Source organism: Hemiscyllium ocellatum, chromosome 24 (assembly GCF_020745735.1).
Source record: "Hemiscyllium ocellatum isolate sHemOce1 chromosome 24, sHemOce1.pat.X.cur, whole genome shotgun sequence".
NCBI classification, from domain to species: Eukaryota; Metazoa; Chordata; class Chondrichthyes; order Orectolobiformes; family Hemiscylliidae; genus Hemiscyllium; species Hemiscyllium ocellatum.
In genome coordinates this window covers 16031967-16176145 of record NC_083424.1, presented here as the reverse complement: position 1 = coordinate 16176145, position 144179 = coordinate 16031967, and the positions used below count along the sequence as shown (strand labels likewise).

Sequence of the window (144179 nt, the reverse complement as noted above, 5' to 3'; positions counted from 1 at the left end):
ATCTGCATGTCTCCTGTTTACAACATTACTCTGCAATGTATTTTACCAGCTGCTGCATGTAGTCTGTGTCATTTGACAGGAATATCCCTCTTCCCCTGATGAGCAATCCATTTTCATAAAACAAAGTCTTCAGCAAATCTTCAGCAGAATGCCAGAATCGTGTACAGGAGAGAGTGTGCGGTGCTAGTACAGGAGAGAGTATGAAACTTCACACTCTCTCTATTACCATCCCTGCACGCTCTCCCCTATACCAGCTTCACATCCTCTCCTGTACCATCTTCACACTCTCTCCCTATACCAGCTTCACACTCTCTCTTGCACCAGCTTCACACTCTCTCCTGTACGAGCTCCACACTCCCTCCTGTACCACCTTTACACACTCTCCCTGTACCAGCTTCCACTCTCTCCTGTATTAGCATCGCATACTCTGTCCTGTATTAGCATCGCACATTCTCTCCTGTACCTGCACCACATACTCTGTCCTGTACCAGCTTCACACTCTCTCCTGTACCAACACCATGCACTCTCTCCTGTACCAGCTTCACACTCTCTCCTGTACCAACACCATGCACTCTCTCCTGTACCAGCTTCACACTCTCTCCTGTACCAGCACCACACACTCTCTTCTGTACCAACTTCACACTCTCTCCTGTACCAGCTTCACACTCTCTCCTGTACCAACACCATGCACACTCTCCTGTACCAGCTTCACACCCTCTCTGTACCAGCACCGCGCACACTCTCCTGTACCAGCTTCACGCTCTCTCCTATACCAGCTTCACACTCTCTCCTGTACCAGCTTCACAATCTCTCCTGTACCAGCTTCACAATCTCTCCCTGTACCAGCTTCACACTCTCTCCTGTACCAGCTTCACGCTCTCTCCTGTACCAGCTTCATACTCTCTCCTGTACCAGCTTCACACTCTCTCCTATACCAGCTTCACGCTCTCTCCTGTACCAGCTTCACGCTCTCTCCTGTACCAGCTTCATACTCTCTCGTGTACCAGCTTCACAATCTCTCCTGTACCAGCTTCAAACTCTTTCCTGTACCAGCTTCACACTCTCTCCTGTACCAGCTTCATACTCTCTCCTGTACCAGCTTCACAATCTCTCCTGTACCAGCTTCACAATCTCTCCCTGTACCAGCTTCAAACTCTTTCCTGTACCAGCTTCACGCTCTCTCCTGTACCAGCTTCACGCTCTCTCCTGTACCAGCTTCATACTCTCTCCTGTACCAGCTTCACAATCTCTCCTGTACCAGCTTCACACTCTCTCCTGTACCAGCTTCACAATCTCTCCCTGTACCAGCTTCACAATCTCTCCCTGTACCAGCTTCAAACTCTTTCCTGTACCAGCTTCACGCTCTCTCCTGTACCAGCTTCATACTCTCTCCTGTACCAGCTTCACAATCTCTCCTGTACCAGCTTCACGCTCTCTCCTGTACCAGCTTCATGCTCTCTCCTGTACCAGCTTCACACTCTCTCCTGTACCAGCTTCACAATCTCTCCCTGTACCAGCTTCACAATCTCTCCTTGTACCAGCTTCAAACTCTTTCCTGTACCAGCACCGCGCACACTCTCCTGTACCAGCTTCACACTCTCCCCTGTACCAGCTTCACACTCTCTCCTGTACCAGCTTCACACGCTCTCCTGTACCAGCACCGTGCACACTCTCCTATACCAGCTTCACACTCTCTCTTGTATCAGCTTCACACTCTCTCCTGTACCAACACCGTGCACTCTCTCCTGTACCAGCTTCACACTCTCTCCTGTACCAGCTTCACAATCTCTCCCTGTACCAGCTTCACAATCTCTCCTTGTACCAGCTTCAAACTCTTTCCTGTACCAGCACCGCGCACACTCTCCTGTACCAGCTTCACACTCTCCCCTGTACCAGCTTCACACTCTCTCCTGTACCAGCTTCACACGCTCTCCTGTACCAGCACCGTGCACACTCTCCTATACCAGCTTCACACTCTCTCTTGTATCAGCTTCACACTCTCTCCTGTACCAACACCGTGCACTCTCTCCTGTACCAGCTTCACACTCTCCACTGTACCAGGACCGCACACTCTCCTGTACCAACACCGTGCACTCTCTCCTGGACCAGCATCACACACTCTCCCCTGTACCAGCTTCACACTCTCTCCTGTACCAGCACCGCGCACACTCTCACCTGTACCAGCTTCACACTCTCTCCTATACCAGGACCAAACACTCTCCTGTACCAACACAGTGCACTCTCTACTGTACCAGCTTCACACTCTCTTCTGTACCAGCTTCACACTCTCCACTGTACCAGCTTCACACTCTCTCCTGTGCCAGCACCGCACGCTCTTCCCTGTACCAGCACTGCACACTCTCTCCTGTACCAGCACCGCACACGATCTCCTGTTGCAGCACCACGCACTCTCCCCTGTACCAGCACCGCACACTCAGGAGAGAGAGAGTTGTGTTGGTATACGAGAGAGTGCGAAGTGTTGGGATAGGAGACAGTGTGCGGTGTTGGTACAGGAGAGACTGTGTGGTATTGTTACAGGAGAGAGAGTGCACTGTTGATAAAGGAGAGAGTGCGTGGTGTTGGTACAGGAGACAGTGTGCAGTGTTGGTACAGGAGAGAGTGTGCAGTGTTGGTACAGGAGAGAGTGTGCTGTGTTGGTACAGGAGAGAGTGTGCGGTGTTGGTACAGGAGAGAGTGTGCGGTGTTGGTACAGGAGAGAGCGTGCTGTGTTGGTACAGGAGAGAGTGTGCAGTGTTGGTACAGGAGAGAGTGTGCTGTGTTGGTACAGGAGAGAGTGTGCGGTGTTGGTACAGGAGAGAGTGTGCGGTGTTGGTACAGGAAAGGGTGTGCGGTGTTGGTACAGGAGAGAGCGTGCTGTGTTGGTACAGGAGAGAGTGCACTGTGTTGGTACAGGAGAGTGTGTGTGGTGTTGTAACAGGAGAGAGTGTGCACTGTTGGTAAAGGAGAGAGAGTGCACAGTTGATAAAGGAGAGAGTGAGTGGTGATGGTACAGGAGAGAGTGAGTGATGTTGTCACAGGAGAGAGTGTGCAGTGTTGGTACAGGAGAGAGTGAGTGGTGTTGTTCCAGCAGACAATGTGCGAAGTTGGTACAGGAGAGAGTGTGTGGTGTTGTTATAGGAGAGAGTGTGCGGTGTTGGTACAGGAGAGATTGTGCGGTGTTGTTCCAGGAGACAGTGTGCGAAGTTGATACAGGAGACAGTGTGCAGTGTTGGTATAAGAGAGAGTGTGACGTGTTGGTACAGGAGACAGTGTGCAGTGTTGGGAGAAGAGAGAGTGTGCATTGTTGGTACTGGAGAGTGTGCAGTGTTGGTACAGGAGAGAGTTTTCGGTGTTGGTACAGGAGACAGTGTGCAGTGTTGGTATCGGAGACAGTGTATGGTGTTCTTACAGGAGAGAGTGAGCGGTGTTGTTACAGGAGAGTGTGCGGTATCTGTATAGGAGATAATGTACGATCTTGGTACAGGTGGTGTTGGTCCAGGTGACAGTGTGTGGTGTTGGTACAGGAGAGAGTGAGTGGTGTTGTTACAGGAGAGTGATGTTGGTGTAGGAGATAATGTGCGATGTTGGTACAGGTGAGAGCGCACGGCGTTGGTACAGGGGACAATGTGTGGTGTTGTTACAGGAGAGAGTGTGCGGTGATGGGACAGGAGAGAGTGTGTGGTGTTGGTACAAGAGAGAGTGTGCTGTGTTGGTACAGGAGAGTGTGTGTGGTGTTGTTACAGGTGAGAGTGAGCGGTGTTGGTACAGGAGAGTGTATGCGGTGTTGGTACAGGAGAGAGTGTGTGGTGTTGGTACAGGAGAGAGTGAACGGTGTTGGTACAGGAGAGTGTGCACGGAGTTGGTACAGGAGAGAGTGTGCGGTGTTGTTCCAGGAGAGAGTGAGCACTGTTGGTAAAGGAGTGAGTGTGTGGTGTTGTTACAGGAGAGAGTGTGTGGTGTTGTTACAGGAGAGAGTGTGCAGTGTTGGAAAAGGAGTGAGTGTGTGGTGTTGGTACAGGAGAGAGTGTGTGGTGTTGTTACAGGACACAGTGTGATGTGTTGGTACAGGAGAGAGTGTGTGCTGTTATTACAGGAGGGAGTGAGCGGTGTTGCTACAGGAGAGAGTGTGCAGTGTTGGTACAGGAGAGAGTGAACAGTGTTGGTACAGGAGAGTGTGAGCGGTGTTGGTACAGGAGAGAGTGTGCTGTGTTGGTACAGGAGACAGTGTGCAGTGTTGGTATAGGAGACAGTCTACGGTGTTGTTACAGGAGAGAGTGTGCAGTGGTGGTACAGGAGAGAGTTTTCGGTGTTGGTAAAGGAGAGAGTTTGCGGTGTTGGTCCAGGAGACAGTGTGTGGTGTTGATACTGGAGAGAGTGTGCGGTGTTGGTATAGGAGAGAGTGAGCGGTGTTGGTACAGAAGAGTGTGCGCGGTGTTGCTACAGGAGAGAGTGTGCGGTGTTGTTACAGGAGAGAGTGTGCGGTGTTGGTTCAGGACACAGTTTGCTGTGTTGATACAGGAGAGAGTGTGCACTGTTGGTAAAGAAGAGAGTGTGTGGTGTTGTTACAGGTGAGTGTGAGCGGTGTTGGTACAGGAGAGTGTGTGTGGTGTTGTTACAGGAGAGAGTGAACGGTGTTGGTACAGGAGAGTGTGTGCGGAGTTGGTACAGAAGAGAGTGTGCGGTGTTGTTTCAGGAGAGAGTGTGCACTGTTGGTAAAGGAGAGAGTGTGTGGTGTTGTTTCAGGAGAGAGTGAGCTGTGTTGCTACAGGAGAGAGTGAACAGTGTTGGTACAGGAGAGAGTGTGCTGTATTGGTACAGGAGAGTGTGTGCGGAGTTGGTACAGGAGAGAGTGTGCGGTGTTGTTACAGGAGAGAGTGTGCAGTGTTGTTCCAGGAGATAGTGTGCACTGTTGGTAAAGAAGAGAGTGTGTGGTTTTGATACAGGAGAGAAAGTGCAGTGTTGGTATAGGAGACAGTGTGTGGTGTTGGTATAGGAGAGAGTGTGCTGTGATGGTACAGGAGAGTGTATGCGGTGTTGGTACAGGAGAGTGTGTGTGGTGTTGTTACAGGACACAGTGTGATGTGTTGGTACAGGAGAGAGCGTGCGGTGTTGTTTCAAGAGTGAGTGTGCACTGTTGGTAAAGGAGAGAGCGTGTGGTGTTGTTACAGGAGTGAGTGTGCAGTGTTGGTACAGGAGAGAGTGTGCGGTGTTGGTACAGGAGAGTGTGTGCGGTGTTGGTATAGGAGAGAGTGTGCGGTGTTGGTACAGGAGAGAGTGTGCTGTGATGGTACAGGAGAGTGTATGCGGTGTTGGTACAGGAGAGTGTGTGTGGTGTTGTTACAGGACACAGTGTGATGTGTTGGTACAGGAGAGAGCGTGCGGTGTTGTTTCAAGAGTGAGTGTGCACTGTTGGTAAAGGAGAGAGAGCGTGTGGTGTTGTTACAGGAGTGAGTGTGCAGTGTTGGTACAGGAGAGAGTGAACAGTGTTGGTACAGGAGAGAGTGTGCTTTGTTGGTACAGGAGAGAGTGTTCTGTATTGGTACAGGAGAGAGTGTGCAGTGTTGGTATAGGTGACAGTCTATGGTGTTGTTACAGGAGAGAGTGTGCATGGTGGTATAGGAGAGAGTTTTCGGTGTTGGTAAAGGAGAGAGTTTGCGGTGTTGGTCCAGGAGACAGTGTGTGGTGTTGATATAGGACAGAGTGTGCAGTGTTGGTATAGGAGAGAGTGTGCGGTGTTGGTATAGGAGAGTGTGTGTGGTGTTGTTACAGGAGAGAGTGAACGGTGTTGGAACAGGAGAGTGTATGCAGTGTTGGTACAGGAGAGAGTGCGCGGTGTTGGTATAGGAGAGAGTGTGCTGTGTTGGTATAGGAGACAGTGTATGGTGTTGATCCAGGAGTAAGTGAGTGGTGTTGTTACAGGAGAGAGTGTGCAGTGTTGGTATAGGAGAGAGTTTTCGGTGTTGGTACAGGAGAGAGTGTGTGGTGTTGGTCCACGAGACAGTGTGTGGAGTTGGTACAGGAGAGAGTGTACAGTGTTGTTACAGGAGACAGTGAGTGATGTTGGTATAGGAGAGAGTGAGCGATGTTGGTACAGGAGAGTGTGCGGTATTTGTATAGGAGATAATGTGCGATGTTGGTACAGGTGAGAGCGCACGGCGTTGGTACAGGAGACAGTGTATGGTGTTGTTACAGGAGAGAGTGTGCGGTATTGGTATAGGAGACAGTGTGTGATGTTGGTACAAGAGAGAGTGTGCTGTGTTGGTACAGGAGAGAGTGTGTGGTGTTGGTACAGGAGAGTGTGTGCGGAGTTGGTACAGGAGAGAGTGTGCGGTGTTGTTCCAGGAGAGAGTGAGCACTCTTGGTAAAGGAGAGAGTGTGCGGTGTTGTTACAGGAGAGTGTGTGCACTGTTGGAAAAGGAGTGAGTGTGTGGTGTTGTTACAGGACACAGTGTGATGTGTTGGTACAGGAGAGAGAGTGCAGTGTTGGTCCAGGAGACAGTGTGTGGTGTTGTTACAGGACACAGTGTGATGTGTTGGTATAGGAGAGAGTGAGCGGTGTTGGTACAGAAGAGTGTGTGCGGTGTTGCTACGGGAGAGAGTGTGCGGTGTTGGTTCAGGACACAGTTTGCTGTGTTGGTACAAGAGAGAGTGCGCGGTGTTGTTACAGGAGAGGGTGTGCACTGTTGGTAAAAGGAGACAGTGTGCGGTGTTGTTACAGGAGAGAGAGTGCACTGTTGGAAAAGGAGTGAGTGCGTGGTGTTGGTACAGGAGACAGTGTGTGGTGTTGTTACAGGAGAGAGTGTGCGGTGTTGGTACAGGAGAGTGTGTGCGGTTTTGGTACAGGAGAGAGTGTGCAGTGTTGTTACACGAGAGAGTGTGCAGCGGTGGTATAGGAGAGTGTTTTCGGTGTTGGTACAGGAGAGAGAGTGCGGTGTTGGTACAGGAGACAGTTTGTGGTGTTATTACAGGAGAGAGTGAGTGGGTTTTAACAGGAGAGAGTGTGCCATGTTGGTATAGGAGAGAGTGTGCAGTGTTGTTACAAGAGAGAGTGAGCAATGTTGTTACATGAGTGAGTGCGCAGTGTTGGTACAGGAGAGAGAGTGCGGTGCTGATATAGGAGACAGTGTGCGATGGTGGTAGAGGCGGGAGTGTTCGGTGTTGGTACCGGAGTGAGTGTGCAGTGTTGGTATAGGAGAGAGTGTGCGGTCTTAGTACAGGAGACAGTGTGTGGTATTGTTACAGGAGTGAGTGTGCGGTGTTGGTACAGGAGACTGTGTGCGGTGTTGTTACAGGAGAGAGTGTACGGTGTTGGTACAGGAGAGAGTGCGTGGTGTTTTTACAGGAGACATTGTGTGCTGTTGTTACAGGAGAGAGTGAGCGGTGTTGGTACAGGAAAGAGCGCGCGATGTTGTTACAGGAGAGAGTTGCACTGTTGGTCAAGGAGGGAGTGCGCGGTGTTGGTACAGGAGACAATGTACAGTGTTGGTACAGGAGAGAGTGAGCGGTGTTGGTACAGGAGACAGTATGCAGTGCTGTTACAGGAGACAGTGTGCGCGATGTTGTTACAGGAGAGAGTGTACGGTGTTGGTACAGGAGAGAGTGCGCGGTGTTTGTACAGGAGACATTGTGTGCTGTTGTTACAGGAGAGAGTGAGCGGTGTTGGTACAGGAAAGAGCGCGCGGGGTTGTTACAGGAGAGAGTGTGCAGTGTTGGTACAGGAGACAGTGTGCAGTGGTGGTATAAGAGAGAGTTTTCGGTGTTGGTACAGGAGAGAGTATGCAGTGTTGGTATAGAAGAGAGTGTGCGGTGTTGGTATAGGAGACAGTTTGTGGTGTTATTACAGGAGAGAGTGAGAGGTGTTGTTACAGGAGAGAATGTGCCATGTTATTACAGGAGAGAGTGCGCGGTGTTGGTACAGGAGAGAGAGTGCGGTGTTGGTACAGGAGACAGTTTGTGGTGTTATTATAGGAGAGAGTGAGCGGGTTTTAACAGGAGAGAGTGTGCAATGTTGGTATAGGAGAGAGTGTGCAGTGTTGTTACAGGGGAGAGTGAGCGATGTTGTTACAGGAGAGAGTGCGCGGTGTTGGTACAGGAGAGAATGTCTGCAAATGTGTTGCTGGTCAAAGCACAGCAGGTTAGGCAGCATCTCAGGAATAGAGAATTCGACGTTTCGAGCATAAGCCCTTCATCAGGAATAAGAGAGAGAGAGCCAAGCAGGCTGAGATAAAAGGTAGGGAGGAGGGACTAGGGGGAGGGGCGATGGAGGTGGGATGGGTGGAAGGAGGTCAAGGTGAGGGTGATAGGCCGGAGTGGGGTGGGGGCGGAGAGGTCAGGAAGAGGATTGCAGGTTAGGAGGGCGGTGCTGAGTTGAGGGAACCGACTGAGACAAGGTGGGGGGAGGGGAAATGAGGAAGCTGGAGAAATCTGAATTCATACCTTGTGGTTGGAGTGTTCCCAGGCGGAAGATGAGGTGCTCCTCCTCCAGCCGTCGTGTAGTTGTGTTCTGCCGGTGGAGGAGTCCAAGGACCTGCATGTCCTCGGTGGAGTGGGAGGGAGAGTTAAAGTGTTGAGCCACGGGGTGATTGGGTTGGTTGGTTCGGGCGGCCCAGAGGTGTTCTCTGAAGCGTTCCGCAAGTAAGCGGCCTGTCTCACCAATATAGAGGAGGCCACATCGGGTGCAGCGGATGCAATAGATGATGTGTGTGGAGGTACAGGTGAACTTGTGGCGGATATGGAAGGATCCCTTGGGGCCTTGGAGGGAAGTGAGTGTGGAGGTGTGGGCGCAAGTTTTACATTTCCTGCGGTTGCAGGGGAAGGTGTCGGGGGTGGAGGTTGGGTTGGTGGGGGGTGTGGATCTGACAAGGGAGTCACGAAGGGAGTGGTCCTTGCGGAACGCTGATAGGGGAGGGGAGGGAAATATATCCTTGGTGGTGGGGTCCGTTTGGAGGTGGCGGAAATGGCGGCGGATAATACGTTGTATGCGCAGGTTGGTGGGGTGGTAGGTGAGAACCAGTGGAGTTCTGTCTTGGTGGCGGTTGGAGGAGCGGGGCTCAAGGGCGGAGGAGCGGGAAGTGGAGGAGATGCGGTGGAGGGCATCGTCGATCACGTCTGGGGGGAATCTGCGGTCCTTGAAGAAGGAGGCCATCTGGGTTGTGCAGTGTTGGAATTGGTCCTCCTGGGAGCAGATGCGGCGGAGACGAAGGAATTGGGAATATGGGATGGCGTTTTTACAGGGGGCAGGGTGGGTGCGGTGTTGGAATTGGTCCTCCTGGGAGCAGATGCGGCGGAGACGAAGGAGCGGTGTTGGAATTGGTCCTCCTGGGAGCAGATGCGGAGACGAAGTTACAGGAGAGAGTGAGCGATGTTGTTACAGGAGAGAGTGCGCGGTGTTGGTACAGGAGAGAGAGTGCGGTGTTGTTACAGAAGAGAATGTGCGGTGTTGGTATATGAGCCAGTGTGCGATGTTGGTAGAGGAGGGAGTGTTCGGTGTTGGTACAGGAGTGAGTGTGTAGTGTTGGTATAGGAGACAGTGTGCGGTGTTGGTACAGGAGACAGTGTGCGGTGTTGGTACAGGAGAGAGTGAGCGGTGTTGTTACAGGAGTGAGTGTGTGGTGTTGGTACAGGAGAGAGTGCGCGGTGTTTGTACAGGAGACAGTGTGTGGTGTTGTCACAGGAGAGAGTGAGTGGTGTTGGTACAGGAGACAGTGTGTGGTGTTGTTACAGGAGAGAGTGTGCGGTGTTGGTACAGGAGAGTGTGTGCGGTTTTGGTACAGGAGAGAGTGTGCAGTGTTGTTACACGAGAGAGTGTGCAGTGGTGGTATAGGAGAGTGTTTTCGGTGTTGGTACAGGAGAGAGAGTGCGGTGTTGGTACAGGAGACAGTTTGTGGTGTTATTACAGGAGAGAGTGAGTGGGTTTTAACAGGAGAGAGTGTGCCATGTTGGTATAGGAGAGAGTGTGCAGTGTTGTTACAAGAGAGAGTGAGCAATGTTGTTACATGAGTGAGTGCGCAGTGTTGGTACAGGAGAGAGAGTGCGGTGCTGATATAGGAGACAGTGTGCGATGGTGGTAGAGGCGGGAGTGTTCGGTGTTGGTACCGGAGTGAGTGTGCAGTGTTGGTATAGGAGAGAGTGTGCGGTCTTAGTACAGGAGACAGTGTGTGGTATTGTTACAGGAGTGAGTGTGCGGTGTTGGTACAGGAGACTGTGTGCGGTGTTGTTACAGGAGAGAGTGTACGGTGTTGGTACAGGAGAGAGTGCGTGGTGTTTTTACAGGAGACATTGTGTGCTGTTGTTACAGGAGAGAGTGAGCGGTGTTGGTACAGGAAAGAGCGCGCGATGTTGTTACAGGAGAGAGTTGCACTGTTGGTCAAGGAGGGAGTGCGCGGTGTTGGTACAGGAGACAATGTACAGTGTTGGTACAGGAGAGAGTGAGCGGTGTTGGTACAGGAGACAGTATGCAGTGCTGTTACAGGAGACAGTGTGCGCGATGTTGTTACAGGAGAGAGTGTACGGTGTTGGTACAGGAGAGAGTGCGCGGTGTTTGTACAGGAGACATTGTGTGCTGTTGTTACAGGAGAGAGTGAGCGGTGTTGGTACAGGAAAGAGTGCGCGGGGTTGTTACAGGAGAGAGTGTGCAGTGTTGGTACAGGAGACAGTGTGCAGTGGTGGTATAAGAGAGAGTTTTCGGTGTTGGTACAGGAGAGAGTATGCAGTGTTGGTATAGAAGAGAGTGTGCGGTGTTGGTATAGGAGACAGTTTGTGGTGTTATTACAGGAGAGAGTGAGAGGTGTTGTTACAGGAGAGAATGTGCCATGTTATTACAGGAGAGAGTGCGCGGTGTTGGTACAGGAGAGAGAGTGCGGTGTTGGTACAGGAGACAGTTTGTGGTGTTATTATAGGAGAGAGTGAGCGGGATTTAACAGGAGAGAGTGTGCAATGTTGGTATAGGAGAGAGTGTGCAGTGTTGTTACAGGGGAGAGTGAGCGATGTTGTTACAGGAGAGAGTGCGCGGTGTTGGTACAGGAGAGAATGTGCCATGTTATTACAGGAGAGAGTGAGCGATGTTGTTACAGGAGAGAGTGCGCGGTGTTGGTACAGGAGAGAGAGTGCGGTGTTGTTACAGAAGAGAATGTGCGGTGTTGGTATATGAGCCAGTGTGCGATGTTGGTAGAGGAGGGAGTGTTCGGTGTTGGTACAGGAGTGAGTGTGTAGTGTTGGTATAGGAGACAGTGTGCGGTGTTGGTACAGGAGACAGTGTGCGGTGTTGGTACAGGAGAGAGTGAGCGGTGTTGTTACGGGAGTGAGTGTGTGGTGTTGGTACAGGAGAGAGTGCGCGGTGTTTGTACAGGAGACAGTGTGTGGTGTTGTCACAGGAGAGAGTGAGTGGTGTTGGTACAGGAGACAGTATGCAGTGCTGTTACAGGAAACAGTGTGTGGTGTTGGTACTGGAGAGTGTATGCGGTATTGTTTCAGGAGAGAATGTGCACTGTTGATTAAGGAGAGAGTGTGTGGTGTTGGTACAGGAGAGAGTGAGCGTTGTCGGTTCAGGAGATAGTGTGCGGTTTTGTTACTGGTAACAGTGTGTAGTGTTGGTACAGGAGAGAACGTGTGATGTTGGTATAGGAGACAGTGAGCGGTGTTGGTATAGGAGACAGTGTGCGATGTTGGTACAGGACAGAGTGTGTGGTGTTGATACAGGAGAGAGTGTGCGGTGTTGGTACAGGAGTGAGTGTGTAGTGTTGGTATAGGAGACAGTGTGCGATGTTGGTACAGGAGAGAGTGAGCGGTGTTGGTACAGGACAGAGTGTGTGGTGTTGATACAGGAGAGAGTGAGCGGTGTTGGTACAGGAGAGAGTGTGTGGTATTGTTACAGGAGAGAGTGCACGGTGTTGTTACAGGGGATAGTGTGCAGTGCTGGTACAGGAGAGAGTGAGCAGTGATTGTCGAGGTGAGGGAGGGAAGCTGGTATCGGAGAACGTCGTGACACTGCCTTTTCTCATCCCATGACTGCAGTTTCTGACCTAGCTGACCCACTTCCCTGCTGTCATGTCATGTTTATGACACATGTACAGTGTACCTGTCTCAGTAAAATCATGATATGTTGGAGCAGCACTCACAAATATGAATTAAGCACAGCTTCAGGATACTTAGAGAATTCCGTGTGTCACATGCTGCATTGTCAAATAAAAGTGAAACGAAGTGTTGCAGTATGTGCAAAATGTCTTTCGCTTTCAATTTGCTCACACTTTATGATGGCCTGATTTTGTACAATAGCTGACAATAGAAAACATTGGGAGTTAGCTCTAGAAATACCGCGTAAGTTTATTCAGTTTAGTGTGTTGGTGCTGCTTTCAAACGCTCAGTGAAGTGGTGCAGATGTGATGGGCTAAATGGCTTTCCTTAACACTGTATTCCATTGTGTTCAGTTAAGTGTGGCCCAGTGCACCAGGTCATCATTGTGTTTCTGTGACCCAGGCAGTCCCCACAGCAATTGCTGCTGTGTGCTCAGGAACCAGGCTGGTGAGCAGGCCAGCATTCAGCAGGCCTCATCCAGGTGAGGAAGGTCCTCTGTCTATGAGCACCCCTTCTGTCAGCTCCAGCGTACAGGATCAGCCATCCTACATGGTTTCCTCTGTTGGAATATCCATTATACATTTCATCTTTAAACGTTAAAGAGTGATCTGGTAAAAGGTGGTGAAGTGGTTCAGTTTCAGCAGCAATAAAAAAAGTTCCTTGGTTCACTTTTGTTCAGGACATGGGTGAGGCCATTTTACAGCTAAACGTCAATCATTAGCTTGTTCTGCACTCTCACCACTTCCCCGCCAGGAAAAAATACTGGGTCTTCTCTTGAATTGTTTCATTGCTGCTGATGAACTCCTTGCGGCCCAGTCTCTTTGTCTGCCTTTCTCTTTGACTCCAACTGACAGCCATTTAAACATGTTTATGGGTTTGGTCAGACATGCAAAACCTTGAATGTCCTTTCACATTGAGGCCTCAATGGCGAGGGATGGCTTTGCGTGATTTCACTCTCCAGCATGGGTCTAACATGCTCTAGCATGGAATTCCTACTCCACCATCGGGAATAGCTTCCCATTTTCCCGTAACTGCAGCTTCAGCTTCTCAGAATTTGACGGACCGTGATTTTCACTGTGTTTAGTCCACTGATTCCTCAGCAAATTTCTCCACTTGGTTGAGTCTTCACCCGAACAGGAATTTCCTTGTGTGGCTAGGTCTAAATCATTGGTAAGAATATTCGGTTAACAGTCCCTTCGAGCAGACTGATTGCCTACTGTGAAATGAGAGGAAAGCATTGAAATGCACCCTGCAACTGGAGTCAACTGCAACAAATGACTGAAAAGCACTCTCAGTGAGGTGCTGGAAAAGAATCTGGTGTTTTTGATACAACTTTAATCCTTTAAGCATCTTTCCTATTTATCTGGGATGCCTTCTTTCTCAGTGGTGTCACTGATTATTTTGCCCTTTGTAATCTTTATAATTCCATGGCACAGTGATTAATTGGCAGAGTTCCAAATTGCAGTGTAGCTGCTTTCTGTCCTTCATTCACATCCCTTAGGGGAGGAAAACAGTGGCCCTTACCTGGTCTGGCCTACATGTGACTCCAGGACCATAGCAATGGCCTCTGAAATGGCTGAGCAAACTACTCAGTTGCAGCAAAACTGCTGAGGAAGAGCACAGTAAGAATAAAACCAGACAGATCTCCCGACTCGGAACTTCAGCATCAGGTTTGGACAGACAAAAGCACATCCAGCACAGTCAACCTCATCAACTCCTCTTCACTAATATGAACAGTTTTGTTTCAAAATTGATGAAGTTTTCTCACAGAAGACTCAAGTTCTCTCCTGATGTCGTCATACTCAAAGGATAATTCTTTTCAATCAACATTACAGACTGCTCTTTCAACATTCATGGCCATTCATGGACTGCAGCAAGCCAGGCCCACCAGTGCGAGTGGACTGGGGAATCCTTAATATTGATTTCAGACATAATAGATTCTCATCAGGTTAAACCCGGGCACAATTACCTTCTGATTATCACCTGACACTCTCCTTCGGTCGATCAATCAGTGCTTACCCACATGAAACACCACTTGGAAGAATGGAGGAATTTCATCTCTCACCAAAAATGACTCAGTCGAATCACTCCTGACTAAGTTCGTCAAGTCCTGAAGGACATAGCTGCCAGTCTTGGTCTATGGTAGCTCAGGAGACGATCAAAATGAGGGGAAAATGTATACACCACAATACATGTCAGAAAAACATCTGCCAATGACAGTAATGGTGGAAAGGACTACCAGACACCTCTAGGCCTGTGTATAACTGAGGACAGCCTCCAATACGTTAGGTGACACGAGAGTAAAGGTAAAGCTGCCATAGTCCTCGTCAACCAAGGGCTGCTCTCCCATTGGAGAGAGATAAATGGTGGCGGTTTAACCTGAGGGTCACCACTCCTCAGGCAAGGGAAGAGGTTGAGAAGAAGACTCTCGCATGTTAACCCCAGCTGGTGGGGAATTGAACCCATACCATTGGCATTACTGCATCATAAACTGGCTGTCCAGCCAACTAAGCTAACCAGTTTTCCTCATGACTGACACACACACACACACACACACACACACACACACACACACACACACACACACACACACACACACAGTCAGAGGCTGGGTATATAGGATTGAGTAACTCATCTCCTGGTTCCCTCAAGCCTCTTTACCATTTCCTAGGCACACGTCAGGGCCCTAATAGCAATGTGGGAGCTCCTGGACCAAAATGAAGACAATGGATCACCACCATCTTCTCAAGGGCAGTTATGGAGGGGCAACTAATGCAGCGATGCCCATACCCTGTGAAGGAATATGTCAAATATTCATTCAGATTTCTCCTATTGCTTATTGTGAATGATTTCACCAGATACAGGGGCACTATAATGGCCCAACAATTTAATTATGAGGCGCATTGTCAGTATTTGGAAATATGATTTGATTCAATTTGCTTTATTATTGTCACGTGTACTGAGGTACAGTGAGAAATGTATCTTATGTGCTTTACAGGCAGATCGTACGATACAAGTGCATCCGGCTAATAGAAAAGAACAGGATACAATGGAACAGCTGCCAAGAGGGTGCAGAGAGAGGTCACATTAACAGTAAAAACGTTCATTCAAAAGTCTGACAACCGCAGGGAAGATGCTGTCCTTGAATCTTTTGATACATGTATACAAACTTTTTTTTATCTTCTGCCCAAAGGAAGAGAGTGGAAGAGAGTATATAACCAGGGTGGGACATTTCCCAAGGCAGCAGGAAGGATAGATGACGTTAATGGGTGGAAGGCTGGTTTGTGAGATGGATTGGGCTGGGTGTTCACACTCTTTGTAGTTCTTTGCCATCTTGGGAACAGCAGTTACCAAACCATGCAGTGATGCATCCAAATAGGATGCTTTCTATGGTGCATTTATAGAAATTTGTAAGAGGCTTTATGGATATGCTGAATTTTGTTTGCCTCTTGAGGAAGTAGAGGGGTTGCAGTGCTTTCTTGACCATAGTGTTAACATGGGTGGACCAGGACAGATTGTGATGTTCGTCACTCCCAGGGACCTGACTCTTTACTATCTCCACCTGAGCATCACTGATGCAGCCAGGGGTGTGCCCTCCACTCCGCTTCCTGAAGTCAATGACCAGCTCTTTTGTTTTGTTGACGTGATTGGAGAGATTGTTGTCTCTACATCATGCTACGTTACAGCAATCACTGAGTGTAGATTGGCTCCCCTCAGACTCATTTTGTCTGACACACCCTTACACCTTCCTGTGTCAGAATCAATATTTGGCTTCCTTTACCTAGCACCTCAGGTTTGGGGGAGCTCCTGACCTCTATCAATCTTCACTTGCTCTTACAACTAAAAGTCTGTAGTTATCTCATCATTTCTTCAATCACTTTTCTCTTTGTAATACAGTGGAGGGAGGGGAGTGGTTTTGATTACTGCTGTAAGTTTTTTCTTGTTATAGTTTTTCTATGGTGCTTTCATGGAACTGATCGGTATTGTTAGACCAGGTCAGAGGGCGTCTAAGAGTTGCCAGCATTACTACAGGTCTGCATCAGATACAGTCCACCCTGAGTGAAAGCACATTAGGGAAGCAGATGAGCTCTCTCACATATCCATTAGTTTCATGATCACCATTTCTGATAACCAGCTTCTTCCAAATGGATCTAATTAACTGCATTTAGATTCACTGGTTCCGGTGTAATTTGAACTAATGCCTTCAGACCGTTAGTCCAGGCCTCTCAATGGTGACACAATGAGAATATTGTGGATGCTGGAAATTTGAAAAAAGAAATGGAAGATGCTGAGAAACACTCAGCAGGTCAGGCAACATCCCATTCAATGAGAAACATAATTAATGCTCCATAACTTCCATCAGAAGTGTCTCTGAATTATTAGCCCAGTAACATCATTACTTTGCTCCGAAACACCTTGTTTGGCTGGAAATCGGCCCTACAGTACTTGGCCTTTCATTTAGGCTTTTTGATCTAGAATCTAAAGAGCAAAGGCCGAGGACTCGCCACACCAGGCTACAGTCTAACAGGCTTATTTAAAGTCACAAGCTTTCAGAGTGCTGCTCCTTCATCAGGTGAGGTCACTTGACTTGACAAAGGAGCAGCACTCTTAAAGTTTGTGATTTTTAAGCCTGTTGGAATATAACCTGTTGTCATGTGACTCTGACTTTATCTACCCTAGTCCAACACCAGCACTTCCACATTATGACTAAATAGCAGATACAGGACAATAAGTCATCTAGATTAGCTTGCTTGCTTGCTCTCCATGGATGCTGCCTGACCTGCTGTGATCAAACATAAAACATTACAGTGCAGAACAGGCCCTTCGGCCCTCGATGTTGCGCCAATCTGTGGAACCAATCTGAAGCCCATCTAAACTACACTGTTCCATTCTCATCTATATGCCTATCCAATGATCATTTAAATGCCCTTAAAGTTGGTGAGTCTACTACTGTTGCAGGCGGTGCATTCCACTCTGAATAAAGACACTACCTCTGACATCTGTCCTACATCTATCACCCCTCAATTTAAAGCTATGTCCCCTTGTGTTAGCCATCGCTATCCGAGGAAAAAGGATAGCGATGGCTAACACACTGCCCACCCTATCTAATCCTCTGATTATCTTATACGTTTCAATTAAGTCACCTCTCAACCTTCTTCTTTCTAATGAAAACAGTCTCAAGTCCCTCAGCCTTTCCTCGTAAGAGCTTCCCTCCATACCAGACAACATCCTAGTAAATCTTCTCTGTACCTTTTCCAAAGCTTCCACATCCTTCCTATAATGTGGTGACCAGAACTGTATGTAATACTCCAACTGTGGCCACACCAGAGTTTTGTACAGCTGCAGCATGATCTCATGGTTCCGAAACTCAGTCCCTCTACTAATAAAAGCTAACACACTGTATGCCTTCTTAACAACCCTATCAACCTGGGTGGCAACTTTCAAGGATCAATGTACCTGGACACCGAGGTCTTTCTGCTCATCTACACTACCAAGAATCTTACCATTTGCCTAGTACTCTGTATACACGTTACTCCTTCCAAAGTGAATTACCTCACACTTGTCCGCATTAAACTCCATTTGTCACCTCTCAGCCCAGCTCTGCAGCTTATCTATGTCCCTCTGTAACCTATAACATCCTTTGGTACTATTCGCAATTCTACTGACCTTAGTATCATCCGCAAATTTACTAATCCATCCTTCCACGCCCTCATCCAGGTCATTTATATAAACTACAAACAACAGTGAATCCAAAACAGATCCTTGCGATATTCCACTAGTAACTGAACTCTCGGATGAATATTTCCCATCAACCACCACCCTCTATCTTCTTTCAGTGAGTCAATTTCTGATCCAAACCACTAAATCATCCTCAATCCCATGCTTCCATATTTTGTGCAATAGCCTACCGTGGAGAACCTTATCAAATGTTTTACTGAAATCCATATAGAGTCATAGAGATGTGCAGCACGGAAACAGACCCTTTGGTCCAACTCGTCCATGCTGACCAGATATCCCAACCCAATCTAGTCCCACCTGCCAGCGCCCGACCCATATCCCTCCAAACCCTTCCTATTCACATATCCATCCAGATGCCTCATAAATGTTGTAATTGTATTAGGCTCCACCACTCCCTCTGGCAGCTCAATCCATACACATACCACCCTCTGTGTGAATGAGTTGCCTCTTAGGTCTCTTTTATATCTTTCCCCTCTCACCCTAAAACAATGCTTTCTAGATCTGGACTCCCCCACTCCAGGGAAAGGACCTTGTCTATTTACCCTATCCATGCCCCTCATGATTTTATAAACCTCTATAAGGTCACCCCTCAGCCTCTGACGCTGCAGGGAAAACAGCCCCAGCCTATTCAACCCCTCCCTCTAGCTCAAATCCTCCAATCCTGGCAACATCCTTGTAAATCTTTCCTGAACCCTTTCAAGTTTCACAACATCCTTCTGATAGGAAGGACCCTAGAATTGCACACAATATTCCAACAGTGGCATAACCAATGTCTCGTACAGCCACAACATGACCTCCCAACTCTTGTACTCAATACTTTGACCATTAAAGGAAAGCTTACCAAATGCCTTCTTCACTGTCCTATCTACCTGCGACTCCACTTTCAAGGAGCTATGAACCTGCACTCCAAGGTCTCTTTGTTCAGCAACACTCCCTAGGACCTTACGATTAAGTGTATAAGTCCTGCTAGGGTTTGCTTTCCCAAAATGCAGCACCTCACATTTATCTGAATTAAACTCCACCTGCCACTTCTCAACCCATTGGCCCATCTGGTCCAGATCCTGTTGTAATCTGAGATAACTCTCTTCGCTGTCCACTACACCTCCAATTTTGGTGTCATCTGAAAACTTACTAACTGTACCTCTTATGCTCACATCCAAATCATTTATGTAAATGACAAAAGGTAGAGGACCCAGCACCGATCCTTGTGGCACTCCACTGGTCACAGGCCTCCAGTCTGAAAAACAACCCTCCACCACCACCCTCTGTCTTTTACCTTTGAGCCAGTTCTGTATCCAACTGGCTAGTTCTCCCTGTATTCCATGAGATCTAACTTTGCTAATCAGTCTCCCATAAGGAACCTTGTCGAATGCCTTACTGAAGTCCATATAGATCACATCTACTGCTCTACCATCATCTTTGTTACTTCCTCAAAAAACTCAATCAAGTTTGTGAGACATGATTTCCCACGCACAAAGCCATGTTGACTATCCTTAATCAGTCCTTGCCTTATCAAATACATGTACATCCTGTCCCTCAGGATTCCCTCCAACAACTTGCCTACCACCGATTTCAGGCTCACTGGTCTATAGTTCCCTGGCTTGTCCTTACCACCCTTCTTAAACAGTGGCACCACGTTTGCCAACCTCCAGTCTTCCGGCACCTCACCTGTGACTATCGATGATACAAATATCTCAGCAAAGGGCCCAGCAATCACTTCTCTAGCTTCCCACAGAGTTCTCAGGTACACCTGATTAGGTCCTGGGGATTTATCCACTTTTACGTGTTTCAAGACATCCAGCACTTCCTCCTCTGTAAAATGGACATTTTTCAAGATGTCACCATCTATTTCCCTACAGTCTATATCTTCCACATCCTTTTCCACAGTAAATACTGATGCAAAATACTCGTTTAATATCTCCGCCATTTCCTGCGGCTCCACACAAATGCCGCCTTGCTGCTCTTTGAGGGGCCCTATTCTCGAGGCAAATGTGAGGACTGCAGATGCTGGAGACTAGAGTGAAGAGTGTGGTGCTGGAAAAGCACAGCAGATCCACCAGCATCCAAGGAGCACGGAAATCGATGTTTCGTGCAAAAGCCCTTCATCAGGAATGAGGCTGGGAGCCTCAGGGCTGGAGAAATAAATGGGAGGAGGGTGAGGCGAGGGGGGGGAGGGGAGTTGGTGGTAGCTGAGAGTGCAATAGGTGGATGGAGGTGGAGGTAAAGGTGATAGGTCAGAGGGGAGGGTGGAGCAGATAGGTGGGAAGGGAGATTGGCAGGTAAGACAGGTCATGAGGATGGTGCTGAGCTGGAAGGTTGGAACTGGGGTAAGGTGGGGGCAGGGAAAATGAGGAAACTGGTGAAATCCACATTGATGCCCTGGGGTTGGAGAGTCCCGAGGCGGAAGATGAGGTGTTCTTCCTACAGGCGTGGGGTGGTGAGGAAGTGGTGAAGGAGAAGGCCCATGTCCTTGGCAGAGTGGGAGGGAGAGTTGAAGTATTCAGCAATGGGGTGGTGGGGTTGGTTGGTGCGGGTGTCCCGGAGATGTTCTCTGACGAGCTCTGCGAGTAGGTGGCCTGTCTCCCCAATATAGAGGAGACGGCATCAGGAGCAATGGATACTGTAAATGACGTGTGGAAGTGCAGGTGAAACTTTGATGGATGTTGAAGGCTCCTTTGGGGCCTTGGATGGAGGTGAGGGGGATGTGTTGGCGCAGGTTTTGTAAATCCTGCGGTGGCAGGAGAAGTTGCTGGGACGGGAGAGTGGGTTGTTGGGGGGCATGGGCCTGAAAACAGAACCCCCCAAGTCCTCACCTTGCACCCCACCAACCTCCGTATACATCGCATCATTCTTCGCCATTTCCGCCACCTCCAAACAGACCTCACCACCAGAGATATTTTTCCCTCCCATTTGTAAAAACCCTTTGGATTCTCCTTAAGTCTATTTGCCAACGCTATCTCATGTCTCCTTTTTGCCCTCCTGATTTCCCTCTTAAGTATACTCCTACTGCCTTTAAACTCTTCTAAGAATTCACTCGATCTATCCTGTCTATACCTGACATATGCTTCCTTCTTTTTCTTAACCAAACCCTCAATTTCTTTAGTCATCCAGCATTTCCTATACCTACCAGCCTTTCCTTTCACCCTAACATACTTTCTCTGGACTATTGTTATCTCATTTCTGAAGGCTTCCCATTTTCCAGCCGTCCCAGTGTATGTTTGGAAAGTTAAAATCCCCTACCATAACCACCCTAGTATTCTTATAGATAACTGAGATCTCCTTACAAATTTGTTTCTCAATTTCCCTCCGACTATTAGGGGGTCTATAATACAATCCCAACAAGGGGATTATCCTTTCCTATTTCTCAGTTCCATCCAAGTAACTTCGCTGGATGTATTTCCAGGAATATCCTCCCTCAGTACAGCTGTAATGCTATCCCTTATAAGAAAACGTCACTCCCCCTCCTCTCTTGCCTCCCTTTCTATCCTTCCTGCAGCATTTGTATCCTGGAACATGAAGCTGCCAGTCCTGTCCATCCCTGAGCCATGTTTCTGTAATTGCTATGATATCCCAGTCCCATGTTCCTAACCATGCCCTGAGTTCATCTGCCTACCCTGTTAGGCCCCTTGTATTGAAATAAATGGGGTTTAATTTATCAGTCCTACCCCGTTCTCTGCTTTGTCCCTGCCTGCCCTAATTGTTTAACTCGCCTTTGTTCTTAACTGTACCAGTCTCAGGTTGATCTGTTTCCTCACTGTCTCCCGGGGTCACCCCCACTGCCCCCACCCCCACCCCATCTTACTAGTTTAAATCCTCCCGAGCAGCTCCAGCAAATCTCCCTGCCAGTATATTAGTCCCCTTGCAATTCAGATGTAATTCGTCCTTCTTGTACAGGTCACTTCTACCCCAGAAGAAAATTCAATGATCCAAAAATGTAAATCCTTCTCCCATACACCAGTCCTCAGCCATGTATTCATCTGCTCTATCCTCCTATTCTTGCCCTCACTAGCTCGTAGCACCGGGAGTAATCCAGATATTACTACTCTCAAGGATCTCCTTTTTAAATTCCTGCCTAACTCTCAGTATTCCCCCTTCAGAATCTCAACCTTTTTCCTTCCTATGTCATTGGTTCCAATGTGGACAATGACCTCCTGCTGGGCCCTCTTCCCCTTGAGAACATTCTGCATCCTCTCTGAGACATCCTTGATCCTGGCATCAGGGAGGCAACATACACCACATCAACGGCTTTACCCTCATCCACCTGTTTGGTTACCTTCTTAAAAACTCAATAAAGTTTGTAAGGCACGACCTAATCTTCACAAAACCGAGTTGACTATCTCTAATCAACTTATTCATCTCTAGATGATTATAAATCCTATCTCTTAGAACCCTTTCCAACACTTTACCCACAACCTAAGTAAGGCTCACTGGTCTAGAATTACCATGGTTGTCTCTACTCCCCTTCTTGAATAAGGGAACAACATTTGCTATCCCTCAGTCTTCTGGCACTATTCCTGGAGACAATGATGACATAAAGATCAAAGCCAAAGACTTGGCAATTTCATTCCTGGTTTCCCAGAGAATCCTAGGATAAATCCTATCCAGCCAAGGAGACTTATCTATTTTTACACTTTCCAGAATTGTTAACACCTCCTCCGTGTGGACCTCAATCCCATCTAGCCTGTATCTCAGTATTCTCATCGACCACATTGTCTTTTACTTGTATGAATACTGATGAAAAGTATTCATTTGGCGCTTCTCCTATCTCCTCTGACTCCACGCACAACTTCCCACCATTATGCTTGATTGGCCCTAATCTTAATCTAGTCACTCTTTTATTCCTGATATACCTATAGGGTTTTCCCTGATCCTATCTGCCAATGACTTCTCATGTCCCCTCCTCGATCATCTTAGCTCTCTCGTTAGATCATTCTGGGCTACCTTGTAACTCTCAAGTGCCCTAACTGAGCCTTCACATCTCATCGTAACATAAGCTTTCTTCCTCCACTTGACAAGAGATTCAACTTCCTTCGTAAACCACGACTCCGGCACTCAACCAGTAGTTGGTCCTTGAATAGGCTCCACATTTCAATTGTGCTCATCCCCTGCAGTTTCCTTCCCCATCCTATGCATCCTAAATCTTGCCTAATTGCATTGTAATTGCCTTTCCCTCAGCTACAACTCTTACCCTGCGTATATACCTATCCCTTTCCATCTCTGAAGTAAACATAACTGAATTGTGGTCACTATCACCAAAGTGCTCACCTACCTCCAAATCTAAAACCTGGTTGGGTTCATTACCTAAAACCAAATCCAATATGGCCTGTCCCTTGTTGGCCTGTCTACACACTGTGTCAGAAAACCGTCCTGCACACAATGGACAAAAACTGACCCATTTAAAGTACTTGAACTATAGCATTCCCAGTCAATATTTGGAAAGTTAAAGTCCCACATAACAACTACCCTGTCAATCTCACTCCTACTGAGTATCATCTTTGCTATCCTTTCCTCTACATCTCTGGAACTAGAAGCCTATCAAAAATTCCCAACAGGGTGACCTCTCCTTTCCTGTTTCTAATCTCAACCCATACTACCTCAGTAGAGGAGTCCGCAAAGGTCCTTTCTGCAACTTGTTGGGATCCATTATTAAGGTTAGGCAGTGTAAGAAACTTTATTGTTAGGTAGTGCTCACGTAAGGTAGTATTAGCAAGTCTGGAACTTGTTAGCTTCACTAGACAACAGTAAGCCATTATGTTACACTAAGAACAGACTGAAAAGCTGATGGCATAGCCTGAAGAGGCCCCAGGGAGGGTGAGAGATAACAGGACATTAGAACCGTGTTAGATTGCACGTAGCTCATACTGAGGTAACAGAATGTTATCAGCTTTGGGACCAATCCCATAAGAGTATACCGTATCCTACCAAATAAGGATGTAGCACTGGGATGCGAGGGGGCTAAAAAGCTAGACAAAGAGAACAATAGATCAGAAGGCGCTTTCTCCAGTGAGCAGAAAACACCTCACTGTATTTTGTACGGCTCTCTCTCATTAAACCAGCTTACATTTTGAATCAGATCCAGTGTCTCTCTCCTTCAAACGAACACGGGGACGGTAGCCCGTCCTAACAAACTGTAACACTGTCCTTGACTAACAGTGGCACACAACCCCTCTTTACCATTTTCTCTGCTCTTACTGAAACATCTAAATCCTGGAACCTGCAATAACTGTTCCTGCTCTACCCAGGTCTCTGAAATGGCCACAACATCAAAATCCCAGGTACTAACCCATGCTGCAAGTTCACCCACCTCATTCCGGATGCTTCTGGCATTGAAGAAGACACACTTCAAACCAATTCCTTGCCTGTCGGTGCCTTCTTGTGATCTTAAAATCTTAGTTCTGACTTCACTATTCTCAATCTCTTCTATACTTGAACTACAATTTCAGTTCCCATCCCCTGCTGAATTAGTTTAAACCCACCCCCCAAAATTAGCAAATCTCCCCCCCCCCCCCAGGATATTGGTATCCCTCTGGTTCAGGTGAAGACCATCCTGTTGGTAGAGGTCCCACCTACCCCAGAACGAGCCCCAATTATCCAGGAATCCAACACCCTCCCTCCTGCACCACCCCTGCCACGTGTTCAACTCCTCTCTCTCTCTATTCCTCACCTCGCTAGCACGTGGCACAGGCGACAAACCAGAGATAACAACTCCGTTTGTTCTGGCTCTAAGCTTCCATCCTAGCTCCCTGAATTTCTGCTTTAAATCCCCATCTCTCTTCCTAACTATGTCGTTGGTACCTATGTGAACCACAACTTGGGCCCCCCCCCCGCACGGATCCCAAAAACACGATCATAGACATCACGAACCCTGGCACCTCGGAGGCAACACACACACCATGAGTCTCTTTCATTCCCACAGAACCTCCTATCTGTCTGCCTAACTATGGAATCCTCAATGACTCCTGCTCTGCTCCTCTTCCCTTCTGACCAACAGGGACAGGCTACGTGCCAGAGACCTGTGCCCCAGAAACCCCTCTTGTAATAAATCCAATCTGTTGATTCCTTGTGACCTCCAGCAATTCTTGTTTCCATCACAAAAGACAATTTGTACTTTGAAAATGTATCACTGTCTCTTTCCTCCATGCATGGTTTAATGTATAATTGACAGGGTTTTCCATAGCTTTAAATTTAAACACATTTATTAAAGAGAAAAGTTTCAGGAACACAATAGAACATAGAACATAGAAGGATACAGCGCAGTACAGGCCCTTCGGCCCTCGATGTTGCGCCGACCGAATCCTACCTAACCTATACTAGCCCAATAACTTCCAAATGCCTATCCAATGCCCGCTTAAATGACCATAAAGAAGGAGAGTTCACCACTGATACGGGCAGGGCATTCCATGAACTCACAACCCGCTGTGTGAAGAATCTACCCCTAACATCTGTCCTATACCTACCATCCCTTAATTTAAAGCTATGTCCCCTAGTAACACCTGACTCCATTAGCGGTAAAAGGTTCTTAGTATCTAATGTGTCACTTCAAAGCTATTGTCAGAAAACAAAAGGTGCAAGTTAATCTTTTTCATCAGCTTAAGATTTGTTGGCCTTTACATCAAAAAGTGCCCACTCCAAACAGATGGCATCAATATCCCAGGTAAAGAAGCTATTTGTCTCTACAATGAGCTTAGATTTATACTACTGGTGGCTGACAGGACCAAATTTATTGAGGAAAAATGCCAGTTTTTTGAAAATTTGTATCATTGTCTAATTTGCAATATTCTGTCTGCAATTGGGGAGGAAAACTGTTAATTTATTACCATAAATCATTCAAAAACTACTGAGTCTCTGAGCTGATGTATTCCTAACTGTGATGGAGAGGTACATCTTTCACCTATTCTCAAAGGTAGTGTAATTAGTCCACAGAGAGACATAAGCATCTCTCTCTGGTAGAGAGGCATAGCTCAAGAGGTACCATTCTGTATTAGCAAGGGGTGGGCCTCTATGGACAACTATAGTTACATGCATTGAACCTGTGCTGTCAATACTGCTCTGAACTACGTACTTGCCATCTAGACAATCGAACTCCCAGAATCCCCTCATGTAATAAAGCCAATCTGTTGATTCCCTGTGGGACAGGCTAAAGTACTTTTAAGATCCTGCTTTTCAACTCCAAGCCTAGGCCTACATCCATGAGGGTTAATCTCACTCTACATTGTGGAGCCAGCTCATATCCATATCTTGGTGGGGTTGCTAGCACAGACCAGGAGAAAGATCTGAATCGAAAAGTGTGGCACTGGAAAAGCACAACAGGTCAAACATCATCTGAGGTTCAGGAAAGTCGATATTTCGGGTATAAACCCTTCATCAGGAATGCTATCACAGACCACGTGACCCAGCAGGAATGTCTCATGGGCCATCATACTTACTCTGGGGTTGTCTGAGCTTTATGTTCAGTCATTGGAGCTCTAGGCACAGTGGCACAATGGCCTGGTGGTATTATCGCTAGACTATTAATCTAGAAATTCAGTCAATGTTCTGGGGACCTGGGTTTAAATCCCACTGTAGCAGGTGAATTTGAATTAAATTAAAAATATGGAATTAAGAGTCTAATGATAACCATGAAAACATTGCTGATAGTCAGGAAAAATTCATCTGGTTCACTAATATCCTTTAGGGAAGGCAATCTGTCAAACTTACCTGGTCTGCTCTACATGTGACTCCAGAGTGACAGAAATATGGTTGACTGTTAACTGTCCCCTGGACAATAAATGCTGGCCCAACCAGAGATGCTCACACTTCATAAGTGAATAAAAAAAGAGCAACTGTGAGGCACAGAAACCATGTTTACGTTGTTGCCAATCTCCCCATTAACAAGTTTGAATTATGGGAGCCTTACACAGTGTTTATGGCTTTAATAAACATTACGTGCAAGCTATTAATTATCTTCCAGCACACATGCATACACGGTACACCTCAAGAAATACTAGGCCTCAGACTTGGATGGTTAGGTGTCCTGGGTCATGTCAGTCACAGCTTTTTACTAAATATCCCGATGACCAGACGATTTCCTAAAATTAGTTCCAATTTACACTTTTTTTACGTTTTGTCAAGATTGTAATTATCGTGTGTGGAGTCACATGCAGTGACTGCCAGTTGGCATAAGGGTTGTTGCCTATCGTAAAGATGGCACTGCCATGTAGGCACACTACATGGATACAAGGATCATGGAAAGGTAGCCTGTATTGCAGGAAACAATTCAAAATACACAAAATCTATTATAAATTTAAAGAATTAATTCACAGGATGTGGGCCGGCATTTATCGCCCATCCCGAATTGCCAAAAGGGCAGTTCAGAGTCAACTACATTGCTGTCACGTGTAGATCAGACTTCTTTCTCTGAAAGGCCTTAATGGAGCACTCAGTAATGGTCACATGGTCAACATTAGGCTACCTGTTTTTAAAAGAATTCATATTCCACAAATGCCATGCTGAGATTTGAACACATGTCCCCAGAACATTAGTCTGAGATTCGGAATAATTAGCCAGTTACATTAGAACTACACTGTCACCACCCCTCTCCCCCCGCCCCCCCCACCTTTCCCCAATTTATTTTAAGCAAATTGAAAAATAATGATATCTTGCAATATTTACAACGTGGATTGGGTGCTGGAAGCTGGGAGTAGAATTTGGGTTCATTTTTAATTCCCTTGGTTAAGGCAGACACGATGGGCTGATTGGCCTCAGTCTCTTTTCCAAAGTTCTTCATGTCTGCAGTTTGATGAGATTACATATACGACATTTGGCACAGTTTCTGCTGAGAGGTCAGTGGGAAAACGCTGCTCTCCAAACATTCATGGATTCATGCTGTTTCAATCAGATGTTTTATTTCATCATCAGTTCGTAGTTATTGATGACAGAGTTCATATTTCTGCAATTGTTTATGTGGAACTGACAGCCTGTCTGTGTCTCTGTGCTGTGCTGAACATACAGCCCATCGCCAGCATGTCCACAGTAACATGGGCAGGCTGGAGTCACTTGGGGGTGCACAGTTGGGAGCTGACAATGCAGTCCTGTCATGGCTAAATGAGGATATGGGGCTAATCCACCAGAGCAACATCTTGTGGTCAACCTTAGTGTTGGAAACATGTGCTCCATTTTGTTAATTATAATTTGGACCCGGGGTAAAAATTTGAATAAAAACCCTCCTCCTCTAAATAGCTACCCCATCACATTGTGTTGTGGTGCATGCAGTGTACTGGTATCCCTCCCCTCACCGCCTCCCTGTCTTCTCCCAGGAAGTAGGTAAAAAGAATGACTGCAGATGCTGGAAACCAGACTCTGGATTAGAGTGGTGCTGGAAAAGCACAGCAGTTCATGCAGCATCCGAGCTCCCCTGGATGTCTGAACTGCTGTGCTTTTCCAGCACCACTAATCCAGATTCTTCCAGAAAGTTACCATTCTGACAGCAACGTTTGAGTTTCTGGTGGTACCTTTTAAATTCTCTGTGGAAGTAGGTTCCCAAATCTGGCTGGTCATATTCGGGGAGATGTCAGCACATGACCTCCTACCATCAACTGCTCCTCCTCCAGATTCCTGCCATTGGAAATCCAATCCTGCTTTCCCATGGCTTTTCACTGTGTCCTTGATTTGATGTTTGAAAATCTGGTCACCCTGTTTCAGACTTCTGCTTAGTTTATTCATCTGCCAGATATTGATGTCCTCAGCATCTCCCAGTGTGTTCATGTCACCTTAATCATTAGTAAGTCATTAATTGCAACATGACTGCAATTCCAGGGAATTAATGGGCACCGTGTTATTTCTCAAAGGCTTTGTCGAGGACCGGAGTTCTTCTCTCAGAGGAATCTGTACCTCACCAAAAAGGTGTCACACTCACAGGTTTCACCTTGTCCTGGCCCAGGATGCTCAATCCACTCTCTATCTCTCCCCAGATCACTGGCTTAAGTTCTCATCAGCCTGTTCAGACAGATTACATCACATTTCCAAAGCAAGTGGGACCTGAACCCAACCTTCCAATCCAGAGATAGGTACATTACCACCGTGCTGCAATAACTCTTGTCACTTCTTAATCAGTTTAAAATAAACCCTGCTTGGATATGTTGTGACACACCTAAAGGATAGATGGAACTTGAGTTCAGAGCTAATAATCCACAGAGTCAGGAACACTGCACCAACACAGTCTTTACTTATATGCCAGCCACTTCTATGAGTAAAAAATGAGGTCTGCAGATGCTGGAGATCACAGCTGAAAATGTGTTGCTGGTCAAAGCACAGCAGGCCAGGCAGCATCTCAGGAATAGAGAATTCTTCTTTGACGTTTCGAGCATAAGCCCTTCATCAGGAATGAGAGAGAGTAGCCAAGCAGGCTAAGATAAAAGGTAGGGAGGAGGGACTTGGGGGAGGGGCGATGGAGGTTCTATGAGACAAACTTCATCTGATTTTTATAACTAAATGCAACAGGGTCTTCTTGCTGAATTAGATTACCCGGACAGGTGCACTGTGTGACCATATTTGTCAGATTAGAACATCTGGAGTCATGTTTTATTTGGTTACCAGCTCCTTATGTTTATCAGAAGAGGAAGGTTGAATGCGACTCTCTTACAGCACTCCCTCAGCCTCTGGTTAATAAAACTAACTAGAGACTGCTTTGTGACCAGCAACTTGAAGGAAGAAGTTACCTGGGAGTAAACTTATTACAGCATAACATTGAGAATCTGCAAATACTTTTCATGTTGGACTGTATGATATGAAACCCACAGGAAGCCCAGTTTGCTTATCATTCCTGGCTTCCATCATAAGGGTCTTAGATGACAGAATGAGGGCGAATCTGGACAAGCATTAACACTAGATAAGCTGAGAAAGGCCCTTGATTCTTATGTGAAGAGTCAAAATCCTGAAGATGATGGCTTACCAGTTGCAATGTGCTCAACACAGTGAGCCTTCATCAATAGGACCCTTTGGATTTATATGAGAGTGCTATGGCAAATCCATGAGGAAAGGCTTCATCACCCTCATTGACCGTGGGAGTGTTGGAGTGGCTCATCACTAAGTTGACAAGATGGCCACTTGGGGGCTTTTCTCGCAAATACAAGATGGCCTAAAGGATCTGATGCTTGCCTACAGTAGATGTTCACAGCTGCACTTGTAGTCTCCATATAGATATACTGGATAAGATGACATTCTTCGTAGCAAGAAACATGAGGGAAATTAATCAGGTTTCAGTCAACAGGCAGTTCTAAATATGCAAGCATTCTAATAAGACGCATTTGTGTAAGGCCTAGTTTAGCCACAGTCCCAAATTTGTTATTTAGTAAAAGGTAGAAGGAGAAGTCTGATCCTACAGTATTCTGAACTATTTAGGTAGCTGTACAATTACAAAGTTAAAAATCACACAACACCAGGTTATAGTCCAACAGGTTTATTTGGAAGTCCAAGCTTTCAGAGCACTGCTCGTTCGTCAGGTAGTTAGTGAAGCAGGATCATAGGACACAGAATTTATAGCAAAAGCTCATAGTGTCATAGAATTGATGCAATGTTTTGATTCATTAATACGTAAATCTCAAGAATTTCTTTCCAATGACATTCCTGAGATAACTTAAGGTTTTATAAAAAAAGGTGACATCTTAGCTCAGACAATGCACTGAAGGTGTGAGGTTGGATTCTGTCAGCATTCCAATTTTGAGTCAGACTGGTTCTATTTCCAAAGTATGAATGTATAAAATGTCACACACGGACTGACTGCCTTGAATGAAATAGAATGTATCTGCAAATACAATTCTGCAAATGAAAATTCACCCCATAGACTTATATGTGTGGGTGCATGTGAGGGAGAGACTGTGTGTGTGTGTGTGTGTGCGCATGAGTGTGAAAGAGTTTATACCTGTGAGAGCATGTGCGCGTGGGTATGAGTTTGAGGGGTGGGGTTTGTGTGTGTCTGAGAGAGTGTGTGTATGACAGAGGGTCTGCGAGTGTGTGATATGTAAGAGTGTGTGTGTGTGTGTGTGTGTGTGTGTCCTAGTGTGTGATAGTGTATATTGTGTGTAGTAGGTCACCTGTAGTGTGACATGAACCCAAAGTCCTAGTTGAGGCCACTGAACTTGGCTATCAGCCTCTGCTCAGCAACTCTGTGTTGTCGCGTATCCCGAAGTCTGCCTTGGAGGATGGTCACCTAAAGATCCATTCTCACCCATTCTAAAAGATGAAAGACTTAACAGCAATCTAGATTTGTTCAATATACCACATTAGTTGTAGGACACTATGATTGTTTGCTATAAATTCTGTGTCCTATGATCCTGCTCCACTAGCTCCCTGACAAAGGAGCAGCACTCCGAAAGCTTGGACTTCCAAATAAACCTGTTGGACTATAACCTGGTGTTGTGTGATTTTTAACTTTGCCCATCCCAGTCCAACACCGGCATCTCCAAATTATAGAATTACAAAGACAAACAACAAATTAGTGTGAAAAAGGTTAGTTGCATTTCTTATGCAAATGTTTGTTGGCAATAAAGAGTTCCAATGCATTGTTAGGGAAAATAAAGCAGCAACCGTGTAAGCATGACCGTCAAAAAACATTGGCACAGGAGAATGATTGTAAAATGATCGGTCACAACGGGGGAAAGATAAACAATTCAAATTTAAGTGCTGCTGTAGATAATTCGAACAAATTCAAACATCCAAAGATCAAGGGAAGTGTGACGGATTACAAAATACAGAGTGAAGATATGGTTTTGTCATTCAGTTGTTTGTAGAATCTAAACACGTTCCATTAATTAAAAACCGAAATAACTGCGGATGCTGTAAATCAGAAACAAAAGAGGAATTGGGAATACGGGATGGCATTTTTGCAAGAGGTAGGGTGGGAAGAGGTGTAATCCAGGTAGCTGTGGGAGTCGGTGGGTTTGTAAAAAATGTCACTGTCAAGTCGGTCGTCATTAATGGAGATGGAGAGGTCCAGGAAGGCGAGGGAGGTGTCAGTTCTTATAGAGAGAGGAGGAAAACTTCTTCAAGGCAGGCATCCTTGCAAGAGGATGCCCAACTACCTGGATTACACCTCTTCACACCTCTTCCTGATGAAGGGCTTATGCTCGAAACGTCGAATTCTCTATTCCTGAGATGCTGCCTGGCCTGCTGTGCTTTGACCAGCAACACATTTTCAGCTCTGATTTCCAGCATCTGCAGACCTCATTTTTTACACCTCTTCACACCCTACCTCTTGCAAAAATGCCATCCTATATTCCCAATTCCTCTGCCTTCGCCGTATCTGCTCTGAGGAGGACCAGTTCCACCACAGAACACACCAGATGGCCTCCTTCTTTAGAGACCGCAATTTCTTTTCCCACATGGTTAAAGATGCCCTCCAACACATCTCGCCCGCATCCCGCACCTCCGCCCTCAGACCCCACCTCTCCAACCGTAACAAGGACAGAACGCCCCCGGTACTCACCTTCCACCCTACAAACCTTCGCATAAACCAAATCATCCGCCAACATTTCCGCCACCTCCAAAAAGACCCCACCTCCAGGGATATATTTCCCTCCCCACCCTTTTCCGCCTTCCGCAAGACCGTTCCTTCCGTGACTACCTGGTCAGGTCCACGCGTCCCCTACAACTCACCCTCCAATCCTGGCACTTTCCCCTGCCACCACAGGAACTGTAAAACCTGCGCCCACACCTCCTCCCTCACGTCTATCCAAGGCCCTAAAGGAGCTTTCCACATCCATCAACGTTTTACCTGCACATCCACCAATATCATTTATTGTATCCATTGCTCCCGATGCGGTCTCCTCTACATTGGGGAGACTGGGCACCTCCTAGCAGAGCGCTTTAGGGAACATCTCCGGGACACCCGCAGCAATCAACCACATCGCTCGGTGGCCCAATATTTCAACTCCCCCTCCCACTCTGCCGAGGACATGGAGGTCCTGGGCCTCCTTCACCGCCGCTCCCTCACCACCAGACGCCTGGAGGAAGAATGCCTCATCTTCCGCCTGGGAACGCTTCAACCCCAGGGCATCAATGTGGACTTCAAAAGTTTCCTCATTTCCCCTTCCCCCACCTCACCCTAGTTCCAAACTTCCAGCTCAGCACTGTCCCCATGACTCGGAATTGTCCTACCTGCCTATTTCCTTTTCCACTTATCCACTCCACCCTTCCTCCCTGACCTATCACCTTCATCCCCTCCCCCACTCACCCATTGTACTCTATGCTACTTTCTCCCCATTCCCACCCTCCCCTAGCTTATCTCCCCACGCTTCAGGCTCACTGCCTTTATTCCTGATGATGGACTTTTGCCCGAAATTCGCTGCACTTTGGATGTTGTCTGAACTGCTGTGCTCTTCCAGAACCACTGATCCAGAATCTGGTTTCCAGCATCTGCATTGTTTTTACCTTTCCAAATACATGTACATCCTGTTCCTCAGGATTCCCTCCAACAACTTGCTCACCACCGAAGTCAGGCTCACAGGTCTATAGTTCCCTGGCTTGTCCTTACCACCCTTCTTAAACAGTGGCACCACGTTTGCCAACCTCCAGTCTTCCGGCACCTCACCTGTGACTATTGATGATACAAATATCTCAGCAAGAGGCCCAGCAATCACTTCTCTAGCTTCCCACAGAGTTCTCGGGTATACCTGATCAGGTCCTGGGGATTTATCTACCTTTACCCGTTCCAAGATATCCAGCACTTCCTCCTCTGTAATCTGGACACTTTTCAAGATGTCACCATCTATTTCCCTACAGTCTACATCTTCCATATCCTTTTGCACAGTAAATACTGATGCAAATACTCATTTAGTATCTCCCCCATTTTCTGCGGCTCCACACAAAGTCCGCCTTGCTGATCTTTGAGGGGCCCTATTCTCACCCTAGTTACCCTTTTGTCCTTAATGTATTTGTAAAAACTCTTTGGATCCTCCTTAATTTTATTTGCCAAAGCTATCTTTTTGCCTTCCTGATTTCCCTCTGAAGTATACTTCTACTTCCCTTATACTCTTCTAAGGATTCACTCGATCTATCCTGTCTATACCTTACATATGCTTCCTTCTTTTTCTTAACCAAACCCTCAATTTCTTTAGTCATCCAGCATTCCCTGTACCTACCAGCCTTCCCTTTCACCCTGACAGGAATATACTTTCTCTGGATTCTTGCTATCTCATTTCTGAAGGCTTCCCATTTTCCAGCCATCCCTTTACCTGCGAACATCTGCCTCCAATCAGCTTTCGAAAGTTCTTGCCTAATACTGTCAAAATTGGCTTTTCTCCAATTTAGAACTTCAACTTTTAGATCTGGTCTATCCTTTTCCATCATTATTTTAAATCTAATGGAATTATGGTCGCTGACCCCAAAGTGCTCCCCCACTGACACCTCAGTCACCTGCCCTGCCTTATTTCCCAAGAGTAGGTCAAGTTTTGCACCTTCTCTAACAGATACATTCACATACTGAATCAGAAAATTGTCTTGTACACACTTAACAAATTCCTCTCCATCTAAACTCTTATAGAGGAGGAAGTACTGGATGTCTTGAAACATAAAGGTGGATAAATCCCCAGGACCTGATCAGGTGTACCCAAGAACTCTGTGGGAAGCTGGAGAAGTGATTGCTGGGCCTCTTGCTGAGATATTTGTATCGATAGTCACAGGTGAGGTGCTGGAAGACTGGAGATTGGCAAACGTGGTGCCATTGTTTAAGAAGGGTGGTAAGTACAAGTCAGGGAACTATAGACCGGTGAGCCTGACCTCGGTGGTGGGCAAGTTGTTGGAGGGAATCCTGAGGGACAGGATATACATGTATGTGGAAAGGCAAGGACTGATTAGGGATAGTCAACATGGCTTTGCGCGGGGGAAATCATATCTCACAAACTTGATTGAGTTTTTTGAAGAAGTAACAAAGAGGATTGATGAGGGCAGAGCAGTAGATGTGATCTATATGGACTTCAGTAAGGCGTTCGACAAGGTTCCTCATGGGAGACTGGTTAGCAAGGTTAGATCTCATGGAATATAGGCAGAACTAGCCATTTGGATACAGAACTGGTTCAAAGGTAGAAGACAGAGGGTGGTGGTGGAGGGTTGTTTTTCAGACTGGAGGCCTGTGACCAGTGGAGTGTCACAAGGATCGGTGCTGGGTCCACTACTTTTTGTCATTTACATAAATGATTTGTATGTGAGCAGAAGAGGTACAGTTAGTAAGTTTGCAGATGACACCAAAATTGGAGGTATAGTGGACAGTGAAGAGGGTTACCTCAGATTACAACAAGATCTGGACCAGATGGGCCAATGGGTTGAGAAGTGGCAGATGGAGTTTAATTCAAAAAAATGCGAGGTGTTGCATTTTGGGAAAGCAAATCTTAGCAGGACTTATACACTTAATGGTAAGGTCCTAGGGAGTGTTGCTGAACAAAGAGACCTTGGAGTGCAGGTTCATAGCTCCTTGAAAGTGGAGTCGCAGGTAGATAGTGAAGAAGGCGTTTGGTATGCTTTATTTTATTTGTCAGAGTATTGAGTACAGGAGTTAGGAGGTCATGTTTTAGGATATTGGTTAGGCCATTTTTGGAATATTGCGTGCAATTCTGGTCTCCTTCCTATCGGAAAGATATTGTGAAACTTGAAAGGGTTCAGAAAAGATTTACAAGGATGTTGCCAGAGTTGGAGGGTTTGAGCTACAGGGAGAGACCGAATAGGCTGGGGTTGTTTTCCCTGGAGTGTCGGAGGATGAGGGGTGATCTTATAGAGGTTTATAAAATCATGAGGGACATGGATACAGTAACTAGACAAGGTCTTTTTCCTGGGGTGGGGGAGTCCAGAACTAGAGGCCATAGATTTAGGGTGAGAGGGGCAAGATATAAAAGAGACCTAAGGGGCAATTTTTTCACACAGAGGACAGTACGTGTGTGGAATGGGATGCCAGAGGAAGCGGTGGAAGCTGGTACAATTGCAACATTTAAAAGACATCTGGATGGCATGCCGTATATCTCCCTGACTCTATGACTCTAAAGAAGTTCTGGTGCAATTAATTTTTTTTTGTTATTTTGTATTAGTTTTGCAGGACTTAGCCAGTACAGATGAACAAGAGGTTAGATTGGAAGCTCTGGTCTACATTCAGTTGGTTGATTTTAATTGGAGTGACAGCTCATTATTTTTGGCCCCTTGTGGCCCTGATTTGAGGTGGTGGAAGAAAATAGTGAGACTTGTGTCACGGTTCACGAAGTCCAGCAAGAAATGCAGATGGGGAAAGATGAATGATACCTCCCCAGTCCCCAGTCAATCTGCCAGCACTTGCTCCAATATCACAGGTCTCTGGGGGAGTGAGGGAGCACACTTGCAGGTCAGGTAGAGAGGATAAGCAGCTAAACAATCTCCTAGAATGCACAGGGGCCAACGAGAGGCTTCAAATTCCAACGTGACAGCCATCAGCAGAAACTATAGACTTCAGATAATTTCTGGGTGGAAAGGAATCAATAGATTGAATTAGAACTCAAAATACAAGACATAGCATCAAATAATTTCACAGGCAGAAGTATCAAATAGATAGGGTGTTCTGGAATTTCTGAAAAAAACTATGAAGCTCTCCTCTGAATAATTCCCACAGCTTTGAAAGTCAAAACACTCCCTAGTAATTGTACTGTTAATTGCCCTGAGTATGCATTTGATACTGTGTCAGGTAAAATGTTTCTCTGTACACTCTATTGATCTGTGGTCTAAGCTGTGACGAACATTTCAGTGACTTTGTCAATTGCGTGAAATTCATACCCTTGGTGTTGTCGAATAAATTAACTCCAAGCCACAAAAATCAAGATCTTTTGAAGAAATGTGGATGCTGCTCTCTCGCTCTCTCTCTCTCTCTCCACCAGTGCAGTGACAGACTGCAGCAGTGCTGGGAAGGAGCAAGCTGCTCAGGGTCAGCTGTAACCAATGATCACCAGCACTGGCTGCTCCTGGGTCCACGAGGACTGCTTCAGTAGCTAGCAGCACGTCCCAGCCACAGTAATACTCCCGTTAACTCTTCACTAGTCACCGAGAACTCATCAAGCTTGACACAAATATGAGATTCAGTTACAAAAGGAGCTGTGCAGGATGAGGTACATGGAACATGGAACCAGAGATCGGAGCAGAGACAGAGATTGTGGGTCCCAAGGCTGCTCCTGGTTTGAGCCCTGGTCCCCATTCTTAATCTTGGCACAGTGGGCTCCTTTGAACACCAGGATTTAAATACTTAGATTAGATTCCCTACAGTGTGGAAACAGGCCCTTCGGCCCAACAAGTCCACACCGACCCTCCGAAGAGCAACCCACCCAGATCCGTTCCCCCTAACTAATGCATTTAACTCTACGTGCAACTTAGCATGGCCAATTCACCTGACCTGCACATCTTTGGACGGTTGGAGGAAACTGGAGCACCTGGAGGAAACCCACACAGACACGGGGAGAATGTGCAAACTCCACACAGACAGTTGCCTGAGGCAGGAATCGATCCCAGGTCTCTGGCGCTGTGAGGCAGCAGTGCTAACCACTGTGCCACCATGCCGTAACCGTGATGTACACCCCCACCACACCCCCCTCCTTGCTGGGTCCTGCCAGAGGTATTGTCAAGCCAAGGGACCAGCCTGATTCAATGAGGATTGTAGGAGTACACACCAGGAGCTCGAACAACTAACAGCTCAACACCATCCAGGACAAAGACAACCCCCTGACACTCAATCTGCCACTGTAAAACACGCAATCCCTCTGCCAGCAGCGCAGTGTGGCTGCTGTACTTCTCCAAGATGCACTTTGGCAATTTTCCTAATTATACCTTGCAATCGTTTCCCATCTTTTTCACAGTACAGCAAGTACAGGGCACAACCAACACCTGCAATTTCCCCTCCAAACCACACACGTTGCTGACTTGGAATTATACATGGGAATTATATACATTGGAATTATACTTGGAATTAAATATTTTTAAAATAAAATTCACGGTAAGGGTCGCATTTGCTGCCAATCCCTAATTGGCCTTTAACTGAATTTTGGTCAGAGGGATAGAAACACAACTTGTTATCTACATGGAGAGAAACTTCCGAGTGCTTCAGTGAAGAGAGATCTTGGTGTCCTTTTACATGAATTGCAGAAACCTAGTCTGAAGGTACAGCAGGTATTGAGGGCAAATAGAATTTTGGCATTTATTGTTAAAGAAATAGAGTATAAAAGTAGGTAAGTGTTTCTGCAACTGCACAGGCATTAGTGAGGCCCCACCTGGAGTACTGCTTATAATTTTGATCTCCATACCTGAGAAGGGATGCAGTTGTTTTGGACGCATTTCAGAAGTGATTCACTAGATTGATTCCACAGCTAAGGGGTCTGTCTTAAAAAAGAAAAGTTGAGCAGTTTAGGCCTAATTCCACAGATGCACTGTTGAATTCACTGTCTCAGAGTGTGGTGTTTGCTGGAATGTTGGAGTAAAACTGAAGGTTGAGATAGACAATTTTTAAATTAGTAACAGGTTGAAGAGTTATGGAAAACAGTCAAAAAAGTGGAGCTGAGGCCAAGATGCGATCAGCCATGATTGTATCGAAGGGCAGTACAGTTGCCTACTCCTGCACCATGGCTTCGGTTCCCTGTCAGATCATTTCAGACAGCAGTCAAGAGTCAACCAAATTGCTGTGGGTCTGGAGTCCATTCACTGCTGCTTGATGAAAAACCTGGAACTTCCTAACAGCAATCTGGGAGACTGCAGGGTTTGAAGAAAGTGGCTCATCATCACCTTCAAAGACAATTAGCAATGGACAAGACGATATTCTTGACACCCACATCCTAAATACTAAATACGATGTAACTGACTGTTACGGCGTGCAGAGGCACACAGTAGATTAGATTACTTACAGTGTGGAAACAGGCCCTTCAGCCCAACAAGTCCACACCGACCCGCCGAAGCACAACCCACCCATTCCCCTACATTTATCCCTTACCTTACGGGCAATTTAGCATGGCCAATTCACCTGACTGTGGGAGGAAACCGGAGCACCTGGAGGAAACCCACGCAGACACGGGGAGAGTGTGCAAACTCCACACAGTCGCCTGAGTCAGGAATTGAACCCGGGTCTCTGGCGCTGTGAGGCAGCAGTGCTAACCACTGTGCCACCGTGCCGCCCACTAAAAGCAAGGAACAGGGCTCTGGAACAGCACAGTACCTGGCATCCGTGTGGCTGAGTACCTCTAACCAAACCTTTCTCATGCCCCTACTACTCAGGTCATATCCATCTTCAGCATCCTACATGACATCAGCCTTGCTCAACACAAACTGCAAAACACTCAAAAATAATAATTTCAATAATAGAAAATATTTAAAATGCACACAAAAATATGCCAACTATGTTAGGCGATATCATGGCACAGTCACTGGACCAGTAACCTAGAGCCGCAGGTTACTACTCTGAGAAGATGGGTTCAAATCCCAGATTTAAAGAAGTGACGTGTGGGGCTCTCAATGTTTCCCTCTCCACAAATACTGCCAAAGCTATTTCAAATCCCAGCTGATGGAATCTAAATTGCATTAATAAAATCTGGAATTGAAAGCTACTGTCAGTAAAGATGTCCATGAAATAATCATCGATTGCTATAAAAAAAACCTCTGGTTGCAGTTTACCATCCTTATGTGGTCTGGCCAACATGTGACTCCACTCTCTGAAATGGGGCTCCGATGCAACTTCAGCTCAAAGCCAGTTACAAATCGGCAACAAGTCCTGGCCTTGCTAGCAATGACCACATCCCAGATCCAAAACAAGGAAGAAAGGCTTACCAGAATGTGAATGAGTACAATCAGCTTCACGTATATTTCCTTTATCCTGGGTGTGCTTCAATGCATGAACAATGAATGTAATTATTTCCCACAATTCTGACTGGGGTTTCCCAATAGACACCACCTTTCCCACCATTTTAGAGCAAAGGCACCAGTACATTTCCACCCCTGTGTCTGCCTTTCAAACATTTGTCTTATTTGACATATATTTCATGCAGTATAACTCATTCCAACATTTTTACATTTTAAATGCAAAGACTGCATCATTGGGAAAATAATTAGTAGATCTGAACTTGAGGCCCTGTGGTCTATCATCCTCTGATTTTGTTTGACCTTATATTTACTCGATCCTGTTAATCTTTTAAAGGACCACATGCAGCTGCACTTAAGATCTTAACCTGTTCTTTTTAATTACAGTTCCTTTTTCGAAAGTACTTCATCCATAAAACTAAATACATAACTAAAGTTGATGCTACATAAGGTGTAACCCAAATTAATTCCTTCAGAAAATGCACGTCACCACATTTACAATTCCAAATATTTTCAAATTCATTATGTCAAGTATACAATCTGTTATAGACTGCAGCACTTTCTCCCATTGCTTAAGGTTTTCAGACATCCAGGTGATTCTTTTATCATCTCAATTCGGCTCTATCCAAGTGTAACGTGGCACTGTCATGGGATCGAAGCAAAGAGCTCTGAAATCTGTCAAAAGGTGGCATAGTGGACACTTGCTTTTATCAACTGTGGCACTGAGTATGACAGCAAGAAGGAAATGTTAGAGTTGTAGAGAACGTTGGTCAGTCCACAGCTGGTGTACTGTGTGCAGTTCTAGTCACCTCACCACAGGAAGCACCAGAAGAGGTGCAGAGGATGTTGCCTGGGATGGGGAAACTGAACTATAAGGAGAGACTTAGATAAGCTTGGATTGTTTTCTATAGAACAGAGAAGACTGAGGGGGGACATGATTGAGGTGTATAAGATTATGGAGGGTGTGGCAGAGTGAATAGAGAGCATCTATTTCCTTTGGTTAAGGGGTCAATCAGAAAACAGCATATTTTTAGGGTAAAGGGCAGGGGATTCAGAGGGGATTTGGTTAAAAAAAACCTTTTCATTCAGTTGGTGGTGGGAATCTGGAATGCACTCCCTGTGAAGGTAGTGGAGGCTGGAACCCTTACAACCTTTAAAAAGATATTTGGATGAGCACTTCAAATATCAAAACGTATGAGACAAGTGCAGGGAATTGGGATTAGTACACTTTTAGTGGTAGTTATGCTGGTGCGGATTCGATGGGATGAAGGGCCTTTTCTGTGCTGTATGGATCTGTGAAAAATCGTTTTGCCTTTCAACTTGCCGTGTAAATGGAACCAAAACTCAGCAATGATTTACTCATGAATATATTTGATGTAACATATGTTCACCTGTCTTAATTTGAATTAATCTATACGGGAATGTACGTTGATTGTAAAATAATCTCCTTGGTTTAACTCAAAAATGAACTTCTTAGGAACAGTTCATTCTGTTCAGGCTGATATATTACTAAATTATGGTAATTTGACCTCATTTATGCATGCAAATTAGATACATTCTAACTCAAGACTTCTCTCTTAACATTCATCAAATATCTTTATAGAAGTCAACTTGAAAAGCTTGCAAACTTTTAGGGATAATAAATTATTATTCAAATTTTATTTATGCAAATGAAGTAGGAAAGCGTTTTTCTGCTCAAATCTGAAAGTGCCGGATATTTAGAGGATTATAATTGGGACGAGGGGAGGAGGAAAAGACACATTGATGTTTTATGCTAATCAGACCTAATTCACAAATTTAAATTAACTGCACTGCCATACAGAACCTCGTGTTAAACTCGCAGTAAGTCATTATTTGTGACAATATGTAAGTGGTTATAAATAAATTGAAACCTTTATAAAAATTATTATATTGAATCTATGCATTTTATACATTGCTGTGCTTAAATGGCTGTCACCTCGGTAGTTAAGAATTCCTCACGTTCACTACCCATTGAGAGAAGAAAGTCTTCCTCATGCCTTAAATGGGTGATCCTTTATTCTGAGACTATGCTCTCTGTTCATACACTCATTCAGCACAAAAACAGACCCTTTCATCCACGCCAATCAGACATCCCAATCTGGCCTGGTCCTATTTGCTAGCTTTTGACCCATATCCATCTAAATGCTTCCTAGTCAGAAACCCATCCAGATGTCATTTAAATGCTGTAATTATCCCAGCCTCCACCATTTCCTCTGGCAGCTGGTTCCATACACACACCACCCTCTGTGTGAAAAGGCTGCCCCTCAGGTCCCTTTTAAACATTTCCCATCTCACTTTAAACCTCTGCAAGCTAGTTTTGGACTCTTTCAGCCTAGGAAAAAGCCCTTGGCTATTCACTTTATCCATGTCCTCATGATTTTATCAACTCTATAAGGTCACCTCTTAGCCTTGGACGCTTCAGGGAAAAAAGCCCTGGTCTTTTCTCAGAGGGTGGTGAATCTGTTGAAGATTTTACTGCAGAGGGCTCCAGAGGCAGGATCATTAAATATATCTTCAGCTGCAGTACGCAGATTTTTAATCAATAAGGCTACTGAGGGTTATGGGAAAAGGCCAAAAAGTGGAGTTGAGGATGATCAGATCAGCCAAGTTCTAACTGAATGGTAGAAGAGACTCGATGGACTGAATGGCCTACTTCTGCTCCTACTTTTTATGGTTTGATGAGAAAAAGGATGCCGTGTTTTGGATGGGATTAAGATCCAAATATTTCCAGCATCCCTTTCTTTATAATTGGCAAATGTATTGAGACAGGAACATCTTTATATATTCTTCCATCCAGCATTAAGTAGTAATCCAATATTACAAAGACTTAAATCACAGGCCGAGACCAGCACAGGAAGCCACTGAGCTCGCACTGCCTTTGAAAAAGCTATCCAATTAGCTCCACACACCTGCTCCTTCCCATAACCCTGTAGAACTTTTCCTTCAAATTAACTACTGTTACTATATTGCCAACTGTGAATTGAGAAACTTAATACATTTCAAACCCTACGCAAAGGTAGACTGACAGTTTTGGCACATTTCTCAATGCTCGGACTGAATGACTCCATTGCCCACAATGGAGCTCTGGTGTATAGATCCTCCACCTCTGTGCAGATGATTTATAGATTAGTCTCATAGGTGAGGTTTGATGTCCGAGTGGTACCTGGAACTATGGATCTCAATGGTATGGCTTTCAGAATGTACTTTTCTCTTGGTAGTCTGTGGTTCCTGGGTTAGGCATTGTCCTCTTACCTCTGTTATCAAAGTGATGGAAAAAAAGTCTCCTTTAAATACTACCCAGGAGGAGCTGAAATGAAATTAATTTAGATCTCATCCACATTTATCTGCAAGATTTTAAAATTGTTCTTAAAAATCTGCACTGTTTGACCAAAATAAAAGGTGAAAATAAAGGTGGTGTAATTATCTTTTTTTTGGAATTGATATCTTGTAACTTGGCATTTCAAAAGCCATGAAAGATTGTAACAATTTCTTGCAAACCCAGCCTCTCCTATAATTTTCACATCCAATTCTGACTGAAAAGAAATTGGGTTAGATGAGTTGGTTTGGGACTTCAAAAAACTCATTGAAATTCATGAGGAGAACCTGCAAATACTGTTTCAGATCTTTAATCAATCCCACGAGTACGAGCTCTCATCGGATCCAATGTCTCAAGTTGAGCAAGTTCCATTTTCCCCTCTTTCTGAACTTCTGAGCTCTTCTCTACTCTACCCACCTGCCCCCAACTCCCCCCACAAACCGCACCAAGAATCCCAGCCCACCCCCACAGCACTCCCCCTGGTCCCGATTGGTAAACAATTATCTTCTGCCACTTGTGATTAGTAATCAGAAATCAGCTCACTGGGAGTGCAGAAACAATCTCCATAAAGATGTCAGAGTCATAGGTTCGAGCTGAAGTCAGGCTTAGGGTCAAGATGTGAGCATCATAATCATAGCTGGCATCTCAGGGTGAGGTCTCAGACTTTGGGTTGAAATACCAGCTGGAATTGGGATTACAGCTGCTAGCAGTCTTAGATGAAATGACAATTGCTAAGGTGAAGGTTGGGTCCACACTGGGCTCTCAGCTGGTAATAGCTGAGTTCAAATGTGGGACTTTGGGTTGGAATTTTAGCTGAAGTTAGATATCTGAAGTAAGGCCTGAAGACCAACAACAGTCAGAGCTTTTGAGTTGAAGTTCAGACAGAGTACAGATTTCAGTTGATGTCTCAGTGGGAATGAGGGCTGTCAGTTTTTATATAAAACAACAAAAACATTTTTAGATATGTTAATTTAAAACATCTGTTAAAAGGAGATGTAGACATTCCAGATTTTCCACGACATGATACTATTCATTCAAGATGACTTGGACAGTGTTCAGCACCATTCATGACTTCTCAAACACTGAAATAGTCCAAGTTCAAATGCAGTAAGACCTGGGCAATATCCAGGCTTGGGCTGAAAAGTAGCAACTGCCAGGCAATGACCATCTCTAATAAAAGACAATCTAACCAATGCCCCTTAACATTCAATGGTGATACCATCACTGATTGCCCCACTATCAATCTCCTGGGGGGGGTTTATCGCTAAAACTCAACTTGACTACCATGTAAATACTGTGACTAGAAGAGCAGGTCAGGGGGTAGGAATTATGCAGTGAGTAACTCATCCCCTATACTCCCGGTTGTCCTAATGAGTGTGGCTCCAACAACACTCAACAATGTTGATACCAACCAGGACAAATTGGCCACTTAATTATTTGTGGATGGAGAGTCAGTCGTTCTATCACTGACACTCAGTAGCAGCAGTGTGTACTATATACAAAATGCACTACAGAAACTCACCACAGATCCTTAGACAGCACCTTCTAAACTCACAACCACTTCCATCTAGAAGGACAAGGGCAGAAGATACACCGGAACACTACCACATGAAAGTTCTCCTCCAAATCACTCATCATGCTGACTTGGAAATATATCACCTTCCCTTCTGTATCACTGGGTCAAAATCCTGGAATTCCCTCCTAAACACTATTGTGGGTCCACCCATAGCAATTGTCATTTCATCTAAGATTGCTAGCAGCTGCAATCCCAATTCCAGCTGGTATCTCAACCCAAAGTCTGAGACCTCACCCCGAGATGGTTGAAATGGTTCATGAAGGCAGCTCACTACCATGTCTTCAAGGGCAAAACTAGAGATGAGCAATAAATGCTGGGTTCAGCCAGCCATGCCCACATCCCATGAGAAATAATAATTATAAAAAGGGATAATGGAATCTGATAGTTTAATAAGTTTCAGTAGAATAGGTACAATTATCCTTCCTTTGGATGGGAGGGGACTAAGTACATCACCCAACAATAAGAGAATCAACAATAAGAGAAAACCCTCCAGAGTAATCCTAAAGAATTTTGCATAAACAAGGCAGTCCCCCACAGGGACTAAAACGAGCTTAAATCCATGGAGACCGCAACTTGTTTTTAAGAGATGAAGAACATAAAAAAATATAAGCAGGGTTAGGTCTCTTGGTCCCATGAGCCAGCTCCACCATTGAATAAGTCACAGCTGATCTTCTCTCTCAACTGCACTTTTCCAGCCATATCTATTGATTCCTTTATTTATGAAACTCAATCCTGAACATACTCAATGACTGAGCATCTACAATCCTCTGGAATAGAGAATTCCAAAGATGTAATCTTGAAACAACTTTTTGCAAATGGCTTGTTGTCTTCACATTGAGGATACTTTCCATCATGTTGTGTCGGTTATTGGTGAACTAAATCAGATAGATTTCAAACAGATCGAGTAACTTATGACTGGGTACCCATGAGGGGCTGTGGGTCATCAACAGCAGCAGGATTCAACACCATCATGATCTGAAACCTTATGGCTTGGCATACCCCTCACTCTATCATTACCATCAAGTCACAGGAACAACCCTGGTTCAATGAAGAGAGCAGAAGGGCATATAAGGAACATCACAGGCAAACCTAAAATTGAGATGCTTGCCTGGTGAAGCAACAGCATGGGACTCCTTGCTTGCGAAATGGCATAATGAACAAGCGACATACAAAGTAAGATAATTCTACAACCAACAGATCACATCCAAGCTGTGCAACCCTGCCATGTCCAGTTGTAAATAATGGTGGACAATTAAACAACTCACTGGAGGAGAAGTGGGTACTGCAGATGCTGGAAATTAGAGTCAAGATTAGAGTGGTGCTGAAAAAGCACAGCAGGTCAGGCAGAATCCGAGGAGCAGGAAAATCAACGTTTCGGGCAAAAGCCCTTCATCAGGAATTCCTGGTTTGCCTGAAACGTTGATTTTCCTGCTCCTCGGATGCTGCCTGACCTGCTGTGCTTCTCCAGCACCACACTAACCTTAACTCAACGAAGAAGGCAGCTCCACAAATATCCCCCCATCTCTAATGACGGGGGAATCCAGCATATCTGTGAAATAAAAATCACAAGCACAAAAACAATTGGAGCAGGAGTGTACACTGTTGAGCCTACTGTATCATTCAATGCAATCATGAGACACTTCCCCTCCTGATGAATCTAGAACCAAGTTTCACATTCTAAAAATAAAGGCAGACCCACTTATTATAGAGATGAGGAAAATCTTCTCGAAATGAGTTGCTAACATTTAGAATATTCTTCCCCAGCCAGCAGTGGATGCTGGGCTATTGACCTTAACTCTGTTGTCTGTCATACATGTCACTGACAAGTTAAAAGAGAAGCAGGGCTAGCGTCTGTACAGAGGAAAGTGAATCGGAGGAAAATAAAATCAGAAAATATTTTATAACGTTCATCTGTACGCAGGTGTCGGGTATTATTTGCAGGTAGCTGGTATACAGTGCCGAGCAAATGCTGCAACTTTAACAGTGCAGGCAAGTGCAGTCTCCTATCACCACTGACTTTCTACTATCACAGTCACTGAAGAAAAAACACAGACAATAATATTTTTGGCAAAATGCTGCTTTACTGAACGTTTGCACTTTGCGTTGTCACTTTTTCCGCCTGACAGACAAAAACACAGATAAGAGGGATTGTGTTGGGACACTCACCTCAGCCTCTCTTGGGAGTCTAGCTTTCTCAGTGACACAGCTCTCAGCTACTGATACGAGTTATGCAGTAGCACTTTTTGTTACCAAATGCAAAACTGCATGAATAAAAACTTGAATCTATTATTAATGCTCACTCCTGCAGTCTTAAGCTGCATAGCTCTAGTCTCCAGACCTGCACAAGGGAAAAGCTGATATTGCTTCCAGTTACTCATTCACTTGAGGTCTGCAGTTACTAGCACAATGAGTGCAGCACCGCCTAGTACATCGATTTAAACAATAATTAACTGAAACAGTTAATCATTTCTAACATTCTGCTGAACATTCTTTGTCACATTGAAATCCACGACTAGTCACGTCCTTTAAATGTGTTGTGAAACACCTTGATGCCAAATTAATATTTGTTCCCCTTTCTCCCCACAAGAGTCAAACTGTCATTGCTGGGGAAAAAAGCTGTTATTGTTCTGCAACTCCTACCTTTCCCACACAGGATGGCTCAGTGTCAAGGTTTTGCCAACAGCCTTCTCTGCCCCTTGCCTCTGTCTGAGCAGCTGACAGCTTGATGAGTCTCTTCTCCAGGAGTTCTTATTGTGAGAATGTACACATTTGTGAGCATGCTCATTGAGTGACAGGTCCCTGCTGATCACCACCAGAAACCCTGTACCAAACCTAGCCATACACTCCCCTTGTTTGAAAAATTTAGAAATTCTTACAGCTGGGAACCAAAATGTAAAAGCCTTTTTACTTTGAAACATGTCAGATTGAAAAATAACCAAATGCAAGCAAAAAGATTAAAACTATCTTTTATTTATTGTTAGGAGAGCATTGCTGTCAAGCCCTGCACTAATTACCCAGACCTAATATCCCTTGAGAGGTTGGTTATGAGTTTTAACCTCTGGTCCATCTGGTGCAGGTATACCCAGTGCAGATGGAGCAGGAACTCCAGGATTTTGATTCTGTGATGGCAAAGGAATGGTCGAATAGTTCCCATTCAGGATGGTGTGCAGCTTAGAGGAGAGATTACAGGTGCTGGTGTTCCCACGCAGCCATTGCCCTGGCACGCCTCAGTCATGGAGTTAGTGGATTTGTCTAAATACGTGTTAGATTAGAGAAGACTTGTGTGGCTTAGGTGAACCGAAGGCACTGAATGTGCAGCTTGGAAGCTGGTGTTATGGTTATTAAAAGAAAGCTCTTAGTGTTTCATATGCATGAAATGAGCCCATTGCCCAAAGATGCCTGAGATATGAACAAGGAGCAGGAGGAGCCCTTTGAGCCTGTCCTGCCGTTCAATAAGAATGCAAGGAAAGGGAAACCAAGCTTCAATAGGGAAAAGGCTGGCGTTTTCACTTGTGCTAGTGACCTTTCATCTGTTAAAATCTCCTTTGAACATGGAGTACTTTGGGCATATACCCTGTAAAGCCCAACACAAGTCATATGTTTGGACTTTCCTGTGGGATTTCCAATTAAAAGCTTGGAGGACATGTGTCTAGGGCCAGAGTCAATTCCAAAACAGGGCTTATGGCACTGAGGTGTGACATGGGGTATGGAAGAAATGCAGTGGAATCCTTTACGGAAAATAACATTCACCAAGTCAAGTAAATAGATCACAATCCACCCGCTGAAACGAGGTTTCAAATATCACAACCATCCAGGAACCACATTGTTTGATAGAATTAAGCTCTAGTGGAACTAAAATGCTTCAATCCTCTTAGTAACATTTTAGCCAGCCAGTTCTATTTGTAGACGAGGAAGATGCGAACTAAATTTTTGATCTAATGGAGATTAATTTCTGCTTATTGTCACAAAGAGTCTGAAAAGAGGTTCAAGAATAACAGGCAGAACAACGAAGGAGAAACTTAGAGGAAATCCATAGGGATATGTATAAAAATGCACAGTGACTAAAGAAAAAGATGCAAGAAAGTAAAGTAACAGAGGAGCGAATTATATTCGGAAGAGGCTATTTAGAGCAATGGCAAAGATTATGACCCAAGGCGAGATAGAAAAGCTTAGCAAAGAAAACGAAAGGAAACTGTCCACATATTAATTATAGAACAATTAATCTGATGCACATTTAAGTTAGGTTATTTAAGTAGTTATTAGCTACATAAAGGCCTGCAGTGCTAGAGGAATGAACTTGTCATATATGGTATTGAGCCTTTCTGGGACGTTTGATCATTTAACAAGATTGTGACCTGACGCTATAAACACACCTTCACCTCATATCTATAGATAAAAAAGTATTTCAATCTCAATTGTGTGCAGTGTTTTACAATGTCACTCCTGAACTACCTTGCCACTACTCACCCTTTGTCTCCCCTTCTCCTCAGTTAAAGCACAAAGCATTATCACAGTTTCAGCTGTAATACATCATCCCCTCCTCCAAACACCTTTGCCTCCAGTGCAGTGCTGAAAGGAAACCAGAATCCATGGAAGCAAATTTCTGGTGGGCATAAATTTTATTCCCAGAACAATCCTTTTTTTGGACAGCACGTCTCGTACGAAGTACTTGATTTCCATTAAAATGTGCTTCATCAGGCTATTAAAATGAGATTCCTGTGTTATTTTAAATTCACTCAATGTGAGTGTGGCTGGCTGAGCCAGCATTTGACTGTCCCTATTTGCCCTTGAAGATGGTGGTTAGCTGCTTTCTTGAACTACTGCAGTCTACTTACTCTAAGTAGACCAACAAAACAATAGGTGCAGGAGTAGGCCATTCTGCCCTTCGAGCCAGCACCACCATTCATTATGATCATGGCTGATCATCCTCAATCAGTATCCTGTTCCTGCCTTATCCCCATAACCCTTGGCTCCACCATCCTTAAGAGTTCTATCCAACTCTTTCTTGAAAGTATCCAGAGACTTGACCTCCACAGCCTTCTGGGGCAGAGCATTCCACACACCCACACTCTCTGGGTGAAGAAGTTTCTCCTCATCTCTGTCCTAAATGGCCTACCCCTTATTTTTAAGCTGTGTCCTCTGGTTCGGGATTCACCCATCAGCAGAAACATGCTTCCTACATCCAGAGTGTCCAATCCTTGAATAATCTTATATGTCTTAATCAGATCCCCTCTCAGCCTTCTAAACTCAAGTGTATACAAGCCCAGTCACTCCAATCTTTCAGCGTAAGATAGTCCCGCCATTCCGAGAATTGACCTCGTGAACCTACACTGCACTCCTTCATTAGCCAGAATGCCTTTCCTCAAATTTGGAGACCAAAACTGCGCACAATTTCACCAGGGCCCTGTACAGCTGCTGAAGGACCTCTTTGCTTCTACACTCAATTCCTCTTGTTATGAAGGCCAGCATGCTATTAGCTTTCTTCACTGCCTGCTGTACCTGCATGCTTGCTTTCATTGACTGATGCTGAAAATGTGTTGCTGGAAAAGCGCAGCAGGTCAGGCAGCATCCAAGGAGCAGGAGATTCGACGTTTCAGGCATAAGCCCTTCATCGAATTTCCTGCTCCTTGGATGCTGCCTGACTTGCTGCGCTTTTCCAGCAACACATTTTCAGCTCTGATCTCCAGCATCTGCAGACCTCACTTTCTCTTCATTGACTGATGTACAAGAACACCTAGATTTCATTGTACTGCCGTTTTACCTAACTTGACTCCATTTAGGTAGTAACCTGCCTTCCTGTTCTTGCCACCAAAGTGGATAACCATACATTTATCCACATTAAACTGCATCTTCCATGCATCCGTCTACTCACCTAATCTGTCCAGGTCACCCCATATTCTCCGAACATCCTCCTTACATTTCACCCTGCCACCCAGCTTTGTGTCATCAGCAAATTTGCTAATATTATTTTTAATACCTTCATCTATATCATTAATGTACATTGTAAAAAGCTGCGGTCCCAGAACTGATCCCTGCGGCACACCACTGGTCACCGCCTGCCATTCCGAAAGGGAGCTGTTTATCACTACTCTTTGTTTCCTGTCAGCCAACCAATTTTCAATCCAAGTCAGTATTTTGTCCCTAATACCATGTGCCCTAATTTTGCTCACTAACCTCCTATGTGGGACTTTATCAAAGGCTTTCTGAAAGTCCAGGCATACTACATCCACTGGATTTCCCTTGTCCATTATCAGAGTTACATCCTCAAATAATTCCAGAAGATTAGTCAAGCATGATTTCCCCTTCATAAATCCATGCTGACTCTGACCTATCCTGTTACTGCTATCCAGATGTGTCGTAATTTCATCCTTTATAATTGATTCCAGCATCTTTCCTACCACTGAGGTCAGACTAACTGGTCGATAATTCTGTTTTCTCTCTCCCTCCTTTCTTAAAAAGTGGAATAATAGCCACCCTCCAAGCGGCAGGAACTGATCCTGTATCCATAGAACATTGGAAAACGATCACCAATGCATCCACAATTTCTAGAGCCACCTCCTTCAGTACCTTAGGAAGGGAATTCGGAATTTTGATCCAGCAACACCAAAGGGATGGTGATATATATCCAAGTAAAGACCGTGAGCAGATTGAAGGGAAACCTGTAAGTCGTGGTGTTCCCATGTATCTGTTGCTCTGGTCTTTCCAAGTGAAATTGGTCATAGATTTGGAATGTGCTGAGGAACCTTGGTGAATTCCTGCAGTGCATCTTGTAGATAGTTCTCAGGGCTGCTCTTGTGTGTCAGTGGTGCAGAGTAGATGCTGTGCCAATCAAGTGGGTTGCTTTCTCCTCAATGGTGTCAAGCTTCTTGTGTCACTGAGTCAGACAGAACACTTGCGTAGAAACCATGTATGAAGCTCCAAACCAGGGTTTCCCAAAGTGTGGTGTGAATTTCAGAAATGTTGAGGTCTCAAGATCAGCAGCAGTGCTGGCCACTGTGGAGCTCTGACCAAGCTACAACAGCTGTTTGCCCACTCAGTGCTCACTGATGCAGCCTGAAATGTGATTATTTAGGAGATAAACCTGGGAAGCTTTATCCTACATGGCCTGTGCACATGACTATTATTTGGATGCATACTCATACGCAGACACATTTTGCCAACTCCCACTTAATCCTTTTTCTCCAAAGAAAATCTGAGGCGGGCAGACCGGTGGATGCAATATGAACTCCAGTAAGGTGTTCAATAAGGTTCCCCATAGATTAAATCTCACGGAATACAGGGAGAACTAGCCATTTGGATCCAGAACTGGTTCGAAGGTACAAGACAGAGGGTAGTGGTAGTGGAAGAATGTTTTTCAGACTGGAGGCCTGTGATCAGTGGAGTACCACAAGGATCAGTGCTGGGTCCACTAACTTTTGTCATTTAAATGACTGACTTGGATGTGAACAGAAGAGACATGGTTATTAAGTTTGCAGATGACATCAAAATTGGAGGTGTAGTGGATGGCAAAGGGGGTTACCTCAGATTAAATGGGATCTTGATCAGATGGACCAATGGGTTGAGAAGTGGAAGATGAGTTTAATTTATCTAAATGTGAGGTGGGACATTTAGAGAAAGCAAATCTTAGCAGAACTTATACACTTAATGGTAAGGTCCTAGGGAGTGTTGCAGAACAAACAGACCTTAGAGTGCAGGTTCATAGTTCCTTGAAAGTAGAGTGCAATGAAGGTAGATAGGATAATGAAGGCGGTGTTTGGTATGCTTTCGTTTATGGGTCAGAGCATTGAGTACAGAAGTTGGGAGGTCATGTTACAGCTGTACAGGACATTGGTCAGGTCACTGTTGGAATATTGTGTGCAATTCTGATCTCCTTCCTATTGGAAGGATGTTGTGAAACCTGAAAGGGTTGAGAAAAAATTTACAAGGATATTGCCAGGGTTGGAGGATTTGAGTTATAGGGAGATACAAAGTTAAAAATCATACAATACCAGGTTATAGTCCAACAGGTTTAATTGGAAGCACTAGCTTTCAGAACTCCACTCCTTCATCAGGTGGTTGTGGAGGACCTAATTGTAATAGGCTGAGGTTATTTTCCCTGAAGTGTCGGAGGCTGTGGGGTGACCTTATCGAGGTTTATAAAATTATGAGGGGCATGGATAGGATAAATAGACAAATTCTTTCCTCTGGGATCGGGTAGTCCAGAACTAGAGGCATAGGTTTAGGGTGAGAGGGGAAAGATATAAAAGAGACCTAAGGGGCAACCTTTTCACACAGAGGGTGGTACGCGTATGGAATGAACTGCCAGAGAACATGGGGGAGACTGGTACAAATGCAACATTTAAAAAGGCATCTGGATGGGTATATGAATAGGGAGGGTTTAGAGGGATATAGGCCAAGTGCTGGCAAATGACTCTAGATTAAATTGGGATATCTGATCGGCGTGAACAAGTCAAACTGAAGGATCTGTTTCCATGCCATGCATCACTATGACTATGACTAAAACCTCAAATGGTCTATTCGGTCACATACTTCATTATTATTTAATAAATCATTTCTAAATTAGTCTAATGTTCTCAAGTGAAAATTCGGAGGCAATTTTTAATTCAGGTTGAGGTGAAAATTTGGTACATTCATATCTTGAAGGCTGAAGAAACTGGGTCAACTGAAATCTTCAAAAGTGTGGGACAGATGACTACGCAAAGATTAAGGGCTTTGAAACTATTAAAATAAATTCATGGAATGGATTTGCATGGCTAAATATGTAAATAGAATTACTGCAGTATTCAGGAATAAACTTTAAAACTAGTGACTGTAATCTGAAATTGGAGAAGTCACTGTTGGGTAGAATACATCGACTATCATGTAAAATAAAGATTAAAAAATGAGTGTAAAAAGGCTTAAAAAATAAGGCAAATTATTTAAACAGCAGCAACTCCAAAGAAAAAGAGAGAGTGAAGTCAACTGCCAGCACCCATCATGCAAATTCAGCAGAAATTTGGTGATTTCTTCCTGAAGACATTGGATCTTTGCCACGATACAGCTCAATGAGCACCTGAAAAATTTTTTGAAACTGCTTAAATATCACTCACAAAGTTGGCAGACTGTGGAAGAGAAATATGCAAAGATTCCAATCCTGGACTTGAACGTGGTTCTCTCATTCATACTTTAATCAAAATACACCAAATAGTGAGCAGGTGGAGAGACTCCCCTGATCACAGGAGCAAAAGTAGATCAGGTTAGATTAGATTACTTACAGTGTGGAAACAGGCCCTTCGGCCCAACAGGTCCACACCGACCGGCCGAAGCGCACCCACCCAGACCCATACCCCTACATTTACCCCTTCACCTAACACTACGGGCAATTTAGCATGGCCAATTCACCTGACCTGCACATTTTTGTAACTGTGGGAGGAAACCGGAGCACCAGGAGGCAACCCACGCAGACACAGGGAGAACGTGCAAACTCCACACAGTCGGTCGCCTGAGGCACGAATTGAACCCAAGTCTCTGGCGCTGTGAGACAACAGTGCTAACCACTGTGCTGCCCTCAAAGGTCTTGCTAGGAAGCCCAGGTTCAAGTCATTAAGCAATTTATTACCACCCCGATATTTCTCAGGCAGAGAAGACCATCAGACACAAGGACATGAGTAGGCTAGCAGTCCCTCGGGCCTGCTTTGCTATTCAACAGGATCATAAGCTGATCCAACACTCCTCGCGTCCACTTTCCTGCCCTTTCTCCATAACTCAATAACCTTACTGAGCAAGAATCTATCTCAGCCTTAAATATATGCAAGGACTCTGCCCTCAGCTTTCTGTGGGAAGGAGTTCTGAAGACACTCAATCGTCAGAGAAAATCCCTTCATCTCAATCTTAAAGTAGCACCCCTAATTCTGGAACCTATGCCCTCTGGTCAGAGACTCTTTCATAAGGCGAAACATCCTCAGCACTTACCCTGTCTCAGGAACCCAACACAATGCAGAGGCTAGGATGACAACAAACAAAATCAATTGGATTACTGATATCTATTCTGAGAAGATCCTTCAGCAGAGAAGCAGAGATGAGAAATTAATGGCAGGGTATGCTAAATTTTGCTTTCAAATGCTTGTTGGAGCAAATGTTTGAGTAGGATAGCAATTTTACATAATGGTATTCCTAGGTTGGAAAGTTATGCTTACTGGAGGCTGCTGGCATCTAAATGCAAATTCATACATCCATTCATTTCAGCATCAGTATTGAGAGATGCACTCCCACATACTGCTAATCATTAAGACCCCACATGTTTTTACTTACTGCACACCAACTCCAGAAACAGCAGGGATGGGGATCTTGTGGAAAAAAAAGATACTCAGCTTATATAAAATGACTTTATTTCTAATTTTTGATCTGATACATTACAAATACATTTATACTCTGATATCAGCTTACGTAGCTTTAAAATCACAGCATGATTAGCAAAAAAGAAATTGACTACCACCCATATATACTTTTATAAATATAGGAAAATCATTTACTGTGTCTGTACATAAACTAGGCATCTGAATGGTATGTACTTTGACAAAATGTGAAATTACAGGATGGATAATAAAAAGCAGATATCATTTAAGTCATTGCACCATTATTCTGATCATCTACAATGGGTTATTCAGTTGGTGATCTGCAGGTGAACAGACAGCCCATGTAATAATCTGAAGCACTGGAGCAATTTAATTCACATTAAAAGGCCAACTGGTTACATCCACGACTTTCTAAAATTAATTCTCACCCCCACCCCCCCATTTCTTTTTATGTTCACTACTGAATGTAAGTGTTGTGAAGACGAAAGCTTATTCGCAAGAAAGGCTGCTCCAGATGCACATTCACAAACCAAGTGCAGAATTCCAAACTAATGAAGATCCCCAGTTAATGCTCAACTGTAAAACATAAAAAGCTTTGCAATGGCAGCATGCATTAGAACATCAGCATGGAGCAGTGAGCAATGTGGATTCATTCCTGATCCAGGAGGTCCGGACACCTGAAAACTGAGCAAATGCCAGAATACTCCAGAGAGAAAAAGAGGGCAGGAAGCAATGGTCATATTGAGGAAAGATCCTCATTGCCAGGGTGCTCTCATGCAGCTTCGCACAGCTGTTGGTAGAAGCCTGGAAGTAGGTGACAACCCACCCTCAGGCAAGTCAGTCATATGTGGTGTGGAAATTGGAGGGCAGGAGGAAATAAAAGATTTAACATCACAATGTTACAAAATCCTGATTCAAGTATAAAATCCTCCAAATAACTCCAGTCAGCAAATACAATAGAATCCATGGTCACATTTTAAACGCGAATAGTTTCACATAAGCTGCTTTACAGACAACTTACTCAACTCAGTTTCCTGCACGTTAACATTTAGATTCCCATTTTAATCATTTTTTAAAAAAACCTTGTTTCAGATCCTCAATATACTTAATTACAGACTGATACCAGCAGTCTCTCACAAAAGACTAACCAAGTCACAGGCTACACTGGACGGATACTACCTGCAGAATGCTACTGCAGAGGGTGGGGTGGGTGGAAGATGGGTTTTGCGGTTCCAGTCAGATTAAATTTACCCAATAGATTTGGCACATAGACTTAATACATGTACTGTGGTTCAAAAATATTTGAATGTTGGAAAACTCTGCCTACACAATTCACTGTCTAGAGACACAATCATCATGTTACATACTTAAATTATGGTTAAGCAGTTTATGCAGTTATTTATAGACAGTGGGGCTGTTAGACACAATGTCAAGCATCACGGACACTGCACTTTTCTCAATGCCTATGTAATCCTTTCAAAACACAGAAGTGGACATTTAAAATCAGTTCTTACAAGGGATCCAACGTTAAGATTTAGTATGGTCTAATCAAGTAGATAACTCAATGTTTTCCATTCATCCTGAAGTCAAATCTAGTTCAGAATGCTTTGAAGCTTTGGTTTTGACTCAAGACTAACTCTTTCTCTCTCTGCAGATTGCCAGATCAGCCGAGTATTTTGAACACTTGCTATTTCAGAAGCTTGTTTCTGGGATGTGCCAGTAAGTCATTCTGTCATACGCGCACACACACACATCCGTAAGAAAGTTCATTGAGGAAAAAGGCAATGGACAATAAGGAAAGTAGCACCATTCCTGCCCAGACATGGTCACAGATGAACTGATGGCTTTTATCAGGAATGCAAATGCATTGCATAGTTGCAACATAGGATAGAGGACGGTTTTTAAAAGGGATAGATGAGCAAAGGCTCAGGACAATGGCCTAATCCTCTCAATAGATTCTGACTGCATTTGGCTTAAAAAAGGCCCCTTTTGTCCTCACCTCGTCCAAAACCAGACAAAACGATGTCTTGGAAATTGTTCTTGTATTTAGACAGCATGATGAATTGTGGTGAACCTCCAAGTGGTCACTGTACCACAAGCTACCAGACAGGGTTAACCTTGGCAAGTTGTATCTCACCTTTTCCAAGTTTCAATAAAACACTAGGCAGAGAGAAGTTGTGCTATCCTCAAGGCATTTAGTTTCCACATCATAACTGATCCATTACATCCTCAAACACTAGGGCATCAAACTGAAGCCTTGGTCATTTCTGTTTTATGGAGATTTTAAAGTATAGTTCATATAAAAGTACATAGAAAATAAACTTCCAATTTACATACAAAATATTTAAACCAAAACCAGACCCAAGCCTTTTTATGACTCATTTGTCTCATATGGAACTTGCACAAATTGTTGCCTATACCAGTGAGAGCGAGCTGGGGGTGTATAGGAGGCTGGAGGAGGAGAGCGAGTTGGCAAACATCAAATTTTATAGGCACAACAGAGGAAGATCACTTGTTCCTGGCTTGAGATCCTTAAAAGGAGAGTGACACCAACCTTAACTCTCTCAGATATACAAGGGTGTCTTACTCATGGTGAAACAAATACTAAAATAAAGTGTGAACTCTTATGGGGAGGACAGTCAACTTGGTCATCTCTAGTTGTGGCTTTGAGGATACAAATGGAACTCTAAATCCTAAGTAAGTGTCAAGATCCCTGACAAGGAGGTCCTAAGCTCATCAGAGCTCAATGGAACTAAACACAAAGTACTGCGGATGCTGGAGATCTGAAGAGGAGGAGTCATTGGACTCAGATCAGTAACTGTTTCTCTTTGCACTTCCTCCAGCACTTCTGCTTTCATCTCAGTTGAGATTAGGCTACTGAATCCTCTCATTAGGACCAGGAAGAACAATCTTATTGGCACAGAATGAAAATGAATTTTAAAAATGTTTGATATGAAATAACAAATTGTGTGGGGTAGCACACATTTAGCCTTCAACCCTGACAGTGAGGCTATGGCCAGTGAATCACTTTCTTACAAAGACAAGAATTTAATATTTTAAAAAGCATCAATACTTCCAACAACTTAACAAGGAGGAGGAGGAAATGGGGTGGTGGGGGAATCCCATGTGCAAATTCCAACCATCCCTCTTCTAAGTTGTTATTAAAAACAAAGAATGCCAAATGTACAACACATAACACTCTCATGGTCTACGTCAATATTAGTGAACATGTTGCTAAAAGCACACTATTCTTTCAAGATTCATTTTAATGTATGATTTTCTAACAACCTCAACTGTTTTTTTTTAAAAACTATTCTGCACTTAAAGTGAATTAAAACAAGTTCAAGTACACAAAGTAAAAATGACTGCAGAGAGACTGTGACTGTAAAAAGGCACTTGGGTTTCACGTCAGGAAAATACTGAAAAGCGATGTGAATGATGCATAAATTATAGGTGATGCTTCACTTCCTAGCACAGAGAATGGCATTTGGAAAGCAATTTGGGAAGCTACTTTTCACTTTTAGTGTTTAAATGCGGGGGAGGGGAAAATCCATTCTGCAAAACTCTGAACTAAACCTCTGATGGTCATTTTTCATTCCACTCACATCTGACGTATTTCCATTTCTCCTCTGCTTTTCACAGCCACTTGTTCCTGAGGGGAAAATTAAATCATTTTTTTAAAAAGTCATTTTTAGCAAAAATGATACATAGGAAAATTATCTTTAATCATGTAAATGACAAATTAAATTCAATTAATTATAAAGAAAATGTGTGCTTCAGTCAATGGCCATTATTTCAAACTACAAAATTATTTACATTGAAGCATAGAATTATAGGAGAAGTAGGCCATTTGGCCCTTTGAGTCTGCTCCACTATTAAATATGACCATAGCTGATCATCCAACTCAGTGCTCCATTCCCTTTTTCTCCCCATAGGTTTTGCTTACTTTACACTTACAGAACATGGCTGAAATTAATGTTGAGTAATGTGCTCCTCAGATTCAACTACAAAATACTTTCTCATGTTTAATAAGAAAATATGAGTTAATTAAGGACAAAGTTCATACTTATTCATCCATGGGATTCAGGAATCATCCACAAGGCTGACATTTACTACCCATCCCCAATTGCACTTAAAAAAAAAGTTATGGCGAGTCAACTGAGGGCTTGCTAAGCAACACAGAGCTGTTAAAGCTATGCCTGTCTCTTTGTTGGCTACGTAGAACAGTTGATCTTCCGTAATTACACCAGCACCACTCCCCACCTCTTCCTCCGCTACATTGATGACTGCATTGGCGCCACCTTGTGCTCCCGCGAGGAGGTTGAGCAATTCATCAACTTCACCAACACATTCCACCCTGACCTTAAATTTACCTGGACCATCTCTGACACCTCCCTCCCCTTCCTGGACCTCTCCATCTCCATTAATGATGACCGACTTGATACTGACATTTTTTTACAAACCCACCGACTCCCACAGCTACCTGGATTACACTTCTTCCAACCCTATCTCTTGCAAAAATGCCATCCCGTATTCCCAATTCCTCCGTCTCCGCTGTATCTGCTCCCAGGAAGACCAGTTCCACCATAGAACACACCAGATGGCCTCCTTCTTTAGAGAGCGCAATTTCCCTTCCCACGTGGTTAAAGATGCCCTCCAACACATCTCGTCCACATCCTGCACCTCCGCCCTCAGGCCACAACCCTCCAACCGTAACAAGGACAGAACGCCCTCGGTGCTCACCTTCCACCCTACCAACCTTCGCATAAACCAAATCATCCGCTGACATTTCTGCCACCTCCAAAAAGACCCCACCACCAGGGATATATTCCCCCCCCACCCCTTTCTGCCTTCTGCAAAGACCGTTCCCTCCGTAACTACCTGGTCAGGTCACGCCCCCCCACGACCCACCCTCCCATCCTGGCACTTTCCCCTGCCACCGCAGGAACTGTAAAACCTGCGCCCACACCTCCTCCCTCACCTCTATCCAAGGCCCTAAAGGAGCCTTCCACATCCAAAGTTTTACCTGCACATCCACTAATATCATTTATTGTATCCGTTGCTCCTGATGCGGTCTCCTCTACATTGGGGCACCTAAAGCAGAGCGCTTTAGGGAACATCTCTGAGATACCCGCACCAATCAACCACACCGCCCTGCCCCAATATTTCAATTCCCCCTCCCACTCTGCCGAGGACATGGAGGTCCTGGGCCTCCTTCACCGCCACTCCCTCACCACCAGACGCCTGGAGGAAGAACGCCTCATCTTCCGCCTTGGAACACTTCAACCCCAGGACATCAATGCGGACTTCAACAGCTTCCTCATTTCCCCTTCCCCCACCTCATCCTAGTTTCAAACTTCCAGTTCAGCACTGTCCCCATGGCTTGTCCGGACTTGTCCGACCTGCCTATTTTCTTTTCCACCTATCCACCCCACCCTCTCCTCCGTGACCTATCACCTTCATCTCCTCCCCCACTCATCCATTGTACTCTATGCTACTCTCTCCCCACCCCCACCCTCCCCTAGTTTATCTCTCCATGCTTCCAGCTCACTGCCTTTATTCCTGATGAAGGGCTTTTGCCCAAAACGTCGATTTCACTGCTCGTTGGATGCTGCCTGAACTACTGTGCTCTTCCAGCACCACTGATCCAGAATCTGGTTTCCAGCATCTGCAGTCATTGTTTTTACAGAGCAGTTAAGAGTCAACCATATTCTGTGGGTTGTCTCAACCTTCAGACTGGGTGAGGAGAGACTGCCTTGCCTAAGGGACATTAAAGAAATAAGCAGCTGCATGCTTACTACCACTGACTCCAGCTGTTTTACTTCATTAAAATCAATCAAATCAAAATAGCCTGTGCAGCAGTGAATCTTGAACTCATGCCTCAGAGTGGCTGCAGACTGTTTTCTATAAATTCTATAATCTATTATTAACACATTGAACAATATATGCATTCAGTGTGGGGATATTGGTCATGCTGAATCATTAATTAGCTCCTTAGTAGGTAATATTCATTAAATGTGTCCAATAGAAAGGCTGCAGTAGTGAGTACAGTGGGTTCTTTCTTGATTATGTGCTTTTGGAGATAAGTCTCTTGATTAAACAAAATATATGTCATAGCTATTAATTTAACGGTGTTATTTTCTGGGTCTGTAGATTGTGAAGGAGCAAAAATGGCCTTTGCAGTGATATGTACTTCTTGTCAGATGTGGGAGTTTAAAGAGAATTTAAGGGTTACTGTGGATTATATCTGCCATAAATGCTGTTGGATTGAATCTCAGCAGATCGAATGGACCAGTTGGAGAGACAGTTAGAAGCGATGAGGAAATTGCAACAGCAACAGTATGGCAGTTATAGGAAAGGGGGGGGGGGGGTGAAGTCTCAGATACAGTCACACAGATGGGTTAACTCCAGGAAGAGCAAGAGAGGTAGGTACCCAGGGCAGGAGTCTTTGTGGATATACCCATTTCAAACAGGGGATGCTGTTTGGGAAAATGTAGGGGGGGTGATGGATTCTCAGGGGAACATCGCACGAACAGCCAAGTTTCTGGTATTGAGACTGGCTCTAATGCAACGAAGGGTACGTCAACTTCCAAGAAATCAATTGTATGGGGGGATTCTGTAGTCCGAGGTACAGACAGACGTTTCTGTGGCCAGCAGAGAAAAAGCAGAATGGTGTGCTGTTTCCCTGGTGCCAGGATCAAGAATGTCTCAGAGGGTGCAGAATGTTCTCACGGGAGAGAAGGGCCAGCAAGAGGTCATTTCCACATTGGAACCAACGACATAGGAAGGAAAAAGGTTGAGACTCTGAAGGGAGATTACAGAGATTTAGGTAGAAATTTAAAAAGGAGGTCCTCAAGGGTAGTAATATCTGGATTACTCCCAGTGCAATGAGCTAGTGAGGGCAGGAATAGGAGGATAGAGCAGATGAATGCATGGCTGAGGAGCTGGTGTATGGGAGAAAGATTCACATTTTTGGATCATTGGAATCTCTTTTGGAGTAGAAGTGACCTGTTACAAGGACGACGGATTGCACCTAAATTGGAAGGGGACAAATATACTGGCAGGGAGATTTGCTAGAGCTGCTTGGGAGAATTTAAACTAGTAAGGTGGGGGGTGGAATCCAGGGAAATAGTAAGGAAAGAGATCAATTTGAGACTGGTACAGTTGAGAACAGAAGTGAGTCAGGCAGTCAGGGCAGGCAGGGACAAGGTAGGACTAATAAATTAAATTGCATTTATTTCAATGCAAGGGGCCTAACAGGGAAGGCAGATGAACTCAGGGCATGGTTAGGAACATGGGACTGGGATATCATAGCAATTACAGAAACATGACTCAGGGATGGACAGGACTGGCAGCTTCATGTTCCAGGATACAAATGCTACAGGAAGGATAGAGAGGCAAGAGACGAGGGGGAGTGGCATTTTTGAGAAGGGATAACATTACAGCTGTGCTGAGGGAGGATATTCCTGGAAATACATCCAGGGAAGTTATTTGGGTGGAACTGAGAAATAAGAAAGGGATGATCACCTTATTGGGATTGTATTATAGACCCCCTGATAGTCAGAGGGAAATTGAGAAACAAACTTGTAAGGAGATCTCAGCTAAGAATAATTGGGTGGTTATTGTAGGGAATTTTAACTTTCCAAACATCGACTGGGACTGCCACAGTGTTAAAGGTTTAGATGGAGAAAAATTTCTTAAGTATGTACAAGACAATTTTCTGATTCAGTATGTGGATGTACCTACCAGAGAAGGTGCAAAACTTGACCTAATCTTGGGAAATAAGGCAGGGCAGGTGACTGAGGTGTCAGTGGGGGAGCACTTTGGGGTCAGTGACCATAATTCTGTTTGTTTTAAAATAGTGATGGAAAAGGATAGACCAGATCTAAAAGTTGAAGTTCTAAATTGGAGAAAGGCGAATTTTGACGGTATTAGGCAAGAACTTTTGAAAGCTGATTGGAGGCAGATGTTCTCAGGTAAAGGGACGGCTGGAAGCCTTCAGAAATGAGATAACAAGAATCCAGAGAAAGTATATTCCTGTCAGGGTAAAAGGAAAGGCTGATAAGTATAGGGAATGCTGGATGACTAAAGAAATTGAGGGTTTGGTTAAGAAAAAGGAGGAAGCATATGTAAGGTATAGACAGGAGAGATCGAATGAATCCCTAGAAGAGTATGAAGAAAGTAGGAGGATACATAAGAGGGAAATCAGGAGGGCAAATAAAGAGGGGACATGAGATAGCTTTGGCAAATAGAATTAAGGAGAATCCAAAGGGTTTTACAAATACATTAAGGACAAAAGGGTAGAAGGGTAGTAGGAACAAGCCAAGGAACTACAGACAAGAGGGCCTGACATTGGTGGTGGGCAAGTTGTTGGAGGAATCCTGAGGGACAGGATGCACATGTATTTGGAAAGGCAAGGACTGATTAGGGATAGTCAACATGGTGTCGTGCGTGGGAAATCATGTCTCACAAATTTGATTGAGGTTTTCGAGGGAGTAACAAAGAGGATTGAGGAGGGCAGAGCAGTAGATGTGATCTATATGGACTTCAGGAAGGCGTTCGACAAGGTTCCCCATGGGAGACTGATTAGCAAGCTTAGATCTCACAGAATACAGGGAGAATTAGCCATTTGGACACAGAACTGGTTCAAAGGTAGAAGACAGAAGGTGCTGGTGGAGGGTTGTTTTTCAGACTGGAGGCCTGTGACCAGTGGAGTGTCACAAGGATCGGTGCTGGGTCCTCTACTTTTAGTCATTTACATAAATGATTTGGATGTGAGCAGAAGAGGTACAGTTAGTAAGTTTGCAGATGACACCAAAATTGGAGGTACAGTGGACAGCAAAGAGGGTTATCTCAGATTACAACAGGATCTGGACCAGATGGGTCAATGGGCTGAGAAGTGGCAGAATTTAATTCAGATAAATGCGAGGTGCTGCATTTTGGGAAAGCAAATCTTATACACTTAATGCTAAGGTCCTAGGGAGTGTTGATGAACAAAGAGACCTTGGAGTGTAGGTTCATAGCTCCTTGAAAGTGGAGTCGCAGATGGGTAGGATAGTGAAGGCGGTGTTTGGTATGCTTTCCTTTATTGGTCAGAGTATTGAGTACAGGAGTTGGGAGGTCATGTTGCGGCTGTACAAGACATTGGTTAGGCCACTGTTGGAATATTGCGTGCAATTCTGGTCTCCTTCCTATTGAAAAGATGTTGTAAAACTTGAAAGGGTTCAGAAAAGATTTAAGGATGTTGCCAGGGTTGGAGGATTTGAGCTATAGGGAGAGGCTGAACAGGCTGGGGCTGTTTTCCCTGGAGCATCAGAGACTGAGAGATGACCTTATAGAGGTTAACAAAATTATTAGGTGCATGGATCGGATAAATAGACAAATTCTTTTCCCTGGGGTTGGGGAGTCCAGAACTAGAGGGCATAGGTTTAGGGTGAGAGGGGAAAGATATAAAAGAGACCTATGGGGCAACTTTTTCACACAGAGGGTGGTGAGTGTATGGAATGAGCTGCCAGAGGAAGTGATGGAGACTGGTACAATTGCAACATCTAAGAGTCATTTGGATGGGTATATGAAGAGGAAGGGTTGGGAGAGATATGGGCCGGGTGCTGGTAGGTGGGACTAGATTGGGTTGGGATATCTGGTCGGCATGGACGGGTTGGACCGAAGGGTCTGTTTTCGTGCTGTATATCTCTATGATTCTATTTGGTTTGTTATAATAAAAATGTTAAATCTTCTCTTCCTGAATGGGAACTGAATTCTCTTTGAAGTTGGTCTCTATGAGGATCATAACAGCCAAAGGTTGTTTGCATCGAGGCAACAAGTACAATCCTATAACTGATCCCAGCTCAGGAAGGGAGCAAACAAGGTTCCTGTTCTATATCAGTTTCCAGAGACACCTTGGAGAAAATTCTCATATGGACATTAAAAAAAGCAGAGAATTGGGGCTATCCCCTCAACATCGTGAGTGAAGAGTGACTCAATCTGCCCAAGGATTTACAGTTTAGTAAAGAAGCAGAACCTTCTGAAATTAGATAACCTTTTATCACATTGCAAAGGTTGATAGATAATTTTTTTAACATATTGTAAAAGTTGAACATTCCATATGGCCAATGCATTCTTCATCTCTACCTGGAACGAGTGTATGGTGGCTTGTTTTTCAAATCTTGTTTGACAGGGAGGTAAAAGTTCAAATGTTACCTTTCTATTCTGTTCCAAACGCTGGTATTATCTCATCTATGGCCCTTTTGCTGCTGCATCAAGCCAACATTTTCATAGATCCGGCCACCCTCATCTTTCATCCTGCATCAAAAGATACTGTTCAGTAAAATGTGTTCACCATGGCATATACACATAATAATAAGTTCCTGGCTTTTGCTGCTCAATACTCTGCAATAGCTACAACACAAATATCTGACCTATCACCTTCTTAAAGAGGATTTATGGTGCCCTAATTGTTATTCCCCATATACCAAAACTGAAATAATTATTTCTCTCAACTCCAATTCTGTTTGGATAGGCAGGACATTTGTAGTACTTCCAGCTGATACGTGCACTATATACAGTATTGTATTTTCTGAAAACCTTGTAGATGCTCAAAAAACAAAGTGCTTCTCATATCCCAGAGAAAAACTCCACTGCAATATCCCTCGACATGAACCTTGTGCTCATGTATGAGAGATTGCAAACTGAAAAATGTCACATGCCTAGCTAACTTTTGACTGTTTCTTCCATTGCACCATTCATTTGGGAATTCCTCTTTCAACTTTACATGGTTACAACTAGAAAGCTAACTCACCGCCAGATTGCAAGGTAATCCATTAATGCATCTGTGACTACAGATGAGAAGTGTTATTAATTCTGTAGTCCTGTGGTCAGAAATGCAATGCCATCATGCTTACTAACACTGCAAAGTCATCTTGTAACATTGTGACTTTATGCAAGTGATATTATGTATAGTGTTGAAAATAATAACCCTAATTCATATTTTACCAATGTTTCAGTTTGAGATCAGGTAACTGTTCTCTTTAATGTAGCATATTGCTAAGAAGAAATCACAACCAGATATCATTTTCAATAAGTCAGATCAAAAAAGAAAATCACAGTATATTAACAAAATCAAATCATATCAAATATTTTCATGAAAAGATGTATTCCAGTTTCACACCCAACATGTGTCCCTAAGACACGACCCTCTCTCCCTCATAGCCCTACACACGGATGAAAAGAACCACCATTTCGACTGGGACAACACATCTATCCTGGGACAGGCTAAGCAAAGACATGCCAGAGAATTCCTAGAGGCCTGGCACTCCAACCACAACGCCATAAACAAACACAGATCTAGATGCCATCTATCAACCCCTCAGACAAATGAACAAGAAATGACGTTACCACAAACCCCAGGAACCCCATCCAGGAGAAAGATATAAATAGAAAGCAGGAGACAACAGCTTCGCTTCACTTGGAGGTCGCCACTGATGATGTTACCTAGCCGGGTAATGAAACATCTGGATATCAAACCTACAGCTCAGCGAGCAAACCTACACCCTAAATTGATAGTTGAGAGATTAATCCAGAGCATGCATTCGGCACCTCAATTTACTACTTTACACTGACTTTACCCCAACTCAAAATAATAACCAGGAGAGTGCTACTATTCTGATAGGAATCTTTCATCACATGATAGCTCCCATTATGGCAACGGAGTTAGTTGCAATCTCTGTGGAGTTAAGACCATTTGCATGCTTAAAACTGAATATAAATAATCGCCCTCCATCCACATGCTACAGAAAGTCGACCTAAAGTAGGCATTTAAAACCAAGTGCAAACAGGAGAGCTAAAGTAATCGAATAAAAACTGCATCATCCCAAATGATACAGGACTTGTGATATTTAAGCATTTCCATACATCACATGTACTGCAGCATCATTACACATCTCCAGCACCAGGTCCACAAATTACTACCTTCGAATGAAAAAAGCTTAAACCCAAAATCAATACCAATTCCAACAAAATACCAAGGATATAAAGGGTCAGAACTTATCGCAATACGGCATCTGGCAGAATCTGCCATTTAGCCCTGCAAATTCAGGACCAAATTATTTTGCTCACAAGGTGATGTGAGCTGTGAACAATGCAAAGAAAATAGGATGTCTGGGATCCCAATCAACAATGAGAATTAACAACTGGGAAATGAAAACAGGGAGGGTTTAAAGGAAACGGAATTAAAAAAAGAGTGAATTCAACAAACTAGGCACAAGAAGGGAAAGAGAAAGAAAGCAAGATTGCGTTGAGACAAAGAAAAAAAAGAGACCAAGAAAAATAAAGACATTTTTGAAGTGTTATCTAAAATTGAAAACATAGAAGAACTTCCCACTAACAAATGTTTACAAAAAGGTTTTTAAACCTCAGCTGCTATTATTTTAACAAATTAGTTACTGCTTATAGATTTAACCACCTGAAGCACCAATAGATTTAGTTAAACAGATGAATAAACTCAATGTTGCAGTTCTTTACGATTAGCAACATAATTGGTATCTAGTTTCAATCCATCAATTTAATTCAGCATACAGCTAGTTTGATGAATTACAAATTCACTTCTAAGAGTTTTGGCTTTTGTCTCTCCCAAATACTGCAGGAAAGATCACTCCAATCAAAATTGTTCACGTTCCAAATACACTTCTTGCCTTTTACATATTCTAATATTCAGCATCATATTTACCACACCCATATCATTAACAGGTGAATGTTTCAATTGTCTGTCACTTAGAGCATTTCTTATTTCTAGCCCCAAATGTCATTGATACAGCATATAAGTCTGGAAAGCAGATGAAGATTGCACTCTGTTCCTTTCTACATCGCCCCCTTTTTCACAGCAGCCAGTTGTTATATCCTGAGATTTCAATGTCCAGCCACATTGACAGTTGCTATGTAACTTAAGTACTAAGTGTGGGGTCAGGATTCTGAGGGAAGGATGGCAGCAATAAGGTTAAAATACAAACTCAAAAGGCACAAAGTACAGCCCCCTTTACCTCAAACCCAGGCACCTTATAATGCATCACACAGCATTATCTTTTTTCCTTTAATTAGCGGGCACCGCTGGATATTGCCTATTCCTAATTGTCCAGAAAGCAGATATGAGTCAACCATATTGCTGTGGTTTGGAGTCACAGGTAGGCCAGACTAGGCAAGGATGACAGATTTCCTTCACCAAAAAAAAACCCATCTAGTTCATTAATGATTAAATCAACAGAAACTTGGTCTGGAGTCCTGGGTTGCTGGCACAGTTACATTACCAGATTGCCATTGACTCCCCTTCTCTAATCTTTATGATGATTTTGTGACCACCTATGATGATAAACTTGAGGCCACCTCAAATTCATTTTCCCCATTCCTGCAGTCAGCACTATAAAAATAAACCACCCAAATCTGGCCACTAGTAAACCTCCAATAACTGAGAGAAAAGCATTAAGATGTACATAAATTACACTATTACTGTAAAGCTGGAAATATTGTTAAATTATGGTGAAATGTACTTACTCTGTGCATGCTGGATTAGGTGTGCAGGGTGGGAAAGGGCTCTGGTCTCCTCCACATGTTAGGTCTGATAAGGAATATTTGATGTTTGTGTATTCACGGCCTTTAATCTTGCTTTTCTGGAACAGTTGGGGATCTTGTTAGAATGCTCATGCTTGACACAAGAATTTATTCAAATATGGAGTTATTTGAGGAAAAATATAATTTTTCTGATATTACTCCTCAAAAAAAAGTCTCTTCCTTCCTTACTCACAAAGCCAACTCTATACACCACATGCTCCTTAATGCATAATTATGGAATAAAGCATCTCACATGCACTACACTGGCCTCAGGACCAGGAGTATGCTACTCAGGCCATCCTACAATTCAAACCAAAAAGGCCTATCTACAATCTGACACCACATTAAGTTGTAAAGAAGAAGGAGGCTGCAAAAAGACAGATAGGTTGAGTGAGTGGGGAAGATGTGAGAAGAAAAAAAATGTAAAATTACCTACTTTGGCAGGAAGAATTAAAAGACAATACCTAAATAGTGAGAGATTTCAGAGCTTTAAGCTGCAGAAGGATTTGGGTGTCTTTGTGCATAACTCAAACAAGGTTATTTGGCAGTCACAGCACGTTATTAGAAATCATGAGGAACTGAATACCAAAGAGGGAGTTATAGAGGGCATTGACGTGACTGCATCTGGAGAATTGTGTACAATATCAATCACCATATCTATCAAAAGGAAATAATTTGGAAGCAGTACAGAGAAGTTTTACGCAATCAAAATCTGGAATGGTAAGATTTTCTTTACGAGAATGATGTTGGTTAGGCTTGGCTTGCATTCATAGAACATAGAACAAAAAATACAGCGCAGTACAGGCCCTTTGGCCCTCGATGTTGTGCCGATCCAAGCCCACCTAACCTACACTAGCCCACTATCCTCCATATGCCTATCCAATGCCCATTTAAATGCCCATAAAGAGGAAGAGTCCATCACTGCTACTGGCAGGGCATTCCATGAACTCACGACTCGAAATGAACTCACTTAAGTTCAGAATAGCAAGTGGTGATGATTAAATCATACAAGATCCTGGGAGGTCCTGACAGAGTATATGTGCAGAGGTGGTTTCTGGTTATGGGAGAATGTAAAACTAGGGGTCACTGTTTAAAAATCAAGGCATGCACATTTAAAATCAATTTAGGTGAATTGTTTTCTCAGAGATTCACATGTCTTTAAAACTCTTCTTGAAAAGGTAGAAGCAGAGAACTTGAACATTTTTAAGGCAGAGAAAACTTTTTAGGCACAGAAACAGGTTCTTGTTATGCAAGGGTGTGAAAGGATGAAAAACAGATTTGAGATTACAATCAGTTGTAAATGTAACCAGTGAAACCAGCCTGAACCTTTCATCAATATGTATAAGTGACCACACACTAATATACATATTAGTACGCATCCCTATTAGCACATTTCTCAGCAGGAACCATTAGGGAATAACCAGCAGCAGAAACCCTGGCTGAACTTTTCCATAACAGTGAACTGAAATAAACCATATTATACTTTCAGCCATCACAGCAAAGACCCGCTAAGATCTTGTATCTGTACTGCTTTTGGTTTGAATAACACCATTTGTGGTGAGTTGTCAGAGACATTTTCCCTATTCAGTGGAAATTTATAAATCTTTAACACCATTGTGGAATCTCAGCAAGGGTTTCTCTTTTGTTCTTAATCAGGATTTTCCAATGGACATATGAAACGTATTCAGGTTTTCACACGTAACAAAAGACTATCAAACCACCTTATTCACCCAATCTCTCTTCCCAAACACATGTTGGATAGAATGGTTCTCTCTCATTGGTGGAACTCATAATTGAATGGTTCTACCCAATTTGTTATTATAATGAACAATTATCTGTAAACAGCATTAAGAGAGTCATTTATAGAACAGAACATATTAAACATAGCGTTACTATGTGGTTCACTGGATACATACCTGCTCCTCCTCGATGCGACGCTGCAGGGTTTCAATATAGTGCTGAACAGCCATGTAAATGAACCTGTATTGGGCCTCAGTTTGAACCATCCCAGAACGCTGAGACCGTACCATCTGGATACTCTTTGGAACATCAATATCACAGTCCACACCTATAGTGCAGAAACCCATATTACACATTGACCCCACTGAAGAACCACTCAAATATTACATTTACAAATCATAATACAGACAGTATAATATTCACACAAACAATCCATACGCAACCATATTTAAAGAGTTACCTCAAAAACTGTTCCAAATTCTTTTAACACCTTTCGGTGTATAAGTAAGTGATAAGTGTTCAAAAAAAATAATGTCAGCCATGCACCCCCCCTTTGATTTTGCATTCATGATTCACACTGCACGAAAGGAGCTATTTAATTTTATATTTAAATTTTATTTATCACAATTCAAAACTACAAAATTTCTACACCAGTAGAAAAGAATGTGTGGAAATGTACAGGCAATTGAGGCTTGTACTCACCTTTCTCTCTGATTATGTCAATTAGAATGTCAATCACAATAAAGGTCCCTGTACGCCCAATCCCTGCACTGTTGGAAAACAATCATTTTTAAGATACAGCTTAAGGATTAGTTAAGAAAAAGTTAAAACTTCAACCAACTGGATTTCAGAGATGAAAATTTGCAATTAAACACAGGGTACATTTAACTGGTATCAGGGCTATAGATTACTGCTCAAACAGGAAAAGCTTCACTGTGACTTCAGAGCTTGGTGCTTACAACAAATGCATAAAATAAGAACCCTTACTTCCCATTGCCAGCTTTTTTTATGATTAATGAGCAAAGAGGGATATTCACAGTTTAGGAGGGCTAACAGTGAGTGAGCAGAAAAGGGTGGAGTGAATAGAGGAGTGGTCAAGAGAGAAAATAAAGAGAGTGGGTACCCATTGTTAACTCTGTTGGAAAGAATATGGAAAGGCAAACAGAATTGATCTCAGAAACAAACGTCTATTTGTTTATATAATCTGCTGGTATAATTTCAATAAGGCTGCTCCCTTCAGATATAATTTGCCAATGGCCTCAGTACTCAAAGTTACATCTTCAGGACAGGAAAGAAATTACATGGAAAATGGTTTTAAAAAGTATATCAATCACCTGTCCTCTTTCCCCAATTATTCCAGAAAAATTATACTTTGATTTCTTCAGCCAAAACCACATTGAAAAGAAACACTACTTTTATGATTAGTAGGTTTTCTATATTTAGGTCAGGACAGCTGAGGGAGTTTGCAAGAAAATTTGCAGCAGAAAATTATTTTGCATGGTCAAAAACCCCAAAATATTTGAGGAAAAAAATCCACATCAATATCCAAGACAGAGGTAAGGTTAACTTGCCCCAAATCTACCCGTGAGAATTTCTAAGCTGGCTGCTATAAGCAGGCATATTTAGCTTAGGGGAATCTGGGAATATGAGATGACTGTGGACATACACTTTGCTCTGCTGCTGTCTCAATCAAGCTCAAAATAAAAAGGCCAAGATGTGGGCGCTTTAGACAATACTGATGTATTATTTTAAAACTAATGAACTGGCAGGTGACAAAGGACCTTTAAAAACCACTACAGGATATTTAAAGTTTTGTAAATTAGGCAGCTGTGGAGCAGCAATTGGAGCATTTTGTGCCATAAAGCAGCCACCTGCTTCACACGGAGACTGAAGCTTCAAGCCAATTAATTGTAGACTATTCTAAAATAGCTACAAGCTACTTTTTATAACAGGAACTTGACGAAGTCATTACAGCCAAAACCTGGGATCGAGACAGTTGGCCTCCAACAACTACGTTATCTTCCTTTGTGCTAAACGTCCCTCTAGTTGGTGGACAGCTTCCCCACAGATATCCACTTTAATTGCGCTCCTTAATGATATACCTGGTCATTCAGTCTTTTGCTTATGCTTGCACTAAGTCCATAACAAGGTCCGGAACCAAGTGATCCTGGGAGAACCCAAAAATTGGGACTATTTATGGGTAAGTGTCACACTTGATAGAAGGTGCTGTCAACAGTGCCATCACAGAGTGTAGGCTGAAGAAAAAAGGACTTGACCAAACTGGATTTGGCCAGTTTTTGATTTTTTGCATACAGGACATACTTGTGCAATTTCCTACATTGTATCATAGATGCCAGAGTCAGAGCTGTACTGGAATTAAAGGATTAAAGATGAAGCTAGCTGTGGAGCCAAGTTGTCAGCCCAGCTGACAGGGAGTCTTTTAGGGGCCACAGCCTTTTCTGCATCAAGTATGACCTTGCATTTTTTGATATGTGAAGTGATTGGATTGGCTGAAGATTGGAATGTAATGTAACATTTGTCCATGAGGTGATAAACCGTAATTCTGGTCTGTACTTACTTTAGCAGCTCAGCCAAATTAGGGTACTCACTGCTCTCGAGGACCACAAACAAGGCAAAAAAGTGCTGCAGCCAATTTCATAAATGTACACAGAGGTCGATAAATGAAAGATGCTTTGAAATGACTTAAACAGGAGAACAGTGAGGAATATGAAAGTTTTTATTTTCTTGACAGAAGTAAAAAAAAAGTACCTGCATGTGAAACAAACTGAATGACCTAACAAAGTGTTACGGTAAATTTTCCTTTGTCTAATATTGCAAGCGTAAAACAGGGAAGTCATTCAGCTGAGCCTTCTATGGAAACTTACCATCTTCACCCTCAGTATCTTGTTTCTAGAACTGTTGCAGAGTTTACAATCAAACTATTCTTCCGACAATAGTATGCCAAGTAATAATCAGAGTGGAGAATGGCTATTATCAATTCTGAACTTATCATAAATTTCACATTTGTCCCCTCGTCTTGCAGTTGTATATCAATTTAAGATTGTGTATTGGATTAACTGGTTAATCCTGGATGCAAGACCACTTCATTAAACTCATTAGGTTATTTTGGTTTAACCTTTTCTAATTACAATTGGCACCAACAGAACATAGTCTTGTGCCTCTTTACTGCATTACTTACGAAGATTGAATATTTACTTCAGGCGGTAAAGCGCAAGGAAAATGTAAGGCTTGGACGTGTTATACAGTCTCAACATGACAGCATCAGCTTTAAACCCTGATCTGGCAATATAGCTCAGTATTGTTTGTTTTGTTAATTGCTGATGGGTAACAATTGAACTTGCCAAGTCTTGGTTTACTAATGCTCCCAGGTCTCCCTTTTGTTTCTCCCCCAAATAGTCCAACACCATAACACTTAAATAATGAGTACTTGGCAGCAAAATCTGTAGCAAAAGTCTAATCAAGGAATTAAAATAGGAACACAAAAAAAGTTTAAGTTTATTTTCACTGAAAATCTTTTAATGTTTGTAGGTATTCAAATGGTGTTTTTTTTAAAAAAGACCAAGACTTGTAGATAATTAGACAATAGAGCAGGAACTGTAACTGAAAAAAATCAACTAAGCTTGTATTGCATTGTATAATAGTAGAATGTAAGCTCCAACATCCATTTTGTCACTGTATCGGACCATTGTTCATTCAGTTTTACTGCAAACCAGAGTAATCTTCCAACTCAAATGGAAGGATTTAATTTGATTTAATCTGAATGAGCTGGAGTAGCAGGAAGTGTGTTTAATATGGTTTCAATGACATTGGAAAATGACAGCGTTGAAGTTTTTTTGGTGGGGTGGGGGTGGGGTAGTCCAGGAGAGCGAGCTTGAGAGACATCAAAAATTGCAAAATAAAAACTCAGTAAGGATTTCAGCTCTCAAGAGGCATGCTATTGCATCAGGACAGCTTTTGACTGTGTTCTGATGAAAAAGTGAAATATTGTGGCTTTAGTGTTAATGCTCCCATGTGAATAACAACCCACTCGATATACTGGAATCAATGTGTAGCCTTGAGATTGTATTTGATGAGCAGTTAACACAAGATAGGGCTTTGAGGTCAGAGTATAAAATCTAAATGCAACTAAGTAGCTTCAGTAAGGGGAAATGCACAAAGTATATTTTTTTTTACAGTGTGGAAACAGGCCCTTCGGCCCAACAAGTCCACACCGACCCGCCGAAGCGCAACCTACCCATACCCCCACATTTACCCCTTACCTAACACTACGGGCAATTTAGCTTAGCCAATTCACCTGACCCGCACATCTTTGGACTGTGGGAGGAAACCGGAGCACCCAGAGGAAACCCACGCAGACACGGGGAGAACGTGCAAACTCCACACAGTCAGTCGCCTGAGTGGGGAATTGAACCCGGGTCTACAGGCGCTGTGAGGCAACAGTGCTAACCACTGTGCCACCGTGCCGCCGTAAAAACGCCGTATAATGGCTGGATCTCTCAAGACAGGAAGAGGCTGACAACTGAGGGGCAACTTCATCTACAGAGAGGGTGGACTGTGTATGAAATGAGCCACCAGAGGAAGTGGCAGAGGCAGGTACAATCACAGCACTTTGAAAACATTTGGACATGTACATGGAATAGGAAGAGGTTAGAGGAATATGGGTCAAACCTGGGCAAATGGAATGAGTTAAGTTTGGGATACCTGGTCTGCAGGAACAAGTTGGACCGAAGGGTTGGTTTCCTTGCTGCATGACTATGAATACTTTTTACCTTTCCGGTTTCAAATCCTTAAATTTTCAGGATGGCAACGTGTAACTAGTATACTGCCACAGGGATTAGTCTCAATTATTTACAAGGCTAATTAATGACTTGGATGATGAAAATGAATATACTATTGCCAAGTTTGTGGATGACAAAAATAGTTTGGAAAGCAAGTGATGTGTATAACACAAACAGATGGATATAGAAAGGTTAGGTGAGTGGGCAAGAACTTAGATGGGTAATAATATGGGGATTGAGGTTATACACTGATAGTACAAAACAGAGGAGTGGATTATTATTTAAATACTGTAAAATTACAATAGAGGGGGATTTGGACTCCATGTACATGAATCACAAATTTCAGGAGGTAATAAGGAAGGCAAAATAGCTTTTCTTTAAAGAGTATTAAAACAGGGAGGAAGTCTTGCTAAAACTATACAACATTAGTCACACCACACTGGTACACATGAACAGTTTGGTGTAATCAATTAAAAGGGAAGATACACTGCATTGGAAGCAGTCACTTCAGACAAGGTTCACCTGGTAGAGTTCAGATACAAAGGAATATTCTTATGCAGAGAGGGTGAATACATTGAGCTTCTACTAATTGGAACTTAGAAGAATGAGAGAAAACCTGAATGAAGCATACAAGATTCACACGAGATCTTAGGGGGTATGACAAGAAAGATGCAGGAAAGTTGTCCTCTTGTGGGAATGCCCAGACCCAGAGGACATTATCTCAGATCAAAACTTGGCCCATTTAAAAACAGAGATGAGAACGATTTTTCGTTTGGGGTGGGTAGAGAATATGTGGAATTCTTTACCATAGAAGCACGCCATTAAGTATATTCAAGGCTGAGATAAACAGATTGTTAATATTTAAGGGAATTAAGGGTTATGGGGATAAGGCAGGAACATTGAGTTGAGTATCATCAGATCAGCCATGATCTCATTGAAGGCAGTGTAGACTAGATGGTCTGAATGGCCTGCCTACTTACTCTCACACACACACACACACACACACACACACACACACACACACACACACACACACGTGTTGTGGCCTTCAGACCAGAGAGAGGAAAGCTTCCTCCAGTCCATCAACCAATGAGCCAAACATTTCAACTCAAGTCAAATGGTAAGAGGCAAGGCACACAGCGTCCCAAATCATTAACTCTGATGTGCTTTCTATAATAAACACTGCCAATTTAGTGACAAAGAGGGGATTGGAGATTCACACAATACTAATGGAACTGCAACTTTCTTACACTATATTAAACGTTTTACATTCAGCAGAAAAGCACAGTTGCATCCCAATCAAACATGAAAAGAATGGACTAACCCACAGATTAATTATCAAAAATAATTATATCAATGCCTTTTCATGCATTGCAAAGTAGCAGCATTAAATTATCTGTGCAGTTTCAGACAGGACTCCTGTCAAAAGGATCAATATTCATGTATTACAGGAGTTAATTCCACTACTCCAAACTCAATCTGTTCTCTTACCTGCAATGAACAACAATTGGCCCAGTTTCTGGGATGTTCTCCTGTTTCATATTTACTTCTTCCAGAAAATCTAGAACACCACCCGGATCACTGGGAACACCGTGATCTGGCCACGTTTTGAAATGATATTGCCACACAGTCCTTTCAGTGCATCCCTAAAAACAGATTTACGTTCATATTATAAACTGGGAAATGATGTTTCCAATATTTTGAAGTGAATAGATCTAGGAGCAGGAAACACACCTGCACTCCCCCACTTTGTACATCTACTCTTACCTGTCCTACTTTAGAGAGTTTGAGCTCCCTCAAGATATAATCATGTGCCGGACTCTCTCGTACATTCCTGACACGCATACCACCATATTCCTTCAAGGACATTTCATCTGGCCAGTATTTCACACATTTGCTCTGAAATAGATGTATTTGGGTAAAGTTTACTTCATGCATTTGGACATACAACCTTTGCAAATGGCACTAAAAGGAGTGGTAGAACAATCAGCCCCAATTTATCTAAAGTTAGATTCACAGTTCAGAGCTTAGCCTATTTTTTATGTCCGCTGTGCGCGCATAGGTACACATTTCATAACCATAGTTTTTACTTTATGCTTTGAATATTTAGCTATTTTCCCTTAAAAGCATTTTTCTTTCAGCAATCAGTCCCTGGTGCAATAATTTCCACGCTCCAACAACCATCCGCACAAAGATATTTCTCTCAATTTCTCTTCCTACTCAGAGGGAAACATTTAAGCTGACAGTTCTTCATCAGAGATTTCAGAGAACATTGTCTTTTCCTTTTCACTGTCCAAACTAGTTTGATAAACCTCTTAAATCATCCCTTTGCCTTCACTGCTCCAGTGGAAACAACATGCACTTCAACACATTACATTTAGAAAAACATCAAGGTGCTCACTGAGGCATGATAAAACAAAAAGGTCAGTGAAGCAAATATTGCCTATCTTTCCAGTCTCTCTTCAATTCACAAAGCTTAGAAAATGATCACGTATACAAGTTTATCATGGTTTCTCATGCTTGTGTCAGTGCAATCCAAAACTAAACTTCAATAAAAGGTAACTTTTTTTCATTTAGTTGAGGTTTCTTACACAATTAATTAACACCTGATAGATTAGGTTTTGAGAACAGCCCAATTTGGTGAGCTATGTGAAATATTAGCCTTTTTATTTTAAGATGCTCACCAGCATATGGGCATATAACACATTCTCAAATCAGCCAAGTTTTCTTTAAAATCAATTGCCCACAGTCTCCAAGTGGTGGGGAGATATGAAATTAACAATGCCTTATGCTGAGCCAGAGATTGGAGCTTGGCAGGAAAAGAGCCAAGAAGCAACGAATGGCAGTCAAGAAGTGGCTTTGGACTTTGGGACAGAGGTAGGGGAGAAAAAGGAGGAAAAATTAAGTTAGGAAGTGGAGAATAACATTAAATAAAGAGACAGGAGTTGCAGAACAGACACTGAGGTCTGAGTAGAGAGACAACCATAGTCGACAGAAAAAGTCGCAGCCTTAACTGCATCCTAGGTTTTATAATCAGTATACATATCGATACATGTGCTTTAGGAAAGTTGTGATCTTTTCATGTGACAGGGACATTGGGTCTTTCTCGGACCTTTCTGCTTGAGATCTGTGGCATGTAACAGTGGTGGTTTCAAAAATAAATGCTCAGACCACTAAAATACAGAAAAAAAGAACTTGAACAAAATTTAATGACACTTTTAAATTTTGTAATTGTGTTGGAAACATCTTAATTTACTATTGCTTTTCTTACTAGTTGTTCTTTTGACTACTGTTAAGAGTTTGACATAATTGGCAAGTTTCCTTCCTATTTGTCCATTAGCACCTTGTTCCCTTGCAATTGCAAGTGGCTGAATTCTTTATTCTTACCAGGACATGGGCATTGTGAGCAAGGCTGACATTTATTGTGCATTGCCAATTGCCCTTGAACTAATTGTATTCAAGGACATTAGTGAACCGAACAGGTTTTTACAACAACGGTTACATTAGACCAGCTTATTTTTAAATCCAGACTTTATTGAATTCAAATTTTACTATCTGCCATTGAGAGTTCTGAATCCAAGTCCCAAAATAGTTTTGTTGCTGCAGACTTGATGAGCTGAAGGGTCTCTTCCATACTGAATGACCATTAGCTTCGAATTCTGCATTAATTAGGCGAGTGATGTTACCATGCCTCACCACCTGCTCTTGAAAGATAGCAAAAAGATATAGCTAAGCCAATGAAATGCAAATGTCATGTACAAGTGATAACAAGGACACTCAAACAGATTGAGAAAAAGCTACATTTGAGTCAGTAGCATAAGGTGATGCAAAAGTTATGAACTAAAGAGATTCTATTGTCTATCAAAATGAGTTGAATTCAATGAGTTTGGCATTAACCAAACTATGGTCTTGTTTTCCATTTTCTGATCCTCCCTGCTCCACCATCAAGCATTCAGCTGCTCAGGAAACACTCCTGAACATATATTAGCAAAAACAAACTTGGGTAATATTAGAATTCTAATTGGCATAAAGCTGAAACACTTGCTAAGTATCAAAGATACTTCATTCTGTGTCCAGTGATATTAAAAAATAACCATGAGCCAAGCAATAAGTTAGATTTGATTAGATTTCCTACAGTGTGGAAACAGGCCCTTCGGCCCAACAAGTTCAGACCAACCCTCCGAAGAGTAACCCACCCAGACCCATTTCCCTCTGACTAATGTACCTAACACTATGGGGCAATTTAGCATGGCCAATTCACCTGACCTGCACATCTCTGGACAGTAGGAAGAAACCAGATCACCGGAGGAAACCCACACAGACATGGGGAGAATGGCAATTGTCTCTGTGGAGTTTGCTCAGAGGTTGGAATCGAATCTGGACCCTGGTGCTGTGAGGCAGCAGTGCTAAGCACTGAGCCACCATGCCACCCATAAATCTCAAGAAAAAAAAATTTACAATTGATTTTTCTGTTAGCTCTACTGTCAATTCATCACCATCACACTCACGACAAAAGTGTCTCCTTACTGGCAGTAAGATATTACAAGTTATTGATAGATGCTTGGAGATTACAAACCCTCTAAAAGAACAACTTGAGCTAGCATATATAGGGTTAATATATAGGGATAGCATATATAGGGTTGAAAATGTGTTGCTGGAAAAGCACAGCAGGTCAGGCAGCATCCAAGAAGCAGGAAAATCGACATTTCGGGTATGAGCCCTTCTTCAGGAATGAGGAAGGTGTGCCAAGCAGGCTAAGATAAAAGGTAGAGAGGAGGGACTTGGGGGAGGGGCATTGGAAATGCGATAGGTGGAAGGAGGTTAAGGTGAGGGTGATAGGCCGGAGTGAGGGTGGGGGCGGAGAGGTCAGGAAGAAGATTGCAGGTTAGGAAGGTGGTGCTGAGTTCGAGGGTTGGGACAGAGACAAGGTGGGGGGAGGGGAAATGAGGAAACTGGAGAAATCGGAGTTCATCCCTTGTGGTTGGAGGGTTCCTAGGCGGAAGGTGAGGCACTTTTCCTCCAGCCGTCGTGTTGCTATGGTCTGGAGATGGAGGAGTCCAAGGACCTGCATGCCCTTGGTGGAGTGGGAGGGGAAGTTGAAGTGTTGAGCCACGGGCGGTTGGGTTGATTGGTTTGGGTGTCCCAGAGATGTTCTCTGAAATGTTCCGCAAGTAGGCGGCCTGTCTCCTCAATATAGAGGAGGCAGTAAATGGTGTGTGTGGAGGTGCAGGTGAATTTGTGGCGGACATGGAAGGATCCCTTGGGGCCTTGGAGAGAAGTAAGGGAGGAGGTGTGGGCGCAAGTTTTGCATTTCTTGCGGTTGCAGGGAAAGGTGCCGGGAGTGGATGTTGGGTTGGTGGGGGGTGTGGACCTGACAAAGGAGTCACGGAGGGAGTGGTCTTTTTGGAACGCTGATTGGGGAGGGGAGGGAAATATATCCCTGGTGGTGGGGTCCGTTTGGAGGTGGTAGAAATGACGAAGGATGATACGATGTATATGGAGGTTGTGGGGTGGTAGGTGAGGACCAGTGGGGTTCTGTCCTGGTGGCGATTGGAGGGGCGGGGCTCAAGGGTGGAGGAGCAGGAAGTGGAGGAGATGCAGTGGAGAGCATCGTCAATCACGTCTGGGGGGAAATTGCAGTCTTTGAAGGAGGCCATCTGGGTTGTTCGGTATTGGAACTGGTCCTCCTGGGAGCAGATGCGGCGGAGACAAAGGAATTGGGAATATGGAATGGCGTTTTTACAGGGGGCAGGGTGGGAGGAGGTGTAGTCTAGGTAGCTATGGGAGTCGGTCTGTTTATAGTAAATGTCTGTGTTGATTCGGTCACCAGAGATAGAAATGGAAAGGTCTAGGAAGGGGACGGAGGAGTTTTAGACGGTCCAGGTAAATTTGAGGTCGGGGTGGAAGGTGTTGGTAAAGTGGATGAACTGTTCAACCTCCTTGTGGGAGCACGAGGCAGCGCTGATACAGTCATCATGTAGCGGAGGAAAAGGTGGGGGGTGGTGCCAGTGTAGCTGCGGTTGGTCCTCCTGGGAGCAAACTACACTGGGAGCAGCTACCCTGGCACCACCCCCCACCTTTTCCTTCGCTACATCAATGACTGTATCGGCGCTGCCTCGTGCTCCCACAAGGAGGTTGAATAGTTCATCCACTTTACCTTCCACCCCGACCTCAAACTCACCTGCACCTCCACACACACCATTTACTGCATCTGCTGCACTCCTCTAGGAACCCTCCAACCACAAGGGATGAACTCCGATTTCTCCAGTTTCCTCATTTCCCCTCCCCCCCACCTTGTCTCAGTCCCAACCCTCGAACTCAGCACCACCTTCCTAACCTTCAATCTTCTTCCTGGCCTCTCCGTCCCCACCCCCACTCCGGCCTATCACCCTCACCATAACCTCCTTCCACCTAATCGCATTTCCAATGCTCCTCCCCACCTTTTATCTTAGCCTGCTGGGCACACTCTCCACATTCCTGAAGAAGGGCTTATGCCTGAAACGTCGATTCTCCGGCTCCTTGGTCGCTGTCTGACCTGCTGCACTTTTCCAGCAACACATTTTCAGCTCTGATCTCCAGCGTCTGCAGTCCTCACTTTCTCATAGCATATATAGGGTTAATATATAGGGATAGGATATATATGGTTAATATATAGGGTTAATGAATCCCATCTTACCTGCCCAAATCTGAATTTTCTGAATTGCCCAAAAAACACGTAACTAAATTTCAGCCTTTAGTTCTGTCCCTACTTTGGCGTGTAAATAGCAAAGGTACTTGAGAAAGTGAAGCCTAGACCTGGTGTCTTTCTCCCTGACTGCACTTTCTCCTGTCCATGTTAATGACTTCATCCCTAGAAGCAATGCATGTTCCTGTAAATGCAATGCAAAAATAGTACAACTGCATCAATTTGTGATTCACTAGGATTTGTCTGCCAATGAAGACAGCTCTGCTAATTGTTATTTTACCGTCTGTAGTTTACCCACTGCTCAGGTGATCAGAGCACTGAACTCTTTCAGAAAAATGGTTTTACTTTCCATGCACCCCAACCATACAAATCATCCAATGAATTATTCTATGACCCAAAATTTACCCAAAACTGACATTTATCTGCAAAATTATATTCATCTTTGCTGCTTTGAGATTCCATGATCACTAAATCATAGAATCCTTAGAGCGTGGAAGGTGGCCATTCGGCCTATAATCGATCCTCCAATCCCCACTCCGATCCATCCCACTTCCTTATCCCTATAACCCTGCATTTCCCATGCCTAACCCACCTAACCTGCAGAACTTTGGACTGTGGGAGGAAACCCACACTGACATGGGGAAAATGTGCAAACTTTACCCAAGGATGGAATCGAACCCAGGTCCACTAACCACTGAGCCACCATGCTGCCTGGGATAGTGGGAGGAGCCAAATGCCTCGACAGTTTACTAATGAGTAATTAACCAGATTATCATAGCAGTAGCAAAAATGTGACATGAAAAATGTAGTTCAATTTCATATCAGAAAAGATTTTTGGCTTTTATTTAATGATAACTGTGATGTACTAGGATAATTTCCTAGTCACCCATTGATTGAGTATATACTCAACGTCATTCACTGCAAAATGAAATCGACATCTTGGACTCCACAAAAAAGAAACTAAGTTCCATTGAGAATCAGAAGTCAATATATTATCTGCAACATGAATACTTTTATAATATCATAAGCAGGCAATATGGAATACATGACAGTTTACTTTTAGAAAATTAAACGGACAAGATGAGTGTTCATATGGAAATCAAGCAGATGCAATTTCAACAACATGTCACTCAGCAAATAGTTCTACCTCAGCCAGCTAGGTCAGTATGTGGCAAATCTTGCTCCAAATTAGTAGGTATAAACTGAATTAAGGTGAATTCAAGGTTGTCTGTAACACACACTCTGTACTAGCCTAATGTCTATCTTCCGAGTTGCTAATAGATAACAAAGAGAATCAATATAATAGATGTGAAAAATGCAGCAGTAAAATGTAGAGGTAACTTACTGTACTTGATGCAGCTTATATACTTGCCAGAAGGAGGAATATATTAAAAAAATAGCGATTTTGACGTCTCCAACACCCCACTCAATGGTCTGGTCCTCGGGATTTTAAAAGGTTAACCACACTCCACTGTGACAGCTAACAATAAATCTTGTATTTAATTAAACTTACTTTTCCTCGTTCCACTTCTTTTGTAGTCATGACTATTACACTTGAGTTTTCTTGAAAAACCATCCTCCAGAAGTCATTCACCGTGTTCTGCAAACAGCCCTGCGTAGCAATGTAACTCTTCTTTGGTTTTGTAGTGGTTCGATTGCTTTCAATGTCATGCTGAGTTAAACAGATGAATACGATGTATTAACGAGTCAGTCCTGATTTACAGCTCTGTTTGATTAAAGAGCAAGAGTCACCAGCACGATTCTATTATTTTGTAAGATCAGTTACAAAAATCAAGATTTGTTTAATGGGGTTCTATGCTGCACACGTCCACCTGAGAAGACAGTAATTTTATTTCAAAGGCTTTCTGACAATGCAAATTAAAGCCAAATTAAAGTGACTGGGGATCAACAGTAAGAAAGTGAAGAAAAGATTTGATGAAGAATATATTAAATATTTTGCCTATGTAAGATGAAATCGCAACTGTCATGTGCTTAGGAGCTGATTAGTGTTCAAAAGTACACTTTAAAGAATTATCTTATGCGATTAGTATATCACAAATGTTTCTAGACAATTAGTTAATTGAGCTGTGCTTGTTCAAGTAAATAGTATTTCTACACAAACAGCCAACAAGTGGTTAGCGACTTGGCTGTCAATGTTGGTTCAGGGAAAGGTTTGGCCAGGGCACAATGCCATAGCATCGTTCTCCCATGGACCCCCCCCCCCCCCCTCCCAGATAAAGCTTTTTGCTTCACCATTGTCAAACATGTAGCCCGAAACTTCAAAATGTTCTTGCAAAACATCCATGCTTATTTTGTTCTTTAAAATCCAGCCTCGTTACCAAGTTCTAGTTCAGCCCTCCAGTTCTCCTACGTTGGCACAGCAACCATTTTCCTTGCATGTCCCTGAAGGGATTTGAGATTTTTTCTAAGATAGGAATGCTGGAATTTGCATTTGCTTTTGTATACTGTAAAACTAAACAAAGTCATCTGCACATCTTAGGGAACATCAATTCAAACATTATTTCTTTTGAACTGCATTGTTGGCCATTGTTGTATTTATCCTACCAGATATCTGAATTTTTCCAACAAGACTCCAAGTCTCCAAAGAGTCATAAACAATTTGCTATTGATGTTAAGACATTTGAGAGAACACTATCGAAAAATCTGAATAAAATTGAAGTCAAGAGGAATTGCATGGCACAGCGGTAGGTAGAACTTTCCACTGGCTGGAATTATGTCTAACAAAAAGGAAGATAATCATGATTGATGGAGGCTAATCATCTCAACCCAGCATATCGTTGCAGATATTCCACACTTCATTAGGTGGCCTTCATTCCAACATCCCAATATCAGAAATTGGGATGTTTGCTGTTGGTTACAGTATTCAATCCAACTATTCAGATTCATTAATACCATTTACAGAAGGAAACCCACTGCCCGTAACTGCTCTGGCTGACACCTGACTCCAGACACACAGCAATGGATTGAGTCTTAACTGACCTTTGAGCAATAAATGTTGGCCACCCCCAGAGATGCCCACATCCCACCACTGAGTCTGAAAATAAATCAGATAATGAAGTAGTTTGTACCCACATACAGTGAGACTTGGACAAATTCAGGCTAGGTTGACATTTGAGCTTTACAGGTGCTAGACAGTGGCTATCTCAGTCTCGAACTATTCTGACCTCATCATTTATTGGTATTAGAACACGCTCTTCACCATTAACAGGGCAGAAATCAAAATTATGCAAAGGTGAGTAGTAGGTTTAGGTGACTGGTGAGAATATAAAGATATTAGAGAATAATTAAAGGGTTGATTTGGAGAAATAAATCAGAATAAGTGAGACTACCTAGAATTTTTAAAAACAGATACAAGTTTTTACAGGTATCTACAAAGGAAAAAAGATAAAGTTAATGATGGTCCTCTAAAGAGTGAGAATGGGAAGTTAAGAACGAATAAAAAAAGGAAGATGAAGTGAAAAAATATTTTGCTGTCTTTTCTACAGAGTATATTAAAACATCCTAGTAATAACTCTAAATCAGGTGGTGGGCAGAAGAGAGGAAATTGATGAAATTAGAAGGTAAACAGTAAGGAACAAACTGATGGAGTTGAAGGTTGACAAGTCGCTGGGTGCTGGGGGACTTCAACCTATGGCCTTAGGAGGTGGCCAAAGGGATGATAGACACTTTAGTGTTAGTTTCCAAAATTTTCAGAATCCTGGAAAGATTTCACCAGTCTGGAATGTACTAAATATAACCCCTCTGTTCACGAGGATGGCAAGAAGCAGAAAACGATAAGCCAGTTGGGCTCAATGTTTGCCAAGGGAAAGGCATGCAAACTAATTGTAAAAAAGGTTTAGTTTAGTATTTGGAAAATTTCAAGACAACCAGAAATAGTCAGCATGGTTTTGGGAAAGGGAAATCAGGTTAAATCAAGTTGTATAAGTTTTTGTTTGGAAGGGATAACATGCAGAGTGGATAAAGGGAGCCTGTTCACATTTGACAAAGAATCACATCAGATTTTATTGTGTAATGTAGAAACAAATGGCGCAGAGATTAATATACTAGCATAGATAGAAGATTGGCTGGCAAAAAATATCAGTATACTTAGAAAGGAGTCTTTTCTTTAATTGGCAGGACATGGCAACTGGTGCCCCACAAGATACTGCTGAGAACACAAGATGTAATAAGAGCAGAAATACACCATTTAGCCCATCAAATCTGCTCATTCAATGAGATCATGGCTGGTCTGAAGACCCTCAACTCCACTTTCCTGCCTTTCCCCGATAACCCGGATTCTCTTAATGATTAAAATTGGTTTGTCTCAGCCTTGATAAACTCACTGATCTAACCTCTACAGCCCCATACTGTAAATAATTCCACACATTTGCTACCCTCAGGAGAAATTCCTCATCTGTTTTAAGTGAGTGATCCTTTACTCTGAGGTTATGTTCTCTGATCCGAATGGAAACAACTGCTCAGCACCCTAAGAATTTTTGTAGGTTTTAATAAAGTCACCTCTCATGCTTCTAAACTCTAGTCAGTATAGGGCCACTACTCAATCTCTCCTCATAAGAGAATTCCCTCCATTGTCAGCATCAACCTAGAGAACATTCTCCGGCAAGCTGCCTTCAATGTCTGTATATCCCGTTTCTTGGATAAGGGAACTAAAACTGTACAGTGTTTTACCATATATGGTTTTGGCAAGTTTTATCCTTGATTCATATCCATCACCTCAAACATTTACCCCCAGCCCCACTTGGCACTGTTGCTATCGTGTGCACCATCAACAAAATGCATTGAAAAACTCACCAAGGCTTCTTCAGCAGCACCTGTCAAACCTGAGACCTCTACCTCCTATCAAAACAGGGTGCATAACAACATCACCACCTTCAAAATCGTCTAAGGTCGATACCATTCTGACTCGATAATCTTTTGCCATTCTTTCATCTTTAGGTCAAAAGCCTGAATTTCTCTACCTAACAGCATTCTGGAGAAATACACCACAAGCTCACTACTTCTTTCACCAGGGCAAATGGATATGGATAATAAATGCTCTGTGAAAAAATAATGAAAAGATTACATTGAATGCCTTTTGAAAATACAAATATATCTCAACCACTGCACCTCTAATTTTTCCAGATCAGTTAAACATGATTACCGGTTAACAATACCATGTCTGCAGCTCAATTCTAATTATCCTTAAAAGATTCACTAATTTGATCCAAATGAATGCATTCTAAGAGTCTGCCGTAACTAGTGACAAATTAACCAATCTATATTATGCAACCTATCCTGGTCTCCATAATGAAAAGAGCCATTACATTGATTATTCTCCAGCATTATTTGCATCTTTAAGGAGGATTAGAAAAATGGCAGTCATTTATTTGATCTAAGGTGCTCAAGTTCAAGACCAGATTATGTATCTGCTGACTTCGGCATTTTTTAAAAGAATCTTTATCCAGTGAACTACTACTAAAACAACAATTCAAACACTCACTCTCATATGTTACCATCTACCATTTGTAAACACTGATGGAAAAAGTTATTTCCCCCTCAATCCAACTGAGGTGTCATCCAACTTCTACATTTTTAAAAACATTAAATGTTTGATGTAAATTCTAAGTTAAGCTACATGCTGATTAAATACTTACCATTATGAAATTGGCATTGATGTAATCGGAACCAGATTCAGTCACATCTCCATCGTGTAGGACTACTCGGGTGTGATCAACTAGAAGGAAGAAATTATTGATATTTAATGAGGAATGGCATAAAAATTTGAGAGACAACTTAGAGAATTAAAATGGAATGATTTTCCCTCTCTCAACTGTAGCTTCAAAGACTAAAAAGGTCAGTTACCATAGTCTTAGACTATAGGACTGCTCTCCCAAAACAGAGACACCGACTAGTAGTGACTTAACCCAAGGGTCAAGGCAAGGGGAGAAGCTGAGGAGGAATGTCCCTTATGGTAACCCTCAGCCAGTGCAAAAATTGAACACATGCTGTTGGTGTCACTGTGTCACAAATTAGTCACTTAGCCTTCAAAGGATTACTATGTTCGCCATTGCCTGCGAAGATAATTAACAAGACAGCCTTGGTAGAAAGGCTGTCCACAACAGAAAGCTAACTGGCTTAGATTGGCAATTACACAATGGTGGACAAAGTTAGCAGTCACAAGATATGTCACTAATGCAACTAGCACAAATAGTAGAGGAGGAAATAAAACTACATAATGTCAATACTTACAGGGCAGAATGTTCTTGTAGCGATTCTTGTTTTTATTTTCTGCTCGCTGTCCTTCCTTTCGACTGTAGAGAAGTTTACACTCTTGTTGTTGTAGTGTCTGGAACAGAATAGATTCAGGTCGAACAGCCAAAAATTTAAATAATTTATGATAACCAAACCACAATTGACCATAACAACCTTCCATGATCAGGCATTAAAAACATGCAGCTACATTTTTGTTCACTATTAAAGGAACCCTGCATCCTTTAGAATGCTAAATCATTGCGATTCCCTGTACAAACTGGACTGTACAGAAATGTTCACTTGGGGCATGCGGAGCATGGCATCGAACGTTAATGGAACAAATCCAGAAATATAGAGTGGAGAGAAAAAGAATAAAGATCAGGTGATAAAAATTATTGAGTTTTAAAATTATAGGACTTTAGAAATTGAGCCCAAGAGTTCATTTCAGTAAAATCATCAACTATGGCAGATTGACTGCACTACTGCTAGACTCAGGGAAATGGATTGGCAGGAATGTAGATAGTTTGACAGAGGATAACAGCTGGCTGTCATTCATAAGTCACTCAAGGGATTGTTGAACTGACAGAATGCTCAGAACATTGATGATCTTGAACTCAAAACATCTGTGTTCTCTGTAATGTCATCCAAAACACACATTAGAAAAAAATTGACCTTTAGAAAAATGCACACACAGCAGGACCCAAGTGCATGCAGCACGGCCCAATGCATTAAAGAAAATAATGGAAATACAAAATCTGGCCAGCACAAGTCAATACAAAGAGAAATGTCCTCATTCAGAATCATGAAGGATTGTGCACTCAAAATATTCATCTTTTATTTCTGCTACAGGTCCCACCATGTGCAGTAATTCCTGTGTTTTTGTTTTTTTTTTCAGATTTTATTCTGCTCCATTTTCAAATTTCTAGGAATTACATATTCAAAGTTCTGCGCCACAATATTGCAGGAGCTGAAATAAAATGAATATATTTGGCAGTGAATAATTAAAAAAATAATTGTACATTGAAAAATATTTAATTTTACTTGACACATATTCACCTGTGAGATTTCCTAGAGGGCATAGGTTTAGAGTGAGAGGGGAAAGACATGAAAGAGACCTAAGGGGCAACTTTTTCACGCAGAGGGTGGTACGTGTACGGAATGAGCTGCCAGAGGAAGTGGTGGAGGCTGGTACAATTGCAACATTTAAAAGGCATTTGGATGGGTATATGAATAGGAAAGGGTTTGGAAGGTACTGGCAGGTGGGACTAGATTGGGTTGGGATATCTGATCGGCATGGACAGGTTGGACAGAAGGGTCTGTTTCCATGCTGTATATCTCTATGACTATGACTGGTTAGAAAGAATTATTAACGTGCTGAATTCCTCCCCTTTCTAATAGTCTTTTCATTGAGACACAAAGTATCAGTGTTGACTTGGAAGACTTACTGATCTTGACCAGACAAGGACGCGGAATTAACAAGAATCACAACTGCAATTTGTAATTAATATTCTTGCCCTTTTAATCTCCCAGTACTCTTTACAGCTTCTGAAGACATCGACAGTTTTAAGAATTTAAAGAAAAATAAAGTTACAGATAAACATAAATATCTAACACACTGACCTTTGACAGCAGTTCTAACATTCACTAAAATTCATATTTAAGGAAGTGAAATATCACAACTAATTCAGAGAAATGGGTCACATTTCATCAGCTGGAGTGAAACCTGGACACAGACATCACTAGTTCTTGTCCAATGTATTTTAAACCATGCAAAAATGAGAAGGAATTACCTCAAACTCTTCCCAGAAGCCCTGCTTCACCTTGTCCATCATCTCAGCTGGTTTGCTCAGTTCCCTCACTCTGCTCTCGATCTCAGCTGCATTAATTCGTGTTGTGTTTAATGGCTACAGGGGCAAACAGACAGATTAAAACACATTTGTAAGCAGACTGGTCCCACCTCTTGCATTCTACAGCTTCCTGATATTTCTTCTCATTTTCTACGAGCTGGTCTGTATATGACACAGCTGAAAATGTGTTGCTGGAAAAGCGCAGCAGGTCAGGCAGCATCCCAAGGGGCAGGAGATTCGACGTTTCGGGCATAAGCCCTTCCTGAAGGGGGGCTTATGCCCGAAACGTCGAATCTCCTGCCCCTTGGGATGCTGCCTGACCTGCTGCACTTTTCCAGCAACACATTTTCAGCTCTGATCTCCAGCATCTGCAGACCTCACTTTCTCCCCTGTATATGACAGAGACGATGTTACATTAGTCGAAACTCACTGGCTGCTTAGGCATATAGGGTAGGAGGCAGGATGGATCCAGGAAAATAGTTATTTCCAAAATGCATCATCCAGTCACTGCCGTACTAGCATATTCTTTTCCGTGTCTTTTCATAATGTACTGCAATGCAAATTCCTCTCTCTGCAAGACTAAATACTGGACTTGTCTCCAGCTACAATTTAAAGGTAAAAAGATATTTTAATGCATTGTTTGGGCAAAGCACTTCACTTTGCATTTCAAGTAAAATGACATTAATAAACTCTATACTGGTCTTGCAAGCAGAGCTCTATTCAAATCATACCGAAGACACATATTAGCTTATTAGGAATCAATCTGCATAAACCCCCCTGAAGCAGTCTGCTCATTACACTAAATCTAATCTTTAATTGGAAATCATCAGCGTTGTAAAACACATCTATTCATTTCAACATTGATTGTAATGAGAAAAACAGTAACAAAAGACTAATTACATTTTTGATGAGCATGACGTGTCTAGAGTTGGCAAGTGTAATTATCAGCTAGGAATTCATCTTGTTGCAACACCCTTGCTATACTCAGTTTTGTTTCCTCCTCCTCCCACAAGCTTCCTTTCATTCTCTCATGAGCTGCAGTTACTGCAGGGAAAGCCAATGGATGTTGGCCATCCCTAGTTGCCCTTTGGTGTGCAATAACATGGCTTGAAAAATAGGTCAATAATATAAAAACAGAGGCTGATGGGGGAGGGAGTCTTGCGGCACAGTGGTAGCGTCTCTACCCCTGGATCTGGACGCCTGTATTCAAGTCCCACCTGCTCCAGAGGTGTGGTGTAATATCTCCGAACGGGTTAATTTTTAAAAGAATTAGATAAGAATGGTGCTGGAAAAGCACAGCAGGTCAGGCAGCATCCGAGGAACAGGAAAACCGGCATTTCGGGCAAAAGCACTTCATCAGGAATAGAGGCAGGAAGCCTGCAGGGTGGAGAGAAAGTAGCATAGAATACAATAGGTGAATGGGAGTGGGGATGGAGGTGATAGGTCAGAGGGGAGGGTGAAGTAGATAGGTGGGAAGGAAGATAGGCGGGAAGGAAGATAGGCAGGCAGGACAGGTCATAGAGATGGTGCTGAGCTGGAAGGTCGGAGCTGGGATGAGATGGGGGAAGGGGAAAATGAGGAAACTGGTGAAATCCACATTGATGCCCTGGGGTTGAAGTGTTCTGAGGTGGAAGATGAGGCGTTCTTCTTCCAGACGTCGGGTGGTGAAGGAGCGGCGGTGAAGGAGGCCCAGGACCTGCATGTCCTCGGCAGAGTGGGAGGGGGAGTTGAAATGTTGGGCCATGAGGCGGTGTGGTTGATTGGTGCAGGTGTCCTGGAGATGTTCCCTAAAACACTCTGCGAGGAGGCGTCCAGTTTCCCCAATGTGAGGAGCCCGCATCAGGAGCAACGGATACAATAAATGATATTGGTGGATGTGTAAGTGAAACTTAGATAGATGTGGAAGGCTCCTTTAGGGTCTTGGATGGAGGTGAGGAAGGTGGTGTTGGCGCAGGTTTTGCAATTCCTGCGGTGGCAGGGGAAGGTGCCAGGATGGGAGGGTGGGTTGTAGGGGGGTGTGGGCCTGACCAGGTAGTCACGGAGGGAACGGTCTTTGTGGAAAGCGGAAAGGGATGGGGAGGGAAATATATCCTGGCAGTGCGGTCCGTTTGGAGGTGGCGGAAATGTCGGCAGATGATGTGGTTAATGCGAAAGTTTGTAGAGTGGAAGGTGAGCATCGGGGGGTTCTGCCCTTGTTACAGTTGGAGGGGTGGGATTTCAGGGCGGAGATGCAGGATATGGACAAGATGCGTTGGAGGGCTTCTTCAACCACATGGGAAGGGAAATTGCAGTCTCTAAAGAAGGAGGCCATCTGGTGTGTCTGTGGTGGAACTGGTCCCCCTGGGAGCAGATACGGCAGAGGCGGAGGAATTGGGAATACGGGATGGCATTTTTACAAGAGGTAGGGTGGGAAGAGGTGTAATCCAGGTAGCTGTGGGAGGCGGTGGGTTTGTAAAAAATGTCACTGTCAAGTCGGTCGTCATTAATGAAGATGGAGGGGTCCAGGAAGGGGAGGGAGGTGTCAGAAATGGCCCAGGTGAATTTAAGGTCGGGGTGGAAGGTGTTGGTGAAGTTGATGAATTGCTCAGCTTCCTCACAGGAGCATGAGGTGGCCCCAACGCAGTCATCAATGTAGCAGCATCTGCAGAATTTCCAGCATCTGCAGTCCTTGCTTTTACCTTTGAAAAAAAAAGCTGGTGATGGTGCCCTCTCTTGTGGTGCAGTGATAGTCTCTCCATTTCTGGACCTAAGTTCATTGGGAAACTTACTGTCTTTGCCTACATATTTTAAAAAACAAACTTTATTTTAAGAGGGCTCTTGTTATAGAGTGGCAGTGTCGCTACCGCTGAGCCAGGTGGCCTAGGTTCAAACCTCACATACGCCAGAGATATGTAATATAACATCTCTGAACAAGTAGATAAGGAATACTTGGACTGCAGTGGTTTAAGCACATCAGCATCTATCTGGTGAGACTATGTTGGCTTAGGTTCAGAGGGCCGTTAAGAGTCAACGACATTGTTGTTGGTTGACAGTTACATGCAGGCCAGAGTAAACTAGATGGGCTTTAATGACAATAGTTTAATTGTCATTATTATTCAGACTAGTTTTCGATTTTTAATTTCAAAATGATTGAATTTTTTAGCCCACATTCCAACAGTGTGAACATGAGTACCTGGTGCCCAGTGACATTACTGTTAAAATAGTCATTGCCCCTATTCCTCAGACTGCAGTTCTCTTATACAGCTTTGCCAATGATACCCACCAACAACTATGATGCAACAATGTTCAGTGTCCAAGTTTCTCAATATTCCGCTGGGAAAGCAAAAATATTTCCTCCTTTTACGTGCTTAACCCTTCACAAAAATTAAGAGCAGGAAAGAAGAATTAAGCTCAGGCAGGACCTCACATACTTCATTGTTGATGCAAGCGACAGTCTTTAATGTTAAAGTAAGCTTATAACAGCCAATTGTGCCCTCTAGTGCCAACACTAGAGCAATGCGATACTGAGCAGAATCTCTTACTGTACACATTAAGTGAAAAACAATGCAGGCTCCTAAACTGAATGTTTCTCATGCGATATTGCTTTCCTTTCAAATCACAGCAGCTCAGAATATCTTACCTGCTTGAGCTGCAAGACAGTGCCCAGGGTTTCCACCATAGGGTTCTTTTTGTAGTGTTCCACCAGGTCTGTCAAGGAATCAAACTTCTCCCCTCCACCAACATCGTATTTCCCATCCTGAATGGGGAGGAGAGAATAAACATCTTCAGCTTCATTTAATTAACCTGCCTGGATAAGGCTTAAGTCCAGTGCTGAACTGGACACAACAAAAACAGTCTAGTCACTTAGAACACGTATGGGTTAAGATTCAGCCTGGTAAAACTACAATAAACTCAAATGACATTGCAAGTTCCCAGACCCCTTTCATTTGAAGGTGATTTCTTTGATCAGAATACACAAGACTGTTCTCTTTAGCTTTAAAACTAAAACATACTTATAGAACACATTTCACTTCAAGCTTTGCTCTTGGGTGAATTTTAATACTAAAGTCAGTATTTCCATACATCGATTAATAACAATATCAAAATAGAAGAGATATGATGTTTTGGAGATTTTTTGCATTAAATTGGGATATTGTTTTCATGAGTTGATTCACACAAGTGTATATTTTAAATTATGCCAAATGCCTGGAATTTAATAGCATGGAGTTTGCCTTGGAATGGGGTAGGGAGCAACAGGTACCAGCAAAACAGTTATTTTACTTCAGACAATACATCTGGGGGGGGGGGGGGGGGGTGCGCGGTTTGATGCATTTCATACAAAGCCCACTTCATCATTCAGATCATATCCTTAAGGAGAGCACTGTTGCACAGATAAATAATAAATTCTGCAAGTTAAATTAGCAAATTTGCTTGCCTGCTGTGCTGGCAATAATCCAAGCACAAATATCAACCCATTTTGTAAATACACCATACAGCATCTGGATCAGTCAGCCTGAAAAGGACAACACTAATGAGCGAGATTCAGGTCCGTCTAGCACTTACTAATGCATAGTGTCACTTTGCATCTGGAGTTTATGCCTAACTGAGTTTACCAAATGTGATAAACAGCCATACCCTGGAATCTGTAACACTGATAGTCACTTGTAACTATATTGATTCGGCTAACCTACATAATTACACAGATACCATCGTCTGTGACCATCAACTTCGAGAGAATGCACGTTGGTGGGTGACGTACAGCAAGCATAGATGCGTGCTTTTGAGTGTAAGGGTAGTGAAGACAAAATCCACTGAACTCAGTAAGACAACTGTTGGGTACCTCCAACTTAAAAATATTCTAACAATTAAAAGAAAACCTGAATCTCCAAAGGTAAAGTGTAGGACACAGAAGAGGTCTTTAGCTGCTAATTTACTTTGTCTTTTCAATTTTTTCTTTCCCTTTCTAGCCCTTGAGGAAATTCAGGCAACTGTAGCAAAACTGAGGCACTTTTAAATATGATCCTCCACAGCAATGGCTAGCTCTCTTTTTGAAATTGTTTTTGACCTACGATGTCTGCCGGATCTGCACTTGAGAAAAGAATAGTGTTAAAAAGAGCTGTTAGATTCTCAAGAATGTTACTAACTCATTATACCTGGTAGCACTGCGTCACAGAATTAGACAACACAAGCAGGCATTTGATCCATCGTGCCTGGGCCACTTCAATGTGGCTACTTCATTTGTCCTAATTTCTTTGCTTCCGCCCCCATCCCCTTATATGTTTTTCTCTCTCTCCTCTCCTCCCGCCCTGCACTCCCTTTAAAATTGTACTGTTCAGTTCAAAGTCTGTCATTTCATTACAAAATTAGTAACTTCTTAAATTTCATTTCCCATCTATCTGCCCATTTCAAAGGTACGTTCCCCCCTAAAAGCTGTAGCTCTATCCTTCCTTTTACCATATTTCTGCATTTTGAATTTTGCAACTTTAAAATTATGCCCGGTTTAACTCTTGATATGTATATATAAGCATAATCTGAAATCACTATGATTGACAGATAAGTTAGCTATATGTAGTTACATTATATTCAGGTGTACAATCTCACGTTTGATGTCATGCACATGCCTCAGATCTCAGGAGTTTTCCTGTCTTCATGAGAAAAGATTCCACAATTGCAAAACTATGTGCTATTCAAGTCTCGTTAGGAATCCTAGTGGTTACTTCCTCCCCCGCTCTTTATAATTAAAGCCAAGCAATTTAACAATTAGAACTCTACAAGTACTGACAAAGGTTTGCGGTTGGGTGCTTCAGAAATTCTATCAGATAATGCAGATCTGCTCTCTGAAGTTTCATTACTCTTATCCATTAACCTAAAATGAAATTACATGTCAAATATGATTTGAGTATTTATTAGATACTAAACCTATAGTTCACTCTCTCAGTATTGGCAGCCTCAAAGTGTACCTTTTGATTAAGAGATTACTGCTACCTTTGTTAGCACCTGTCAGCCTCAATAACATTAATGACCATGAGCAAAGTGCAATTGTTCAAAAGCCCATTGAATTTAAAACAGACTTCCCATGATGGATGAACAGGTTACTATTTTAAGTAACAGTATTGTATGAAGTAATGTCACTAACCTGGCATCGGATCATTACATGAGTGACTTTTGGCTTCCCCTCACTGCTCTCTCCTTTATCATCGCCAGTCCTCACGGACAGAACAAAATCTCCTGGATGGCTTTGGCTCTCTCGCACAAGGAAACTTCCTGGTTTTCCTTTCTCTGTCAGCAGCTTCTCTGCCTCTTTTCCTGAGAGGTGTCCATGGAACCACCTTGCACAAAAAGGAGAGAGTTAAGCCACCTTGAGCAACACCAGTTTATGCAACAAACAAATATGACGAATTCAAGTCTCAGCAATAGCTTCAAGTAGGTATCAAAGAAAGTTCAAGAAGCAATTCCTCCAAGCTCAAAATACTCATACTGGAACTTAATTTTGAAAATTAAATCTTTCCAGTTAACCTTTTTCATAAAAGGGCATTCTGTAGTACTCAGGTGTACTAAGATGACAATTCCTTGCCTCAGCATTCATATTTCTGACTAGTCACCATAAAGTATCAACAAATTACTAAGAGAAAAGGTTTACCCAGACACACCTTAGTTAAGTTACACTGCACACAATTAGAACACAACATGGGAAAGAAAAATGAATCAGTTATCAACCAATGAGGACAGTGGGGAATGAGAAAAGAGGATTTAAACAAAAAGAGGCATGGCCAGAAGGGAACAGCACAAAATTGCTACCCCTCAGTCAGCCATGGCTCAGTAGTACCACTTTCAGCTGAGTCACGAATTCGACCCAAACAGAGAACCAGGATAATCACTTGAGCTGGTCTTTCTGTATTGCACTGCCTGCACATTCTGTTGTAGAATCTGATCATGTACTATGGCCACTATCTGGCCCATCTTGTCAGTACTGTTCAAGTAAGTTTATGCTCTAGCGTCGTTCCTGCAAATTGTTTCAAGTACATGTAACACATTGTATTTTGAAACTTCAAATATTTGACTTTGCTATACTTGCAGGAAATTTCTCCAGATCTTAACTGTGAAGAAATTTCTCATTTCCCCCTCTATCTCTCTTGCCATTTATTTCAAAATTATAACCTTAAACCGGCATATTTTAGTTTTGGACTCCCCTCCCTTTGGGGATAAGGCTTGGTTGGTGCCCCACATGACTTTGTAATCCTCTATAAGGTCATCCCTCAGCCTCTGACACTCCAAGGAAATAAGTCCTAGTCTAACCAGCTTCTCCCTATTATTCAAATGCTCCAGTCCCAGTAACATTCTTGTAATTCTTCATTGTATCCTTCCTCGTTTAACATCCTTTGAATAGCAGGAAACCAGAATCGAACACAGTATTTTAAAAGTGGCCTCACCAATGTCTTGTCTAGGCATGACCTGAGGTTCCCACTCCTATACTCAATGCTTTGACCAATGAAGGCAAGTGTGCCAAATGCTTTCTTAACAACTCCACCTACCTGCGACACCACTTCAAAAGGAACTATAAACCAGCACGCTTTGTTCAGCAACACCCCCCAGGACCTTAGCATTAACTGTGCAAGTTGTGCCCTAGTTTGCTTTACCAAAATGCAAATCTTCACATTTAACTAAATTAAATTCCATCTGCCACTTCTCAGCCATTTGGCACATCTGATCAAAGTTTCATTGTTCTCTTGGATAATCATCTTCACAGTCCACAATATCATACATTTTGGTGTCATCCACAAACTATACCTCCTATACTCTCATCCAAATCTTTGATATAAGAGATGAACAAGATGGACCCAGAACCAATCCTTGCAGCACACCACGGTCATGGGCCTCCAGTATAAACAATAATCCTCTATCACCACCTTCGGTCTTCTCCACGGGTTGAAAAACAAGTGTGAACACTATTTCAGTTCACTTTAAAGATGCAGCATTCCCTGCACAATCTTTGGTTTTAAAAAGACCTTTTCCCATTTCAGCCCACAATCAAAAATACAGGATAATTAAAAAATGTGGTTATCTTCCTGGAGTCTGGTTCACGTTTGCTATTTACTACACTGCCAAATTTTTCAAATATAGGTCACTGATATAAAGAAATGTACCCAATACAGACATTTTATACAGAGTCATTGCGCATTCTTGCTGAGCTTAAGAAATCCATAACAGTATTTGGAGAGAAACAAGCAAGTTCTCAGTGTGCTAGCCATGCCACGAACAACAAGTTATCAGGGGAGTTATTTGACTGTTGCTCAAGGGAATACATTGAGCATAATTTGCCTGTTTTAATGCAGGAAAGCACAGAAAAAGTCCAAGTTCAAAAGCACTTTGCTGGGTCTGAAAGGAGTTTCTGAAATAAATTATATAAACACACGCTTTAATCTTCTCTTCCCTTCTCATATCTCAGATCCGTATATGAACCGAGCTGAGAATGAAAGGTTGAAAGTCTCCTCAATGTGCTAGCCTCAACACAATAATTACATCTGGGATAGTTTCAACACAGCACGACTCAAAATACAAACGTTGCCATGAAAGAATAACTCTTACATGGTGTTGAAGATAGCTGGTGTGAAAATTAGGACTGACACACTTAAGAGCAGAGCTTATTACTGGCAGTTGATAGCTTAAGGGGAATTACTGTGCAGTGCACTTTATTTGCCATGAGTTGTATTATGCTTAAACCAGGAGTGCTTGATGCTGAAACCTGGCAGACAAGATGGAAAGGCAACACTTCCTCACACTCTCATTATTGAGAGTAAACCTGGGTGGGGGAGAAAATGTGTATGCATTATTCTTTGCTTTGAAAAAAAAAGACAGCGTTATATGTTCAGCCAAACTTCCAGCGACCTCTGTGGACCAGTATGCTGTACAATTCCCACACTGCACATCCCTGATTTTGGCAGACACCACGTCCATGCTGTTGAGAGTACAGACTCCTTTCCAGGGATGTGTTACAATCCATATTCTTACATTCGAGATTCTATCCTGGTGTCTGCACAGCTATACTGCCTGATCCCAAATGAATGATAGTGCCAGCTTGTGTATTTAGTGTAGCAATATTTTATTTTTCATTTATTTGTGAGCTGCATTTAGCACCCACTTCTGGTTGCAGGTGTACAAATTAGTGGCTCACTAGCAAACCAGTCCATTAAGGGGACAGTCATGTTCAAGTCATTGACACCTAAACCAAAAGCAAGCAAGCACTACCATTAGGCAAAGTCAGGTTTCTTTTTCTAAAAAAAAGAAAATAGACAACCTGATGTTTTTAATGACAACCAAACTGTTTCACGTCATTTTACAAATACCAACCTTTCAATCCAGGTTTAAATGAAGCAAATTTACATTCTTAAATTACTATGGTGAAATCCAAATCCTCTGGATTAATAATTCAAGAGCTTTACTATATCATTGTATTTTCAACAGAGGAATTAAAAAGATGAAGTAATAGTATTGTTTGCGACATCTAGATACAATATAATAACTGTATCCTAAAGAGAATATGTTGTTTCCCCTTGGAATCATTCTAATGGACGAAAGTAAAAGTAATAAAGAAACAGCTTAAAAATATCTCCTCCGGAAATAACTGTCCGCTTCGTGAAAGCACTATTTTTGGCTTAAAACAGTTACTGACAAAGCATAATTCACTCCCTTATGACAGAAACCAAATATAAAATATGAAAGAGAAATTGCTTATTTTGTCACGAGTGACAGAAGGATCCATATAAGTATTCTAGCCTAAAACACAATTGGTTCTAAACGCCATGCTTCATAATCATAGTATAATGCTCAGTAATTGTCAGCAGGAACACACTCACACACGGTTCAGCACAAGGCTCGGCTTACCGCTCAGAGGTAGGATCGGCACAGTTCAATGGGTATTTTAGTTCAATGACATCGCCATTCTTTTCCTTGAGTTGCCCATGGTGCTCCATGTAGTACTGCACCAGCTCAGCCAGCGTAGCAAACTTCTCTCCTCCGTACAAATCATAGTAATCGCCTGTATTCTGAATTTTAATGTGTGTTACTGCACCATTTCGCCTGAGGTATCAAAACATATGGATTAATGCATACCACAACCATTTTATTTATTTAAACAAATTTATTTCTCCCCTTTTCTGGTTTTCAAATCGTTCTAGGCTTTGTTGTTCTTTGATTTGTAACATCTTCTCTAGCCCTAATTCTTTCAAGTTTCTTGACTCCTGCAATTCTAGTCTCTTGCACGGCCCCAGTTTTAATCAAATCCTGACCAGTATCCGTATTTTCAGCTTTCTGGGCTTTGGGCCCTGGAACACTTCCCTAAATAAATATTCTAACGTATTCAAATTTATTGATGATTCAAAAACAGGTGGGAGGGTACATTGTGATGAAGATATGGACAGTGGATATAGACAGGTTAAGTGAGCAAAAATTTGGCAAAAAGTTTAATAAGAGACCATAAAATATAGGAGAATTAGGCCATTTGCCCCATCAATTACAAACCTAGGATTCTCAACTAATCCTCATGACAAGGTCATCACCCCTAGGATCATTCTTGTAAACCACCACTGGATTCCCTCCAAGGCCAGCTCAACTTTCCTGATATACGGGATCCAAAAATTGCTTAATATTCCAAATATAGTCTGACCAGAGCCTTATACCGCCTCAGTTGTACTTCTATGCTCCTGCAATCCAGCCCTCTTGAAATGGATGCTAACGTTGTACTTGCCTTCCTAACTGCCGATTGAATCTGCATCTTAACCTTAAGAAAATCCTGAATAAGGACGTCTAAGTCGCTTTGTGCTTCAGATTTCTGATACAGGAAACTATCAGGTCATGCACTTTGGTAGGAAGAATAAAAGGAAGATAATTATTTAAATGGAGAGACTCAAAAATTCGGTATAGGAGGATATACCCAAGATGGTGGTGGCATGACAACACTGTGTGCAAACTCTTGAGCTGGGATTTGTCTGCCTCCATCTACTTCCTTTGTTTTTTTTCCTTTTTGTTTTTTTTCCCCCTGTTTATTTCTTCTCTTTGAAGGCCTTTCCGGGCATCTTTAATGGGGTAAGAGCAGGCCTGGCCTTCTCAGTGTGTGGCAAAAGCAGAGGAAAGTGGACCCTGGTGCATGGAAGGGAGACTGGACCCAACTATTCAAGATGGTGGCACCAGCATGGTAGGCCCATTTGCGTCCCTTTGTTCCTCTCTCCTTTTTGTCTTTTCTCTTTTTCTTTTCTTCACCTTCCTGACAACACAGGGAGGCTGGAGCAGTGTCGACAGTGACTAGACTGTGGCTCCCCGGCTTTGTAGGCCTGATGTTTGGAATTGGGCACGGCATCAGCTTCAGTGACACAGAGCAGGAATTCCTGGTTGCAGTAGGCTCGGAGCAGGGAAGTTACAGACACTTTGCACAAGCCCTTGAACAGAGTTGGAACCCGAGCCAATGAAGATGGACTACGTATTTCCTTTAAATTCATTTTACCTCAAAATGGTGGGAGATTGTAGCAACAGAACAGTTTTCATGGCATCTTCTTAGATATATGTGATGATAAATCATTCATTCATATGGATGCTCATGTGTGTAAATGATAAAAGGTGAGCACACAGGTGTAGAAAATAACTAAGGTGACTAATGGAATTTTCGCCATTACTGCTTAGGGAGTTGGAGTTTACAAAGAGGAAAATCTTGTGACACTGTGGTTCCACCCTAAAGTACTGTGCACAGTTTGGATCCTTGCATTTCAAGGGATAAAGTGCCATTGGAAGTCATTCAAAAGAGATTTGCTAGGCTAATTCCTGGGATGAAATAGTTGACTTAAACAGGCTAAGCCTTTAATCATTAAAGATTACAAGAATGAGGGGTGATCTGATTGAAGCAGATGTAAGACCATAAAAAATGGGAAAAGTACACTTTGGCCCCTGAATCCTACATTCAAAAAGCTCATGGCTGAAGTAATATTCCTCATGCCCACTTTCTTGCCCTTTCCCCCACTGATCAAGCATCTATCTAGCTCAGCCTTAAATATATACAAAGATTCTTCCCTCACAATGGAGGGGCAAGGAGTTCCAAAACATTTCAACCCTCAGAAGAAATTCCTCTTCATCTCAGTCTTAAACTGGCACCACTCCAAGGGAGGCTAGGCTCCCTGGTCTTAGACTCTCCATGAGCATTTACCCTGTCAAGCCACTTAAAATTCCTGTATGCTTCAACAAAACCAACTCATTCTTTGAAATTCCAGCAGAGTTCTAACCTGCTTAACCGTTGCTCATTAAACATTTCCTCCATATGAAGGATTATCCTAGCGAACCTTCTCTGGACTGTCTTCAATTATATCATTTCTTTCTTTAAATAACGGATCAAAACTACTCACAGTGGTCTCACTAGCATCTTATACAGTTGCAGTAAAGTTTCCCTACTCTTATACTTCAACCCCTTTAAGAGCCAACATTCCAAACCTGAGTTACCTGTACTTGCTAATTACCTGTATTTCATAAGTTCAAAGTCCCTTTTGTGTTGTAGTTTTCTGCAGTTTTTCTCAATTTAAACATTATTATGTTTTGTTCTTCCTTCCAAAATGAACAACTTCACATTTTCTCACATACTTCATTTGCCAACTTACTGCTCCCTTAACTTAATGTCTCTCTAAACTGTTTGTGTCCATCTCACAACTTGCCTTTCCGCCTATTTTTGTGCTGTCAGCAAATTTGGCTACAGTACATTTGCTTCCTTCCTCCAAGTCATTAATATATATTATTAACACTTGTGGCCCCAGCACAGTTCCCTTCGGACACTCCCAGTGATTACAGGTTGTCAACTTGAAAACGAACCCCTTAACCCCACTTGCAGTTTCCTGCCATTAACCAATTCTCTATCCATACCATTGTATCATCTCCAGACCTGATGTGACATTAACTGCTTTACTTTCTCTTCTCCCCTCACTCAGTAACCAATCACCCATTAACCAATCTCCCCCCGAACTAGCTGCACTTCATTCTGAGGTCCAACTCTGCCTTTGTTATGGCATGCCACAGGAGTCAGTTTTGGAGTCTCAATGTTTCACAATAAGGATGAAATATTTGCTTCAAGGGTACCAAGGCATGGCTGCTAACTTTGATAACACAAAGATAGATAGGAAAGTAAATTGTGAAGGCGACAAAAAGAAACTACAGAAGGATTAATAGATTAGGTGCATGGACAAATATCTGACAAATGCAATATAATGTGGAAAGAAATGAAATAGTCAATTCTGCAGAAAGAATAAAAAAAGGATATTACCTCAATGGTGAGAGATTGCAGAGCTCAGTCATACAGGACGGAAACAGACCCTTCATTTGTCCATGCCAATCAGGTTACCCAGACTAAACTAATCCCATTTTCCCAAATTTGACACACATCCCTCTAAACCTTTCCAATTTACATGCCTGTCCAAATTTGTTTTAAAATGTTGTAATTATACCTGTATCAACCACTTTGTCTAGTTGTTCATTCCATATATGAAATCATCTTGCGTAAAAAAAAGTTGCTCCTCAGGTAACTTTTAAATGTTTCCCTTCTGAAATGTAGACAGATCTTGCTGTCCAAGTGCAAAAATTGCAAAAGCTTTGTATGCAGGTGCAACAAGTAATTAGGGAAACGGGCAGAGTGCAAATGTTAAAAGAGCTATTGTGGTACAGTGCTAGTGTCCCTACCTGCTAACCACAAGGCTTGGGTTCAAATCTCACTTGCTCTGGACGTGTATGATAACATCTCTGATCAGGTTAATTAGAAAGTATCTAGAATGTAATTGTTTACTGTTGGGAGAATTGAATACAAATTTAGGAAGGTAATGCTTCAGGTATCCAGGGAATTGGTGAGACCACATCTTGAGTACTGTGTACAGTATTGCCATCTATGCAACAAAGGATACAAATAATCTGGAGACAATCCAAAGGGGTTGTCTGCAATGGAAGGGTTGGTCTGTGAGGAAAGACTGGACACAATTCATTTTTATTAGCTGCCATTTAGAAGATTTGATTGGATACTTTGTCTGGTGGACAATTTAGATCTAAGGGTCACTGCTCAAAAATAAGGAGTCACTGATTTAAGACAGACAAGAGCGTTTTTTTTGGTCTTAGATGACTCCTTTGGCACTCTTCCTTGAAAGGCAGCAGAAACAGAATCTTGAATACTGCTAAGGTAGAGGTAATGGATTCTTGATAATCAAAGGAGCAAAAGGTCATCTATGTAGTTGGAAATACAAAGTTGAAGTTAAAATCAAATCAAGCACAATCTAATTGAAAGACAGAACAGGGTCAAAGAGCTAAGTGGCCTATTCCTGCTCCTAATTCATTTGTGACTCTAGGCTTTAAAACAGGGGCATAAGGAGGAAGTGAACACGAGTGTGCCAGTTTGAAGGATCTGGGTAAGAATCAGTCATGAGCAAAACACTCACCGCAATAGAGTGAATAAATGGCCTCTCCTCTGCACTAGGGAGCAACTTAAAATGTTCAGGTTTCAGCTTGATGTCATTAATTCCCACAATGCATAGATGCTAGGCAAGATAGAATCAAGTGCAAAATTGCACTCTATGGTGGAGGAGCCTTTGTATCATTAAACATAGTCAAAAAAAAGTCTCTTCAGCAAGTTGCATCTTGCCAAAGTTGAAATCAAGAAAATGCCACCAGCCTTAGGAGAGTATAAATAAGGTGAGCAACTTGTGAAGGGGGGGGGGGTTGGTGATGAAAAGAGAAACAAGTGAAATGCAAAATATGTGAACTGATGGTACAGATTCACATACAAGAATATACTTAGAAGCAAATGTTATTGTTGAACAGGAGTACTGCATAGTCCTTGCCCAAGTCACTGTAGGTTTAAGTTCAATGGCTCACTTTCATCTCACATTCGCAGACAAGTCTAACACTAACAGTACTGAGAGACACTACATACTTAGAGAAAAAAGAAGTTGTTGGAAAAGCTCAGCAGGTCTGGCAACATGTGTGAAGAGAAATCAGTGTTAAGGTTTCGAATCCAGTGACCCTTCCTCAACACCTCAGTTTTCGGATTTCTCCTCTCAGATGCTGCCAGACCTGCGGAGCTTTTCCAGCAACTTGTTTTGTTTCTGATTTACATCATCCACAGTTTTTTTGGTTTTTTACATACTTGGTGATGCTATCTTTTGGACGAGACACGAAGCAAAGAGTTTACCTGTCTGCTTAAATGGAATGCCAGAAATGCTACAGAACAAAATGAAAAGCAAGGGTATTCTTCCTGTGCCCTGACCGACATTCATTCTCAAATGACATGGCCAAACATTAAGAACCACAACACTGCGATGACCGGGAATCGAACCCAAGTCAACTGCTTGGAAGGCAGCTATGCTCACCACTATATCACCACGTTATATTGGCAAAACATTAACTCAATAGAAATTCATAATCTGTCAGATATTTCTATGCATACATTGGCTGTCACAATTCCTAACATAATAGCATTGGCTTTGCTTTAGGTACTGCCTTGATTGTGAAAATGCAAACACAGGAGAAATTTTAGGGATGTCAAGAGGCAAAGTTCTCTATTTTGAAATATAGCTCCAGCTGTGTTAACAAGCTAACTTTTAGGAAAGCTGAATGTGTTGCTCACCCTCACTTGCTTTGGAGTTTGCTTATAGAACGAAGACCTGCTGACCCCCTGAAGGGAACTTAATGAATAACGCAGACCTGAGTCACATGAAGGACAGACCAGGCCATAGGTGGAATGCCTGCTGTCAATAATCAGGCTTTTCTGACACTAGCCCCACCCCATCGAACACTCAGGCATGTCAGTTTAGTTTGCAGCTTTCACTGCTACTTTTCTTGGCATTAGTTACAAATAACCACATGAATTGAATTTAATCCCACAGAGAAATACAAGTTCTCAACTTCTAAGCTACTGGTCCTGAACTACTGATCTAGTCTAACCAGAATCCTTCCAATGACCAAAGCCAGCTGCCACGAGTGTGGCATCATTCTTAGAGTTTCGTGCTCTCACTTACAGCAATACACAGCACGGCTGGTCCTGACTCACCATCACTGACCTTTGCCCATGAGCAGGGCAACTACTTGCACCCTTTCCTTCTTCGTGCTCTCTTTAGCTTCTCTCTCACCATCCCCCTCCCTTGTCATGGAGGAGTTGGACTAAAGGATCTGTTTCCGTGCTGTAGGACTCTAATTGCTGATATAGCAGACTCACGTTTATATGCTACAGGGCTATCCCACCACTGCTGAATGAATTGATTGTTGCAGTCCATCAGCCTCACTCTTACCTCACTGAAAGCGTGAAGTCTCCAGGATTGCTCTTACTTGGTCGAGCCAAGAAACTCCCATCAACCCCCCTAGTCAGCAGCAAGTTCTCTGCTTCCACTCCAGTGATGTTGGGGTGAAACCACCTGGGAAAACAAGAAAAGCACATCGGGAAATAATTTGTCTTTCCAAATGTGTTGCATTATACAGCTGGCCCTAATCAAGCTCGTAATTGAAGAACATTTCAGATACACCAGCTCTCCCCCAGACAGGTTTTACATTTCACTGGATTATCTGTGTAAACAGCATTGAGAGATTATCTAACAGCACAGGCACTATGCCTTGACTGATTATATTTCCCCAAATAGGTCCTGTACATTGCTATAAAAATTTTCAATCATATTTTTCCAACTGGCTGTTTGGTTATTCCTTCAGACAAAAAAAAAATTCAACAGATATCAATTCATTTTGAAAGGAAAATAAACTACATTTAATCTTGCTTGAGAAATTAATCTTTTTATTTGTGCTTGCTATTGCTACAGTGATAGCTTACATTAAATAAACTGGTGGATCCAAATTAACCCGTCTCTCAGAATGTTTAAAAACTCACATAATGCCTGATTCAAACCATTCCCTGCATTAAGCACCAGCTCTATTCTACTGATGTTTTAAGTGCTGCAGAATCAAAGATTTTAAGAGCCTCAATAACCCAGTAAACTTATCCAGATGGTCCCATGTTTTATTCTTGTCAGTACAGAGAATCTTTCAATCTTAGCTGCGTTAGTGGAGATAAAACTGACCTCAATATCCCTGGGTAAACAGCAGAATTCTGGTAGAGTTCAAATGTCATTGCTATTAGCCATTTCGCCTGGAGGTATTAATGTTTGGCTCCTCCTCTTCAAATGGCTGGAGGGGCATGTGAATATCAAAGTACAGTCATGGAAACTAGCCACTTGAGCATCTTGCTTACATAGTCTTCTTATAATCACCAACACTATCATATCTATTTGTCCACTCTTATTTATGGTAGAAGTATCATTTCCAATATTTGCACATTGAAATATAATTTGTTAAACGGTGCTGCTGTCTGTCTCTTTATCCTAATCACATTTGACCCTCCCTTTCCTGTTCTATTTCTGCAGTTATATATTTGCTCACGACATCCTCATCTCTATGCCCTCGTTTCCATTAAAACAGTGACTCTCATACTCACCATTTCCCAAGAACAGTCCTCACCTCTACCCCTTTAAGTTCAATGATCAGAACCTTGAACAGATATGGCAGACATTGCAAAATCTGCCACACCACAAAGGACCATTGGTTCTGCTCTCCTCTACCCAAATTGGTCATTGTTCTGGGCTCACTGGCAATACCAAGATGCTCTGGCTTCTTTACTCTACTGCAAAATGTCTTCACAAACCAATCTCACCCACCCTCACTTTCCAATTAGTACAGAGACTGTAGAAATTTTTGTCACCAACACTGGGGCTATCCAATCATCAGCTGCTTCCTCCTGAGTCCTGAATGTGACTTCTTCCTTAGTCTTCAAATGACACTATCTAGTTCCTTTCCCATCTCCTCTCTGAGCTCATTTGTCTATGAGGCCCATACAACATCTAACTTGCAGCTCCCTCAACTTTAATCCCTCTAAACTGATAGCAATCAAATTTTCTTTCCTTGCCCCCAGGTTAATTGATTCTTAAAGGTTCATTCCCCACAGGTACCACCTTTCTGCCCTAAAAAAACCCTCAACCCTTTTGTCTTTCTAAGCTGCCATCCCATCTCCAAATCCCTTTCCTTTCTAAAATCATCGAACATGTCACTTCCTAAATGTGCCCATCTTTCCTGGAACTCCACGTTTGAATCCTTGCAATTAGTTTTCCATCTCTGCCACTCATCTAAAATGACTCCTACCAAAGTCACAAATGACATGCAAAAACTATCCCTTCACAACTTTTTTGCAGCCTTTGAAAAGCTTGACCAACACTCCCCCTCTGTCTTCAGTTGGGTGAGACTGCACTCTTATCTGACCAGTCAGAAAATTATCAGCAACACTTCCTATTCTCAACCCCATTTTCTTCAGCATCCCAACAAAGATCTCTTTTTAGGTCCTTCCTACTTCACATCTGTATGCTACCCTTCAGTAACATCACCTGACTACATAACAGTGGTTTTCAAATGAACAATAATGAGTGACACTCAGTTTTAAAAATCTCTTGGAATGTGCAGGTCACTAGCTAGGCCAGCATTCATTACTCATCCCTAATTGCCTAGAGTCAACCACATTTCTGTGGGTCTGAAGTCACACATAGGCTAGCCCAGATAAGGATGGCAATGTATTTTTAGATCAACCACCTGTGGTTACAGGCCAGGCAGCATCAGTACAACATGAAAATCGATTTTTCGGGCAATAGCTCTTCATCAGAATAGAGACAGAGAGCTTCCAGGGTGGAGAGATAAATTTGGGGGGCTGCGCAGGGCTGGGGAAAAGGTAGCAAAGAGTACAATAGGTGAATAGGGGTGGGGATGGAGGTGACAGATCAGGGAGGAGGGTGGGGGAAGGTAGTAGAGAGTAGAAAAGGTGAATGGGGGCAGGGATAGAGCTGATAGGTCAGAGAGAACCTGCCACCTCCCTCCCCACCCCCATTCACCTAGTGTACTCCTTGCTACCTTTCTCTCCACCCTGGAGGCTCCCTGCCTCCATTCCTGATGAAGGGCTTTTGCCCAAAATGTTGATTTTCCAGCTCCTCACATGCTGCCTGACCTGCTGTGCTTTTCCAGCACCATTCTGATTTCCAGCATCTACAGTCCTCATTTTTGCCCAATTGTGGTAACAATTGACTATCTTTTTGTTATTACAGATTTTATAAATCAAATTCAAATTTCATCATATGACAATGATGAGACTTAAACTCATATCCCCAGAGCATTAGTTTGAGGCTCTGGATTACTTTCAGTGATACCATCACCAGCAACTTGCCTCCCATAATTCTCTCACCAATGTCTCTTTGAACTATTAAATGTCTCAACATCATACTGGTTGTCCAGTATGCAGTATTGGACGATGAGAAATTTTGAAACGGTTAAAAGTGGATAAATCCCCAGGACCTGATCAGGTGTACCCGAGAACTCTGTGGGAAGCTAGAGAAGTGATTGCTGGGTCCTTTGCTGAGATATTTGTATCATCAATAGTCACAGGTGAGGTGTCGGAAGACTGGAGGTTGGCTAACGTGGTGCCACTGTTTAAGAAGGGTGGTAAAGACAATCCAGGGAACTATAGACCGGTGAGCCTGAAGTCGGTGGTGGGCAAGTTGTTGGAGGGAATCCTGAGGGACAGGATGTACATGTATTTGGAAAGGCAAGGACTGATTAAGGATAGTCAACATGGCTTTGTGTGTGGGAAATCATGTCTCACAAACTTGATTGAGGTTTTTGATGAAGTAACAAAGAAGATTGATGAGGATAGAGCAGTAGATGTGATCTATATGGATTTCAGTAAGGTGTTCGACAAGGTTCCCCATGGGAGACTGATTAGCAAGCTTAGGTGTCATGGAATACAGGGAGAACTAGCCATTTGGATACAGAGATGGCTCAAAGGTAGAAGACAGAGGGTGGTGGTGAAGGGTTGTTTTGCAGACTGGAGGCCTGTGACCAGTGGAGTGCCACAAGGATTGTGCTGGGTTCTCTACTTTTTGTCATTTACATAAATGATTTGGATGCGAGCATAAGAGGAACAGTTAGTAAGTTTGCAGACGACACCAAAATTGGAGGTGTAGTGGACAGCGAAGAGGGTTACCTCAGATTACAACAGGATCTGGACCAGATGGGCCAATGGACTGAGAAGTGGCAGATGGAGTTTAATTCAGATAAATGCGAGGTGCTGCATTTTGGGAAAGCAAATCTTAGCAGGACTTATACACTTAATGGTAAGGTCCTAGGGAGTGTTGCTGAACAAAGAGACCATGGAGTGTAGGTTTTTAGCTCCTTGAAAGTGGAGTCGCAGATAGATAGGATAGTGCAGAAGGCGTTTGGTATGCTTTCCTTTATTGGTCAGAGTACAGAGTACAGGACATTGGTTAGGCCACTGTTAGAATATTGCAATTCTGGTCTCCTTCCTATTGAAAAGATGTTGTGAAAATTGAAAGGATTCAGAAAAGATTTACAAGGATGTTGCCAGGGTTGGACGATCTGAGCTACAGGGAGAGGCTGAACAGGCTGGGGCTGTTTTCCCTGGAGCGTCGGAGGCTGAGGGGTAACCTTATAGAGGTTTACATAATTATGAGGGGCATGGATAGGACAAGTAGGCAAAGTCTTTTCCCTGGGGTCGGGGAGTCCAGAACTAGAGGGCATAGGTTTAGGGTGAGAGGGAAATACATAAGAGAGACATAAGGGGCAACCTTTTCATGGAGAGGGTGGTACGTGTAAGGAATGAGCTGCCAGAGGAAGTGGTGGAGGCTGGTACAATTGCAACATTTAAGAAGCATTTGGATGGGTATGTGAATAGGAAGGGTTTGGAGAAATATGAGTCGAGTGCTGGCAGGTGGGACTAGATCTGGTCGGCATGGACGGGTTGGACCGAAGGATCTGTTTCTATGCTGTACACCTCTATGATTCTATTAGAAATGCCAAAGCCAGCTCTGAACAACTGACTTCACTTCTCACCCTAGTAACCATCACAACTTGGAGAAGTAGGTAATTCAGCCTTTTGAGCCTGCTCCATCATTCAATATGATCATGGTCAAGCTCATTTTGACTTCAGCTCCACTTCCCTGCCCACCCTCCAAAACTCTTCAGCCCATAACTAATTAAAAACGTATTTATCTCCTCAAATTTACTCAATGTCCCAGCATCCACCATACATCAATTGACGATCCTTTGAGAGAAGTAATTTTGCCTCATCTGTTTTATGCTAGTCATCCCTTATCCTAAAACTGTGACCTCTCATTCTGAATGGCCCCACAAGAGGAAACATCCTCGCTACATCTACTTTGTCAACCACCATTAATATCTATTATATCTCAATTAGATTTCCTCTCATTCTTTTAAACTCCAGAAAGCTAAGGCCTAAACTGCTCAATCTCTCTTCACATGACAAACCGCTCATCTCTAGAACCAATCTAGTCAACCTCCTCAAACTACATTTCTCAAGTTAAAAAGGCCAAAACTTTACACAGTACTCCCGAACCGAAATGTTTGCAACTGTGTTCTACTTGACTGCAAGATGTACTTCTGACCATGCAACAAGGTCATCACTAATATTGCTCATTCGCAGTTTATTTGCTGCAACTATACTTTTATTACTATAAACTTATTTCAGCAGACCATTAGGTGGCTTCCTGCATTCTGTAAACTTAAGGACATCCTAAACTCTATGGGCTTGTGTCCTATCTCACACCAAATCCAGTTTAATCAACACCTCTCCTGCTCGCTGACTACAATGGCTCCCTGTTAAAATTTTAATCATTTTCAAATCCTTCCATGCCCCTGCTGCTCTGATTTATAATGTAGAAGAGTTAGAATCTTTTCCAGACCCACTGCTTTTTGATTATCTGCAATCCTGGATTTTAGCTTGAGCATCCCTGATTTTACTCACCACTACTTGTGATCATAATTTCAGGAATCAGAGTCCCCATTTCATTAACACCTTCCCTAGATTTCTGTCTCATGATCTCTTTGAAGGTGGTTTTGGTCACCTACCCCAATACCTCCAGTATTGCGTGCTGTCAAATTTTGTGAAACATCATGGGATATTTTATTATGCAAAGCACTTTGTAAACATCAGCTGTTATTTTTACGCAATTACAGGTTATTCTGGTATAATGTGTGTTTTATCAATTCAAATTGGCTATAATGCGACTCACAAATTAAGGACGCTGTTTGGATAACATGAACTTTCTACTGAATGGATGTAGCAATTTTCTAGTGATCTTCTACAGCAGCTTTCTATAGAGAGCCTTCCCAGAGTACAATTTCTATAGCATGAGATTGCAGAGGAACGCAATTGTCATGTTCTAGCAAAATGACCTGTACATGGTTACTCTGCCTGCTCAGTGCCGTCACTATCTCTATAGCATCAACAGGCATTATCCCCTTGGTCTTCTGGGTGAAGGTCCTTTTGCAGTAACATGTGAAAGTGACCTTTGCTAAGTCATATTTTTCCTGCATGCAACATGCAATGTCATTTCCTTTCACATTGGTCCTTTTCTCTGCCTTGCAATCTTACATCTTAGTAAATGTGGGTGGGTCTGCTTTGTACCATGTTTACAGAAGTGTGCAACTAAGAAAAGCTGAATCAACTCCACACTTCCACTTGCACATGAATTGTACTGTCAAGGCTCAACATAATTGAAGTTCCTGTGGCAGTTCAGTGCAACCACAGTCAGTATTTCCAAGAAGTAAAAACACTGACATTTTAATCTGACGTCCTAAAGAATGAAGCAAGATCCAACAATTGAAGGGAATACAGTTTTTACTCAGAAGGCCACACTCTACAAGTAACACCCTGTGGCCTGAAGTTAAGCTTTTTGCAGACAGCACAATCATCCTCATTTGTAGTTAGTCCACAATAATTCTGCCTATTCAAATTTTCATTGGGTCAGGGTTTCGAGAAATTCAGGTGATATGGCAAGAATGGTTTTTGGTTGAAGTCTACAGCATATGTCTATTGCCCAAATGAGACATAGGAGGCAAGAAAACTTTTTAAAGTTGGGGGTCTCACCAAAATCTCGATAAGTTTCTAGTTTTGCCTTCTAGCCCTAGATTAAAGCTTATGAACTCTATACTACCAATGATGTCTAGATATAATAAGGATCTTGATCATATCTCATCTCAATCTCCTTTTCTCTGACAATAACTTTAGACATGTCATTTGCATCACGTTATTTAAACCAGGATTATTCTTGCTCCTCTTCCCTACAATCCATTAGATTATTTACAATGTGGAAACACGCCATTTGGCCACCAAGTCCACATCAACCCTCCAAACAGTAACCCACCCAGACCCATTCCCCTACATATACCCCTGACTAATGCACCTAATAGTATGGGCAATTTAGCATGGCTAATTCACCTGACATACAAATCTTTGGATTGTGGTAGGAAACCAGAGCACCCGGAGGAAACCCACACAGACGGAGAGAATGGGCAAACAGACAGTGGCCAGAGACTGGAATCGAACCTAGGTTCCTGGCACTGAGGGGCAGTAGTGCTAAATACTGAGCCATCTGGCTGATCAAGGCCGTTTGCCAAACACCTTCACACAATGATCTAATGAGTGCTCTGTAAAAGATGGTATTTCAATTTTCAGAACAAAATAGACAAAATGAATTTGACAAAGACTCGAAACGTCAGCTCTTTTCTCTCCTTACAAATGCTGCCAGACCTGCTGAGATTTTCCAGCATTTTCTCTTTTGGTTTTAGACAAAATGAATTGTTCCCCCTTTACCAAGTACAGAGTGATTAGGTGGAATAATTTAAGTTCAATTTCACATTTTTAGATTTCAAATTTAAAAACCATTTTTAACCTAAGCCCTGAAGTTTGCACATTAATTTTAAGATAATTTTAAATACTTATTTTTAATTTCCTTGCATCAGGTACAATTTTACATTAATCCGACCAAATTTAACTGGTTTCATAAATGCAAATCACCGATGAATCTTGCCTGACACCATAGCTTTGAGGGACTTTTATAAATTGCCCAGTAGCTTATTCCACAAACCCTAGCAAATGCCCACTGCTATAATTAAAAAAAACACGATATTTTCACTGTGTATCTGACCCCTCTCATTCACATCTTCTGTTATCAAAATCTTTCCTGCACTTAAAGGCATCATATAGACAAAAAGCTTCCAAATCAGCATTACTAGAGTCTTACTAGTTGGAATATAGTCGCCCATCCTTAGTTGTACTGTTGTGTCTGCACATTTGTCGTCAACATATTCATACGCAACATAGGCGCTATTTATGAAGGTCCAAGTTCAACTCTATCTTCGGCACAGTAGTCTCTGAACCAGAACTTATAAGTACAGGTAGATACATTAGAGGTCAATGAGGGATTGACAACAATGTTCGTGCCGAGCTGCAATACTCCAAGCGCTGCCTTTTGGCTCAGTGACTGGCTAGATCCAGGAGTAAGATCCTTTATTCCTGATGAAGGGCTTATGCCCGAAACGTTGATTCTCCTGCTCCTTGGATGCTGTCTGACCTGCTGTGCTTTTCCAGCAACACACTCTCGATTCTAATCTCCAGCATCTGCAGTCCTCACTTTCGACTAGATCCAGTAGTGATACTTCCTCTCTCTTCCCTCAGGCTCCCTTAAGTTCAGGCCAGGTTATCACTGAATGTCAGTATTTCCCAGGCATCCGGGGGGGCTGATTCCATATTTCAGACACCTCCCTCTCTCTTCCCCCCCCCCCCAAAGTAGTGGCGTGGCCTCAGTCTCCGCCTAATACCCGCACCGTACCCACCCTGTCTTCCCCGCAATACATTCACTCCCCCTTATACCCACCTTCGGGATGTCATGGTGATGGACAGACGGCACTCCCTCCGACACTGCCTTGCCGGTTATTTTCTGCCTCCGCCGAAAGTTGGGGCCGCCGTAGCTTCTGGAGGGCGAGGGGCCCGGACTCGAGCTCAGGCCGCTCTTCCCGCCCAGCGTCCGTCCGTCTCTCTCTCTCTTCCCGGCTGAGGAACTAACAGCGACTACGTCGCGGGGGGGAAGAAGTCATCTCCGCCCAGCTCCTTCTCCCTCCCCGGCGGCGACGCTGAAAATGCACGTCACTGTGGGTCCGACCGCGCGCGGATATGACGCACGCATCAGCCTCCTCGCTGCAAGACTAGGCGTAGTTGTGGAACGCTGGGGCAGAGAATGTCGGGCGACACCCCGAAACGCTTTTGGTGCGCCTGCGTAAACCTCGCATTCGTCGTGCCCCCTTCACCAAACCCAGTGACGTCATTCCACTCGTCCCGGTTTGGGCGCCGCCATGTTTTTTACTGGCAAGACAATGTGCGCTCGAGCTGGGTTTTTCCCGCATGCGTATTGTGTGCGGAGGCAGTCGCCTGGAGAGGTTTATTGCATCGGAATCTGAGAAGGTTCAAAGGAAGCTCGATTAACAATAACTCAGGTCTTGACTGATTTGAATTCATTTATTAACTGGGTGTCTCTTGGGGACGGGCTTAGAAACGATTTGGAGTAGAAGGATTTGCGGGGACTTGAGGAAAACAAGAGGGGGCGGGGTTCTAGAATGTTCTGATGGTCAAGGCCGAAACCTTCAATAATGTTAAACAAAAACTGCGGATATTGGAATCAAAAACAGCAAAAGCTGGAGTAGCTGAGCACCTATAGACACGGTTAAAAATCACAACGCCAAGTTATAGTCCAACAGGTTTATTTGGAGAGAGATTTCCAATCCGTTGACCCTTCATCAGAATTAGTTTTGAAGATCGTTATGAAGAGTTGAAACCTTAACTCTGTTTCTCTATCCCCAGTTAAAAATCACACAACACCAGGTTGTATCCAACAGGTTTAATTGGAAGCACACTAGCTTTCGGAGCGACGCTCCTTCAGGTGACAGTGGAGGGCTCGATCGTAACACAGAATTTATAGCAAACATTTGCAGTGGGATGTAACTGAAATTATACATTGAAAAATTGATTGCCTGTTAAGCCTTTCATCTGTTAGAATACAGTGATAGTTTCACTTCTCTCATGTCTATATCACAAAGCCCTTCTTTTTAAAGTTGCATTCTCTTTCCATAGATGCTGTTAGACTTGCTGATTTTCTCTAGGTGTTTCTGGGGGTTTTTTTGCATTAGAAACCTTCAATCTTCCTGGACGGTTTTGTTTTGGGTTCTGCTCGAGTACAAACCAGTCGGTGGAAGGTAGCAAATAGCACTATTTTTTTCCCCCCAGCCGCAGTAAATTTGACAGGCTGACAGTAAACTTGCCGCTTTCCGTGCTGCAACTTTCCTGTGGCTCCATATAAGCAGTTTCGTAACAAATGCTACAATTTTACCACAACAAAAGCTTAGCAGATGGTATTTCCTGTTATAAACATTGCTGGAAGCCGAATCAATAAGAGTTGAAAGTAAAGTGGAGAAATGATATTTAAATGTATGTAAAAGTGGCAACTTAAAGTAATTGAGAGAATTGCAGCAACCCCTTTATCTAATGGGGCTGAGCCTGCTTTTACTATTTGGTTCAGGATTTGGGTGTGTATACAGCACAAATGAGGTGGACAAAGGAACAAAAACGCAACACACTAGGGTCTGGCAATATTTGTGGAGAGAAAACAGTGTTTCAGGTCCACAGGAGATGGAACCCAGAGAGCGTGAGAAAACAAAGGATAAAGGAATGGATAATGGTCAGCCTGAAGATAGCTACTAATAGGGACCATTAGTTGGTGAAAATGTGTTGTTTCTGATGAAATCAGCCAAAGGGATGAAAAGGTGGTGGTGCAGGGAGGTGTGTAGAGAATATGGAAGATGGTGCTCAGGCCCTAAGATTATTGAATTTGATATTGAGTCCTGAAAGCTGCAGGTTTCCAGGTGATGCTGAGCCTTGCTGGATTACTGCAGCAGGCTTGAGAAGAAATGTTGACTAGGGAATGTTGTGTCTTGAAGCTTAGAGTCATTTTGCAGACAGAACATAGAAGTTCCATAAAGTGATTGCCCAGTCATTCTTTTGTCTGCCCAACTGCTGTTCTCTCCTTGGGCTCCGTCTCTAACTATCATTTAGTCCTCAGTCTCCATCTTCAGCATACATATCATCTTTTCCCTGAGACAACCAGTTCTGAAGATGGGTCATTTGATTTGAAATGTTGACACTGTCTTTTTCTCCCCAGATGTTGCCAGATCTGAGCTTCTCCAGTAATTGCTGTTTTTTGTTTCATTTGCAGCAGGGTGACACGATGGCTCAATGATTGGCACTGCTGTCTCAGAGCACCATGGATCTGGGTTTGATTCCAGCCTCAGTGACTGCATGGAGTTTGCACCTTCTTCCTGTGTCTGTGTGGGTTTCCTCTGGGTGCTCTGGTTTCCTCCCACAGTCCAAAGATGTGCAGGTTAGGTGGATTGGCCATGCTAAATTGTCCTATGGTTCTCAGGGATGTGTAGGCTAGGTGGATTAGCCATGGGCACATGCAGGGTTAAAGGGATAGGTTAGGGATCTGGGTGGGATGCTGTTCGGAATGGCAGTGTGGATGTGATGGGTGGAATGGCCTGCTTCATGTCTTTTGATTCCCAGAAATTCAAAATGACATTTCAGACTCAAAATGGGTTCCATCAAGGGTATTTTTTGCAACTCCATGTGTCAAGTGGACTGATATTGTGCTTGGCAAATTATTACGCTGGAGCTGTGAGGTCACCTTTGTACATTGAACAATTAATTCCTATTTCTTTCTCATTAGAAATAACTTTTTTTTAAAAAAATGATGTGCCTTCATATCAGTTTAACAGTTTCCGGTATCATTTTTCCTAAATAAAGACTAATGACTTATTTTAGAAATGGAATACTTTACAGTTATTTAACTTGTTCTCTTTTCTTTTAAACATGTATTATTTTGGCCATAAAATGATGTGTCCCTGTTTTGGAACAAAACACACTATAGTTGGTCTTCAAGTACTTCAAGTTCTGCTTTATCATTCTGCAGCATATGTTTTTCTTGCAGCCACTCTTATGCCCCTCTTCCAGCTTTTCAACTTCCTGCATTACCCATTCTGCTTGGAATTGGTCCAACCTTTGTTTTACTGGAACTGTAAAAACATTCTCCGATTGGACATGGTGTTAGACAGCATCTGGAGTTCACTAAATTACTGTCTGAATACAGCACTGTCAGCCTTTCACAAGTTCTTCTCTATGAAGCATATGCTGATGAAGTTTTGAACTGAGGTTTAGGCTGTTCATTTTCATGCTTACCTCCTCTCCTAACGGTATACTTTTGCAGTTTCTATTTTGTGTACCTTATAGATTGTCATGTTATGCCTTGCTCAGTCTTGAAACTTTTCAGCATTTTTTTGTTTTAAATTTTCATTCTGAAATGTTGAGAGTTTCTGGTAATCTGCCTGAATTTTCTGAATAGCTCTCTTTTCTCAGTTCATAGCTTCATCTTTCAGTATTGGCTGTGAAGATTTCAAATAAGATGTGGCCATTTTTATCCATGTTGGCTCAATTACTACTTCCTGTCTTTTTACGGGCTTTGTTTTTCCAGTCTGACGTGGGGCATTCTTTCATAAGTCTTTTTCCAGTACAATAATGACCATATCAGTCCCTGCTCTCATCCAGAACTGTAAAAGTTAATCAATTTTGCTTCCAACTTCCACTTCACCTGGCCCAACTCTGGCTGTTCCCATAATCCTTGACTTCTCTGCCACCTTTTGTAGTGATAAACTGTTTACTGATATTGGTTACAAACACACCAACCCCCATAGCAATCTCAGCTACACTTCCTCTTGCTATCCTGAAGGAACTATTCCCTCTGTGACATCCTAGCATTCCTCTGTTACCCCCGACACATCATCTCTCTCCTGTAGCACCTTTCTATACTATCGCAGGAGATGCAATCCATTTCCCTTTACCTCAACTCTCCCACTATCCAAAGCCCATAACATTTCTTCCAGGAGATGCAAAAATTTATTTGTGCTTTTTTCAATCTTTTATTGTCTTCAATGCTTATAATGTAGTCTCCCCTTCACTGGAGATAATGCTTTGCAGAACACAACTCAGATTGCAAGCGTGAACCCAACCTCCTGTCATTTGACATTTTAGTACACCATCTAGCTCTTAAAATCATTTTTTTGCCCTTGGCTTGCTGCAGTGTCTGAGTGAATCCCATTGCAAACTGAAGCATTGTCTATTTAGGCCTAAAGAAGAGTCACTGGGCTATTTTCTCTTCACAGGTGCTGCCAGACGTCCTGTGTTTCTCTAGCCATTTCTGTTTTTTGTTTGTTTTTGATCTCCAGCATCTGGAGGTCTTTGTTTTATTCTATTTAGGCCTTCTGGGCTCAACATTGAGTTGAGACCAAGAACTCTGCCCTCCATTTTGTTTCCTTTGCCCCACTCCCCATTCCCAGTGTTTGGTTCTCTTGGCTTTGTATCCGTTGCTAATCTTTATTCTGCTCTTAACAGCTATTGTTAACACCTAATCTGGTCCTGTCTCTCTCTACAAAATGAGTACTCAGTTTGCTGTTTGTTCTGTGATGCTAATCTCTCTCTCTCTCTCTCTCGCTGTCCCTTTCACTCTTGCACCCATACTCTCTCTCCCTTAAATTCCACCTGCTACTCTTTTATTTTGCCCCCCCACCCCCGCCACTCCACCATTTTCTACACCATCATATTTCCACCTCTCTTTACCCAAAAGCTTTGGTGTTGGAAAAGCACAGCAGGTTGGGCAGCATCCGAGAAGCAGGAGTGTCGATGTTTCAAGCATAAGCTCTTCATCAGGAGTCGGCGGGGGGGAAGGGGTGGAAATGATGCAGGCTGATAGATATTTTGGCAGTGGTGCTGCTGAGAGATAAATAGTGGAGCTGGGAATAGATAGTTAGATGAAGGTGGGGGGTGATGGTGATAGGTCAGAGTAGAGGGTGGAGTGAATAGGTGGGAAGGAAGATGGACAGGTAGCACAGTTCGCGGGTAGTGCTGAGTTGGATAAGGTGGGCGGAGGGGAAACGAGGAGACTGGTGATATCAACATTGATCCCGTGTGAATGAAGGGTCCCAAGACAGAAGATGAGGCTTTCTTCCTCCAGACACTGGGTGGCTAGAATTTGGCAATGGAGGAGGCCCAGGGCTTGCATGTCCTTGGCGGAATGGGAGGGGGTATTGAAGCGTTTGGCCACAGAGTGGTGGAGTTGTTTAGTGCCTGTGTCCCAGAGATGTTCTTTCAAATGTTTCACAAGTTGGTGTCCTGTCTCCCCAATGTAGAAGAGATCACATCGGGAACAATGGACACAGTAGATGACATGTGAAAGTATACCACCATCTTGAACTGCCCTAGCTGTCCACCTTCCTTCCCATTTATCCACCATCCAACCTATCACCATCACCCCCCCACCTTCATTTACCTAACGCATTCCCAGCTGGCTTCCCCCAGGCTCACCCCCCCTCCCCCTTTCCATTTATCTCTCAGCACCCTTGGGGCACCCCCACATTCCTGATGGAGAGCTAATGCTCGAATGTTGACTGTCCTGCTCCTCAGATGCTGCCTGACTGGCTGTGCTTTTCCAGCACCACACTCTTTGACTCTGATATGCAACATCTGCAGTCCTCACTTTCTCCCACCTCTCTCTACTTTCAACCAAGTCATGTTGGACTTGAAATTTAATTCTGATTCTCCCTCAACAAAAGCTGCTGTACCTGATGAGCATCTTCAGGTCCTCCTTTACTATTGAGATTGTAACCCATTCATTGGTCTTTGAATGCTATCACTCATAATGATGGAATTTACCCAGTAGGTAAACTGGCAATCACTTTCTTGCTTCTGATTAAAATGTACTTTATATTCAACTGAGTGCCATCTCATTCATCTTGAGTTTTGCTTAGATGTAATTAACTATGTTGGCAGGCAGGGCATTCCATGCCCTTACCACTCTTTGAGTAAAGAACCTGCCTCTGACATCTGTTTTAAATATATCACCCCTCATACAAGCTGATGTCATCATCCTAGGAAAAAGACTTTCACTGTCTACCCCAACTAATCCTCTGATCATCTAGTATGTCTCTATCAAATCCCATCTGAGCCTCCTTCTTTCCAATGAGATAGATCCAAGTCTCTCAAGAGCTTCCCTCCGGACCAGGCAACATCCTAGTAAACCTGATTACAACTGCTGAGCTTTGGAATAGCAGGATCATCTATTTCCATTATGCTAACATCTTTTCCTTTGTGTTTCTTTTAATTTGAGATGTGCCTGACTGTCAAGTTTCAGTTTCCCAATATTCCATTAGCCTGACACAGTTTGGTTTTGAAGACTCTTTCCTTGGAACCATTCACTTCCAAGTTTTCAAGAAGAAATTATGATGTAGTTTGAGCAGGTTGCTCTGTTCTCTGATAGTAACTTTCAACTTCAGATTTATGATTATAGATTTATTTCTCAACTCCTTTTTGTGCACATCCCTTTTTCTGTGAACTGTCAGATTCACTAATTTTACACATTTGTGTGGTTCCTAAGTTCATTATATTCTCAAACATGCTGCTTTCCCTGGAGCGTCGGAGGCTGAGGAGTGACCTTATAGAGGTTTACAAAATTGAGGGGCATGGATAGGATAAATAGGCAAAGTCTTTTCTCTGGGGTCGGGGAGTCCAGAACTAGAGGGCATAGGTTTAGGGTGAGAGGGGAAAGATATAAAAGAGACCTAAGGGGCAACTTTTTCATGCAGAGGGTGGTATGTGTATGGAATGAGCTGCCAGAGGATGTGGTGGAGGCTGGTACAATTGCAACATTTAAGAGGCATTTGGATGGGTATATGAATAGGAAGGGTTTGGAGCGATATGGGCTGGATGCTGGCAGGTGGGGCTAGATTGGGTTGGGATATCTGATCGGCATGGATGGGTTGGACCGAAGGGTCTGTTTCCATGCTGTACATCTCTATGATTCTATGACCTTGTTATCTTCTAGGGTATGGACAGTTTATTTTACTGAGCCATTGATAACTCTTTGTTCTGCTTTCCAGAAAAGCCAGTGAGTTGATTGGGAAGGTTCAGTATGTGAGGTTTTATTTGTAGAGGGATTGTGAAGGAGGTGTTTGGTATGTTTGCTTTTATTAGTTTAGTTTAGGATTTAGGAGGTCATATTATGGCTGTTAGGCGTTCGATATTGCATTCAGTTTTGGTCTCCTTGCTACAAGAAAGACGTTGTAAAACTTGAAAGGGTTCAGAAAAAATGTACAACAATGTTGCTAGGATTGAAGGGTTTGAGCTTATCGGGAGAGGCTGGGGCTGTTTTCCCTGGAGTGTCAGAGACTGAGATGTTTATAAAATCATGAGGGGCAAGGATGAGGTGAATAGCCAAGGTCTTTTCCCCACAGTAGGAGAGTCAAACTAGGGGGCATATGTTTAAGGGGAGAGGTTTAAAAGGGACCTAAGGGGTAACTTTTTCATGCACAGTGTGGAGCATGTATGAAGTGAGCCACCAGAGGAAGTGGTGGAGTTGGTACAATTACAATATTAAAAGGCATCTGGACGGGTACTTAAATAGGAAGAGTTTACAGGAGAATATCCGAAAACTTGCAAATGGGACTAGATTAATGGATATTTTGTTGGCATGGAAGAGTTGGACTGTAGAGTCTGTTTCTGTGCTGTACATCTCTGAGACAATCACTTTTAATGTAAAAGTACAAGTCTTTCAGCAGGATCATTGCACAATGCTTTAAAAACACCATGCATAGTTCTGCCTTTAGCAGTTGGGTTTCCTCTTTTGTCTTTCATGTACTTATCTTTATTTGCCTTCACTATAATTGAATGATTGAGCATAATTATTTCTTGTTAAAAATCCCTATTTTCACTTCCATCTTGAATTTTTTTGAGCAATTAGCTTTTACTAATTTTCAAGATTTGAAGCTACATATGGCTATCTTGATAACGTTTATTATTTAACAAACCAAGAGAAAAATTAAGTTCTTTAGAAATCTGCTACAGTTGCTTGCACAATTTTCTATGTTCACAGTACCTCAAAGAAGTGGAACTTCTTGAGTGGAACAAGAGGCTTGAGTTCTTGTGCACTATCTGGTCCAGAGGATTAAACAAATAACCAAGAAGTGGAAAAGCAAAATTATTCAAATGCTTGCAGATGCTTGAGTTATAGACTTGTGAAGTTTGCAGCTCATGTCACCATTTCAATTTTTCATAGATGTCATTTCTCGGAGCATGAGTATCAATGGATACTGTAGACTAAAGGGAATTATTTCTTTTACTTGGTTAGAGCTACTGAGCATGTGCAAAGGGATTTAAGTCATACTGATGTCCAATTATGTAGCGCCGAGGTCTATAGGGTTCCAAATAGGAACATCCTCTTAACATCCCCTGTATGTTGTCATGTTCAATAAAACCTGTTCGTGTTTATTTTCATATGTAGATTTAATCTTAGTAGAGAAGTATACTGTACGGAAGGGAGCAACTTGGCTACCGTATCTTTGCTGGCTTTTTGAGTGAATTGTCCAATTAGTCCCACTCTTTGGTCTTTCCATAGAAAAAGTTTGTTTTTTTTTAAGTGCATATTTAATTCTCTTTATGATATGAAAGATACTGCCCCTTTAAGCACATATCCCAACTTTCTAATTTGGCAAAGAAAGAATCTTTTTCTTGCACCTTCTTGTTTGGAAAGCAAACATAAGAATAAAAATAAATTCTCATAATACCTGCTACTCTGGATTGTCACACCCAGAAAGCAATTTTGAAATGTTATACTTGTTGCTCAGCCATTTCTGCTTTGCAGTACCCATCTTCCAATATTCTCCATGTCCAAGCTTGAAATTGGACCATCACAACTGTAGTATAAATGAGCAAGGTCACAAGTAATATTAAAAATTCGACTTCTGGCATGTGGCATTTTCTAATTTAAAACTCTCTGGTGACCCCATTTTCAAACACCATTTTCTGTCCTAGGCACTATGCCTTAGGAAAATTTACATTGACTTTAGGGTGGATGTGGTGCAGACTCTCCAGATTTGTGCAGGAACAGAAAGAGTTGTATTTGGAAGACAGGTTGCATAGTGCAGACTTTTATTATCTCGAGTGCCAAAGATTAATGGATTTTCAAATTAATGTGTTTAAAATGGTTAAAGACTACAATAGGGTAAATAGAAATTATTTTCCCTGATGTGGAATTACGAACAAGGGGTAGAACCTTAAAATCAGAGCCATGTTCTTCAGGATGTTGTCAGGAAGCAGTTCTTCACGAAAATCATAGTTGACATATGGAAGTCTTTCCCCTATCAGCAGTTGTTTGTGGGATGATATGCTGAAAATGCCCCAAAATAGATTGTTTTTTAAAAATTAGATGTTTTTAGTATTCAGAGTTACAGAACCAAGATGGATAGATGCTTAAATGTGGATGAGCTAGAAATTCGCTGAAGAGTGGCTTAGAATGCGTACTTCTGTTCCTATATAACATCCTATTTAAAAAGTAGACTCAGGTTGCAACAATAAAGGAGATTCATTTCCTTCTGCTGTCTCTAACTAAGGCATTAGTAAGTGAAATATTGCCAGGCTTCAAGAACACTCATTTGGCTTCAAGATCATATATGCCAGCATTTAGACTTTTTGCCTTCATATCTGATTGTTGACCACATCAAAGTTAAACCTGAGAACTTAGTGTGAAGAGCATCACAGATGCAAAGGTTCAATTCATACATCTAATGTACTGTTAGGTGTTGAGTTCCATCACATCACAGAATGCAAGTTTATTTCAGGTACACATTACAAGATCCAATGGAGACATGAAAGTTGCCACCATCTGCGATTCTTGTTGGAGCTGTGTCAAGTGGAGATTCAAAAGAAGTATTCAAAATCAAGAAGGGTTTTCATTGATCAAATGAGGAGAAACTATTCCTGAAATAACTCCACAGAGGCCAGTACTTTGTCACCAAGTCACCCTTTATATACATGTGGAGAGTCCTTGACGCTGATCCAGCTTCCTCAGAGCCAGCTCTCAATGAACAGAACCTCTGACGTTCCTATTTATATCCGTCCCCTCGGACTCCCTGATTTGGGGCTGTTAATCTGATCTAATCAGGGAACTCGTGTGAAGTCCACCTGGCTGACCTCATGACAATCACTACATTCCTCCCCTTCTGAGTTCAAAGACATAGGCCTTATTTATTATTTGTAGCTTGTCCTGAGGTGTTATAGCACCTGGTCAAATTCCTCCAACTCTGCCTCTGATATGGGTGGCGTGTAATTCACATTGGTTTGTCTCTTGCCCTTGGGGCGTCTCAGAAGAAATTCATTCCCCTCTTCAGGTGACAAAGATGTTAAGGCTGCAATATATGCCATGTCCATCTCAGATTTCGAGGCAGTTTCAATTCTTGTTGGAGAGAGAATCCACAGGTTTTGGAGCAGGGGGAAAGACAGTCGAGGAACCGGGCACATTTGCTCACATGCAGTTTGCAAGTTTTTAAATTTGACATGGTCTGCATCCATGTTCAGGACTGTCACACCACCAAAAGTTTGTATCTGCTTTTCTGTAATTGCCACTGAAATGTCTCCACAGAGGCTGGTATCCCATTACCAAGTCATCCTTTTATTTACACGTGGAAAATCCTTGACACTGATTCAGCTTCCTCAGAGCCAGCTCTGAGTAAACAGAACCTCTGACACTCCTGTTTTTTTTCTGTCAACTGATGCTCTCTAATTGAACCAGATTAACAGCCCCAATGAGGGAACTCTTATTCTATGAGATCGACCTTATACAATCAATACAGATCCCAGAGGCCTAAAGACCAATGAACCGATGACACAAACATATGATAATTGGGGGTAAATGAGAAGAAATCTTCATTTTATTCAGGAACTTATGATCTGGGCACACTACCTGAAGGGGAGGTGGATTCAGATTCGGGAAAAAATTCAAAGGGGAAGTAGGCAAATTGTTTAAATTTAGGAAATAATGCATTATTCTGTGGACTGGAACTATTTGAAAAAGCTAGCTAGGAGTTAGCACAGACATAGTGGTCCAAATAGCCTCCCATGTTGCATGATACTATTTGGTTTACATTAGGTGACGTGATCTGAAATTGCTTTATTTGGCCTGATGGTGGAGATGGTGCTTCTCAATCTTGCAGCCTTATAGCCATGGAGAAGTGCAGAGATAGAAAGATCTGGCATTAAGAACAATTTTGTAATATCTTCAGCAATTTATGAAAAGAAAACTGTCTTCCGAACATAAAATGTAAGGTTTTCATTCTGATGAGATTAATGGGGAACCTCCACTGTCAAAAAAGGTTTTGAGCAATTTATTTTTATTTAAAAGGGGAAATGTTCTTCATGGGTAAGTACTTTTAAAGTGAAGAACTTCCCTGTATACTCTAAATACACAGATAAATAAAACATTAGGGGAAAGTTGGCTTTTAGTGATGTTAAAATGAGTGATATTGCATTAGTTGCTCAACAGGAGAGTTCTAGAACAGGCAACAAATTCAAGATGTTTGTTTCATGATGTCACTCAAAGTCCAAATCAACACAGGCTCTTGACAGCTTAGAATAATCTGCCTTTTAAGCCCAGCTTCATGGCCACTTGACAGTTTTTCCATTTCAAAGCATCAAAACACTAGAATATTGCTGAACTGAAAATATGTTTTGATCTTAGACGCTAATCTCCTGGAATATGCTATTGCTTCCTAAATCTGTACCCATCTTTACTAAAACTCAAATGTTTGAGTCCCTAACAACAGATTTTCAATTATGCTGCTGAAGGAAAAAGGTGCAAATAAAATAGATAGTGACTGTGAAAAGCCCTCTCCACATTCTTAATATGTCTGCAGTGTTTGATATGTTTGACCACATCATCCTACCTCAAAGTCTCACTGTCACAATCTAGTTGGGTGTGAATGTCTTTTTTTTGTTCATAGCTGGAGAACACCAGCAATAGCTTCTCTTCCTATTCCCTTACCATTAGTTCTGGTGTCTCCCAAGAATCTATCGTTTCTCCCCCCTCCTATTTCTGACCTACGTGCTGCCTTATCAATCTCAAACCCTACATTTTATTTTCTGAATTGTTGGATTGCTCTCCAACATCCAGTATGGATGAGCAGAAATTTCCTCTGACTAAACAGTGAGAAGAACAATACTATTGAGTTCCGTTCCCATCCTAAAATTCTGTTCCCTAACCTCTAAATCCATCCATCTCCCTGGCAACTACCTGAGCATAAACCAGACTATTTATGACTCCACTTCTGTATTTGACCCCAAGATAAACTTCTGTTCTAATAACCATGGCATCACTAAAACCCCATCTACTTCCAATTCCTTGCCATCGTTTGACTTCACACCTACCCACTTTCCTCCAACAACATTCAAGGAGTTGGACACCATTCAGGACAAAACAGTCCACTTGATTGGCACCACATCTGTATCCCTTCAATGGCTTATTCCTGATGAAGGGCATATGCCTGAAAAGTTGATTCTCCTGCTCCTCGGATGCTGTCTGACCTTCTGTGCTTTTCCAGCAACACACTCTCGACCACATCTGTAAACGTTAACTCCCTTCACTACTGATACTCAGGGACAGAAGTATATACCTGTACAAAGGTACATAGGAAAGCACCAGTGTTCCTTAAATGGTACCACCTACACCTCCAACCACGACAACTGAGCTGGACAAACAGCTTGCAAAGATACACTTGATCTGAAATTTTCTTTTCTAGTCATTCATTAAACCTGATTTGGAATTTTATTGTTGCTCCTTCAGTGTTATGGGACCAAAATCCTGGATTTCCCTCCTTTGTAGCACTGTACCTACAGCAGATGGACTGAAGAGGTTTAAGAATACAGCTCACCGCCAACTAGGGATGAGCCATAATAATTGGCCTAGTTATGCTGACATCCAGTGAACAAATTAGAAAAAAAAATATGGCTGTGAATGGTGGTGGGCAATGATAAGCACACTAAAGGAGAAGTCTCCACCCTCAATAACTGAGAGGTTCAGTACATCAAATCAGAAGACAAAGCTGAAGCATTAGCAAGTCTCTTTAGCCAGAAGTGCTCAGCAGATGATCAATCTTGACCTTCACTTGGGGATCCCAGTATCACAGATGCTGGTGATACCAAGAATATATTGAATAATACATAGCTATTGGCTTTGAAACATTTTGAAGACTTGTGCTACATACCTAATGTCCTAAACCAAACAGTTCCAGTACAGTTACAACACTGGCATTTAGCTGAGAATGTAGGAAGTGGCCTAAATATGTCCTGTGTGCAAAACGCACCTCAGCCACAGGCTTCACTGCAAGGTTTTCTCAGAATAATCACTTAGGTTAAACAATGTGCAGCTGCTTTATCAATGATCTTCACTCTAATTTAAACTCCGATGTGGGGATGTTTATTGTGCACTCAATAAAGCAGTGATTAATGCTGAAACCACTTCAGTGCCCGGCAGTGCCCATCTGTAATAAGAAAAAATCTGATATTCAGTGGTGTTGCTGAATCCTGAAATATCAAATTTTGGCTGTTAGCATTGACCAGAACCTGAACTGGACCAGCCATATAAATATTATGTACACAACAGCAAGTTAGAGGTTGGGAATTTTTTATGAGTAACTCACCTTCTTCCTCCTTAAATCCTGTTTACTATCTACCAGGTACAAATCCGGAGTGAGATGTAATACACTCATCCAGGCATGTAGAAAGTAATTCCAATATCCCTTGAGAAGGTAGTCACTATTCATCAGCCCACTTGCTTGCCACCACATCTAACAGTTCCAATATTCACGCCCTTCACCACTGATGCACAGTGAAATACCATATGCAACACACCCCTACAAGCCATACAACATCTTGACTTGGAAATGCATTGCTGTTCCTTGACAGTCACTTCCAAAATTGTGGAAATTATTTTTCTCACAGAATTGAGAGTGTACTTAACCATTTGGGATGCATCAGTTCAAGAGGAAGGTCATCTCTGTCTACGGGCAATCAAGAATCAACAGTGGCGCCCACATCCTGTGAATTTTAAGAGGTTGTCTCAGATGAATATTTTAAAATTGAACATCTCTGAATTAACTAAATAACTGAACAGAACACATTCACAAGTCCAATGTTTAAGCGAAAACAGCATCTATGGAGAAAGAAAAAAGTAAACATTTCAGGAATAGCTATTCACCATCACCCATTATGACAAAGTAGTCTGTATGAAACACCAATTACTATATTTCTCCACAGATGCTGCCTGATGTGCTGACCGATTCAGTGTTCTGTGTGTTTGTTTCTAGCATCTGCAGCATTTTTGTTTGGCCAACATTGACAACTCTGAGAAAAAAATTCTGGTTAAATTGCCCCTTAACAATCCCACCTTGTCAAAATTGATGGTTGAAATGCTGCTGATGTAAATAGATGAATAAGTTCCTTCAGAGCACTCCTAACTTAACAGCGCTGAATGTAGGACTGGGTTGTGCTTGTTGGTTAAACCATAATGTCATACTTGTGTGATCGTTTGCTTTCTCACACAACTACATCATTCTCATCCCTGTAATCATTGAATAGATTAAAGCAAATTGTGTCAAAATATTTTTCTTTTGTGGGCCTATTTGATGTCCACTAGCATTGCAGGCAATGTTTCATCTTGTAGAAGAATCTAGAAGCAGAACATATAATCTGAGTAAGGAGTCACGCCATTAGGACAGTGACGAGGAGATATTTCTTTTCTCAGGCGAATAAGTCTTTGGAATTCTTTACTGAACAGCCCTCTGCCAAAAAGTATTGTCAAGGCTGAGTTGGAACGAGGTTTAATGTAAAGGAATCAAGGGTTATGGGGATAAGGCAGGAGCTGAGGATTGTCAGATCAGCTGTAATCTCACTGAGTGGCAGATCACATTCAATAGGCCTAATGCCCTACATCTACTCCAATGTAATGGAGTCTTATATTCTTTGCTGAGCATTATAAAGCTCCACAGGCTGAGTATAAACAAATCCAGGCAAAGTGTTGAATTTGGGAGCTTTGAACAAGGAATGGAGAAAATATATTCTCATAAGCATTTTATGCATCTTAATGACTGTTCTCATCTCAGCGGAAGAATTTCTCAGTCATTTCTAAGTTACTTCCTTTGAAATATATTTTCTCATCAGAATGCGTGAATTCTAGACCTCAATGGAAACATTGGACTGATCTTTGGACCAAAACACTGGATGAATATTGAGGCCTTGAGCCCATCTGTGTTGTTAGTGCACCTCGGCACAATCTTTCAGGAAGTGATCTTCTAATTGACCATTTCCATGCTCACCTTCTTGATAAGAATGAAGCACAAGCCATGTGCCCTGTCAGGGTGCTTACAGTGATAAGCGGACAGTCCCACCAGGAGAGGCGGATGTGTACAAGGTTACCTCCATACAGAACTGCTAACTGTTTCCAATATTTTTTAAAATACTTCTCTCAGATTTCCAGCACCTGTAGATTTTTGCTCTTGAACATTAATATTAAAGGTACTTATAACTGATTTCTAATCTGTTGGTTGCTATTCCATCCTCAATAAATTCATGTTCTGTGCATGAGGGCTGGCATTATGTGGCAACACCTACTAGTCTGGAGTTTTGTAGATAAAGGATAGAAAATTGGGTTACAGCACATGATGTCACCAGTTCTGTAATTTAGTGTTCTCAATAAATTAACACCAGCAAGCAAACCCACATTTCTATTTAAGTGTACTTTATGAAATTAAGCATGTGATTTAATTTAGTTTAAGGTAAGAGTTCTATCTATGACATAAATGGATTATTGACGTTATAAATAGGTTTGGAATTCTTAAACCCTGTACTTAAAACAAATTTGCTGATGTTGCTGTTAGTGCCAAAGAGTTTTTTCAACTTTAAGAATTATTTACTCCTCGTTTGAGCATTTTGCATAATTTGTTTTAACCCCTGTATATTTCTGCCTCTTAGCTAAAGCCTTCAGTTCAGCAAAGCAGTACTTCCCTAAGATATCACCCAGAAAGATCCTTCTGAGAAAAGAAAACTAAAAAGCCTGTATGACTCTGATGATGACTGTATAACTTAGCTTATGTATGTGCAAATAGAACAGTTGGAGGCTCCAGAATGTTTCTTTTCCAGGTTTTCTGGTTTTTTAGAGTTTTTTTTCTTTTCCTGAGAGCATGGAGATTATATTGACTGTTCTCATACTGCTGTACGAATTGACTCTGTTCATGAGTATCTATAATGATCAGGTGTTTGGTGACAGGAATGGGAATTTCATTATCCATTAACCTGTGATTGTAGATCATGCCAAACAGATTCAGATGTGTCAAATGGCTGATTTATAGACCAACAATGGGACAGCTCTTCTTATAAACCATGGGGTTAAGTTTCCGTAAAACAAGACCCTTTCAGGCCACCACTTCCAGGTAAACCAGTCTGTAATCTGTTTGCATGCAAATGCAGTGACTGGTGTGAGATCTATTGGATAAATCTTATCATCAGCAGAAAGAAAAGGTCAATTGGAGGAAATGGGGAGCCATTAAGATGTTAAATTTCCGAAGAGTCAGGGACATTTTGGATGGAACCCATATAACCTTTGGGATACCATACATCTGCCAAAGTGCTTTTCTATTGTTTTAGTTCTGAGTTTGGCAGAGCTGAGAAACTGGCTGTAGTTGGTCAGCTCAGATCTCTTTAGTGGTATAATTTTCACCTGTGATTTAACCCCTCTTTCCCACACCTCTACAGTCTATTTTTTTCCCCACCCACACCTTGCTGCCTTCCTACGTCAGGTTTTTGAATGACTCATTACTGTAGGAGGTGGTTTTCTCAGTTGCTGTTACTGCATACACACAATGATTGTAACTTCCTTTTTGAGAGCTTCTGGTTTGTCCAATATTGTGACTCATCATCAACCAAATTTTCCATAGGTTCCTATTCACAAGTAGTCTGTTCAAATTAAGACCAGACCAAGCAGCCTGGTACTGATGAACTTAGAAGATCAGGTCCATTGTATCTCTGCACATTCATCAACACTCTCTTATGCTGTTACCCAGTATAATTTCACATTGGAATAAATTGAAGACATGCGTAAAACTATTGTTAGCAAGAACTTCATTTTATACTGTTTCCTGTCCTGATTATACGAAACCTTCGAAGTAAACATTGGTAGAATTACATTTAATACATCAGTGTCAATGATTATTCAAAAATAATGTCATTAATATTTTTTACATTGATAGTTTTAACTAATGGATTATAATTTCTTTGGAAGAGAGTCTCTCAATATCTATTTTGATACTGATATTCTATTTTTCCCTTTATTATTTATTTTTGATAGGCGTTTTTCATGAACTTCATTGGTGTTTCATTTTTGCTCAATCTAACAACAGAGTTAAAACAAAACAGTTTCGTATCAACATTGTGACTGTTTTAAGATCTATTTCCGCTCTCTAATAACTGCTTTATTATCCCCACTTTCCCTGATGTTCAGATTCATTCAGGTGTAAATGACATTTGTCAATTTGAGTAAAACCAACAGTAAAATGCTAACAGTAATTTGACATTTTTCCTAATTTCACTTCTGTGCATCAGAAGAAATTATAATTAGGAGAGATGACAAACAGGATACTAATTTGTTCCATGATCCTATAAATACCAGAACTATCCTAATATCTCTGCTTGTCCTGATCATTGAGCTAACCTTCACCAGTTTTCGCTATCTTCAGATTAAATATTCTGGATTTCTCTGTCCTCTGACTGATGGATATTATAATCCGCTACTATAGACTGTACAGTTACAAAGCTTTCTTTCAATATCCTGTGGCTTCCTCCACCTGAGCCACCATCTACACCACCAGCTCATTCCCAGCGGCTGATGCTTTGGAAACACTCCTGTTAAAAACAGAGGTCTTGTATCTTCAGGCTTGTCAGATGTGGTGCACAACAGCCTGACTTATGGGAAACCCTATATTTGCCCTCATAAATAGCAGCAGCTCCTCTTGCGCCCTTGTGCTCAGTTAGTTACCCAAGTACATTTTCCTCTGACTCGAAGAATGTGGTGCTAGAAAAGCACAGCCGGTCAAGCAGCATTTGAGGAGCGGGAAAATCCGTGTTTTGAGCATAAGCTTTTTATAAGGTCTAAATGTATTCAATGATTTTGTAATCCCTGGTGATTTTCACTGCATTTACATTCACCTTCACATTTAACTGTTGATAGTATGGAAATGATGTATGGTGTTGAATTTCCCAGTTATTTATAAAACAGCTGAATTCTTCATTAATGAGTTAAGGCTATTGTTACTCATCACAATGTCTGTGTTCAGGCATTCCACATTCTCACTGGTAGCTGTATTGTCAGCTGTTCTCACTTCTCATAATTGGTAATCAGTGGTTTAAAGATCATCACTTCCTGCAAGTGTGAAGTCAACTCCAAGCATCATCCATGTAGAGTCTGGGTGTTAGGAGTCCTGAGAGATTCTTTAGCTTGCTTAGTTTGTATTCGTTAGAAGCATTTTAATATGTGATGTGTTCATTAATTTTGTTGCTAGAAGAGCACTTTCATTGCCTCCCTCAGATTAGACTCAATTTTTTGACTGTTTGCAAGAGTGCGCTTGAGCATCATTCTTTCTCATCTCCTTGAGAACAATGATATTGGTTCCTTTCTAAGTAATTTGGCGATCCCTTCAGTGCTGGATAGGGTACTCTCTTATAGCAACAGGTATGTCCTTAATGATTAAGACCATCCTTTCATCTTGATTGGAGATGAATCTTATTGCATATATTGCTTGATCTGAGCAAACTGCTTGTCTTTCGCACCCAATGCCTTTTCTGCGTTGATAACTTCCAAGACTGTTACTTCTCATTGAATCTGGAAAATTTCGCTCTGTATTGGCATCCCCAAGTTTCCTCATAGGGAGTGCAGCTCTCAACAGCATTTAGACATTATCCATCTATTTTGCTTGTCTGCACATCAAATGATACCTCAGCAAATAAAGTAACATTCTTTGGAGCATTTGGAAGCAGTTTAAGAAATTGTTTTGATGTGGTTTTTATCAAGTTCTAGAGTGTTTTTTCTCTCTCAAATAGGTCTTGATTAAAATCTATAAGCAAACACTACAGCCAGGTGCACACTCTCAACATGTGAGTAATATTGTTCAGTTGCATGGATGCAAATGCAACAAATTTATTGTTGAAGGATGCCGTCATCACACTGCAGGATAAATTCATCATTGACATCGGAGTATTGTAGTATGTACTGGCATTGTTGTCACTCGTTACATGCTCTTTCTCATGCACATGTATAAAATTTCACATACTAGTGACAAATCAGCCAAGAACTCTGCTAAGTAGTTCACAAATCAATAAATCTGTGCATTATTTTTCATATCGACTGGATGCTACACCACTACTACAGCTCTCACTTTGTGACATCCTTTCATTGTCACTACATTACCTATGTATGTGACTTCAGTGCATCTTTTTCCTTGTTCCAATTCAGGTTCCACTAGTGAGCTCTCTCCAGCAGTGTCATTAAATTCTGAAGGTGAGTATCATTCCATCAAATAGCTTCAACTTTATCATCAATGGCTTCATTTTTGGCTCAACATCTTGAGTCACTTTTCACATGTCTGTGAAGCACTGGTGTCTAGCTGACACGTCACATTCGCTTGATGCTCTCCTCTGTTGTTCTTTGCATGAGCCTGGATGATCATGTTGTCACTGCACAGACATTGATCAGTGATCTTGTGAATTATCACACTTTTCGTGTTCAGGATCAAGAGGAGGGACTTTTCCCTTATGGGCAGCTCAAAATGATGGATTTATAAAGGGTTTACAAAAAATGGACAATAAGTTAGGCATGTTGGGAAATTGACACAAGCCTTGACCAAAGTGGTTGTGCTAGTAAACATGCTGCTGAATCCATACAGGCTGCAGCTACAAACAGACAAGATGTAATTAACCCAACAGCTGCAGACAATACAATATGCAATTGAATTTGTATTGAATAGAATCAACCTGAATGCCACCCCCAGGACAATCAGAACTTTGAGTTGTTTACCAGACAAAAGCGCAGCTCACACCCTTATTTGGAGAGGGCTACATGACCTATGTGCCCTGAACACCTCCATGAATGGATGTCCAAGGACCACCCTGCTATTGACATGTCAACGCCTGGTTCAATCTGATCAATTGGGATGATTGAGCCCTGATCGATCTGTTGGAGGACACTAAAGACCCTCCCAAAAGAGTGCGAACAACTACGAAGTATAAGAATCTGTGCAACACCAGATCATCTTGTGGATCAAAGCCAAGATCTAGTGTCATAGTGTATAATCATCCAGAGTTAAGTTAAAGCCCAGGGTATTTGATTAGATTTATAGTGTATTTTGTTATTATTATATTAATTGTGTTAAATAAATAAATATAATTTATTATTAATAAGAGTTGACTTGCAGTTTCTTTGCTACGTATAAGAATTAAAACACAGTGTAGCAGGCATAACATCTCTGTAATCATCACTCTGACAATCACAACCATTTATCACCTTGAGATTGAATGGTGCCAATCTGTCGTTAGTGATTTATCATAATCATCACCCAACACCTCTCAGTGGCTTCCCATCTTTAAGGGATTGCTTTGCTTCTTTCAAACAAAACAGTTATATGTAACCTGATGCAGCTATTTGTAGGTACAGTACTGTTTTCTCCATACTAGACATGAGTCCTCTTTTTTCACATATTACCCCTCTGATCTTGACCTGTGGTTCAGATAATATGTATTCTAGATTGTTAAAAAGAAGATGTCAGGAACCCTGAGGTAATTTTCAAATCCCCCCGTTGCCAAAGTCTCGATTTCTGCTTGCATTGCCTTAATTATTACAAAAGGGAGAATGGGATATTCCAGGAAAGTACAGGCCAGTCAGTCTAACCTCAATGATGAAGAAGTTATTAGAAATAATCCCCAGGGACAGAATATATCACACTTGGAAAGGCAGGGATTAACCAGCAACAGTCAGCATTGGTTTTGTTAAAGGAAGGTCATGTTTGACAAATTTGACCAAATTTCTTTTGAGAGGGAACCAGGAGTATTGATGAACATTTGGTCTTGTTTAGATGGACTTTTGATAAGGTCATTCATGGCAATCGAATCAAGAAAGTGAGAACTCACAGGATACAAGACAATGTGGCACAATGGATCCAAAATTGGCTGAGAGGCAGTGGGCACACAGTGATGGTAGAGAGATATTTCTGAAGTCTGTTTCCAGTTGGATTTCACAGAGCATAGTGTAATGGTCCCTTGCTGTTTGTTGTGTACATTATTGATATGGACTTAAATATAGGGCATATGACCAAATAGTTTGCAAATGACATAAAATTTGATAAGGTGGTAAATAGGAGAGTAGCCATAAACTGTAGGAGAATATCAAAAGATTGGTCAGTTGGCCAAAGTGGTAACAAATTGAATTCAACATGAAAACATGTGAGGTAAGGAGAGGACTAACAAGGCAAGGGATTACAGTTTGAATAGCAGTACCTAAAAAAAGTACTGAATATCAACGAGACCTTGTGTGCATATCCACAGATTCCTGAAGGCAGCAGGGCAGGTAGATATGAGTTAAGAAAACATGCGGGATTCCTGCCTTTATTAGCCAAGGAACAAGGAGGCTATGTTGGCACTGTATAAAACTCTGTTTCAGTCACAACTGAAGTACTGTGTGCAATTCTGGATACCACGCTATGCGGGGGATATGAATGCATTATGTGCAGGAGAGATTTATGATATTGCCTGGGCTGAGTAAGTCTAAGTTCTGAGGAAAGATTAGATAAGCTTGGGTTGCTTTCCTTGGAATCTGACAGAGATGTACAAGATTTATGAGGAGTATAGATAGGGTGAAGAGCAAAGCACGTTTTCCATTAATACTGGGGTCAATAACCAGTGAGCATAGACTGGTTAAAAGAAGATTTGAGAAGAGACCTTTTCACTCAGAAGGTGCTGGAAATCTGGAATTCATTGCCTGAAAGGGTAGTTAGGTCAGAAACTTTTGTAACATGTAAGCAGTGTTTAGATATTCACTTGCATAACTGTAGCCTCCAGGGCTATGGACCGTAAGCTGGAAAATGGGATTAGTCAGATTTTTCTTGACCGATGTAGGTGCGATGGGGCAAAAGACCTCTTTCTGTGCTGTAAATATCTATCAGTCTTTTACGAAAAAAAACAAAAAGTTAAAGAAGTACCCAATACAGAAAAGTAGAAATAGCACATTGTTCTATTACAGTAATGTTAACAATAAACTGCTTACTATTCTTCAATATGCAGTTGTCTCATATTTACCTAACGCAAATTAGAATAAACTCAAAAGTAAATAAAATAGTATTACATTTAGTTACAATCCACTAAAATTGAATTACATTACATAACTCCATTCACCACATCACCTTTGGCCTCCACCCACCACCCCCACCCCACCTCGGGGTCCTCGGGCCACCATATAAAGCTATATAAAGGCCCTAATCAGTACTGCCGCTAGGTTTACCTCTATGTAATTTAGAAATGGCCACCATATTTTATAAAATTGCTCTGTTCCACAGCACACCATACTTGTCAGATAATCTTGAGGGATGTGCTCCATCACAAATCTGTGCCACTCCGCAAGACCTGGAGGTTTATCTAATATCCAATTCATTAGGATATTCTTCCTTGCACTGTGTGTAAGAATGTTAAGCATCTTCTTCCTGTGCTCATCCAGAGAGGGCAGATTCGGTAGTCCCAAAAGACGGGATACCTGATCTGCCTTAATTTCCATTCCCAATATCTTCTCCAGCTCATTCACTATGGCACCGCAGTACCCACGAATCTTATAGCAGGACCAAAGGGCGACTATACTGATTTTACATTTGGAACATTTCGGAGAAGATCCTTTCTTAAACATTGCTAACCTCTCTGGTGCCATGTGGCCCCTGTGAAGGATCTTCAATTACATCGCTTGTGCTATATTGCATGTTGAAATTTTCTTTACATTCCCCAGTATATTCTCCCAGGTTTTTGATGAGATTTCTTCTCCTGACTCCTGGTTCCAGAACTCATTGAGTCTCTCCATATCCCCCAAAGCGTTTCCTCTCTGCAGATGATGTATGGTATGAGCCAAGAGAGCGCCCCCACATCGGAGCACTTTTTTTCTATATCCAACCTGTAGGGCTGGGTCAAGAGTGTGGTCTTCGTCTGTATGTAATCGCTAACTTGCAAGTATCAGAAAAGGTCCCTAATTAGAGATCCCGTATTTCTAACTTAATTGGTTGAAAGACATCAAGACCTCTCCCTTGAATAAATCTCCCAAACAGGAGATTCCCTTACCCTTCCGTGCTCGAAAGCCAGAATCCATCTAAATCCTGGGACTCCCATTAATGGGGTGAACGGCGAAGTTTTAAGCAAATTGCCCTCATCCTGCTGTATTATCCTCCATACTTTCACTTTATTTACAATAATCGAACTCAGTGCTCAGCTACAGATCTCATCTTATCCATTAACAGGAAGTTGATGAGGGACATCTCGCATGCGAGGCCTCAACATCAAGCCATGTTGACTTTGAGTCATTACGCACTTATTCACCTACATATGACAGCAGGGTGCCTATGTGGTACCACTTCCGATCTGGGAGGTCCACTCTCCCCCTTTTCCTCCATTAGTTGCAACTTGGTAAATTTAATTAGGGAGCACCTACGGCACCAAATAGATTATCCCAGCCAACCGGCAAACCTCCTGTTTGGGTAATAACAACGAGAGCAACCTCATGGGATATAATGGCCGAGAAAGAATATTCATTTTAATCACGATATGGGCAGTTCCTCCCACTGCTGTGAGTCCTGCTTTATTCTCTCAAACAACTGTACAAAGTTAGCTCTGTACAGCTGATGGAACGTAGGGGTAATAAAAATTCCCAAATAGAGAAAGCCTTTCTGTGACCACCAAAATAAAACTCCATTCCATCCTCCAACTTCCACCAGTCCCCCCACGGGCATGTGTACCAACTTTACAAAATTTATCCTGTATCCCAAAAAACTGTTGAATAATCTTTAGTGTTAGCTGGGGTACGGACTTTTCCAGGTTAGCCATAATCCGAAGGACATCATCCGCATAAAGAGTAATTTTGTATTCCCCAATTCCTATCTTTGGTGCTGCTATTTCAGGGTCCTTTCAGATAGCCTCCACCAACGGTCAAGTACCAAGGTAAACAGCAGCATCCTTGTTGGCTGCCTCTTCCCACACCAAAATTGTTCGATTTAACCCTATTCATGATAACAGCTGCACTGGGGGCTGTGTAACACTGGCACCCGCCTGGTGAAGGCCCCTCCCAGACCCAAGTGATCTAGAACAGCAAAGAGATACGCCATTTCACCCAATCAAAAGTCTTTTCTGCATCCAGGGAGACCACCAAGCCTGGAATCAATCTCTGCTGACATATTTGCACTATATTCAGTATCCATTTGATATTGTTGGAGGAGTTGCAGCCCTTGATAAAACCTGTCTTGTCCTCTTTTATAACAACGGGCAACACTTTCTCCAACCTCAGGGCCAACACCTTTGATAAAACTTTGAAGTCCACATTCACATGCAATCCACTATATGACGTGCAATCTTTGGGGTCATTCCCGTTCTTTACCACCACCAGATGCCTGGAGGAAGAACGCCTCATCTTCTGCTTCGGAACACTTCAACCCCAGGGCATCAATGTGGACTTCAACAGTTTCCTCATCTCCCCTTCCCCCACCTCACCCCAGTTCCAAACTTCCAGCTCGCACTGTCCCCTTGACTGTCCTACCTGCCTATCTTCTTTTCCACCTATCCATTCCACCCTCCTCCCTGACCTATCACCTTCATCCCCTCCCCCATTCACCTATTGTACTCTATGCTACTTTCTCCCCAACCCCACCCTCCTCTCATTTATCCCTCCACCCTTCAGGCTCTCTGCCTGTATTCCTGATGAAGGATTTTTGCCCGAAAAGTTGATTTTACTGCTCCTTGGATGCTGCCTGAACTGCTTGCTCTTCCAGCACCACTAATCCAGAATCTGGTTTCCAGCATCTGCAGTCATTGTTTTTACCTGAGAGGAAGAAGCCCATTCAGTGTGTGGTGAGTGGCTAAAATATGGACTTTATCAAATCTAAAGACTATTCCAACAAATACTCCCAAACCTACTAAAACTAAGAAACTAACCACTGCTCCTAACTTAAACAAATAAACACAAAAAACACAAATTTCCAGAGATCTCCCTCCATAGGGGGCATTCATTCTCAACCGTGCAGCCATCCTGGCTCCTTCCAGTTAGGGCCGCGCTCCAAACCCAGGCAGTGGAAATGTTATTTACCCTCCTGCAAGTTAACAATGGATACCTAACCCTCCCCCTCCACATCTCAACACCACTCATCTTTACATCAAAGAAGTAACAACCCCTCACCCAGCAAAACAGAGCAGTAGAATAACAGATAACTACTAAAGAGATATAACATAAAACAAACCAGGATTTGCACAAAGGCAATACCAAGCCTTTAAGACCCGAGACCACAAAAAGGAAAAGACCAAAGCAAGAGAAGATTTTTTAAAATTATGCATTTGTTTGCCCTTTCCCCCTTGGTCCCAGTCTATTATTTCAGCGAATTCAAAAATTCTTTTGCTTTCTCCGCGGAGTCGAAGTTGCAGACGGATCCCCCATAATTAAAATGTATGGGTACCTCAGAGAATATTGAATACTTAGGTCTCTTAATTTTTTCTTTCATCATCCAAAAGTGTTCCTTTTTAAAATTATGGCCCCAGAAAAAAAGTCTTGAAAAAATGTTATCCTCATTTATAAACCAGAGCCTGTGGATCCCATCCCGGTCTTCTGACTGTTCCTACTATTGACTGCTTTTCTTTTTAGTGCTGGAATTGCACTAGGATTGGGTGGAGGCGCTGATCTGGCCCGGACCTGCGCATCGCAGTCTGGTGGGCCCACTCCAGACTCACATGGCACAACTCAGTCTCCAGCCCTAGGAACTTCGGGAGCCACCTCTCAAGAAATTCAACAAAGTTTTCACCCTCTTCACACTCCGGAAGATCCATGACACAAGTTTTTTCTCCAATCTCGGTTTTTGAGGTCGTCTACTTGTTCCAGCAGGGCCCACACCTGGCCTTCCAAGATTCAGACACACCCCTTGGGGTTCTCCATCGCAGTCTCTGAGGCCGCAGTCCTCTGTTCCACTGCTGGAATGAGTTGCCAGAGGACATGGTGGAGGCTAGTACGATTTCAACATTTAAAAGGCATATAGATGTTTATGAATAGGAAGTGTTTAGAGGGATATGGGCCGTGTGCTGGCAGATGGGTCTAGATTGGTTTGGGATATCTGGTTGGCATGGATGAGTTAGACTGAAGGGTTTGTTTCTGTGCTGTACATCTCTATGACCCTATGAGTGTTCCTGAATCAAGTAAGGAACATGACTGTATATGTGCAGAGGAAACAGAAGTAGATTTGGAATATGAACAAGAGTGAGGTTATTTGATCCTTTGATCTGCTATTTAACAAAATCATGGCTGATCTACATCCACCATCCCACAATATCATCATGTACCTTAGTTCCCTGGAATCCAAAGGTAAATGATACCTGCACAGGAAATACTTTCTCAATGTCTATTCTGCCAATGTTTTTTGTTTCAAATAGCTCATAGAGTCATACAGCATGGAAACAGGCTCTTTGGTCCAACCAGTCCATGCCGAACATAATCACAAACTAAACTAGTCCCACCTGTCTGCTTCTGGTCCATATCCCTCCAAACCTTTCCTATTCATTTATCTATCCAAATGTCTTTTAAACATTGTAATTGTACCGCATTTGTCTCGTCCTCAGGAAGTTCATTCCAAATGTGAACCACCCTCTGTGTAAAAGAATTGCTTCTTACATTTTTTAAAAATCTGTCTCTTCTCACCTTAAAAATGTGCCCTCTAGTTTTGAAATCTTCCATTCTAGGGAAAAGACAACTACCATTAACTCTATCTATAATCCATTATTTTATAAACTTCTATCGGGTTGCCTTGGAACCTCCTACACTCCAGTGAAAAAAGTCCAAGTCTATCCAGCCTTTCTTTACAACTCAAACCTTCCTGACCCAGCAACATCCTTGTAAATCTCTTCTGAACCCTCTCTAGCTTGATAATATCCTTCCAATAACTTGGCAACCAGAAGTGGACACAGTATTCTAGAAGAGGCCTCACTGATGTCCTGTACAACCATAACATGACTTCCCAACTCCTATCCTCAAAGGACTAAGCAATGAAGGGAAGCACCCGAAAACACCTTTTTAACCACTCTGCCTGTTTGTGACGCAAACGTCAAAGAATTATATATCTGCATACCCTACCAATAATTGTATAAGCCCTATCCTTGTTTGTTCTATAAAAATGCAATACCTCACATTTAACCAGATTGAACTCCATCTGCTATTGTTAAGCCCATTGACTCATTTGGGCAAGATCCCCTGGTAATCTTAAAAAACCTTCTTCATTGTCTAATATGTCACCAATTTTGGTGTCATCCACAAACCTACGAACCATGCCTTCTCTATTCTCATTCAAATCATTTACATAAATGACAAATAAAAGAGGGCCCAGACCCAATCCTTCTGGAACACTGCTGGTCACAGGCCTCCAGTCCAAAATGCAATCTTCCATCATTACTCTGTCTCCTGCCGTTAAATCAATTATGCATCCAATTGGCAAGCTCACCTTGAATCCAATGTGACCTAACATTACTGGTTAATCTATTGCATGGAACCTTGTTAAAGGCTTTACTAAAATCCAAATAAACAACATTTACTGCTCTGCTTTTTCAATCTTTATGGTAACTTCCTCAAAAAACTCAATCAATTTTGAGAGACATGATTTTAATCGCACAAAACCATGTTGACTATCCCAATCAATTTTTACCTCCCTAAATATCCATAAATTGTATCCTTTATAATCACATCCAACAATTTACCTACAACCAAAGTCAGACTCACATGTCTATAGTTCCCTGGTTTCTCCTTACAACCTTTCTTAAACAAAGATACAACATCAGCCAGCCACCAGTCATCAGGCACCTCATCCATAGTCATACATGATGCAGATATTTCAGCAAGGGATCTCGTAATTTCCTCCCTTACTTCTCACTATGTTCTGGGGTACATTAGATCAGGCCCCAGAGATTTATCCACCTTTATATTCTCGAAGACCTCTCAAACTCCTCTTCTGTAATTTGAACTGTTTAAAAACATCAAGGTTTATTTATTTCATGTCTCTTTTCTCTAAATCCCAGGGGATACAGATTTAGTCTACTCAGTCTCTTGTCAGAGAACGAAACTATCATTCTGAAAATTCAATCTCGTGAACCTTTGTTGTACTTCCCAAAGGATAAGTATGTCTTTCCTTATGTAAGGAGACCAATGAAGCACACAGTATTTCAGGGGTGACCTCATCAGTACAGTGTATCATTGTAAGTGTGCTTTAGTCTTATACTCCAGTCCTACATAACAAAAGTTAATGTACCATTAGTTATCCTAATTGCTCACTGTACTTGCATATTCTAACCAAATGCATGCCAGCTGCTTAAAAGGCCAACAGCTGTCATACATGTTAGCATATATTTTGTTCGATGATGAACTACTTGTGTGTAAGGTACACTAATGGTGACCCACACATAAAGATGCAATCTGTTCTTCTTGAGCAAAATGTTTGCATAACCACAGCTTCCTGCATCCTTGCACTGTGACAGCAGGAGTCTTTCACCATTCATGTGCTATTGTACTCAAACACTCTTCAGTTATTTGACAGTGCAATGATTTGCCAAGAATGCAATGATGTCCCACCACTTGTGTTCAATTTCATTTCTCTCGGTCTTTGCAAAGTCAGAGTGAATGCTTACAATCTTTAAAGGAATAGTATTATTGAAATACTGCAAAGCTGAATTGATTTATTCTTAAAACCGACTGTTTGACAATCCACCATGCTAATTTTCACTAGCATCTTCATTCACGTTTTCAATAAATTCCAACCTCATTCATGTTGTTTGCTTGTCAGGCTAAGGCTGCATCGTTGCAAACTTATCACACATAGGAGAGGTAAGCTACAGGGCTAGGGACCCTGATTCGATTCCACCCTGGAGTTTGCACACTCTCTGCGTCTGCGGGGTTTCCTCCCAATGTCCAAAGACATCCAGGTTAGGTGGATGGACCATGAAAAATGCAGCGGTGGAGGAATTGGGTCGGATGCTCTTCAGAGGGTCAGCATAAGACGTAGGAGCAGAAGTTAGGCCATTTGGTCTGTTTGCCATTCAATCATGGTTCATAGCTTTCTCAACCCCATTCTCCCACTTTCTCCCTGTAACCCTTGATCCCCTAGATATTCAAGATCCAGTCTATCTCAGTCTTAAATATACTCAATAACCCAGCCTCCACAGCCTTCTGTGGCAGTGAATTCCATAGATTCACCACTGTCTGGCTGAAGAAGTTTCT

At 42.6% G+C, this 144179-nt stretch overlaps 1 protein-coding gene across 1 annotated transcript; it reads right to left on the bottom strand.

Annotated features, from left to right (window-relative positions):
• Positions 1-54947: 54947 nt before the first annotated feature.
• Positions 54948-114876, bottom strand: ptpn11a (protein tyrosine phosphatase non-receptor type 11a). The gene is made up of 16 exons (XM_060843512.1): positions 114555-114876; positions 106071-106193; positions 99658-99852; positions 95912-96104; positions 93416-93532; positions 89740-89853; positions 87947-88043; positions 87352-87431; positions 83211-83369; positions 76780-76911; positions 76504-76658; positions 70916-70983; positions 70390-70541; positions 68417-68532; positions 65075-65176; positions 54948-58526 (listed from the first exon to the last, which is right to left on the bottom strand). The coding sequence occupies exons 1-15, from the start codon at positions 114566-114568 to the stop codon at positions 65107-65109; spliced, it is 1785 nt and encodes a 594-aa protein (XP_060699495.1). The 5' UTR covers positions 114569-114876; the 3' UTR covers positions 54948-58526; positions 65075-65106.
• Between the last annotated feature and the right edge of the window lie 29303 nt (positions 114877-144179).

What these genes read in the sequence shown, in the direction of transcription:
- ptpn11a (XM_060843512.1), bottom strand. An exon ending in CTGTCTTGCAGCTCAAGCAG is followed by an intron (nt 89,854 to 93,415) that starts GTAAGATATTCT and finishes TTGCCCCTGTAG; the next exon opens with CCATTAAACACAACACGAAT. An exon ending in GTCGCATCGAGGAGGAGCAG is followed by an intron (nt 68,533 to 70,389) that starts GTATGTATCCAG and finishes CAACTGTTCCAG; the next exon opens with AAAAGCAAGATTAAAGGCCG.